We start from the raw sequence: 144179 nt of genomic DNA, 5'->3' as shown, positions 1-144179 counted from the left end.
GTGCAAGCAACTCCAGGAAACACATGCTTTCTCACTTGGACTCTTCAAAGCTTACATATGACTCTGGGATGAACAACTCATCTTGCACAAAGAATATTGTACAATATCTTGAATAACTACTGGGGTAGATAAGGGTACCCCCCACCCCCAGCACAGGAAACATTTGAGGCTCAGTAGTTCACATAACGAGGCAAGGGCCAAGTCAGAACTCAAATCTGCATCTGTTGACTCCAAGGCTATGCACCTGGTAACACTGTGCTCTGCTTCCTTCATCCCGCTGCCCTGCAGGTTCGGGGATGCCCTGCTCTCCCCCCACAATCTCCACCCGAGCAGGGTTTTCTGAGGCCTTGGTGCCCTCTGGTGGCACATGAGGGCTTATTCAAAGCCCTTGGAAGAGTGACCCACAGCCCTGCGAGGACAGCACCAAGATCAGAACTCTGCACTCAGAAGGGTGCTCCACTCCCAGAGCTGTACTAGAGGTACTACTCAGGGTGGTCCTGATCCTAACAGCTAGAGGCAGTGAGAGGTCCTCCTGCCTTGCTTCCCACTCCCCATTCTTGGTGGGATATTCATTTTCCAAGCACACGTTCAAGGGGAGACAAGAGGGAATCAATGTAGCGAGCATGAGCAGCCAGGACCTTTTAAAGATAGATAGATAGATAGATAGATAGATAGATAGATAGATAGATAGATAGATGATAGATAGATGTGGGGAGCCATGCAGTTGGGTCGGATGGCATGGGTGTGTGATGAGCACTGCTCCTTGGTTAGCAAGGCTACAAGGAGTTTCTAGCAGCGAGGCAAGGCCCGGCGGAATGTCTCTGGTCACCTCATTGCTGCCTCAGCCCATTGTATGGACACTCAATCACCTCTCTGATGTTTCATAGAATTCTCCAGGTCTCCCATGTGGGTGCAGGGACCCAAGCCAATAAGCCATCCTTTGCTGCCCTCCCAGGACACAATTGGGGAGCTGGATGGGAAGTGGAGCAGTCGGGACAAGAATCAGTGTCCCTATGCAATGTTAGCACTGCAGGCAGAGGATTAGCCTTTTACGGAGATCTTCCTCTCACTGAAAAGTGAAAAGAAAAAGTCACAGGGACCAGTGTTGTGATGCAGGAAGTAAAGCATCCAATACAGGTGCTGGTTCAAGCCCCAGCTGTTCCACTTCCAAACCATCTCTGTGCTATTGGTTTGGAAACAGCAGCAGAGGATAGCTCAAGTGTTTGGGCCCTTGCCACCCACATAGGAGATCCAGATGAAGCTCCTGGCTCCTGGCTTCAGCCTGGTCCATCCCAACTGTTGGCGCCACTTGGAGAATGAATCAGCAAGGACGCCTGGGCCCACTGCCATGCTTGCCATCCTCTCTCCCTTTCCCTTCAAAGGCATCCCTGGCAGCTTAAACAGTAACCAGCAGCCTCATGGAGCAATTGATAAGCAGAGGTCCCCGGAGGGACACTGGCCTGTGCCACAGCCCTCACCTCACTAGCTACTGGGTACCAGAAATGTAGTTCTTCTGAACAGAAGTGCTGTAAGCATGAAATAACACACTGGATTTGGAAAACTTTGTGTTAGGCAAAGTTTCAATATGCTGCCTGGAGATGTAAGCACTTTGCTACACATTAACTCATTCTTCTACTTTCCTGAGAGGGCTACTAGAAGATTCTATATCACAGTTAACACCAGTTCTGTTTGGAATTTTAAAAAAGAATACCAATCAGAACTGGCAAGACTCACGCCGGCGACGTGTCTCACGCGTGGGGCCAAACGGGGCGGTCGTGCAATGCCATGAGGCTTCCCTCCCTACACATGTGTCACGTGGTGGGACCCTAGGAAATGAAAGGGGACTTGAACTCCTGGTCAGCCAGGGGAGAGCCCTGGAGGAAGTTAATGCAAGGCAGAAGGAGATGCTCACGGATGATGGCACAACCTAGGGGCACACGCCTGTTTTCACCACAGTGCTACAGGGCTGAGTGTGGGTTGGCACCTCCTTTCTGACAAGTTATGCCTAAAAGGTCCTTAAAATAGATCCTTTGGCCCACTCATTCCATTTCTGGGAACTTAAAAAGAAAAATCTGCACAAAGATGTGTCTTAGGGGTAACGCACCCAGCAATGTAATAATATCCATAAGGGGCGGGGATGGGGATGCTGCAATTTAACTGCACCATAACCGTGGGTTGTTCGAGTCAGTTAAAGTGCAGTTGTAATATAGAATCGTTTGCAGCTAACAAAAAATAAGTATTTGTTGAAATAGAAAGGCATTTATGCTAAGTTCTATGAGAAAGTTCTCAGTAGAATTATATGTCCAATATATACTGCCAAGTTCGCTTAGGAAAGAAAGAAGCAAACCATTTAAAGCACATCTTTGGAAACACAACCTTCTGAAAGGATTCGTGGTCATCTGAGGACGCAGGGAGGATGGGTAGTTTCCCTTGTTTTTCATCGTTTTATAATTTCTCAAGCATTTTTAGGGTAGTCTCACACCAGTTCTCCCTAGAAGTTAGGTCCTACACTCTGCTGCTTTCTTTCCCCAAACTTTCCTGAGCCCCAGTCACAGCAAAGAATCGATGTGTGGGTTAAAATTGCCGACACATTTTGCCAGTGCCCCACTTGGGGCCTCCTCGTCCTTGGGAGCGCCCTTCCCCACGGGCCCTGTATCTTCTCCCCACCGTTCCACCGTCCATGTCAAACCTGACCGTCCTGACAGATAAAATGCACCGACACAGTACGAGGTCGGGGGTTTCTGCAGGCCGCCGGCAACTCTGGGAAGAATTCAGACGTGGTGCTGTGGTGAAGTTTGTCCCGTCCGAGGCGCCGTCCGGACTCGCGTCACGTGACCGGGGCGCGCCGCGGTTCGGGGCAGGACGGGTTCCGGGGTTCTGAGCTGGGGAGGGGATGGAGGCGACCTTGGAGCAGCACCTGGAGGACACGTGAGTAGCGCGGGCCTCGCGGCGGGCTGCTGCTGCGGGACAACGGGCGAGAGGCGGGAGAGCCGGCCGCGCCGCTCGGAGACGCCGCGCGACCCCGGGAGTCGAGATGCGGGACGCCCTGCGCTGCGGGGCGGGCGACGGGAAATAGCCCCGCAGCCTCCCTGGCGGAGCGAACCCGGGGCTTGGTCCGTGAGGCGAGAGCGTTCGGAAGCGGTCTACCCCCACACCCCTGAGTGTCCCCTGCCCTTGCTTTATTGAAGCGCTTCTTGACTTCTTCGAGCGCGTTCACGGCTCTGCTAGTTGGAAGTTGCCGGAGCGTCAGGCACACAGGCAGACACCACCCTCCCACCTTCCGGGAGGCGACTCCTACCCGTTTCTCGACTTTTTAAAGCCCCCGAAACCCAACTGTTGCGATGTCTATAGCTTCCAAAGCCTAGCAGATCCTTTCACGGGCAGCTGGCTTAAATCCGAACTCTGATGTTGCCCTGGGGTTGTGGGGGTGATGGGAAGCACCCCCTGGAAAGCCCTTAGTCCGCCTGATGGAACGGCAGGCCCTTGTGTTTCCATCACTTTTTCCTCATGCCATCTGCTTCCCCTCTCCTGTTTCTGGAATTAGAATGAAGAATCCATCCATTGTCGGAGTCCTGTGCACAGACTCACAAGGACTTAATCTGGGCTGTAAGTATCTGTGCCAACTCCTTGGTGGACAGCACAGCATCTGATGCTGCCCTGTGGTGCCAGAGGTGCTGTCATTCTTTAGCTTTTATTTCTGCTAATCTGACCACTTCCTAGGTACTTTTCAAAAGGGTAAGAGATGATCTCCAAATAGTAAAAACAGTGCATTGAAACATGTTTCTTGCAGTTCTAGTATTTAACTCATTTCAAATTGGATCAAGACACAACTGACCATTTGCTGCATGTGTGCCATTCCTGAGCCTTTCCACACATCCCTGCACAGTGGGTGGGCACAGTGTTTTAGTCCAAATACATTAACAGAGTAAACCATGGGAATAAAGTTTCTGAGCTAGACACTGCTGAGTTCAATCTCCTGTTTAATTTGCTAGTTGTTCACACCGAAAGAATCTTTAGAGGATGTTTTTCTTCAGTTTTTTAGAAGATTTATTTTTTGAAAGAATTACAGGGAGAGAGGGAGAGATCTTCCATCCAGATTCACTCACCAGATGGCCAGGCTGAAGCAAGGAGCCAGGAGCTTCTTCCAGATCTTCACGGGATGGCGGGGGCCCAAGCACACTTGGGTCATCTTCCATAGCACTGTCATAAGCAGGGAGCCGAATCGGAAGTGGAGCAGCTGGGATCTGAACTGTGGCACACAGGATGCCAGCACCACAGACACCACACCACAGGGCCAGCCACCAGACTGAACAAACAATTGCAGAATTAAGGTTATTATGCTCTTAACTCTGTCCCAGGCACCACACTAAATGCCTTACATATAATACTTGTAACTCATTCATTCCTCGGACCAACCTTGGAAGGTAGATAGAAGATTTGAGGCTCAGCAGTTAAGTAACTTGCTAAGGTCATAAGGTGGTAGATGAGCTAGAATTTGCATCAGGCGCCAAAGCCTCTTTTTTTTTTTTTTAAGATTTATTTATTTTTATTACAAAGTCAGATGTACAGAGAGGAGAGACAGAAAGGAAGATCTTCCGTCCGATGATTCACTCCCCAAGTGAGCCACAACGGCCAGTGCTGCGCCGATCCGAAGCCGGGAACCAGGAACCTCCTCCAGGTCTCCCACGTGGGTGCAGTGTCCCAATGCATTGGGCCGTCCTCGACTCCTTTCCCAGGCCACAAGCAGGGAGCTGGATGGAAAGTGGAGCTGCCGGGATTAGAACCGGCGCCCATATGGGATCCCGGTGCATTCAAGGCGAGGACCTTAGCCACTAGGCCATGCCGCCTGGCCCCCAAAGCCTCTTAAGACACAATGCCATGAGCTTATATAATACGTATAAAGCACCACGCCCCTGTAAGTCTCAATAAATGATAGCAGTCCCAGATAAGGAAGTCCAGAGCGATAAATTTCAAAAGCAGTCTAATACTTTGTGAGCCCAGCACTTCTTCCTCCCAGTGCAAAAGCTTATAAAAGCTCTGAATGTATTGCTGGAAGGTTAACTGTAAGAGGTATAACACTCAATTATATTTTACACACAAATCAGTCATTTGGAGAAAAAAGGCAGATTTTTTGAAGTGATTGACAGGCTCACTGTCAATCACAAAGACAAATCAAATGTGAAACTCAAAACTAAATGATTTCCTTCAAGAACGCTTCCATGTGCTAGTCAGCTACTCCAAGTCAATAAATGCCCAGACCCTGCAGGACTAGCATGGCAACTCCCTGACCAAGGTTAGGTACAGAAATACATTATACAGTAAATAGCAATTCTTACACTTGGAACACAAGCTTTGTTATATAGACTAAAACAAACAATAAGATAATTATGTTGATATTTATTTTTAAAAATTATGTTGATATTTGAAAACCACCAACTAGCTTATTCTAGCAGAAATAATTGCCCACAGAAATGTCCACACATTTTATCAAGGTGATCTTACAGCACAGCTCCTCAGTAAAGACTTGGTGTCCTTTGAGATTGATCTCAGTAAAATCAGATTTCCCATGAGGAATTAATTAGTTTCAACAAGTCCCTTGCCCTTGTTGGCTGCTTTTTGTCAATCTTACCTCTCAAGTTTTTTGGTTTTGGCAAGGTTTCTGAGTTGAATTGCAGCTTCCTTGTCTGTCTAGAAAGGTGTTTACAGTTGGTGATGGGGATAACTTTGAAAATGGAGCATCAGTTATGGCTTTATTGATTTAAGGACTGTTGCCTGGCTTTCTCACTGATGTAATCAGCTGTGTATGGGGAAAAACCATTTCATGTAAGTACCTAACTTAAGAGACCAAGAACTGAAGCTTTTGTCTGAAAAACTCCGTGAGATACTGTTCCTGTATTTACTTGTGGATGATCGAGTGCCTGGTATCATCTTTTCCAGGCCGTGGGACGCTGTCAGATGAGCATGCTGGAGTGATATCTGTTCTAGCCCAGCAAGCAGCTAAGCTTACCTCTGACCCCACAGACATTCCTGTGGTGTGTCTAGAATCAGATAACGGGTGAGTAGATGTCAGCAGACCCTTTTCCCTGGCACATGTGACTGGGGTCTGCTTGTACACATCAGTGATACCTTACTCCTAGAAACACAAGAATCTCTAAAGCTAATGTCTGTCAGCCTGCCAGGGAGAATAATAAGTGGCATAAAAGACCAATCAAAGTGTGGAAACTACTTCTAAAATAGTACAAATACAAAAGGTATTCCAAGTCAGAGTCTTCATAATAATACGAAATGAGAAAATCAGTAAAAAAAAAAAAAAAAAAGCAAAACTTCAGTGTGATTGGTTTTATACAAAGAAAAAAAATGTATATATGTGCAAATAAAAACCCAGGAAAATTATTAACAGTAGTTGTCTGGGAAAAGAATTAAAGACTCATTTCAGTTCTGTATTTTACATTTGTATTTCCCAGATGTTTTGTGTGTGCTGCAAAATACACTGCTTTTTTAAACTGTACAAACCAGACAACATCTTGTCCTGCTTGTCATGTTTTATGGAATATTCTCTTCGCCCTTCAGGAACATTATGATCCAGAAACATGATGGCATTACAGTGGCAGTGCACAAAATGGCCTCCTGACTCTGCTCGGCTCTCCGCACCTATCACAGGAACTTGGTCCTGGTGTTACAAAAGAGTAAAGTTCCCATAGTTAGACCCTTCATTTGATGTGCACTGCGCACTATCCTATTTATTTCAGTAGTTGATTTTTCACACCGTGTGGACAGATCTATTAAGTTTTATTAAGGATCATGTAGTAAAGCAGATCCGAGTTATTTGTGTTACAATTTTTGTTATGTCGAATAAATCTGTTTGAAGGAAATCTTGATTTTCTTTTCTGGATTATCTACTCTTATTAAATGTTCATTTTAAAATGATCAAATTATAATTTTTTTCAAAAAGGTCTCTAAACTACTTCCACTTTCTGAAGCTTCCCAATCTACATCTGCTTAAGTGTCTGAATATTGAAATCAAGCATATTTTCTTCATAACATAATGGTTCACATCACAAAATGCTGTGTACTAGAAATTCACTTTTCATTATTAATCCCATATATTAGGTGCTCTTATTTGTCCTGTTTTACAGGCATCTAACTAAAGCTAAGGGATTAGCATTCACCAATGGGAGTCAGGACTCCCAACACATAGCCAGCCCTCTTAACCACACAGGCCACCAAATAAGGCATCAACACTGTTGGTTTTTATAGCTCACAAAAGAATTTGCATAGAGAGGCAGAAAAGACCTCCAAGTGTTGTTCTTTAGCATTTTAACATTTATCAACAGAAATATTTTCAAAATATTTATCCGAAACTAGTAGGCATCTACAATGTCTATGGTGCTAGGTGAGGATCATGATTTTGAGTAGGACATGGCTCTAGCCCTTAGTCTTAACTCTGCCAGGAGGTATGTGTGTGTGTGTTTTCAGTGCACTTACCTGACATAGTATATTAAAAAAAGGGGGATAATCCAGAAGGAATATCTACATGGCAGCGAATGTTTTAGTTTGGTTTGTGAAGTAGGTATGGGGAAACTATAAGGGCAGCAAACTTCAGGAACTTGAATAGCACCTTTTAAAGAATTCTGCACCTTATTTACAATGGGTTTTAGACAGGTGATAATAAAAATGGAGTTAAAAGTTAATCTTTAGACCGAGCTCATTTTTTCTTCCAAGGGAAAAAAACTTCCTTTTACTCATCTGTGTATCTCAATTCTTAAACTTCTGAGACCCAATACCGAGCTTTTGCTACATGCTAGACAAATACTAAGCAATTTGTATGCATTTAGTTAATTTAATCTTCAATCTTACAGGGTATTACCAAGCTGAAGAACAATAGTCTCTGCAAGATAATTAGCACAAAGCAGAGATACTTTGCGTTTGACTCTGAGTTTGAAGTTGAGACCTTCTGGTAATGTTTAGTGACTGCCTGAGTGTGTACTATGTGCTAGGCACAGCACTAAGCCTACCTTTGCAGTCGGAACAAAATCCTCCAGTCCCTGCTCATTTCACACCACATCTTATGTTACCTTCCACTCACAACAGAACCCCTCTGTCCTGCACAGTGTTTTGCACACAGAAGGTAATTGCTTATTGAGTGAAATGAACAAATTAACAATCTTTCTCAGTAGTTTCTCACAACCACCCTTTCAGGGGGGATTCAGGACACTCAATGCTGAAGGTGGTCGATATCCGGGCTGTGAAGAGGAAGCTGAAGGGATGATAGGTTTTCCTAGGACCACGTCTAAGAGAGTTACCTTCATGTTTTAACGGAGCCCTAAGGTGCCCAAAGATCTGGCCTGCACTGGAATCAGTAGACTGAGTAAAGACTGCTCTCCCCCAGTAGGCGGGCCTCATGCAATCTACCAAAGGCCAGAACAAAATAAAGGTCTGAGGAAGAATCCTCCTGCCTTTAGACTTTGACTTGGAATGGGAGTTACATCATCAAGTCACCTAGTTTTCAGGCCTGGGGACTCAGACAGGCACAGAATTATGCTATCAGCTCTCCAAGGTCCCTAGCTGATCTTGGACTTCTCAATTTCCATAATCATGTAACACGAATTTCTTGGAATCAACCAATCTCAGTATCATTTTCTCCCTGGAAATTTGGTCCTGCTCTAGAGAACCTCTTTCTCTGGAGAGCCTAGACATCAGGTTTGATTGATTCAATACCAGGGCTCCAAGGACAGAGTGTGCTGTTCATTAAAGCAGGATACGGGCCCAGCGCGGTGGCCGCTAAGTCCTCACTTTGAACACGCAGGGATCCCATAGGGACTCCGGTTCTAATCCCAGCAGTTCCACTTCCCATCCAGTTCCCTGCTTGTGGCCTGGGAAAGCAGTTGAGGACAGCCCAATGCTTGGGACGGGAGACCTGGAAAAAATTCCTGGCTTCTGGTTTCAGATCTGCGCAGCACCGGCCAATGTGATCGCTTGGGGAGTGAATCATCAGACGTAAGATCTTCCTCTCTGTCTCTCTTCCTCTCTGTATATCTGAATTTGCAATAAAATGAAATAAATCTTGAAAAAAAAAAGGGTAAAACAGAATTAGCTGAGGGAAAAGACGGATGGGGCAAAAGACACCAGGTGGTGCAAGCTTCTAAGAATCCTTTTTCTGCAAAGTAACACGAGATGCACTTAATTCTTGAAGCAAATGAGTTGTGACACCTGTGAGGCATTGCCAACTGGGAAACTCATTAGATTCAGTCCATGAGTGGGACTGGTCCCTTAAGCTTCTTCTGCGAGCACATATCAAACATAGTTCAGGGAGACATGTGTTTGTATTCACCACAAACCATAGTGTTTACAGTCTGCACAGTGAGCCACTCTTATCATTTAGGGAATGGCAAGAAGTCTCATGCAATCTAAGAACCTGGATACCAGCCTGTAGCAAACCTTGCAAACAGGCCTGTTAAGGACCAGAGTCTCAGGGCTGCTGTGATTAACTTTCTTGAACAAGAACCGGACGAGTACAGGCAAAGATGTAACTAACAATAAAAATTCTTTCTTTAAAAAAGTTATTACGCCCGACGTGGTAGCCTAACGGCTAAAGTCCTTGCCTTGCACATGCCGGGATCCCATATGGGCACCAGTTCTAATTCAGATGGTCCCCCTTCCCATCCTTGTGGCCTGGGAAAGCAGTCCAGGACAGTCCAAAGCCTAGGGACCCTGCACCTGCATGGGAGACTCAAAAGAAGCTCCTGGTTCCTGGCTTCAGTTTAGCTCAACTCTGGCTGTTGCAGTCACTTGGGAAGTGAATCACTGGATGGAAGATCTTCCTCTGTCTCTCCTCCTCTCTGTGTATCTGTTCCAATTAAGATTTTTTAAAAATCTTTAATCTCCCACATGGATGCAGAGCCCCAAGGACTTGGACAATCTTCTGATCAGAAGTGGAGCAGCCAGGACTTGAACCAGTGTCAATACAGGATGCTGGTGCCACAGGAAGAGGTTTAACCTGTCCACAGCACCAGCCCTATAAACGCTCTTAATTCTAGATAGTAATGCTACATAAATAAAACTTTAAGTCCCTAAATGCTGAGAATCCCCCATTAGCTCTGCTTGCCAGTGGAATGACAGTAATAGTGGTGATTAGGAAACTGTGCTGCATTCTTGAACAGCTTTAGAGCAGTTAGTAGGCCCATGTTGTGGCACAGCATCTTGGGCCATTGCTTGCAATACTGCTTTCCTGTATCAGCACACTGGTTCAAGTCCTGGCTGCCCTACTTCTGATGCAGCTCCCTGCTAATACGCCTGGGAAAGCATCAGAAAATGGTCTGAGTGTTTGGGCACCTGACATCCATGCAGAAGACCCAGATGAGGTCCTAGCTTCATCCTGACCCAGCCCCAGTTGTTGTGGCCATTTGGGGAGTGAACCACAGGTTGGAAGACCTTTCTGTCTCTGTCTTTCCACCTTTCAAATAAATCAATAAATAAAATAACTAATTTTTAAGAAGGCTAGAGCTTGAAGGAACTATTCTTACTTAAAGGTCCTAAAAGCTTTATCAAGTCCATTGGATAAAGATGCCAAAATGTTTAGAATTCTTTGCTGTTGCTATTAGCCCCCATCTGGTTAACCAGAATAGGCCAATCAATAATGTGCAGTCAAAAAAAAAAAAAAGAAAAAAATAATGTGCAGTCACCTTTAGTATCAACTGTTATTCTCACAACAACCTTACAAAAACATTCCATACATTTTAGCTTTGAAAGTATTCAGAGCTACAAAGTCCAGAAGAAACCAGGTGTAAACTTCATTGTGAAGCCACATGGCATGCAGTTAACCCCGCAGCAATGACTTACGACAACATCTGGGAACTACTGGCAAGCAAATACCTTGGACTCACAGTGGCAGGTGAGGGCTGGGGTGAGTGTGCTGGTCACACACGTAAGAAAGCGTCACCTAGCACTTAAAAATGGTAAGGACTCAAAAAATGGCAAAGCTGAATTTCTAATGGAGTCTTCATTTCTCAATAAAACTTAGTTTCCTGCTTACGTGCCCACATTAAAGAAGGAGGTGTGCAGTAGCTCGCCTCTGAAAACCACACAGCCCTGAATGACATTCCCAAACGGAGCCCAACCCTCCATCTCAGAGCTGTCAGTATCAAGCCTAGTTTCATCTCACCCTATGATTAGAATCACAGATGGCCCTGCTTTAAAAGAGTAACTAACATGCCACTGAGCAATCAGTCCTACAGATAGGAACTAAAAATGTTTTCTGGAATGTGCTATCTCTGAAAGGCATGGATTTCGTCAAAGTTTATTTGGTCCTTATCTCCAAGCATCACATAATTGCATACTTTTTCCATGGTCCCACTTAAAGGACACCCTCCCCAAAGACTAGACTGTCCTGAAAGGGCTTTCATCAAAAAAAACATTAGGACAGAGTTTGTTTTTTAAGAGCCTGAGAAGATCCTTGCTTTCAAAAAGGAGCAGGCATACATATGTGAAGATTTTCCAGATAAAACAAGAAAAGCAACTTTGGCCTAAAATAAACTTGCTTAAAATCTGGAATGTTGGTGTGAAGAGGATGAAGGCAATTTCCTGTTGAATTTTCAAGATTTTTTTTTAATTGAGAAGGATGGGGCAGAAAAAGGAAATGTGTGGAGTAGAGTTATAATAGCCCCAAGGAGATGAATGAGACCAAAATGCTTGTAAGAAAAGTTATTATTACAAATAGATATCTTTCCTGGGAGGTCTTGGAAAGTTGAGGTAAGCAAGTGTCAATAAAGCAATTAAAACGGGACATGCAGGCCTGGTGAGGTAGCCTAGCAGCTGGGAACCTTACCTTGCACGCACCAGAATCTCATGTGGGCGCTGGTTCTAATCCCAGCAGCTCCACTTCACATCCAGCTCCCTGCAGGTGGCCTGGGAAAGCAGTCCAGGACAGCCCAAAGCCTTGGAACCCTATACCCACCTGGGAGACCTGGAAGAAGCTCCTGGCTCCTGGCTCTGGATTGGTTCAGCTCTGGCCATTTCAGCTACTTAGTCAATCATTAGACAGAAGATCTTCCTCTCTGTCTCTCCTCCTCTCTGTATATCTGATTTTGTAATAGAAAAAATTAATTTAAATAAAAATAAATTAGAAAAATGAGACATGTAATTCCAAATTAGTAACCTGAAAACTGGTCAGTGCTCAAGACTGCCATGTGGGAAGGGCGGGGACAGAATTTCTGCCTCAGGACAAGCAAACAAGCCCTTACAATCTCCCCCAGGAACTTCTGAGGCATTTCTATGCCTCAATTCTGAGACCCACCTTCTACCCTGGGCAATCATCAAAATAATTTTCCTCTAGGCTTATTCAATAACTGCTTTTTAGCTGTAAGTGGAAAAATTCTAGCTCCCTAAGGGTGCCTGGAGGAAGGGTCTGTGAGGACATCAAATTTTCCTCCTCCCTTCAGAAAATACGGTCCACCTCCACTGGCTCTGCCCCCTGGACTCTTACAATGCTCACTTGTTTTCAGAGCACAGTGAGGTGAAATACTCTAGAAGTATAAAGTTCTAGAAGGAATATAGTTCTTCATTCTGAATTTTCTGGTCTGTGGAGGATTCCCTCGCTGAGCATATCAAGGGTAAAATGGAGATCAGTTGTTGACATTGTGTCAACAGTCTCCCATGACTGGAGCTTCCCTGTCTGCATCTAGCCTGTACACCCCTTCCCTTCAAGGGCTGGCGCAGTAGGTAGCTCCACAGCTAATCTTCCATCCGCCAGTGCTGACATCCCATACGGGCACTGGTTCAAGTCCCAGCTGCTCCACTTCTGATCCAGCTTGCTGCTTAGGGCCTGAGAAAGCAGCAGATGATGGCTCAGGCCCTGGGAACCCTGCAACTATGTAGGAGAACCCAGAGGTTTCTGGCTTCCAGCATCAAATCAGCTCAGCTCCAGCCATAGCCATTTGAAAGTGAACCAGTGGATGCAAGATCTCTGTCTCTCCTTCTCTCCGGGAATCTGTTTTTCTGATAAAAATAAATATTTTTTTAAAAAGATCTATTTTATTTTTATTGGAAAGTCAGTTATACAGAGAGGAGGAGAGACAGAGAGGAAGACCTTCCGTCCAATGATTCACTCCTCAAGTGACCACAACAGCCAGTGCTATGCCAATCCGAAGCCAGGATCCAGGAACTTCTTCCAGGTCTCCCATACAGATGCAGAGTCCCAAGACTTTGGGCTGTCCACGATTACTTTCTCAGGCCACAAGCAGGAAGCTGGATGTGAAGTGGCGCTGCCAGGATTAGAACCAGTGCCCATATGGGATCCTGGCGCATTCAAGGCGAGGACTTCAGCCGCTAGGCCACGCCATATGGGATCCTGGCGCATTCAAGGCGAGGACTTCAGCCGCTAGGCCACGCCACTGGGCCCAAAAAATAAATGTTAAAAAGAAAATGCTTTCAACCTGACGGTAGGAAATAATGAGTGCAGAATTTCTCCTGCACATTTTTTGTTTGCTGCCTTTCTTCGTGTATTTTACTGAACCATTCCTACCACCGTAGCAGTCCTGAATACTGCAGCATGTGTCTCACAACAAGGAACCCTCCTGCACAACCACAAGATCACATCATAACCAACACCGCACCGATACAGTATCCCTTATTAAACAGATCATACGCAAGCTTCCACAGCTGCTTTCACAAACTGTCCTCTACAACATTTGTTTTCCCTAACCTAAGAATCATTGAAGGAACAGGCATTGCATTTTGTTATCATATCTACTTAGTTCCTTAGAATATTTACAATTTTGCAAATGCTTTTTAAAGGGAACACACTAAGCACAGTGTTCTCTAAAGCAGGAGTGGGGAACAGAACATCTAAGTCCACAGAATCATTTGGTCTGGCCCTGCCGGCCAAAGCAAATCCAAGCAGGACTTGAACTTCAGGCTAATTTTAAGTTCACAACTTCGTATCACCCACAATTGAGTCTTGGCAGAATAAAAGCTTCCCACCCTTGCTGAAGTCAAGAGTTCAGAGGACAGGAAGGGTGACGCACTTTGTCCAGAAATGACCTGAAGAACTGGGTAGAGGTTAAGAACCATAGTTCTAGGCCTGGTCACACCACAATCAAAGGGCAGGATTTGCAAACCCTAGGTGAGGTAGACATCACATATAATAAAGTTGAAAAAATTTACAGTGCAAGTGGTTTTATGCCAGAGGTAGTCAGAAGCTTAGATGTCTGGTTAAGGGAACCAACTGTGTTTTGGGCTTGTCACAAGACCTTCTGCACTTCAGAGAAGCATCATGCTGAAAGAAGGGAGGGAAGACCAACCTCACAGTAACGCCCTGGATGCAGGATGGAGGCAGGTTTGTGTTATTTTTCCTGGTATCTATTTTCCCAGGTCCAGTGTGGTAGCATAGCAGCTCAAGTTCTTGCTGGGATCCCATATGGGCACCAGGCCATGTCCTGCTGACCCTACTTCCCATCCAGCTCCCTGACTATGGCTTGGGAAAACAGTAGAGGGTGGCCCAAAGCTTTGGGATCCTGCACTAGAGTGGGAGACCTGGAAGAAGCTCCTGGCTTTGGATTGGCTCAGCTCTATTGTGGCCACTTGGGAAGTGAACCAGCGGATGGAAAAACTTCCTATCTCTCCTCCTGTCTGTATATCTGACTTTCCAATAAAAATAAATACCCCCCCCCTTTTTTTTTTATCTGTTTTCTCCTTTCCAGGAGCCTGGTCTCTCTGGAGAGGGGCTTAGGGGAGTCTAAGAAGATCTCTTAGGAAAATCTTGACCTTTGGGTGAAGAGGGAAGACATGGCTAGCAACTACCAACAACTGCTAAGGTCAAAAGCCCACTCTGAAAGCTGAGAGCATCTCCCTTGAGTGAGAGCAGCAGCATCCAGCCCTCCACTCTCCCTTCCTACCATCCTTTAAGATGGTACCACTCTGTACCTTCCGAAAGTAGTAATTTGGGGCAAGTTCCCCAGCTCAGCCCAGCACATATGAAACCCCGCTGGCAGTGGCTAGGGCATGTCCTCTTCGTCCCACTAGTTGCTCACATCCCACTTCATTCCCTTAGTAACCCTAATGTGTGTTAGACCTAACATATATTTCTGCTTTATCTGGAAAAGAGTAGGATGTGGATTCTGAAGTGGGATTTGTCTCCTTCATACATAAGCAACTGCATTAGGCACTATTTTTTAAATTAACTTCCTTTCTTCATCTTCCCAGAGGCTTTTGGGCTTGCCATGTGAGATTGTGGTGATCCTATCACCAGCCTGTCATTCTCATGTTGGTGAATCACACCTCAGCTCTGTGGAGTGGCTGGCTTCACAGTTCTTATAGGGCTCCCAGATCTACTCTCAACTTTTGAAATGGACCTACAAAAACCACCTTTTCCTCCAGTTGTCCTCTCCTGTTCAACCCTCCAACAAGCAGTCCACAAAGCTACAGGAGTCCTGGTGACCACTGATAATCTTACAGTGCACAATGCGCCTTCTCCCTAGTGATAGAGAAGGGGCAAGCAGGGGCAGAGATGCCCAGTCAGTGTTTATTATCAAATTCCTAACAGAACACTATTTGTTAAACATTAGCGTCACTAACAAAGGTTATCTAACTTTCTTCCCCAGAAATGTTACTAAAGGGCAAGTATGGCTGCCCTAGGTCTCAGAGCCCTGCCTGTGGCTGGGCCACGCCCCAAGTCAAGCTTACAGAACTGGAACTGTGTTGAGGAGCCCTCGTTCATCCTCTCCAGAAACCACCCTTGCTGTTTCTTTTTTTTTTTTTTTAAGACTTATCTATTTTTATTGGAAAGGCAGATATACAGAGAGGAGGAGAGACAGAGAGGAAGATTTTCCATCTGCTGGTTCAGCCCCCAAGCGGCCGCAACAGCCACAGCTGAGCCAATCCAAAGCCAGGAGCCAGGAACTTCTTCCAGGTCTCCCACATAGGTGCAGGGTCCCAAGGCTTTGGGCCATCCTCGATTGCTTTCCCAGGCCACAGGCAGGGAGCTAGATGGGAAGCAGGGCCGCTGGGATTAGAACTGGCACCTATATGGGATCCTAGCGCATTCAAGGTGAGGACTTTAACTGTTATGCCACTGCGCCGGGCTCCACCCTTGCTGTTTCTAAGTTATTCTCTGTGGATAGGAGGTTATTTGACCAATTCAGTTGCTGTTCAGAAACAGATTAATACATCAGTCCATTCTGAAGATACGAAGCTACTTATTGCAGCACCCAGAATTACTGGATCCTCAAAATGTAAATAATGAGTTCACAGGTGCATCACTCACAGTGGTGATACGGATGCTTGAGGTGACTAGGCTTGCATTTCTCTGAGTCACAAATGTGTTTTCCAGGATGAGCTTAGTGCTGCAACAGGTAAAGCCACTGCCTATGACACGGGCTTCCCTTTTGGCTGCTGGTTTATACCCTAGCTGCTCCGCTGATGGTCTGGAAAAGCAGCAGAGATTTTGGGCCCTGCCACCCGTGTAGGAAGTGGACATGAGACTCCTGCTTTGGGCTTGCCCAGCCCTGGCCACTGTGGCCATCTGGGGAATGAACTATTACATGGAAACTCTGTCTCCCTCTCAGCAATTCTTTCAAATAAATTTTTTCTTGAGTTCCCAAAAAGCTGAATGAAAAATAACAAGTTTTCTTTGAGAGTTCCTTACTTTCTACACTTTATATCTTTGTATATTCAATTGATCTCACTAGTGTCTCATGAGGGCAGGGACCATGTCCACATACTCTTACGTGTCCCTCAACTACTATAAACCCAGTCACAACATACAGCCTGGAACAAAGCAGGTACTGGACAGATAGATGGATGAATGAAATGGACAGACACATTTGTGAGTAAGTAAGGGGACAGGTGATGAAATAGGTGATGAGAAAAGGGCAGAAGCACTGAAAGATATCCCAAGGACATTGTTTCTTGAGGCTATAAGGAGCTAATAAGCACAGTGATGGTATCAGATTTGCATTGCAGACTTAGTTCTGCTGTGGGCTCTGGCAGCAGAACAGAAACAGAAACCCAGCAAGCCTGGGACAAAGATAATAGACTTCAGAATTAACCAAGGGAAAACATATACCTCAGGAGATTTTCATGATTGTTATCATCATCAACAACATTAAGTTTCTATTTTGAAATGTGGAACGAAAGGGAAAGAAATCCATCAGTTGGTCCACTCCCCAAATGATCAAAATAGTTGGGCTTGGGCCAGGGTGAATCGAGGGGCCTGGAACCTCACCTGAGTTCCCCATATGTGTGGCAGAGGCCCAGGTAGTTGGGTCATCTTCCGCCTTCCCAGGAAAAATAACAGGGAGCTGAAATGAAAGCGGAGCAGCCAGGACTTGAACAGGATGCCAGAGTTGCAGGCAATGGTTCAATCTGCACTGGATCCATTTTAAGAGATTTCTGTTATCTCTGAGTGAAAACAAAAAAACTGGAATGTTCCAAATTAAGGGATGCAAGCTGAAGTAGATGCAAAGGAATTGCCCTTGGCCTTGATAAACAGTGGAAGACACAGAATCAGTTATCAAAGTGTGTTCAATCTACTCCGGTCTATGACGCACAGGACAAACTGAAGAATGCTTCACTGGCCAAATTCGGGAAGACAGAGTAGCCTGTAGACACCAGAACAGAACCCATGTCCACAGAATAAAGGAAGCCTGTTTCACAGAATGACGCCCCTCATTTTACCTTGCTCATGACAGCAATCAACTAGTGTGCCCTTTATTCCTAAATGAGAAGTCTGGCCATTTGAGATTTGTTGTTTTTCAGCCTCATTTCCTTATTTAAGTACCTGAAGGAAATCTATGGTTGCAAATAACCTGAACTGAGACTGATAAAATGTCTTTTGGGCCCGGTGCTGTAGCCTAGTGGCTGAAGTCCTCGCCTTGCATGTACCAGGATCCCATATGGGTGCCGGTGGCCCCACTTCCCATCCAGCTCCCTGCCTGGGAAAGCAGTCAAGGACAGTTCAAAGCTTTGGGACTCTGCACCCGTGTGGGAGACCCGGAAGAGGCTCTGGGCTCCTGGCTTTGGATTGGCTCATTTGCAGCCACTGCAGCTGCCTGGGGGGTGAATCATCGGGTGAAAGATCTTCCTGTCTGTCTCTCCTCCTCTCTGTAAATCGGAGTTTCCAATTAAAAAAAATTTTTTTAAATGTGTCTTTTTCCCTTCATTGCCCTGGTGCCCACAGAATTGCTCCTTCTAAGTTTTGCACTTTTCATCAAATCAGAATTGGAAATAAATCAAATAGGAGACGTCCTCCTCACCACCCCAACTTCAGCAGTTGAATATCATCACTGTTTCTTAGGCTCCTCACCTCCAGATGATATGAGACTGAAAAGGTGAAAAAGAGGAAGTTCTTGATTACCTAGGAACAAGGGAAAGCTAGGGAAGGTGTAAGAGGAAGCAGGTCTTGACAGGTAAGGGCGTGGGTAGTATCTACCAAAAATCAAGTTTGGACAAGTTGACCAAAGGGGAAGCAGAAAGGTAACAAAAGACACAACAAAACTGTTAGGTGCCAAAAATGAAGTACTCTTCTCCAGGATTTTCTCAATCTTTACAACCTTACAAAGAATAAGTATACTTCCCCAATCTTTCCAGACCTTTGAGTTAATTAAAAATTTTTAAAGAATTTTAAATTTATTTTTATTGGAAAGGCAAATTTGCAGAGAAGGAGAGACAGAAAAATAAAGATCTCCCACCCACTGGTTCACTCCCCAACTGGCTGCAAAGGGCCAGAGCTAAGCTGATCCAAAGTCAGAAGCCAGGAGCTTCTAAAGTGTCTCCCACATGGGTGCAGGAGCCCAAGGCTTTTGGGGCATTCTCCACTGCTTTCTCAGACCACAAGCAGGGAGCTAGGCAGGAATTGGAACAGCTGGGACATGAACTGGTACCCACATGGGATCCCAGCGCTTACAAGAAGATTTAGCCACCGATGCACCAGGCTAGGCTCAGTTAACTAATTTCATCTGCTCACTTTACAAAAGCGGAAGTGTAATCTCCGCAAAAGTTCACTTAAGGTCACACACACCTCTAGTGTGAAGCTGAACAGGATACAAGACATGGATGATTGCAGAGTCATTATGTCATCATTGTACCATGTGTATGTGTCTGGTAATCAAAACCCTGAGAATGACAGACTGTATAGGGAGCAGAATGAGCAAACAGGAATCAGTGAAACAGAACCCCAGGTTCTGTGGTTTTTTAACAGCTTAGACCCAGGTTGAAAGCAAAGATAGCCTTGAAAAGTACCCAGACAGGGACTGGCGAGGTAGCCTAGCGGCTAAAGTCCTTGTCTTGCAAGTGCCAGGATCCCATAAGGGCGCCGGTTCTAATACCTGAGCCTCACTTCCCATCCAGCTCCCTGCTTGTGGCCTGGGAAAGCAGTCAAGGATGGTCCTAAGCCTTGGGACCCTGCACCCATGTGGGAGACCCGGGAAGAGGTTCCAGGCTCCTGGAATTAGATGGCGCAGCTCTGATCACTGCAGCCGCTTGTGATGTAAATCAACAGACGGAAGATCTTCCTGTCTCTCCTCTCTGTATATTTGACTCTGCAATAAAAATAAAAGAAACCTTTAAAAAAAGGAAAAAAGTACCAAGACAAAAACAAAGAAGGGAAGCTATCACAGTGAGCACAGTGGTTGCAGGGTTGGGACAAGGAGTACAAGCTGGGTTAGGGTTAGTTTTCCTGTAAATTCTTCCTCCAGACCCTGCAGGGGATAAACTGATAAGCCAAAGGGAGGAGGAGGAGGAGGAGGAGGAATAGCTCTTCACTGCCTTCTGGCTAAATTCCTACAAACAAGTTAGGACTTCACAGAAAATCTTAACATTTAAAAGAAAAATTCTTCAGAGGGGTGAGGGTTGTGGGGTGTGGATCAGAGAGTGGTACAGGCAAGGATTAGGTGAAATAAAGAAAAGGATGAGGCATAAAACCCACCCATTGGGAAACCATACATTCAGGTTAACCCTTGCTGCCTATACATCTTAGGAAATCCCTTTCATTCAAGAGTTAGACGGCGCCCACAGCCCCAAACCAGCCATACTCTGTGGCATTGTAGCATGCCAATCTCCGCTTGCAGTACCAGCATTCAGTTGGGTGCTGGTTAGAGTTTTGGTTGCTCCACTTCCCAAAGCACCTCCCTGCTTGTGTCCTGGGAAAGCAGCAGAGGACTGTGACTCCAGTTGCCTATACATACACGTAAAGACAAGCTTCTAGCTACACTGCAGACATTTGGGAAGTAAACCAGCAGATGGAAGCTCTGTCCCTCTCTGCAACTCTTTCAAGTTAAATAACTAAAAAATTTTTAAGATTTATCTATTTTCTTTTTGCAAAGTCAGATATACAGAGAGGAGGTGAGACAGGAAGATCCTCCGTCCGATGGTTCACTCCCCAAGTGACTGCAAAGGCCGGTGTTGTGCAAATCTGAAGCCAGGAGCCAGGAGCCAGGAGCTTCCTTCAGGTCTCCCACACCGGTGCAGGGTCCCAAGGGTTTGGGTTGTCCTCAACTGCTTTCCCAGGCCACAGGCAGGGAACTGGATGGTAAGCAGGGATGCTGGGATTAGAACCAATGCCCATATGGATCCTGGCGCGGTAAAGGCAAGGACTTCAGCTGCTATTATAGGCCACCGCGAGTTGAGATGACAAAGAAAAAAAAAGTTAAGATGACAAATTGTATGATCAACCTACTGATTGATGAAGTGAGACAAGCTCAGCTCATGAGCAATTAAAGCTAACCTAAAAAGACAGGAATAATTTTCTTTTTTGGACATTTTGTCCCACAAAGGTAACAGGAGACTGTAACAGTGGTTGGTCCCTTATCCTAAGCAATTTTTTTTTCTTTCTGAACTTCAACATGCCTTATCTCTTTAATACAATATTCATAAACACATTCGGTGGCTAAAATGAGTATTAAATGAGATGCTTTATTGTGAAATGCTTAGCCACTGTAAAGATGCCTCTGTAACAAAGACGCACAGGGCCCAGCACAGTGGCCTAAAGGCTAAAGTCTTTGCCTTGAATGCACCAAGAACCTATCCCGGCAGCTCCACTTCCCATCCAGCTCCCTGCTTGTAGCCTGGGAAAGCAGTCGAGAACAGCGTAATGCCTTGGGATGCTGCACCCACATGGCAGACCTGGAGGAGGTTCCTGGCTCTTGGCATCAGATCGGCGCAGCACGGGCCATTGTGCTTACTTGGGGACTGAATCATCGGATAGATCTTCCTCTCTGTCTCTCCTGTCTGTATATCTGACTTTGTAATAAAAATAAATAAATCTTAAAAAAAAAAAAAAACCAATAGAGCAAGTTGGTGAATACTGTTAAACTGGGGAATCCTAGAATAGCTGCCTTCGCACCCGACTTATATACTTTAGGTAATTCTGTTTGTGATGGCGATGACCAAGTTCTCTGCAATTGTTTGTGGTCTTTGAAGAACAGTTTGAAGGCACATCAGAGCAAACTAGCTAGATTGGATCCATCATGTCATTACTTCATTTTTCTGCAAGTATAAAGCCTGCAATTATGAGCCTGCTATTGCAAGCCAAGGACCATGGGGCAATTCACGATTCTTGCATCAACCAGTTAATATTGAAGCACTGTTAATATCCTCTCCCTGACTTCATAACTAATTTGAGAAAATTAGGGTTCAAAGTTGAAGAATTAAGCTGCTTAATCCTATGAGACATTTCTTATGAATTTTCTTTCCATTGTCCAATAATACTTTAATGTAAGTTCGAAGACTCTCAACTGGGAACAAATTATGAAGCTGCAATCATCAAAGCATGTTGAAAATACAGAACCAGTTGCTCCTCCCCCAACTTTTTAAATTACAATATAGTGTAGTTGATCACATTAATGTAACCTTGTTCTAGTCATAGGCTGCTGTGCGAATTTCATTTTGCACATGTCTTATAATACATCTTCAATAAGCCTTCCTTCCGAATCTGCTTATGATCTTTTTTAATTTTCAAACCGTCTTTCCAAAAAGCAAAAGAATGGCAGTATAAGAAATCCAATACGCACACTCTTTGAATACAGACTCCAAAGTACAGTCCGCCTGCTTTCCTTTCTTCATTTTCCTCACACACCAGAGGGAGAGGAAGAGGTCCAAGCATATTTGTCTAGGATATTACCTTTTATCGTCACAGGGGCTCAGGCAGCCATTATCTGTGACATACTTGGAGAGAAAATCGCCTCCATTGTTGGGATTTTCTTTGTTACTGGTTCATCAGCAGCTGGGCTGCAAGCATTCCCTTTGTGTAACTATGGGCTTTTACCTGGTGAGTGCCCTGTGAACATCAGAGCAAGAAATCATCCCTTCTACTGTCCGTGAATCCAAAAAGCTTGTTTATTTATTTATATTTTCTCAAACCCAGAATGCATCCTCTGGTACCAACCCACTCAAACTGATTCAAAGCAACTATTTTTCTTTCGGGCTTGGTCTACTTTCATGTATCAAGTAGCCACAAAATACTTCAGAAACTGACTGGCTCTTGGTACAGCTGCTGCCTGTTCTGGGATGAGACTGACCTTCCTATTAATGCTCTTTCCAAAACCCCTCACACATCCTGATGACTGGACAAGTGAGTCATTCCAAGATTCTACACTATCAGCTCTGCAAGAGTTATCTCCAACAGTCTGCAGGCTTTGCCAGCTCACGTAGCAACCTAGAATTCACCACAGATTTCCGTGTCGGAGGACACAGAGGGTACTGTGTACAGCTGAAAATACCCCGGAGGTTATGGTGACACCCATGGGGAAATGAGGTGCCCTGATCCCCTCATCATAGTGTTCACTTGGCATTTTCCCTTTAAGAAGAAAAAATTTGCATTAAAAATAGCCTCGTTCATCAAATAATTAACTTGGTAAAGACAGTCATGTTACTTAATAACTAAGCTTTTATATATATTGTTCAAAATAAATTTGCACAGTATCCCTCCCTAATTCCTTTGTCCCCAAGAGTAAACACTGGTACTAAAATTATCTAAAAGGCTCAGTGCTCTGGCTTTATAGGTTAGGCAGTCACTTCCAAAGCCATTCTGCTTTAGGCCAGTTTGAATCTTGGCTATTTTGTATCCAATCTTGCTTCATGCTGATGAGCCTGGGAAGGCAGAATATGGTTCAAGTACATGGGCCCCTGCCGGCCCATGTGGGAGCTGAAATGGAGCTCTTGGTTCCTGGCTTCCTCCAGATCTGACTGTTGTGGCCCCTTGGGGGTATAAACCAGTAGAAGGAAGCTCTCTCCCTTTGTTCTCTTTATGTTGTTCTGCCTTTCAAAGCAATAAGTAGAGGCAAGCATTGCTGAATAGCAAAGCCGCTGTCTGCAAAACTACCAACCAGTGTCCTAAGTAGGCCACTTTCTGTCCAATTCTCCTCGTTGCTGTCTTCTGCTAGGCCTTGTTGCACCTTCAACCACTGCAGGTGAGAGGTGTAAAACCACTGGGGTGTAAATCAGTGGCTAGAAGATCTCTCCTTTTCTCTAACTCTGTTTTTCATATCAGAATAAATCTTCACACATTTTAAAACTTACATTATTGAAAAATATCTACAAATATATATGCAAGTATGAGCATATTCGTATGCCTGTTTCTACCTACATAGCACTTTTGTCGAATCTTTTCTGAAGTTAAAAACCTATTCAGTAGTCTGGGGAGCATGAGTGGCAGAGAAGCCCATAGCAGAGTATACTGTTAGTTCTGACTCTAAAAACATCACACATAAGTCATGCCACTGGACAAAGTATGCTAAAATCAAGCAACCAAGCAGTTCAGCTCCAAATATAGTATCAATCTTCTTTCAAGGAAGTTTTTCAAACATCAAGCGATGAAAGGTCATCCACTCTTTTAACATCGTTTCTAAATATCCTGTAACTATTTCTGATTTTCTGTACCTAAATCTATACTTTGAATTCAGGATGTTTTAAATCTCCACTTAAAACACATTATTTTTTTAAGAGGTTGCTGGCAGAGGTTGTTCAGGTGTTAAGCTCAGATTTTTTATTTTTAAAGATCTATTTTTCTTGAAAGGCAGATTTTTCAGAGAAAAGGAGAAGCAGAGACAGATGTACTCCATCCATTGGTTCACTCCCTACATGGCTGCATGGACCAGAGCTGTGCTGATTTGGAGCAAGCAGACAAGAGCCAGGAGCCTCGTCTGGGTCTCCCACGTGGGTGCAGGGTCCCCAAGGTTTGGGCCATCCTCTACTGCTTTCCCAGGCCATAATCAAAGAACTGGATTGGAATTGGAGCAGCTGGGACAAGAACTGAAACTCATGTGGATGCCAGAGCTGCGGGCTGAGGATCAGCTTGCTACACCCCCACATTGGCCTAAAACACAACACTTCCTAATATTTAAAATACTCTTCCCTCCACCCACAGCTCCCATAGTGCCCCCACCCAGGGGGGAAAAAAAAACAACACTTGTTTAATTCTTGCTCTTCACACAAACATCTCTCTTCCCATCCCAATCACTGATACAGGTTTCTGGCTTTCTGCCCCAAACAGACTCCATTTTCAGAAGATTACAAGGGAAATAAATAACTTTCAGTTAAAATTGGGAAACAAAACAGTGTTTTCAAAACCTGCTAGCAATGAAGTAGGGTCTCTTCCCAGCCTATGAAAATAAAGGGTTGTCAACTGAGAGACTGTTTTTAACTTTTCACTTTTTCTCTCCTATTTAGGGGTCCTGATATTATCTGGAGCTGTTGCATTTAATGTGGTGCCTTCTAGTATGCACTTAAGACCCATACATATCAAAAGTAAAAACAATTCTGATACTGAGGGTAACAGTTTGTCCCAAGTGGCCCAGCAGAACTGTAAGAGAAAAACATACTGTGATAAATGTCATGAATTAACCATCAAGGACAGACCCACACATACTGGACAATCCAGGAAGGTTTAACAGTCTCACCAAATCAAAGCGAAGAGTTCAACAATGAGCTTCAGAGGAATAGACTGCTGCTAGTAAGTAATGAGAAAATCATGAGAAAACGCTATCTCATGCAGGTGCAAACAGACACTCCTTGATGTTGCTCTTTGGGAACCCTTTCTTCTTTATATTGACCTGGTCTTTCTCAGTCAGCCAGCCTATTTCATCCCTACCTTAACCAGGAAGCCAGAGCCAAAACACTGGAGATTGCTATCATGAATGCCTCTGACCACATTGCTGAAGCTGGTATAAATGCCCAATTCAGCTTTCTACTCAAAAAGAACACTGAACTGAGTTTTACAAAGGTCAATTAATATGAACTAAAATAACAACAACAAGAAAAAGGCTGGTTTAAGTTCTAGCTTTGCATTTCATACTGTGTGATCTTGGGCTGGGTTTTGCCTTCCTTGTATAATTTCCTCATCTGCAATATAGGTATAAAATATAGGCATGGTATCTACCTTCTAATGGTTGCCTAAATGAAAAGTAATGCATGTAGAGTTAGTATAATGCTGGACCAATAATAAATACTGAATAATCTTTTTGTTTGTTTTTATTTACAAATAATCTTCTGCTAGTACAGCTAGTACTAGCTAGTCATTAGTACAGCCAGTCATTAGTCAACTGGCTGATACTTAAATTAGAATATGAACTAAAAACTACAAGTTTTTACTTGAATATTATTAAAAATGGAAACAGAACTTTTTTTATCTGACAAATCGGGAAAGGAATAAAATACAACAGTTTTGCTCAAACTATCCAAAAATCCAGTACTATAACATTAACGTTCCTTTTCTTTAATTTCTTAAGGAAAAAGAATGGATTTACCGTGTCTTTATAAAACTGAATGTATGCAGTTTCAAATATTCCAACTGCAAATATCATCTGCTTTAGTCAAATAAAACTTTGACACACTAGCAAGCTAAATGACTAAACAATTTTCCCCACTAAAATGTCTGCTAGTATCTATTCAGACCAAGTCAGAGTTGCACAATGGGACCAAAAAGCATAACAAAAAATATCAGTATGTGTCTTAGGAAACAACTGCCACAATAGATACACAGGGAACTTGAAAAAGTCATTGAAGGTGAAAAGATAAAACTAACTTTGGTGCAAAATAAAATACATGTAGTTTTTTCAGGATGTGCATCTTGATTAATCACAGGAACAACCATGTCCAATTTTAACTCCCTTTTGTAATGGAGGATTTTGATGCATGAAACACAGGAAGAATATAAATGACAACGTAACTGGAGCTCATGCCACTCCTGGTGAGGCTCTCCATTTCAGTATGTAACTGCTACCTCAGCTTGTAATAGGGTTAAGGCTAAGAATACTGTTATCAAGAAATCCAAGTGAGGGAAAACATGATTCTTAAATTTTATTTGAGTTATACCATAGCTCCAATATTCAAAATAGATCACCCATTTCCAAGCTTCTTAAATATTTTCAAATTAAGTGTAATGACCTTTGAATGCTTTAATATCCCAAACTTCATATGCAACTATATACGTGTTTTATACATTACATTATGTATATTTACATACAACTTTTCATTGTATTTAAAAATCACCCACATCTATATTTTTTCTTAAACTAAGACTTTGTTATTGATACCACAATCTTCACCATGATTTCCCCAGGACAATAACCTGAGGGTCTCCCAGCCAGCCATTCAACAATCTCACTTTCTCACCTCCAGGACCAAAGAGTCTAAAACGCCTTCAGAGTGCAGGATCCTCCTAACTAGGAAGTCCCAGAGTTCAGCAATATGAGATTTCTAAACACAATCAGAAAAAAACTCATGATAACATGAAAGTCTTCTACAAAACTCTGGAATGTGTTTAGAAAAGGTAAGTAAATGATAGGTCCTGTCAGCAGATGTGCTTAGAATAGGTAATAAACGATAGACTCTATCAGCAGACAAACATTGCTTCCTCACACATCTTGACCTCAGATTGGGATCATACTGGGAAAAGATGCCTTCTGCATTCACTTTGCAAAGGGGTTAGAAAAATGGAATTTGGGTTTCCTAAGACTTCTATGTTGTTCCAGGTATCCCGTAAATAGATCTGACTTCTGAATGTGTTGCTGATCAAGAAGTACCACCAGCACAAGTCTTACCTTATCATTAGAAGCATCAATAACCTGTTTGCTCCTCTAGCCACATCGCATTTTCACTACTTACAGCCTACATCATCTTCTTTGCCATTTTCACTGTTGGTAACTTGGCAATACTTCATGTACTGGTGAGTGGATACAATGATGTTAACACAGGTAAGTCATTTAGTAAAAGTGTTAGTAACAATCTCTCAAAGAGAATACATATTTTGTATTAACTACATAACTTTGAAAAATTACACCAAAAGTTTCGTAAACCCTGCAGTGCTGCCTCTAGTCCGGTTACTCATTTTCACTTCAAGGGAAGGGAACAGAACTATTTCCATGGGACAGGGAAGAGAGGAAAGCAGAAAAAAAGCTTGGCAGGATTCCATTTTACCATTTTCCCTGGCTAGGTTGGTGTTTGCTTCAGTCCTTCAGCTCCATGAATTCCTCTGGCTCCTCTTCAGACAAAATCTGCAACAGGATTCCCTGACAACACGGCTTCTCTTACTGAGACTGCTGCCTTGATATTGTGTGCTCTAACACGGATATCCTCTCCACTTTTACCCCACACTGAACCCAAACAGAAGTGATCTACTTGGGCCTAGATGATAAATCCTCACCTTGCATGAGCCAGGATCCCAGCTACTTTACTTCCCAGCCAGCTCCGTGCTTGTGGCCTGAGAAAGCAGTCGAGGACGACCCAAACCCTTGGGACCCTGTACCTGTGTAGGAGATCAGGAAGAAATTATTGGCTCCTGGCTTCAGATGGGCTCAGCCCTGGCCATTGCGGCCACTTGCCGAGAGAACCGGCAGATAGATCTTTCTCTCTGTATATCTGACTTTCCAATTAAAATAAGCACATATATTTTTTTAAAGTAGTGATATATTTAAAACACATTTGCAATCTTAGAACACCAAGCATTCTCAGACACAGGTCCTCCACGGTCTGGAGCAGAATCCTAAACATTTCAGCTGTCTAATTAACACTAGCTTAAGGGCTGTGAGACACTGTATGGAGCTTAGGAAAAACCAAGCTTCCTAAAATTGAAATCAATTCCTTGTGGTATCTGATTTTCAAACTATCGGAATGATTAAAAAAAAGTTCCTTTACAAATAAACAGGACATGGGCTCGGAGGCGTGGCCTAGTGGCTAAGGTCCTTGCCTTGATCCCATATGGCCGCTGGTTCTAATCCCGGCAGCTCCACTTCCTCTCTATCTCTCCTCCTCTCAGTATATCTGACTTTGTAATAAAAATAAAATAAATCTTTAAAAAAAAAAAAAAAAAAAAACAAATAAACAGGACACTCTGTCTGCACGGCAGGATTACTGTTCCCTACTCTGCCTTTGCTTTCTTTCGTATTATCAGGGCAGAAGATCACTGAAATCACCCCCAAAGTCAGTGTTCACAGGCTGATATGACATCAACAGAATTTGCTCTTTTGTAGGCAAAGATGTCTAGAGAATTTCATTCTTAACATGATTGATTAACACCGAGTTCTGATCCCTACAGGTTATCTAAGAGTTCTATTGGGCACAGATTTTCAGGCACAGATTTGCCAGCTTCTTTGCTGCAATGGCTATCCTTTCCACACCAACCTATAGCAGGTAACAGATTAGCCACATTCTGAGCAACTTGAAAAAGCAATGAAAACACTGATGTAGGATTCATGTTAATATGTAGTGACCATATCAAGTTAAAACAGATATCCCTGCCCTTCCTGTGCCTACTCTCACTCTAAAACAGGAAAATCTGACGGTTCATTCAATAAATGTGTGCTAAGCAGATATTTATATTCTCTTACAAGCCTTAGCACAGAAACTGGATCTATGTCTACTTGTCTGGGAGAGACAATCCAGAGTTATCTCAAAGACTAGTAATGCTTTTAAAGGAAAAAAAAAAAAAAGTAGCATCTTTACATTTAAACAGGAGTCAGAGTTTGAAGGCTGTGAGCCGGGCAGCTTTGCCCTCTGACATGCCATACTGCTGTCCAGGGCTCCCAGATCTGTTATTTTCAGAGAAAAGGAGGCAGGTCTTTGTATGCTTTCTGAACCAATGGTGGGACGATACTGAAGATCAAAATCTCATTGCACTGGTAAGCATTATAATATACAAGTACTACAGGAGTTCTTATTATTTAAGTTTAAGGCAAAGAATAGTTTTACACTTACATTTTTCCCTAACTGTATATTTTACACTTGGACATTTAACCCAAGACTATTAAACCTTGACTAATCACACAAAATATTTCTAGGGTACAGACATACACTTTAGTTTCTTACATAGCATATGTTCTTAATACATTTGAATGTAGATTATTACTACTACTCATCTACAAAAAGGAACTTGATCTAAGACTAATTTTTTTTAAGCCCTGAAGTGAGACAGAAAAGGGATCTGATCGTGCTCCACTATTCATCTTTTTTGTAGATATTTAGTTTATTTTTATTGGAAAGGCAGATACACAGAGAGGAAAGAGAGGAAAGACAGAGAAGAAGATCTTCTGTCTGCTGATTCACTCTCAAGCGGCGGCAGTGACTGGAGCTGCGCTGATCCAAAGCCAGGAGTCAGGAGCCTCTTCTGGGTCTCCCACAAAGAGTTTGGGTCATCCTCGACTGCTTATCAATGCCTCCTCCCTTATCCTATGTGACCCTCAGTCTATAAAAGCCCAGGGAGGAGGCTTAACGGCTGAATTCCTCACCTCGAACGCACCGGGATCCCATAAGGATGCCGGTTCTAATCCTGGCAGTCCCGCTTCCCATCCAGCTCCCTGCATGTGGTCTGGGAAAGCAGTCAAGGACAGTCCAAAGCCTTGGGACCCTGCACCCATGTGGGAGACCTGGAGAAAGCTCCATATATCTTATTGGCTCCATGCACCAAGTCCTTCGCTGATGGACAGTGAACATTCCCTTAAGAATAATAGAACATCTCTGTCTTCAGACCAGAGAGGGTATACCTAAGAAGCCGTTGAACTTGACTGGACAATAAGATGCTGGACTCTATGTTTGGTATATGCTTGCAATGGGGGAATCTCAACTGAACTTGAGCTGTGGTTATGCAACAAGGTGGAGGAATCCACCATGGTGGGAGGGTTTGAGGAGGGGTGGGAGAACCCAAGTATCTATGTAACTGTGTCACATAATACAATGTAATTAATGAAGTTAAATAATAAATAATTAAAAAAAAAGAATAATAGAACATTATGTAACAACAACAACAAAAAGAAAAGAACATCAACAAATGGGACTACATCAAGTTAAGAAGCCTCTGTACTGCAAGGGAAAGTCAATACAGAAACAATCAACAGAATGGGAGAAAATACTCTCAAATTACACAACAGATGGAAGACTACTAGCCAGGATTGATAAGGAACTGCAGAAACTTAAAAACAGCAAAATAAGCAACCCAGATAAGAAATGGGCAAGAGCATGAACATATATTTTTCAAACAATGAAACTGAAAGGACTAACAGACATATGAAAAACCAGCTCAGGTTCTCTAGCAGTTAGGGAAATGTAAATAAGGACAACAAGGAGTTTCCATCTAACTCCAGTGAGAATGGCCTACATGCAGAAATTAACAGTGATTGTTGCCAAAGATGGGGGTGAGGGAGGGAAGGTGCCCTAAAGCATATTGGTGGGAATGTAAACTATGTAACATAAACCACTATGGAAGTCAGTTTGGAGATTCCTCAGACAGCTGAAGATCTACCATCGGACCCAGCCACCCCATTCCTGGGAATACATCCAAATGAAATGAATTCTGCATACAAAAGAGGTACCTGCAATTCCATGTTTACAAAAGCACAATTTGCAATGGCTAACACATGGAAACAACCCAGATGGCCATTAACAGATGAATGGATAAAGAAAGTGTGGTACATTTACTTCGTGGAATATTACTCAGCCATAAAAAATAAAATCCTACCATTTGTAACAAAATGGACCCAGCTAGAGACCATTATGCTTCAGTTCCAAAAAGACAAATTTATCAATACACACATATACACACAGGAAATTACACATGTATACAGAATGTACCTTTACTCCTGAATAACTGAATTTCCATTACTATATAATTATACTTTTACATTATTTTCTTCCTTTTCCTCCATTTGTAATGTCACACAGTGCCCTAGAGTTTTCCAAAACTATTGTGCCAAAAGTACCAGGCATAGAATCTTATTTAAATGATAAAATAACAAAATCATAGCATGTTTAATGTTCTATACGTTGGTGTGAGCATCTTAAACTGTTTAGAGTGCTTTATATATATATATCTATATATAGATATATATAGATATATATATGACAAAGCTAGCTTGGTGGAAACTATTCCCCTGAAAACTCTAAAGTTCTATGAAGGTTTGAAATCACTTTGTTGGGTAATGACCTTTTTAAACTTAACAAAAACAACAGACTACAGCAGAAACTAGAAAACACAATACATAACTTTACTGTGAATCTTTTACTTTACACATGTGCCTAAATTACGTAAAAATATACAACATATAAAATATGTCTCGTTTCAATTAGCCAATGTCTGGACTACCCTAGCATTATATGTGAGGATGAAGAGAGATCATGACAATATTTTTTTACTCACTAATTAGGAGAACATTATTTCAGCAACCAAAAATTTTTCTAAGGCCCACAGCAAAGTAAAAGAAAGTGATAAGGCTATTGCTGAAATCATACAGAAAGAGATTTAGTCCACCAGTTGCTCACAGTTTCTTAAACAAGATCATGTAAATATCTAAATTGGTTTAATATCTTGAACCACAATGTCATACTGAAGGGAGAGATTTCAGAAAAGGTTTGTTGCTCTAAGTTACCCGCTGTTAAAGACTGGATAAAGGCATCAGCTTTGTCCCTAACTCCAGCAGCTACTACCAAATAAATGACCACGATGTTTACTTACCAGTTAACATCACTCTCAATAAATGAGGACAGTTACGCTGCTGTCCTTAGCATTAACTGAATCAAAAGGTTTACTTGTGGTAAAACATTAAATTCGCAACCAAACTCACATTTTGGCACTGCATGAGAGTCCTTTTTACTTACCTAAATTTGTTATTAACAAACGGTATAAGCTGAAATTCCTATAAAAGATTATAGGCATTTTTAATTAGGAAATCTGGCAAACAGCAACTTTTCACAACAATCCTTAATCAAAATGCTGGCTAAAAATAACACTGATTACATGAACAGTATTTTTCTCCTTCCTGCATGGAATGAAAAAGAAAAACAGTTAGTATTACGTTAACGTTTTTAATAACTCAAGGAAAGAAAAAAAGAATCAGAAATCCACAGGAATCATGTAAACTATATTGCTTTGAAAAATATGCTTCCGCTTTAAAAAAGACATAGAACAGATGGGCAAGAAAATCATCTACATCTTTTTCAACTGTCAATATTTTAAAATTATGGTAGTACCAAAATTGCTTATCAGATCTCTGCTGAAACTGGGGATGAAAGATTTAATTTAAAACTAAACTCTCCAATCTCCTCCTTAGGCACCAACCCTGTCTACTCCACCCACAGCCCATTCCATCCCTTTCTAATACTCGGAGACAAATTTATTTTAATTAACAATATGGCTTACATCAGACCAGGTCAGATTTAGGCTTGCTCTAGGTTCACTGATCCAAGAAGTAAGCAGATAGAAGTCCCAGTCAAATGTCACTGCTCTTCTAAACCCAGCTATTGTTTTCTTTCTTAAAAAAGGAAACACATAGAAAGCACTATAAATACAAACAGTACCTAGAGCAGAAAGGCAAGCATATCATATTTTCCAATATAAAAGAGATAAAACTCCTAGTGTTGTACCAAAGCATTTGACATGCAAGCTCAAAATGCTGGAGACTGAATTTCATCAAAGGTCCATATTAGCTGCTTAAAACATAAAACAATGCAATTCCCTTCTTGTTTTCCCCAGAACAAACTAACAAATGCATGTATCAAGTTAACAATACTCTCACTCACACAATTAAACTTCCAAAAGTAATCATTTATTGTAAACTAAGTATTTATTCAATAATTACCAAGCAACTTCTTACCATAACATTTTCCTGAATGCTAATGGGACAGAGAAGTTACTTTCTCCAAATCTTCCCAAATTTCTATGGGTCCAGGAGGTATTCCCCTTGCCACGAACAATGCTGGGGCTTGAAAACAAGGACACAGCTACAGAACTTCTAACATGGCATAGAAACTGCATGATTCTACTTCATGAATTGAAAACTTGATTAAATTCCTATAAAACATGTATCTCCATTTTCTTACCTTTATTTGAGGCCATTCTGAACTGTACAGTAACAAAAATGATCTTAAAAATATGTTGGTTGATGTTTGAGACAGTCGTTCAGCACAGCAGTTAAGACACCACTTTTTGGAGACACCCCATTTTGGAGCCCCCATGATCAAGTCTTACCCTCCTATTAATTCCAGCCTACTGCTAATGCACATCCTTGAAGAAGAATCTGCCACCCACCCATGTGGGTGATCTATATTGGATTCTGGACTCCTGTCTCTGGTGTCAATCAGTCCTTGCTATTGTCATCACTTGAGGAATTAGTATCTGTGGATGGAAGCTCTCTCTCTTGCTCTCTCTGCCTTTCAAATAAAAAAAAAAAAAAAAAAAAAAAGAGAAATAGGGCCCAGCGGCGTGGCCTAGCGGCTAAAGTCCTTGCCTTGAATGCCCCGGGATCCCATATGGGCGCAGGTTCTAATCCTGGCAGCTCCACTTCCCATCCAGCTCCCTGCTTGTAGCCTGGGAAAGCAGTTGAGGACGGCCCAAAGCTTTGGGACCCTGCACCCGTGTGGGAGACCTGGAAGAGGTTCCTGGTTCCTGGCTTCGGATTGGCGCGCAACCAGCCCGTTGCAGCTCACTTGGGGAGTGAATCATCGGACGGAAGATCTTCCTCTCTGTCTCTCCTCTATGTATATCTGACATTGTAATAAAATAAAGAAATCTTTAAAAAAAAACAAGAGAAATAACAAAAGAATGTGTTTCATTTTTTAAAAAAAGTATTTCTACTTTTATTCAATTAAAGAAGTGATTTTTTAAAAATAATAAATCTTAAAAAAAAAAGAATGCAAATCATTTCTTATCTAGGGATTGTTTTCCCCACAAACAACAAAGTCATACAGAATTTCATTTGGAACAGGATTCCTAAGACTGGTGAATATTTATAAAAACATGAAAAATAAATTTCAAATAGTTCTGTTTTGTGGATGTAAAAGTAGAGTATTTTCTTCCCTGGCATATTAACATTATACTAGGCCAAAAAACTGAGTTTCCAAATCCTAATACAGACCACAAGCCTTGTAATAAAATACGCAGCACAGAGTCAAGACATACTGGGACTTAAAAAATTAAAGTTCCCAGGAAATCTTCAGGGACCTTTAGTAGTAGTTCCTGTCTTAAAAAGAGCCAGAGGCTCAGCTCTGTTAAACCATGTTTCCCAAGGCTGTTCCCACCATGGTACACATAGGAAATTTTTATATGACACAACAAAGTAAAAGGACAAGCCTGCTAATAATCAGCTAGGGGTACCAATGGCTCCACAAATGAGAAGTTCACCACTGTCTCTACAAACGAAAGTCCATCCTTTTGTGCTCAAGTCCAGCAGCGTGTAAGTTCTGATTCATTGCTGGCTAGTCACAGAATCTCAACCACTTATTTGAATTAGCATCAAGGAACTCTATTTTTAATGGCCTTCTGAATATATCTCACATTTAGCTAGATGGTCAATGGTAAACTTTTATTTAACCTAAAAGAAAATGATTTTGACAACTGTAACAAACTGGTTTGCAAAACTGTTTAAAGAAGCTCAACCCAATCTTGAGAGGTTTAAATTATCACAGGAAAAAACAGACATCCCTATTCTAAACAAAGATTTAATCCATACTAATGATTTAAAATTAAAATTAAATAACCATTAAATAAACTCATAATGTGGTCCCGGCACAGTAGCATAGTGGTTAAGGTACTTGCCTTCCATACTCCAGGATCCCATATGGGCGCTGGTTCTGATCCTGGTGGCCCCGCTTCAACTCGAGCTCCCTGCTTGTGGCCAAAGAAAGCAACAGAGGACGGCCCAAAGCCTTGGGACCCTGCATCCACATGGGAGACCTGGAAGAGGCTCCAGGCTCCTGGCTTTGGTCATTGCAGCCACTTAGGGAGTGAATCAACGGACTGAAGAGGTCCCTCTCTGTCTCTCCTCCTCTCTGTATATCTGACTTTCCAATAAAAATAAAATAAATCTTTGATAATAATAGTAATAAATTTACAATGCATAGGAATTAGCTGGGTGCCACTCAGGAAGGAGTAGGCTAAAGATAAGTCAAGGAATGGCTGTGCATACTGGAATCTTAACAATGGAACCAGAATCTAAAATGAAAAATTTACGGTTCATCTGCACCCCATGCTCATATACTAAAGCCAATTTTATAGTTTTTAAAATAATTTTTTAAAATATTTACTTATTTTTATTGGAAAGGCAGATTTACAGAGAAAAGGGGAGACAGAAAGACCTTCCTTCCGGTAGTTCACTCCCTAAATGGTCGCAAGGGCCAAAGCTGAGCCAATCCGAAGCCAGGTGCAAAGAGCCTTCTCCTGTTCTTCCACACAGGTGCAGGGTCCCAAGGGTCTACTTTCCCAGGCCACAACAAGAAGGGAGCTGGATGAGAAATGGCGCTTCTGGGACATGAACTGGCATCCATACAGGGTGCCTCCACTTACAGTAACAGGATTAACCAATTGAGCTAATATAATGCATTGGCCCCAAGATTTTACATATAACACAATTTCATGTGATAAAATTTTCCACTGTCGTGTCATGTCAACAATCAAAATGTCCCCGTATTGGAGTATTTTCATGTTGGCTTTTCAGATTAGAGATGCTCAATTCATACTTTCCTGAGATAATAATATGATACAGGGCAGGTGTTGTGGCACAGTGAGAGTTAAATGTCACTTGGGATGCCTATAACCCATACCGGAAGGACGATTCAAGTCCCAGCTACTCTCCTGCTAATACGCCTGGAAAGGCAGCAAAGGATGGCTCAAGCACTTCAGTCTCTGCCATCAACCTGGGAAACTCAGGCAGAGTTCCAGGCACCTAGCTTCATCCTAGCCCAGACTTCACTGTTGGGGACATTTAGGGAACAAGTTAGCAGATAAAAGACCCTCTTAAGTACTCTTTCTCTCTCTCTCTCTCTCTGTGTCTTTTAAATAAGAGCATAAATCTTTAAAAATCCATGATACAGGTACTTGCTTCAGGAGCATATATACTAAAAAGCCATTACATAATTTGTTATCCTACATTTCATTCATTTGCTCTTAAAAATAGCATCCTAAAACTGCATGCTGTTACCCTACTGAATAGTAACTGGATCTTAATTAGAATTTTAAAAAGCACTAATAACTCAATTATGAAGTATGAATGAGAAATAATTAGAATTTTTAAAAGCACTAATATCTCAATTATGAAGTATGAATGAGAAAAACATTTCAAACAAATGATTCATCTAATTTTACATAAAAATACATGGAAACAGTTCTAAAATAAGCCATATGGGTCCATGCCCTGATTAAACATAAGTATATTTAAATCCTTAGTGTTTCAGAACACATTCTGACATTAAGATTACCTGGATATGAAGTAAATGAAAGGCTCATATACAGTTTTTCCCATCAATCCGTTTTCACTATTTCAGATGCATAATTCTAAAATTTTGATTGCACTTTCAGCTCCTTGACAACAACCTATTCTCATCCTAGAGGGTTATTTCTGTATCCCACCTGATACAGTTTATATGTAGGCACTAGTAAATTTTCTGTACCAATAGAACTAAGACAAGAATAACAAAGATAGCAAGGGATGCTTTTGCCTTCCATGCTTTCTCCTTTCGAGAAATTATTGGAAGAGTTCAAAGACTACTCACCTATTTCCTAGAGATCTAAATTGCAAAATAAATACAAAGACGTGTCCTACTTGATTTCACTCTACTCTCTTGCTAATTTGTAAGAAACATTTAACTGAGGTCACTGGCCAAACAAGGAGTTAATAAGTAAAAAACAAACATCAATGTGGTTAGTTGAATTCCCATTCATTAATTTATTACACTAAAACAGGAAACATGAAACTATCTTTAAAAATAAAAAAATTAGGTGTTCGGGATGGCATAATGTAGTGCATTAAACCACTGCCCACAACCCCATCTTCTTCCTAATGTGCTCGAGAAAGCAGGGGAGGACAATCTGAACACTAGGGCCCCTGCACACCCCTGGTGACCCTGATGTGGCTCCTAGGTCCTGTGTCAGGCCTAGTCCAGGTCCAGCTATAGTGCCCATTTGGGGAGTAAACTAGCAAACAGATCTCATGTTCTGTCTTATCCCTCTTCCCCCATAATAAATCTGCCTTTCAAATAATTTTTTTTCTAAAAATTCTTAGAACCATAAAAGCAAAATAGAGGGGAAAATATTCACAAATACATATAAGTATACTCTACACACCCAATGAAGCAGGTGGAGAATTAGGCTGTTAGACCACGACACCAGCCCCTTCAACCTTTGCTTTTACAAAATGTTGATTTCTAGGCCTGGCGCAGTGGCTTAGTGGTTAAATCCTTTCCTTGCAACTGCCAAGATCCCATATAGGCACCAGTTCGTGTCCTGGCTGCTCCACTTCCCACCCAGCTCCCTGCTTGTGGCCTGAGAAAGCAGTAGAGGATGGTCAAAAGTCTTGGGTCCCTGAACCCACATGGGAGACCTGAAACTCCTGGCTCCTGACTTCAGATCGGTTCAGCTCTGGCCATTGTGGCTATCTGGGGAGTAAACCAGCAGAGGGAAGATCTTCCTCTCTGACTCGTTTTCTCTGTGTAAATCTACCTTTGCAATAAAAATAAGAAAGAAAAAGGAAGGAAGGAAGGAAGGAAGGAAGGAAGGAAGGAAGGAAGGAAGGAAGGAAGGAAGGAAGGAAGGAAGGAAGGAAAAGGAAGGAAGGAAGGGAGAGAGAGAAAGAAAGAAAGAAAATGAACTTAAAAACTATATTGATTTCTGGGTTGCTGTTGTGGTATAATGGGTAAAGCCACTGCCTGCGATGCCTGCATCCCACTCAGTCCAGCTCCCAGCTAATGGTTTGGGAAAAGCATAAGATGGCCCATGTGTTTGGGTACCTGCCTTCCAACTCAAAGAAGCTTCTGGCTCCTGTCTTCTTCCACATGGCCCAGCACTGAGAATTGCAGCCCTCTGATGAGTGAGCTAGCATAGGAAAGAACTCTCCCTCCACAGTAACTCAAATAAATAAATAAAATAAATAAATCTTAAAAAAAAAGTCATAGTCTGATGAATCAACCCCATGCTCTCTCTCAGGCCCTGTGCCTAACACTTATCACATGCGTAGTTCATGAGTTTCTGTGCTAATGTGGTAAATACCCACCTCTCCACTAATCACTAAGCTCATTGAGGGTCAGGCATATATGCCAAGAATAGTCAGTGCTCCAAAGTTTGGCAAAATTGGAAATTATTTTTTCCATGGCTATTTTCTTAAGAACAGTGATCTTCTGATAAGATCCATCATAAAACAAAGTGATGTTGTATTTTCCAACGTTCATTATGAGGTTAAAAAAAAAGAGCTCCAAGTTCAAGGTATCTTTGTCACAGCTTTAAATCCCTAAGTCAGCTGGCATTGATTAAATGTTATCAGTGACAAACAATGCAGGTAAGAAGCCTAACTGATTGTCTAAGGAATCACAACGCAGACTGGTAAGTACAGGTGGCTCCTTCTCTGGGTGTGGATTGGAGGCAGAGAAGTACTGTTGCAAAGATTCGCTTCACCAATAGCAACCCTTTCCTTCGAAGCTGGTTTATGTTCACACTAAATGCACACTGGCTCTTTCTGCTGCTCGGGCACATGCTATCTCCTCTCTTCAAAGTGCCACTTGTGGAGAGATGGTAAAACAGCCTGACCAGAAAGAAAGAGGACTGCAAATAACACACACAAAAAACCAAACTAATAATAAATTATTAATAAATAAGAACCTTGGAAGAAAAGTAGCCTCATCTCTAAAACGAGAAGGTAAATCAGTTTTTAAGGTTTTTCATGCTCTAGAATTCTGAAGAATGTCTAATCGCTAACAATAAAAAAGGAACAACTTAAATTGTTAGTACCTTGATAAAAATAGAATCTCAATCCATTTGAAGCAGCTACCTTTAATTAGAAAATGAAAATCAGTGTATAACAACAAATTAATCCAAGTACTCAATTGTGTCATAATTTGGACACTAAAACATATGAAGATGAAAAAGATATTTCCCATACGATATTAAATACATCCCTTGGTTGATCAGGATTCTAGAATCTCAATGATTCTGACAAGAATGCTATATAATCCCCACCAAAGTTTAGCTTTGTTTACTGACTGGAGGTACTCTTTGTTTTCTTTTCGTCACTTAGGTTTTTGTTTCTTAATTTATTTTATGATATAATTTCACAGGCTCTGGTCTAATTTTCTGCGAAAAATATGTATTAACATGTATTATAAAAAGAAAAATTGCTGAAGAAAATCTTTGTTTCAAAATTGTTCCAATTGGGCCCGGCGGCGTGGCCTAGTGGCTAAAGTCCTCGCCTTGAAAGCCCCAGGATCCCATATGGGCACTGGTTCTAATCCCGGCAGCTCCACTTTCCATCTAGCTCCCTGCTTGTGGCCTGGGAAAGCAGTTGAGGACGACCCAAAGGCATTGGGACCCTGCACCCACGTGGGAGACCCAGAAGAGGTTCCAGGTTCCCGGCATCGGATTGGCGCGTACTGGCCCATTGCGGCTCACTTGGGGAGTGAATCATCGGATGGAAGATCTTCCTCTCTGTCTCTCCTCCTCTGTGTATATCTGGTTGTAATAAAATGAATAAATCTTTAAAAAAAACAACAAACAAAATTGTTCCAATAATCCACTCCTCTGGAAAACCTTCCCCAGTACTGTCATTTTCACACCTGGAACGTGACCTTTTTTTAAGATTTCTGTTGTTGTTAGAAATACAAATTTACAAAGAGTAAAGAGAGACAAAACAGAACAAGAAATCTATCTGTTGAGCCACAATAGCTGGAATTGATTCAGTTTGAAACCAACAGCCAGGAGCTTCTCCCAGGTCTCCTACATGAGTGCAGAGTCCCAACGACTTGGACCATCCTCCACTGCTTTCCCAGGCCATTAGCGGGGAGCTGGATGGGAAGTGCAGCAGCCAGGGCTAGAACTGTAGCCAGTATGGGATGCAGTGCCAAAAGCAGAGGCTTATTCTGCAGTGCCATGGCACTGAACCTGATCTAAGTTCTCATATAGCAGTGTATCTTTACTCATAACAATCTTTTTCCATTGACATGCCAAGATCAACAAATGGATGGTTTCATTCATCCAAGTTAATATTCCTAAAAGCTTAACATGAATTTTGGAATTAAATTACTCTGGATTCAAATGTTATTTTTTTCATTTCTTTTTTATTGGAAAGGCAGATTTACAGAGGAAAGACAGAGAGAAAGATCTTTCACCCATTGATTCACTCCCCAAGTGATCACAACAGCCAGAACTGAGCCGATCTGAAGCCAGGAGCCAGGAGCTTCTTTCAGATTTCCCATGTGGGTGCAGGGTCCCAAAGATTTGGGCTATCCTCTACTGCTATTCCAGACCACAAGAAGGGAGCTGCAAGGGAAGTGGAGCAGCCAGGATATGAACCAGGGCCCAAATGGGATCCTGGTGGTGTGTGCAAGGAGCGTATTTAGCCACGAGGCTACTGTGCCAGAGCCTCTCATTTGTTATCTTAAAGACAACAGTTGAGCTTATTATTATTTTTATTTAGTTATTTAAAAAACACAGAGACAGGGAGCCCGCATCCACTTGTTCACTCCCCAAATGATAACAATGCCACAGACTGGAGGCAGGAATTCAATGCAACTCTACGTGAATGGCAGGGACCCAGATAAGTGATTCATCACCTGCTGTTTCGCAGGGTGAGCATTAGCAGGAAGCTGGAGTCAGAAGCAAGAGCCGGTAATAGAACACAGACCCCGTAGAGGAGAAATAGACGTCTCAACTGGTATCTGAAACAGTAAGCCAAAGGACTGTCCAAGATCCTATTTAAAATGTAGCTTTTGGTCCCAGCATGATAGTGTAGCAGTTGGGGTCCTTGCCTTGGACGGGCCGGGATCCCATATGAGTGCTGGTTCTAATCCCGGCAGCCCCACTTCCCATCCAGCTCCCTGCTTGTGGCCTGGGAAAGCAGTTGAGTTTGGGACCCTGTACCCACATGGGAGACCAAAAGAGGATCCTGGCTTTGAACTGGCTAAGCTCCGGCCATTGCAGCCGCTTGGGGAGTGAACCACTGGACGGAAGATCTTCCTCTCCGTTTCTCCTCCTCTCTGTACATCTGCCTTACCAATAAAAATAAATAAGTCTTTTTTTAAAAAATGTAGTTTTTACATTTAAATGTAACGTCTAATCCTCTTTTTTTAAAGATTTATTTATTTTTATTGGAAAGTCAGATATACAGAGAGGAGGAGAGAAAGAGAGGAAGATCTTCTGTCCGATGGTTCACTACCGAAGTGGGCACAACGGCTGGAGCTGTGCCAGGAGCCAGGAACTTCCTTCCTCTAGGTCTCCCACACGGGTGCAGGGTCCCAAGGCTTTGGGCCCTTCTCAACTGTTTTCCCAGGCCACATGCAGGGAGCTGGATGGTAAGCAGGGCTGCTGGGATTAGAACCGGCACCCATATGGGATCCCGGCACAAGGCGAGGACTTTAACCACTACGCTATCGTGCCGGGCCCGAAGCCTTTTTAAAGTTACATGTAAGACAACATGGAACAGTATTACTCCTTCCCCATTCACAAATAACAAAACTTATTAATAACAAATCCCAGACCTATCAGTTAGTGTCAGTCTCATGAGTTTCTTAACCTCTGGCACCCCAATTTCCAGTTCTGGCAAACGACCGTATCACCAAGCTACCTCATGTGTTAGGATTCAAAGAAAACCTATGTGAATCAAGCAAAATATCCTTCATACACAGTAGCTGTTATTTTCTTATGGTGCTTCTAAGCAAAAGGAGCAAGGGTTGAGACTAGCGTCTGGTTTTAATTCCCAACTACAGCTCCTGATTCGAGCTTACAACTAATGAAGATTCCAGGAGGCAGTCATATGGTTTGGATAAATGAGTTCCTGCACCCACTGATATATCTGGATTAAGTTCCTGACTCCCAGCTTTGGCCCTAGCCCAGCAGTGAGTGCCCTGGCCATTTCAGATGTATGGGGCGTGAAACATGGGGCTTGCTCTCTGTCTCCCCAACAAAGTAGAAACAAAACAAGCAAGCAAGCATACAAAACTAAGGGAAAAGAAATAAATGATTGGGGCCAATATTGGGGCACAGCAAGGTAAGCCATTTTCATTCCAGCTCCCTACTAACATGCCTAGGAAAGCTAGAGGGGATGTCCCAAATACATTCATGTGCTGAGCCTGGAGAAAACTCCTGGTTCTTTTTTTTTTTTTTTTTAAAGATTTATTTTTTATTTTTATTACAAAGTCAGATATACAGAGAGGAGGAGAGACGGAGAGGAAGATCTTCCATCCGATGATTCACTCCCCAAGTAAGCGCAATGGTCAGTGCTGTGCCAATCCGAAGCCAGGAACCAGGAACCTCTTCCAGGTCTCCCACGCGGGTGCAGGGTCCCAAGGCCCCGGGCCATCCTCGACTGCTTTCCCAGGCCACAAGCAGGGAGCTGGATGGGAAGTGGGGTTGCCGGGATTAGAACCGGTGCCCATATGGGATCCCAGGGCTTTCAAGGCGAGGACCTTAGCTGCTAGGCCACGCTGCCAGGCCCCAACTCCTGGTTCTTTATTTGGCCTGGCATATCCCCAGCACTGCAGCTCTTTTATGAATCAATCAGCCAATATATGATCTTTTGCTCTTTCTCCCTGCAACTCAAATAAATACACAAATCTTTTAAAAGAGAGAAAGAAACGAAATCAATGACTTACTAGGATCCAATTTCATTTCCCCTTTGAGCAGCCATTATTCCGAAAAGGGACTTTACCCAGGCAATTAGACTCTTTCCCTCTACCCAAGCAATTGTAACTAAGTAGAATCAATTAAATAACTCCAAATTAAATTGATCTACACAAGCTCCACAAACCTGAAGTAGCAGAGAATTTCTTCATTCTACTTAGTGGTAATAGATTCTTCAAACCTGGGTGGTGTGAATTAAGCAAGCCTGAATCTTACACTTTAAGAAGTTAAACACTGGGCCTGGCAGCATGGCCTAGAGGCTAAAGTCCTCGCCTTGAAAGCCCCGGGATCCCATATGAGCGCCGGTTCTAATCCCGGCAGCTCCACTTCCCATCCAGCTCCCTGCTTGTGGCCTGGGAAAGCAGTGAAGGACAGCCCACTGCTTTGGGACCCTGCACCCGCGTGGGAGACCTAGAGGAATTTCCTGGCTCCTGGCTTCAGATCGGCACAGCAACGGCCGTTGCGGCCACTTGGAGGTGAATCATCGGACGGAGGATCTTTCTCTCTGTCCTCCTCTCTGTATATCTGACTTAGTAATAAAAAAGAGTAAATCTTTAAAAAAAAAAGTTAAACACTTCTATGTGTTCAATGTATTAAAAATAATTTATGGCATCCCCATTCACTTATAATATTGTCATCCTTGTGAACTATATTAAGATGTCGGGCCCGGCGGCGTGGCCTAGCGGCTAAAGTCCTCGCCTTGAAAGCCCCGGGATCCCATATGGGCGCCGGTTCTAATCCCGGAAGCTCCGCTTCCCATCCAGCTCCCTGCTTGTGGCCTGGGAAAGCAGTTGAGGACGGCCCAATGCACTGAGACCCTGCACCCACATGGGAGACCCAGAAGAGGTTCCTGGTCCCAGCATCGGATTGGCGCGTACCAGCCCGTTGCGGCTCACTTGGGGAGTGAAGCATCGGATGGAAGATCTTCCTCTCCGTCTCTCCTCCTCTCTGTATATCCAGCTTTCCAATAATAATAATAAAATCTTAAAAAAAAAAAAAGTCATATACCACATTTCTAAAAATCTGCAATGCTAAATTAGTATCCCAAATATACAAGATCACAAAATAAAGCACAATTGTTACTGATTTTCTAAAATTTCCTTTTCTTTTTTTTCACCCTCAAGAGTTCCTAAGAAACAAAGAGGAAACAAGCATTAGACTTAACTCATATGTATGATTAGGGTACTAAGGTAATGAAAAAATTCATTTCAATTTTAATCATATACCACTAGTTCACTGATACAGGCCCATCTTGTGTATCATTTAATCTTCATGATTATTTTTAGAAATAAATTACGCCCATATACTTATTAGTAACTGAAACCCAAAGAAATTACTAAGTAGTACAATCACCAATATAACAAAAATAATCTGACACAAAATCTTTTACCTGCCCCTCTGATGACCTTGGCTTTTTCATAAATCTTTTCCCATGAACTTTTTGAAGATCATCTGTGTTTAACATAGCTTATACAGCTATAATTTGGACATATAAGTTCTGCATGTTCTCTGTACATCTGCCTTTCCAATAATAAACAAATAAATACATAAATCTTAAAAAAAAATGACAGAGCTGGGCTCAGCACAATACTCTATGGCTAAAATCATGAAAGTGATCAACTCAACTCTGGCTATTGCGTCCAATTGGGGAGCAAGCCAATGGGTGGAAGATTTTTTTCTGTCTCTCCTTTCTATAAGTCTGATCTGACTTTCCAATAAAAAAAATTAATTAATTAATTAAATCTTAAGAAAAAAAAAAAGAGAGAGAGTGCTGAGACCTGAACCTGACAGTTTTAACATCAGGACAAGTTGGCCGCTCTTGTTAATGAGCACAGAACATGTCTGGATACTTGTCGGCATACACACACTGAAGTTTTTTTCTAACTACCTTTCAAAAGGGAAAAGCCCACAAATTCAACTCTATTTTTTAATCACATACAAGTCCTAATGAACAAAACTGAAAGAAACTAACAAGGGAGACATATAAATGTTTTAACATGAGAATCCACTTTACAGCACACAGCAATGAAGGACTTGTGGAGTAAATTTTCTAATATGAGTTTACTTCACACATTGACAAACTTTCAATTGTCATTTCTTGTGCAATTTTTTTTAAAGATTTATTTATTTTTATTACAAAGTCAGATATACAGAGAGGAAGATCTTCCATCCGATGTTTCACTGCCCAAGTGAACGTAACGGCCGGTACTGTGCCGATCCAAAGCCAGGAGCCAGGAGCTCTTTTGGGTTTCCCGTGTGGATGCAGGGTCCCAAGGCTTTGGGCCGTCCTCGACTGCTTTCCCAGGCCACAAGCAAGGAGCTGGATGGGAAGCAGGGCTACTGGGATTAGAACCGATGACCATATGGGATCCTGGCATGTACAAGGAGAGGACTTTAAACACTACACTATTGCGCCAGGCCCTCTTGTGCAATTTTTATGAGATTATTTGAAAGGAAATAAGGCCAGTGTGCCCTGCTTGCTTTGCACCACTTAACTTAATTCATGCTCTTTTAGCTGGAAAAAGAGAAGTCCATCACTTAAAGAATATATGTCAAAGCAGCATTCTGGCTGCTACACTTTCCATCTATCTCCCTGATAATGTACCTGGGAAAGCAGCAAAAAGACAGCCCAAATGCCTGGACCCCTAGACCTACATGGTGATCCAGAAGAGTCCCAGGCTCCTTGCTTTGGCTTGGCCCAGCCCGGCCCATTAAGTCATTTGGTAGTGAATCAGCAGATGAAAGATACCACTCACTCTTTCTCTACCCTACCCGCTAGCATGCGATAACCCTGTCTTTAAATAAATGAAAATGGAAAAAAAAAAGGGGGCGGGGTGCTATGGAAGGACCAAGGAATTAAGACAAGTAACTTAAAAACAAAGAGGTAATAAATGTCTACTCTTTGTCTTGTTTTGGTTTATTTTTTTGTTTTGCTTTATTTTAAGATTTTTTGCTTTATCTGACAGGCAGAGAGAAAGAAATATTCCGTCAATTGGTTCATTCCCCAAATGGCTGCAATGGCCAGGTTTGGGCCAGGTTGAAACTAGGAGCTTCTTCTGGGTCTTCCACACAGGTGCAGGGGCCCAAGTACTTGAGCCACCCTATGTCGCTTCCCAGGTACATTAACAAGAAAGTAGCTCAGAACTAGAGCATCCAGAGCTATAACTGGGACCCAAATGGGATGCTGGCCCTCCAGGCAGAGGTTTAACATACAATACCACAGGGCCAATCCCATAATTATTTTCCTTAAAATATCTGAAAGCGAGTCACAGTTTAATATAAATTATTTACACATATCAATGAATGAATCTAAGGTTTAATGAGACATGTTCAAGACTAAATGTTCTAGCTGTGCAGGCCAGTCCGTTGAAGCCATAGTGGTAAGGTGACTCACCAACTGTAGGCGTCTTAGGAATAATGGGTTTCTGCCTGGATGATAACAAATCTGTGTGTCCCAACACATGTGCTCATCCTGCTTGGCTCAGAGAGGAGAGAGGCTTAAAAAACTGGCAAACAGTACTTGCTTTATAATGGAGGTAAGAAATCCAGCCTCACTACAGACTTAAAATTCATGCAAACTTTTAAAACTGTCCTCAGCATATATTTTATATTCATTTTCACTTACCAGAAAAGTACAATAAAATAAGATCTACAAAGATAAAAATCAGGTTTATGACCCCCAAATTGTAAGTAACTGAGAGTGAGAATTATATTGAGATCATTGCTTCAAGAACTACGAAGTCAGAGTCACAAGAAAAATAAATCCATATTTAAACCCTATTGTGTTTAATGACTTGATGTCAGTTTCCACTCAAGTGAAAATTAGTAGTTCATATTTGAGTTCTAGTTCACTGACGTACATTCTTCTATGAAAACTGACACCAGGCCACAGTTAAGATATGGGTTTATAAATATGGAATTTAAAGAACTTACCCTTTCCCTCTGTGCAGCTCTGACTTCCAGCCCAGTTTCTATAGAAACAGAAGGACAAGTGCCAGTGCCAGAAGTCTGCCAATTAGAACTCATCTTTTAGCTGCTGAATAATAAAGCCAGATCCCAAAGTCGGCTATAAGGTTTGATTGTCAGTAGTTCCTAAAAAGACCAGGAGGAAAAAAATATGTTTAAACAATTATTGTATTTACTTATGTTTTCTTTAATACTGGCTATCAAAAAAAGTAAAGGAGGGAGATTCAATACCATATATGTTAAAAAAAATTATGATGCTTTAGATATCACTAAACTTAGGGAGCAGCAAATAGAAGAGGTATCTTTGAATATTTAAAATACATATAGGATACTATGTTTAAGGGAAAAAACCCTCATGCATCACAGAAATAAAACCATTCCAATCGCCACATCTTCAAGTACAGTGGAATTCATTCACATATTGTGAAATGATCTATTAATAAGATTACAACCCAGCAGAATTATATCACAAATTAAACTTGTCAGGAAAAATAATTGATGATATAGGTTAAGTCTCTACTAAAACAAGCCTCCCTTTCCTCAGGAGATGATTATAAATAATAAATGAACCTTCAAAAGTTTCCCAGATACTGATGACAGGGCCTCTCTTACAAGCCCAATTGTGCTTGATGAAAACTCCCTCCAAATCATACAAAAAAAAAAAAAAATTTAAAAATTTTAAAATATGTGAGATGTGAGAATATTCTAGCCTCAAGTTTTCGCTTGACATCAATATGGTTGCCTGGTGAAAGCATCTTAAAATATTTTAATATCAAAAACAGGCATATTAAGAATATCACTCCTGTATCTAAATTAACATATTCCAATTTAGGAGCATTTTCTGAAAATTCATAATGAACCATTCCCTTTAATCCATATGAATTTAATATATACATTATTTGCTGCTATATGAAGAAAATCAGCTTATTTATGAAGCTAGCACAATTATAAAACAAAATTGGGAACTATTCTTCAATCCTGCCCCTTTCTAGCCTCTCACACTAGTTCTAAAATGACCTCTTTCAAATGCTCTAAATCAGAGTGCCTAGCAGCAAGCATAGTAACTTGAGCAAGTTAACCTGTACCTGCCAAAAAACAAAACAACAAAAAAACTCTTAGAATAAACCAGAACAAAATGAGAAGGTGGGAGAAGTAAACATAACAAAGTAATTAAGAACCAACCATCCATAACAAATATAAAAACTCCTCCCTCTATCTTGGTGACAGAGACCCTCTGGCATTTGTCTTGCTCCTCTTCCACTTTTTCTTGCTGAAACACTTAAAGCTTTAAAGCTAACATCACTGACTAATGTTCAAATCTAAGAATCTTACAAACGGGATGGATTTCTACCACAAAATGTTTGTATATTTCCATCTAAAACAGTACTTCTCAAACTTGAAGCACCTGGGGATCTCATTTCCATTCAATGTGTGCGGGGTGAGGTCCTGCAACTCCATTTCTAATATGTGACTAAGATACACACAGAAATATATATTATTTATTTGTTTGTTTATTCATTCTAAATTTTTGGCTTTCACTTATTAATTCATGTATGTTCCTGAGTATCTATAAGATTTTTCTCTACAGCAATGATTTTCAACCCTGTCTGCACGAGAACCAGTTGAGGACATTCAAAACAAAGCATTTCAGGTTTCCCAGGGCCCTCCTCAACATCAATTTAAATCCATATCTACTTCACCTCTTATTAAAGGACATCAGGTGACTACTGCGTAGTTAGGGTTCAGACACCTTGCACAGAACGCAGAGAAACTCCAATTAAGCAGGCCAGTTTATTTAAGTTACACACACAAAATGTATGGAGTATATAGGATACTTGGGACTAAACTAATAGCCAATTTCTATATACTAACAGACAAATTAATTTCACAGGCCATTAATTTTCCCAGTGTACTTTAAACTGCACAATAAAAATACTTGCATATATATAACCCACTAAAGTGTTAATTTCTGCCTATAGTGATGGTTTCATTGTGAACATAGAGGTAACAATTTTTTATTGTCTTTTTCCCAGCAAAAAAGAAAATCTGTTGATCAACTGAGAAAGATCAAACAAATTTAGCATTCAAAAACTGTGTCCACACACAACTGGTTTGCACAGGATGAACACCTATTTCACAAGATTAATGATCAGCATGGGAATCTGGTTTGATAGCACTAGAAAAATCTAAATTTATTTTAAAAGGTGTTACATCAGAAATTATATGACGGTACTTCAAAGTTTGTGGAAAATGTATATTATAAAAGAGCTTCAAGAGTCTCACACTTTTTTGCAGCAAACTAAACATCCTCTAGTTCCCATGAAATTCTAAGGTGCCCCTGTATATGATGACAGCAGAAAACAGTGCTAGCACTTTTCTGAAAGCAGAATGAATATAAAGTGGCATGATAGGAAAAATGAGGATGAACTATCAGGAAAAATGCTTTGAAAGCTCCAGGTGATCAACAATTGAACTATATTTAAGTAAAAGAACACACTGCTCTTTGAACAAGAACACATTCCAAATCTCAGGGGAAAACATGAGATGCTAATTATTTATTTTCCTTGACACATGAAAGAAATTTATGTTATTTCCCTGAGACAGGTGGTCAAACCTTCAAATTCTGTCACTGTCCCTATTTACCAACTCCAATGGTTTCCACTACATTCAGCATTTGCAATTCAAATCTTTCTGTAGCCACAAGGTACTGATTTACAATTTCCTGACTCCTCTTTCATTAAATAAGCATCAGGAGAAAAGAAGAAAAGCTGTCTGTTTTTTCATCAATATGCTCCCAAGATCTAGAATAATAGCAAGGATAGAATCAGTGTTCAAATATTTGCTACTTAACACAAATACAGTACACAACCCAAAGCAGGAAACTGATCAATCATCTGCAGGGCAAAGATACACTCAAGTTGAGTATCCCTACCTAAAAAGACTGACACCAAAAGTGTTTGAGAGAGCTCAGCTGATCTGATTTTGGAATATTCACTTTACCAGGTGAGTAACTTAAGAAATCTAAAACTGAAGAGTTCCCATCATCAGCACTCAGAAAGTTTTGTATTTCACATTTTCGAATTAGGAATATTCAACCTGTTAACTCCTTTGCATCTTAATCCTGCTAGTAAGCCACTCAGAAGGCAGATTTGATTGTCCATCAATACAAACAATTTTCAAATGCACATATATAATTTAAAAATCATTGTTTTTAAACTCACCACATCATTTTTATAATAACATCCAAAACCTCAGGGTTACCTCAGTTTCTGGCTGTGTATTCCTTAGCCAAATCACAAAAATGTTTCCGGTGTCCTTTCAGCATTTCATAAGACAGTGGCCCTTCTTCAGGTACTCATGAGGTAAAATGGAAGACCAAGCCAAAACTGAGTTCCTTGGAGAAATAATTACTTGACTATAAAACTCTTAAATGGCATTTTAAAGTTTTGTTCTCCTAGTCTCCATGTTCTCCATGGCATCTTCAGTTTTGTTCTCCAAGTCTGCTAGAATAGCTCTGAATGTTATCTTCTACAAGTTCCTCCTTCCAGTTTCTGAGACAACCATTCTTACTCTCCTGCCTCAGCTTTTTTCCTCCAACACCATTTTCTGTTTAGGCCTTAAACATGACATTATCCCAGATTTTCACTACAGCATTCCATGGGCCAGAATTACTCAACATGCGCTCACTGATCACAGAATACATCACAATCACCCATGAGCTTGTAAAGAAACAACTTCTGGACCATGCTGGTCTCCACAAACTCCAAGATTTGTGGGTGGAGCCAATAACCTATTTCCCAAATTCTGCACACATTAAGACATGATAGTTTTAAATCCACTGACCAGACATTTTCTCTCAAGCCCAAAGTTTCAATTCTACCCCTAGTCCCCAGAAAAGCCCTAGTTGGGACAAGAGCCTACCTGATTAGAACCCTGACTCCATCAACTTACTTGACTGGTGCTTAACTTAAATGACACATGTATACCATAATTGGAAGAATGCTTGACCTAAAATGAATAATCAACAAACAATTGCTATCAATATACTCCGACTGACTACCTTCACACTCACCCTCGTCACACCTGCTGCTCGCTCTTCAGTATTCATATTTTTGTTGACCCAACCATCGTTTCCATCAATCAACTGCTATTCTAACCTGTCTGCCAGACATGTCAATCCCAATGCCCCACCACCAAAATGCCACACCTTTCTCCAATCAACAATTTTTCAAAGCCTGTCAACCATTCCAGTTGTACTCATTCATATATCCAGATCACCCGTAAAAATTAATGATCAGTGAACCAAACACTTGCCGGTGACATCTCTCCTACAGCTAGCTGTCTTAAAATTGTTAAAACTTCCCCCAATACTTAACTATTTACTAGTTGTATACCTACTTTCTATAATTAAGAGCCAAAGGAAGTCGAGACTGATTCTTCCCCTCCTATTCTCAGCACCTTAGTTGCTAATATACAGCCAGCGTTCCAGTTAGACTTCAACCTGAAACTGAATGTTACTTGAGTCACGGTTATTTGGTTTGAGCACACTAAGTAATGTTATTTCAAGGTCAAAATATCTTCTTAGTCACCAAGACCAATTCCATCTGAGGTTTGGAGAAATGTTGTCATTCAAGAAACTCCTCTGTTAAGAATTACAAACTTAGTAGTTGTTAAGTGAAAGGCTAAAAGTGGGAAGGCTCAGAGAATCTAGAATAACAGAGACGCTGGTCAAAGAAGCCATGATCAGATGTATCAGGATACTTCAAAGAGTTCACGAAAAACGAAATGAAAACACAGATCAATTTTGGTGCACAAGTTTCTGAAATCACCACTTCTTTCTCATTACTTGCATTTTCTGTGAACTTTATGAAGATTCTTATACAATCACAAAAAGAAAAATAAGTGCTATACAAGCCACAAACACTACATTTACTGCCTCAGATTTAGAACTTATAACAGCTATAAGGAGATTTCTCAAAAATTTACAAGTAGATTTATAAAAAAAAGTAAAAGACTTCCACAAGTGGCAATTTATAGAAATCTGAGTAGTTTTCCTAAGTCAGGGTAATCCTTATTTTCAATTTTAATAACAACCAAGCTTTCAAAATGAACCCAAGTCAATTTAGAGGTACTCCTGCAACGATTTCCCTAACAGAATCCCAGCTCAGATCATGGCAGACATTGAGAAACTACACAAATAATTCAAAAAGATAATTTGTAATCTATAAAACCCAGTACTCTGGACCTAACCACTCAGCTAATTTTTCCTTCACAGTGCAGTTGGGAATAAATTAAATCTCAGAAGCACAAAAGTTAAAAAAAACTATCATACTGTGTACCTTCCCATTTAACAATGACACGGTTTATACATAAATAAACAAACACTATTTGCAATACATTTTCTTATTCTTGAGTGATGAAGTCTGAGATCTTAACTCAGAAAAAGATACCAAACACGTAGAAATATGTAGAAAATATAACACAGCATTCCTAAATCTTCACAGGGATTTAATTTACTACTGGAAAAATCATTTAATGGACTTACAGTGTGAACTAGCAAGAAAAAGAAAACATCAAAAACTGACACTTACCAACAAGCACAAATTGATCAAAAAATACAGAGCCATCATTTTGTAAAGTTTAAGACAATAGCCACCTCATAAATAGATGTTTCAAGAACTCTTACAAATGGCATAGGGGCTCTAAAAAACCCCTTTTTCCTTTTTACCTTCTCAAAGTATAGTTACACAAATCATCCAGCTAAATAACCCAAGATCTCAATCAAATCTGTAGAAAAAGTAGCTACTATAGATGAACTACTGTAGTTACCAGACTAATTGTTCTGACACAGAAGAAAACTTCACTCAGCTTTCTATCTCAATTAAAATAAAGCAAGGAAATCTTAAGTTGTATTATATACTAAAAAAGGTGCGATTGTTGCAAGTTGCCAAAACCTCATGTTCCATGAATGAGGAATAGGAACTGATAGGACAACATGGACAATGGAAATGTAAGAGTAAACAATAGCCAGACATTCCATACTTCTTCTACCTATTTATTTCCCTAAAGTTGCAATTGCCTGATTTTATAATTAATCTCTTTGTAGCACAAGGAAATAAGAAGACTTGGCTAAAATATCATCACCCATCTGTCAGCATTCTTTCATTATCGTTCTATACCGTAAGACTCCAAACCTTAAGTCTACAAATCAGAATTTGTAAAAGAGCATTTTTACAGTACCAAGCCTTTCTGTACAATTCAATCATAACAAAGAGTGAAGGAAGGTCAAGCTTAAAGGAAAAATTTTAAAGTCCTTAAGACCCAAATAACCCATAACCAAGATTCTAAGATCTTTGGTTCCCACATTCAAAGCATCTTTTCAAATGTTAACATAAATTTTAAAAAATACACCAAGTAGAACGAAAGATGTGGCCTGGAATTTCATAAACATTTCAGTGAGGGAAGGAAGACAGTAAATGGCAGCACCCAACCAGAAAGACTTCCCACCAGAAAAACACACCCAAACTACTTAACACCATCACCCTGTTATAATGCATTTTGACTTCTCAAAACCCTCTTACCTGTTACAAGAGTTTATACAGCTGTTTGCCACTGGAACACCACCTTGCAGAGTTACAACCGTGGCATCCTTTGTTGATAATCACCTGTAGCCTAGTAATCATGATCCCGCCTGGAGACAGATAGCACTAGGGCTCTTCCATCCGAGGTTAAAATTCAAAACAAGCCCAACAAGCCTGCATTTCAAGGTGGTCTTCGTATGCAACTAGTTAAGTTTTAGACTGGCAAACAACAACAATGGTGTCTGAAGCCAATGGTGCAGCACTGCTGGCTTCCTCTTGAACTCCAGCGTTGTCACTGTGCACCGAAGTCTCCTGCGGCCGACAGGGGTGTTGTTCTCCTGTACTGGAAACAGGCTTCCAAAGCTCAGGAGCCCCTGTACAGGACAATGCAGGAACTAAAGGCAAACACTTTTTCCTCCTTAAGGATGCCTCCATTTTTTTTCCTCACAATCTGTACTACCAACCGAGGTGACTGGGCCTGAGTGTGCGTTCGTACCTGTGAAACCGTCATGGTGCATGCACATCCAAGGCACGTGGAACCACAGGTCAAATAAGGCACAGATACCAAGTTAATGGTTCTAATTACAAACGCTAGCTCTCAGGAACTCTTCATCCATTCAGAACTAAACCCATCACCGCATAACTCTGAGAAGAAGCCCCTGGAGACGGAGGAGCTCCTCAATTGGGTCAGCAAAGGCTTTATTAACATCATTAACACTTAAAAAGCAAACGGAGTATTTCTCCTTCTTTTGGCAATTTGGTGCAAATGTTAAGCGCAAGATAAAACAATTTCAAACTTCTCTTCAAATTAAAAATGAAACTAAGGTCAAAGGTGATGGGTGAACAAAATAAATCAAAACTTAAATTTCAGCAACTCCGGCTCTTCAAACCAGCAAAGCCCCCGACTCGTGCACTGTGGTGAGGTTTAGGGTGCTTGCCCCGGCTTCTTGCGTGCCAGCAAACAGCACCATTTCCTCATCACGTTGAGGACCGAGAAGCAAAGGATCCCCTTCACTGCACACAAAGGGAATCACAGTAACACTAGTGATCCTTCAGAATCGAGACACCGTGATAGTCAAAATGAAATTGATGATCTCCCTGCTTCTTGCTCAAGACATACAAGCTCTGAGCAGCAACAAGTACGCCCTTGGCTGCAAACAAAGGGGTCAAAGGTTGTTGTCAATTCACTTCCAGGCAGAAAAACATTTTCCTCAAAAGAAACAATTTATTTAGAATAAAACAAAAGTAGCTCAACTGTGAGCGCACGTTTTGAGTGACAGCTACTTTTAAGCTGTGTGAGCCATAAAAAGGGTTTTTCTTTACTTTTCCAGAAATCTTGTGTACACAGCACAAAGCAAAGAGGTCATTTTTTTTTCCACTTAAAACACCGGCATTGGCATCACAATAGCAGATACACAACTTTAAGCTGCCATTTTAGTAAAATGCACAAATACTAAACAGATTAGATTTCTTCCATCAGAAGCCCATGTAAACTCCACATAAGCCACAACTTCTCTTCAAAAAGGTCCATTAGAGCTTTGAATTCCATTTCTTCATCCGCTGTTCACCAGTTTTGCTTGCAGGGGGGAAAAAAAGGTTATTCAGTACAAATGTTTTTACAATATTAAAAATATATATCTTTCCCCTATGCCATTATAGATGAACATTACATTAACAAGACCTTCCTGGATAGTCCCAATTCAACTTCAAAAAGCACCAATAATACCCACTGGCACAACCCTTGAAATGAATTTACTGTATGAATAGACAAATAACAAGTAGAATACAGTGAGTTTTTTTTTTTTAAGATTGCAATTGAGAATTACTCATGTAACTGAGTAAAATATGTCAAAAACTCAGAAAAAAAGTTTACCATCCTTTTATAGTCTATCAATATATTCTAAGTATAATTTTAAAGGAAAGTACAAAGTGGTGGAGTTTCATGAAACTTTCACCCTCTCTATTTTCATTCTGTAAATAATATGGAGCAACGCAGACTACTCCATTATAGAAAGGGGCACAGCCATTTAAGAATCCACCTCCATCCATACTAGCAAAGACAGCAGCTGTTACTTCAAAGAAACATCCAAAACAATTGTGAAACAGTCAAAGAACACTTCAAGACTCTCGCTTTTCAACGGTTTTAAATCATACATATGGAACTCTTCATTAAACATAACATTTCACTGTGGTTACCTGAAATCATTTGCTCTCTTTAGGGGACATCACTGTTAACAGGGTCAGCTCCACTTTGCTTCTCCTCAAACTTAACTCCTATCTTACACTCAAACACTGTAGCAGAGACAGAAAAAAATGTCCAGAAATTGTCACCCCAAATTTTTTTTCACATAAATGATTATTAAGGCCCTCTTCTCCAAAGGAATTTCCTAATTTCTTACTACAGAGTTTTGGTGAATGGTCCCTGTATGGACCCAAAACTGCAGTTCAAGCTATGCCTGCATAATAAGCAAGTTCACTATTTAAACAAAGTGGATTTAAACTCCACCGTGTTTCCTCCCCAAAAACAGCACTGTGGTGAATATCTGCTCATAAAATAAGTTTTAAAATAAGCAGTAATTGACTCAGAAAGCAATAACCAATCACCTTTTACAAGGCTGTATCTCAAAATGATCTAAATGAGTTAAGAAAGACAAGAAGGTATTACCTTTAGGGCAGACATTTTAAGATGTATGCCTTAGGGAAACACTCTTATTTACTCTAAAGTACACATCTTAAGCCAGGAATTTAACTTTTCATAAGAAAAATTTGTTACAAGAATCTCAATAACAATCAATAATCAACAAAGTATCAAAAAACTATGTAAAGGAAATGAATAATTTCATAATTTTCCATAGATTTCAAAGTTGTGATCTAAAACTTAATTACCTTTTTTTTTTGCCAATAACACTAAATTAGTCATCATAAGTTGAAACAGTGAAATTTTCTCCCCATTTCACTTTCTAACAAAAAAAAAATTACCTACACTAATTTTAAAAAAGAAAAAGGAATTGGTTGTTACAAAGAACATCCAATGTTGGTTATTACGAAATTCTGGCTAATGAGGATTAAAATCAGGTTTAGACAATTGCTCTCATTCAAATTCTGAAGTATTTTACAGATATTATAAATCTGCACAACAGAATGGGCAACACAAAACAGATGCATCCAGGTGATGGGACTTTGCAAGTAAGCACCAAACTAACATAATTACTTTTTTATAATACATACATTTAGCAATGGTATCAAGTCATTGTCTCCAAACATTGAAGCACAGATTGCCCAGATCCAACAAAACCAGCAATGTCAGATAAAAATTTAAACCACAGTATGCTTCACTAAGCTGTCACACCAACTTAAGAAAAAAAAAAGGGAAAAACCACACACGTTTTGGAGTATAGTAATATTACATGTCATGGGCTTGGCTCTAAAAAGAGCAAAATCATTGTCTACTACCATATGGGAGGATACCCAAAAGTTAATGATTAGTGAGATATTTAAACTGGAAAAATGTATCTAGCCACAAATTATACTCTGATTGCAGGTATGCACAGACTACTTGCATGAGCTTCTGAACAGGTGTCTATTTCATGCCAAGTACTGTTGTTTGAAAGCAAAAAAAGCACCAAAATCTTACTTGTAGGATATCAGAAACTTTCCCTGAAAGGCACACCAAGGACTTCTGTGCTTACTGCCTACTACTTCCTCCTCTCAAAATGGCCAGTTTTTCCAGTTTAAAAACAAAGAAACCACACACCAAAAAAAAAAAAAAAAAAAAAAAAAAAATTAAAAAAGAAAAATTCAAATCATAAATGCATAAATGCATAGTGAAAACCAAAAAGGATGACACTGTAGTGATGAAGCTTTCATGCTGACATGTGTTAGACACCTGCTATAATGGAAAATAAAAATTATATGACATTTCCCTGGGTTATTATTGGTGCTATTTCAAAACTAACAGCTTTGATAACAGAAAGAATAGTTAGGTTCTGCCAGGCTTTGAATAAGTCACTTATACAGAATAGAAACATGACCATGATCCAGGAGGTCCTACAGTTTCTAATCATAATTAAGTATCAAGGGCCAAGCCAACATTCTCAATATTTACATCAAAGGAGAAAAATATATACTTACTAATAACTTGGGAAACTAGCAATTGCGGTGGAAGGGCAGGTGGTAGGAGCGGGGAGAAATCAATACCATTAAGCAACAAAACCCCTTGTTAAGAACCACAAGTTGATTCCACCATCAGCTTTGAAAAAATTTTCTCAAAAATGGACTATTTTCTAATAAGTCAAGATTTCTGGGAAAATAAAACAATAAAAAAGGGCTTTTCTACATTGACATTTCAAATTTGTAGCCAGATGGCAATGAAAATGTTAAACATGAAATTTTAAAAACTTTCAATAATATAATCACCATGGAATAATATGAAAATAAAAATGCAGGCAAAAAGTTAAAAGAGCTTGACTTAACAAGATTCTGCAATCCAGATATAGCTGATTAATGCCCTCTGAAACAAAAGATGACTTCAGAGCCTGCAGACAACTCTTCTTTCTATTATTGAAACCAGAAATTTGAATAGATACAAAAACACTCATCCTGATAAAGAACACTTAGTTTTGAAATATCCACAATTAGAATTGTACCTGCTACACCTCTCTGAAGTCAGTTAAAAACACCATCACAATCAATAACTGACCAAATAACTCCGATTTTAAAAGCACCTACTCACTTCTTGCATACTATTGTAAGCTTAAGACATTAATGGTTTGTAACATAGTCCTCAATTTTTACTGAACAGTTACAGCTACAAACCAAAAGTGCAAATGGGGGGATACAGAAATCAAGAACTAGTGAGAAAAATGCACGGTAAAGCAAATTCTCTGGAAATAACTTATAAAATAACTTGCAAATCATATACCTGATTTAAATACTTATATTGCTAGAAATTTAATAGTATACATTTTTTGGAATCCCTGATCAACTCTTAGTCACACAAATAATTCTGGTGTAGCAAATTGCTCACTTATACACCAATTGACATTTTTTAGATCTCTATTACCATCTTATTACAGTTAGTGGATTCTTCAAATTGTGACTTTTCAAAATTTTAGTTTTGTAACTTTGAGGACCTTTTTTTAGCTCAAGATTATAAAAGGAAAAAAAAAAACCCTTAAGACAGAGGAAAAAAGTTACTCATAAACTCCTAATTAAAGCAAATCAATCTCCCTGCTACCTTTGTAGTATCCCTTTCACTTAAAACAGCTAAACTGTCCTGACTCCTATTTTAAAGGTTTATTAAAAAAAATTTTAAAAAAAGCTACAACTAAACAGCTAATTTAAAAAAAGTCATCTGATGCTGTATCCCATTACACACACAAAACAAGAACCATGTCAGAGTAGTAAATACAAGATACACATGGACTTTAGGACGCACCACGGACAATGATCATGACCAGGTAATCTTCTTCAGATTTGGCCAGTGCCTTGGCAGGAGAATCCAGGAACTGCTGGGAGAACTCACAAGGTGGGAAGGCATGTAGGACCCCGGTGTTTTCCTTGTCTTTGTTGCCCCCCACAGGGAGGCTGATCACCCCAGCTGCCTGCTTTTGCTTTAAATAGGACACGAGGTTCCTAAGTGGCCTCTGAGTGGAGCTGGCAGTGTCTGTCGTGGCCGAAGAGGAGGAGGACCGGCTCTGGCTCTCAGAACTTCCAGGCACAGCCAGTAGAATGGCATAACCATTAGGCCCTGCCACTTTGATGCGTCGAGTTACTTCATCCAACTTGGGCTGGTCCAAACGGAGACGTTGAGTGATCTTCAGCTGAGCCACTTTGCCTCCAGTGGAGCCCTCCACAAGAAGACTGCTGGCCACTTGGAGGTCGCCCTGCAACAGATGCATATTGGAAGGAAAGTTGCTGTTCTTCAACAGAAGCATTCCTTGCCAGGCCAAGCAGAGTTTTGGAGAAGCTGCTGCTGCTGCTGAAGGGGCTGTGCCCCCATCCTGTTTCTGGGCAGGGGACTTGAGCTTTGATGAAGCAGTGCTGGAGCTGGGCGCACTTCCATCGGACCGGTCTTCCTTTTTCAGAGGGCTCTTCCCCTCAGTGGGAGCAGCTGTCCGGTGCTTCCTATCCCGCTCAGCTGATGCAGAGTTTTTACGGTCCCGCTTGTCACCCTGGCTCTTCTCCAAACTGCCTCGTCTGTCTCTGACTGGAGAAGACCTTTCCAGGAGCAGGAGACGGGAGGATCTATCGTTATCACTGTTGTAACGATCCCGACTGCTGCTCAGCTCTGGACTGCGGTCAGGAGAAGGAGCACAGTGATGTTTCCGTGGCCGCTCGCTCTCAGGCGACCTATCCAGATGGCGTCCTCCGCTGTCATCCGGCAGTCTCCGCTTCCGGGGCTGGTCTCTGCTGCTGGGCAGCTCCCGATCACCTCTGTCCCGGTCCAAGGACCAGCCATCCCGCCTGCGATCCAGGCTATCCAGTGGCTCGTAAGCAGTCCCGGCAGTAGCTGCAGTCCGCGTGCTGCGCTCCCGGACCGGAGGTGGGGGTGGCACCCACTCAGAATCGGAATAAAGGTCCCTATCCCGATCTCTGTACAGTAAGGGTGGTGTCCTATCGCGGGCACCTCGCAAAGGGTCAGGCGCCCGATGTCCAAAAGCATCTGTCACCAGTTCGTAGTGGGTCAAAGGCAGAGGCTGCAGATACTGCTGCTGGTAACGATGTTCTGTGTCTGCAAAGTCTACTCTAAGGCGACGATCTGGGCCACCAAGCGGGAAGCCCCGCATATGGGTCCAGGCAGCATGAGCTGCGTCCAGACTTTCATACTGAATATAAGCCCAACTATCACCTTTTCGGTAGTCTATGGTGCGTATGGTGCCAAACCGATCAAACTCTCGTGCCAGAGCAGCAAGTGGCACCCAAGGTCCCAGGCCACCTACCCAGAGGCGAGTGGTGGGTGTCGCTTTACCGTAACCAATTTTGATAGGATTCCGAATAATAATTTTGCCGGACATTGCTAGTTTGGCCCGGTGGGACATGTCCAGGTTCTCAAATTTGAGAAAACCGTAAGTACTGGTCTGGCCACGAGAAGGCCTCTTGATGTCGACTTCAGTGATAACGCCAAAGCGATCAAAAGCCCTTCTCAAGTCACTCTCTGTCACAGTGATGTCTAGGTTGCCCAAGAAAAGCGTCCGGTTGGCCCGCTGATCATCCTCGGGGGAAATCTCGTCCACATCTCTGAAAGGGGCAGCACCTGCTCCAGCCCCCACCCTTGGCTCAAGACTGTATGCTGGACGCACTCTCTCATAGAACGGGTAGTCTCGTTCTCTCTCCAGCTCTCTGGGCAGCGGTGGCGGAGGCGGAGGGGGCAGGCGGCCCAGCGCCAACTGCTGCAACCGGTAGTCTCTGTATCCCAAGGCGGCGCCACCAGGAGAAAGCGCTCTCTGGCCACCACCTCCCCCGGGAGGGTGCCGGTGACCACCGACCGAGGCCCCAACCACGCTGGCCGACGGAGGGTACGCATCTTTGTCTAAAGGCGAGCGACTGCGACGCCGGCTCACGTACACGGCTTCTATCTTCAGGGGCCGGTCATAGAGTACCAGACGGCCTCTAGCATGCTTGGCCGCCCGCGCGTCCTCTGACCGCCGGAAGTTCACAAAGGCTACCCGCTCATCCCCGCCGCCGGAACCCGAGAGATGGCTGATTTTGACACTTACATCACCGAAGCGTTTGAACTCGTGAAACAGACCGTCCTCCACCGCTTCGTCGCTCAGCTGGGACCCCAATTCGCTGATCTTGAGGGTCTTGTATTCCCCACCGTCAGGAGCCGAAGAGGCGGCCCCTGAGGAACGTGACTCCCCGCCTCCACCCCGGGAGCTGCTGCGCGACTCGCCCCCGCCTGAAGAATTTTTGGTGCTCGGGGAGCTGTAACTATGCATGCGGCTACTGGAGCTGCCCCCACCGGTGTCATACTCGCGGCTACCACCTCGGCTGCTCGACTTGTCCAGGTGAAGGCTCCGCCGCGACCCGCCGCCGCTGTCGGTCTTTCCGCTGCTGCTACCATTGCTGCCACCAGAGCCCCCCAACTTCTTGCTCCGCTCCCCGCCGCGAGAAGTCGAGTCCTCACCACCACGGGAGCGTTTGGCCTTGACTGGAGAGCGTTCTTTTCCCTTCATGGCTGCGGGTCCTCGGAGGTCGTCTCCGCGGAGCAGATTAACCCGCCGCCCCGCGCTCGTTTCACACAGCGGAACCGCACGCCGCCATCTTGGACTCCGCCGCGGCGAAGGATCCCGCCCCGAAATCCTCATTGGTCAATTATCTTTCTCTCCTACAGTCTCATTGGGAAAATAATTTGTCTATCTTTACATCTCCCCGCGCTCCGGGAAGGCGCCCGCCCAACCACTGTTACAGGGCTCCCGACGCATTAGTCCGAGTTCCTCATTGGTTACCTTCGTTGTCTATCTTAACGGTTCCTCGCGCCAGGCCGTAGCTCCGCCCCTCGCACTCAGGTCACTTGACCAAAACTCTGAAGGCTTTGATTGGGCACAGAGTCTGCTCTGTAACGGTACTTCTGCGCAGTGAAAACGGCGGTCCCGCCTCCTCGCGCCTCTCATTGGCTGGTGACCCCGTCCTTTATCCCGTTATTTGGGAAGCCAGACCAGCCGCTGTGGCGTGGTTTTTTTTTTTTCCGAAAGGCCGGCTCTTGGCGATCTCGCGAGAGAGAGCGCTCCTTGTCTCACTTTCTCTTACCTCTCTTCCAACTCCGGTGGCGGCTGAAAGAAGTTTAAATCTGATTGGAAGTTGATGAGAAACTTGATAGGCTGAAGTAACTGTCCATCATTCGCTTAAAGGGGTAGGCCCGCAGGCCGAGAAGGCCGGCTGCGGACGAAAGAGCGACGTCACTTGGCTGTCGCGAGATAGTGACCGTGAGCCAGGCCCGCCTCCTCGCGCGGTCAGCGCTCTCCCCTCGAACGCGTTCGGTCCCCCGGCATATTCGGCTATGCTTCTACAAAGTTTTCAAAACTTCTGGCTTCCCACCGTCCTACCTGTGCCGGACCAGGGGCTGGGCAAGTCCTCCGGCTGCTCAGGACTCTTGCAGTCTCTCAGGAAGTCGTTCCGGGCCGCCCAGCGGGCACCAGCTCCGTCCCTCTGGCCGCTAGGTGAATAGCCTGAAAAAGCCCCACCTCCCGTGCGCGGAGAAGCGCCGCCCGCGGTCGCTGGGGCCCGCGGGGCAGGCCGGGGCCGGGAGTTCAAGGTTCACCGAGCTGTGGGTCACGCGAACGCCCGGGGGCGGTGCTGACTTGGGGAGCCCTGAGGGCCAGGAAGAGGTGCGCGGAGGACGCTGCCCTCAGCTGGTCTCCGCAGGTGCTGGCCGCTCTGGCCTAAGCACTCCGGGTAAAAATCGTCCCTGGCTGTTTGAGTTTGTATTCTACTGTCTCAGTATCATACGCAACACTTGCCTGCTCCAGATGGTCAAGTGAATTATCTATGCTCCGTACAGATACACCACACACAAACGCCGCCTCCCGTAGGGACCAGGGTTATTCGGCATGTAGAACACTGCCATCCATCTTGCTCCCCTCCAAATCTTTTAGGCTCCTTCAATCTTTATCGGTCTCAAAACTCGCTTTTCTGTTTTTCATAAAATTTCGTTGTGCAAAACTAGAGAACACCTGTTCACAAGCACTGGTTGATAGGAGATTATGGCTTGAAGAACTGTTTATCTGATATTCATGTGCTTTTGCAATGCTTGTAGAAATTTCTTTGAAAACTTTATGGGAAATTGTTACTACGTTGGTCCTAAAGAGGAAAACTGAGTCTGCAGTAAAAGACTTGACTTTACTTTGCATGATATATTTTTAATGGTTTATTTATTTTTATTGCAATGTCAGATATACAGAGAGGAGAGGCAGAGAGGAAGATCTTCCATCTGATGATTCACTCCCCAAGTGACCACAATGGCTGGTGCTGCGCCGGTCCAAAGCTAGGAGCCAGGAACTTCCTCCAGGTCTCCCACACGGGTGCAGTGTCCCAAGGTTTCGGGCCGTCTTTGACTGCTTTCCCAGGCCACAAGCGGGGAGCTGGATGGGAAGTGGGGTGGCCGGGATTAGAACCGGCGCCCATATGGGATCCCGGGGCTTTCAAGGCGAGGACTTTAGCCGCTAGGCCACGCCGCCGGGCCTTGAATGATATTTTTTCAAGTTTAGGGGTGGACATCTGTGAGGCAGCAGGTTAAACTGAAGAACCTGGATGTTTTCTGCCTTTTGTGATTCTGCCTTAATGGCTTGGCTGGGGGCTGTGTGAACTCCAGGCCTGTCTAAGTGACACCTGGCAGGTCACATAGGCAGACCACTCCTCAGGAAGGAGGTACCTAGTGTTAGATAAGATTCACCACCCTATAGCTCCTCGATTTCTACTTTTTGAAAGTTGCTTGTTTCAAATCCACCAGTAGAAGCCTGCTAAATCATGACTGTATAATTAATAGCCTAAAATGTATAAAAACTGGGGGGCTTGGGCTCTCTCTCTCTCTCTGTCTCTCTGGCTGGCGTGCTCTCTTTTTGCCTTCCCTGCGGATCCTGCAACGGCTGCCCCTCCCCCAGCTGGGAGACCTAGGTTAGTCTGAATAAACCACCTTTATGCCTTAGCACCGACTTCAGACTTGATGATTATCTGGTGATTTCAAAATCCGGCACAACAAAACTGCCGGTTGCTGGCTTGTATCCTGTGTCAGAGTGCCATCCTTGAGTCCTGGCCACTCTATTTCCCATCTAGCTTCTTAGTACTAATGCACCCAAGTAGTTGAGAACAGCACAAGAACAGCAGTGGAGTTCCAGCCCCCTGGCTTCACTTGGCTAAGCCATGGCTGTTGCGGGCATTTAAGGAGTGAGCTATTGGATGGAAGATCTCTCTTTCAAAGATTTACTTGTTTTTATTAGAACGTCAGATTTACAAAGAGAAGGAAAGGCAGAAAGAAAGATCTTCCATCCGCTGGTTCACTCCCCAAGTGGTCCCTACAGCCTGAGCTGAGCTGATGTGAAGCCAAGAGCTAGGAGTTTCTTCCAGGTCTCCCGTGTGGGTGAAGGGTCCCAAGATTTTGGGGTCCTCCTCGACTGCTTTCCCAAACCAGAAGCAAGGCACTGGAAGGGGTGGAGCAGCCAGGACACCAACCAACACCCATATGGGATCCTGGCACATGCAAGGCAAGGATTTAGCCACTAGGCTATTGCATCAGGTGTGGAAGATCTCACTTTATGTGTCACTCCACCTTTCAAATAAGTAAATATGTATTTTAAAGTATTATATATATATATATATATATATATATAACTACTCTTTGAATTTTTAAAAAAAGAAATTATTCTTAGCTTTCCTGAAACTGTTATATTAAAAAAGTTAAAAATATGCAAGAGAGGGGGCTAGGATTGTGCTCAGAAGGGTAAGTCAACACTTGCTAAGCCAGCATCCCTTTTCTGAGTGCTGGTTGGAGTCCCGAAGTGTTCTGTTTCTGATCTAGCTTCTGCTAATGCAACTGGAAAGGCAGCAAATGATGACCAGAGTGCTTGAGCTCCTTGTCACCCATATGTTTTTGGCTCCTTGCTTTTGATCTGGGCAAACTCGTCATGGTGGCCATTTGCGGGAACCAGCAAGTGGAAGATTGTCTCTCTGTCGTTCCCTGTCATGCTATGTCACTCTACCTTTCAAATAAATGAATTAGAAAATACAAAAGTAGAATGCCATAGAGCTCTCCCACGTACCTAACACCCAAATTCAGTAATTATGAAACAAAGTCAATATAGGTCCCAGTGACTAAAGTCTTCACCTTGCATATGCCGGGATCCCATATGGGTGCCAGTTCATATCCCAGCTGCCCCACTTCCCTTCCACTTCCCAGTTTGTGGCCTGGGAAGGCAGTAGAAGATGGCCCAAAGCCTTGGGACCCTGCACGCTCATGGGAGACCCTGAAGAAGCTCCTGGCTCCTGCCATTGCGGCCGCTTGGGGAATGAACCAGCAGATGGAGGATCTTTCTCTTTGTATCTCCTTCTCTCTGTAAATCTGACTTTCCAATAAGAAAACTAATATCAGGGCCCGGCGGCGTGGCCTAGCAGCTAAAGTCCTTGCCTTGAATGCACCAGGATCCCATATGGGCGCCGGTTCTAATCCCAGCAGCTCCACTTCCCATCCAGCTCCCTGCTTGTGGCCTGGGAAAGCAGGAGAGGACGGCCCAAATGCATTGGGACCCTGCACCCACGTGGGAGACCTGGAAGAGGTTCCAGGTTCCCGGCATCGGATCGGCGCAGCACCAGCCCATTGCGGCTTACTTGGGGAGTGAATCATCGGACAGAAGATCTTCCTCTCTGTCTCTCCTCCTCTCTGTACATCTGACTTTGTAATAAAAATAAATCTTTAAAAAAAAAAGAAAACAAAAGTAATATCAATATATTTTACGTTCCAGACCTGGAACCAGTCATTTCTCCAAGAAGTTCTAGTTCCTTTCAGAGGGAAATGGTTTTTAAAAATAAAAGTCTGGATGCCAGGCAATAAAACACATTTTTTAAAGCAATAAAAAAAAACTTCACATAGGGGATTTTAACATGTTTTAAACTTACATTAATATTGAAATAGAAGGTGAGCCATTAACTTATTATTTAATGTAATATTCAATCCAGATCAATCAGACTGCAGAGTGACTATTTGGGGCCTAAAGTGACATGCTTAGATGACTTACTGATCAGAGTAAATGACTGTCCAAATCATTAGACTTTCCCACACTTTATGATAGTTGAAGATACACAAGAGTTGAGGGAGAGAATTCAGAGAGCTGATCAGGCCCAGTATGAGTATGTGGGGCAGTACTTGAAGCAGGTGGCTTAGGGGCCTGCAGCTTGAAATAGCCAGGAGCTGGATGAAGGTTATTATTGCCCACAGCTGGCTACACAAAGGGATGATAGCCTCCCTGAAGCCAACAGGACTGGAAAGTTTAATATTTAGATGAAAACTGTTAATTAACATAAGTGATTTGTTTTCATGTCCTTTGTGTTCTTTAGAACTTGAAGCTGCATGGTCCGGTTCTGACAACCTGTATTCACAAAGATGCTTTACCGAGGTCTGAGAAAGGTAGGTAAACCTGAGTTTAGAGGGCCAGGACTTTGAATTGTACTTTTGGTGTTGGTGGTGCAGTTAGCGACATGTACTCCAGCTTTTGTCTTGTGATCAGTAACCATGTTTGTGAAAAAAAACCAAGTGATGTGGGAATCTTTCGGTGGTGCTGAAAACAGTTATCAACCAACAGATTCCCTAAACAGCATGGACATATTGAGCCTAATCTCCTTTCAGTGCTCTGCCAAACACCAAGAAATAATGTAGGAAAAAAGCTGCCTTACTCCTATCTTAAAAGCATCATCTTAGACCTTTGCAACTGTATGACTCAAAGCCCTAAAGATACACAGCGCCATGGTCATGAATAGCTCTAGAAATTTCCATCGCCTGTAAAATCAGTTACAGATTTAAAAGGGAAAAGACAAAAACTATGCACATGGAAGGAAACATAACAAATGTATGTTTCAGCCAAATCTCTTCCTTACATTCTCTTCCTTCCTGGTTTTACTGTTTGTACAATCTCAGTACACACAGAGACAATTGTGCTTGCAGTAAGAAATTCATCTTGGGAGCTGAGGGCCATTTGATTTCCTGGCAGATGAAAAAATTTATAAAGCTGGGAGTTGGACAGTTTTTCATACATGTAATACTACATTGGACTTTGCAGTTTCATTTCTATAAAGTGAGTGGCATCTTGGCAGAAAGGTTGATTTTGTTTGCTTGAAGAAAATGTATGCTTTACCCATAGACATATATTTCAATTCTCAAAATAATCATTTAGGACCCAGTTTGCATTTCTTTTTTTTTTTTTTTTTTTTTTAAAGATTTATTTGTTTTATTACAGCCAGATATACACAGAGGATGATGATTCACTCCCCAAGTGAGCCGCAACGGGCCGGTGCGCGCCGATCCAATGCCGGGAACCAGGAACCTCTTCCGGGTCTCCCACGCGGGTGCAGGGTCCCAAGGCTTTGGGCCGTCCTCTCCTGCTTTCCCAGGCCACAAGCAGGGAGCTGGATGGGAAGTGGAGCTGCCGGGATTAGAACCGGCGCCCATATGGGATCCCGGGGCTTTCAAGGCGAAGACTTTAGCCGCTAGGCCACGGCCGCCGGGCCCCCCAGTTTGCATTTCAAGGAGGCTTACTTATTTGTGGATTGTGGCTTTTCTAAAAACAGCTTTATTAATATATAATTTATATACCATAAAGTTCATTCATTTAAAATATACAATTAGGTAGGTTTTTTTCTTAAAGATTTCTTTATTTTATTACAAAGTCAGATATACAGAGAGGAGGAGAGACAGAAAGGAAGATCTTCCGTCCGACGTGAGCCGCAACGACCGGTGCTGCGCCAATCCGATGCCGGGAACCTGGAACCTCTTCCGGGTCTCCCATGTGGGTGCAGGGTCCCAAAGCATTGGGCCGTCCTTGACTGCCTTCCCAGGCCACAAGCAGGGAGCTGGATGGGAAGTGGAGCTGCCGGGATTAGAACCAGCACCCATATGGGATCCCAGGGCGTTCAAGGCAAGGACTTTAGCTGCTAGGCCATGCCGCCGGGCCCAGTTTCTTTTTTAAAATATATTTATTTATATCGTAACGACAGATATAAAGAAAGAGCTTCTGTTTGCTGGTTTACTCCCCAAGTGGCTGCCATGGGCAGAGCTGATCTGAAACCAGGACACAGGAGCTTCTTCCAAGTCTCCCACGCTGGTGCAGGGTCCCAAGGCTTTGGGCCATCTTTGACTGCTTTCCCAGGCTACAAGCAGGGAGCTGGATGGGAAGTGGGGCCACCAGGACACAAACTGGTGCCCATATGGGATCCTGGCAGGAAACTTAGGTCTGGGGCACACCACTCCAGCTCCTAGATTAGGGGGATGAGGGTTGAATAGGGAAGAGGTTCTGGGCACATATTGCAGTGTGGTTGAGGGCATGTTTTACAGGGAAGGAGTGACTTCTGTGGTCTTCCATGGACCAGGCCGCCACACTTGCAGGTAGGCAAGGGAGCTGAGATGGAGTGGTTTAGAGAGGGGAGCCTAACAACATGTCTGGGTCAAGCCAAAGCACCCATTCATGTGAGAGACCTGGGCTGGGCTAAATATCATTGCCCACCACCCGCTGGTGCATGTAAAAGCTGGGATTCAGGGAAATGCCTGACTGGGCTAGATCACAATATCAAACCATGAGTGTTAGAATAGGGTGAGACACATTAGCCTGGGCTGCAGCACCCAGCAGAATGTGAGATAACAGGATCTGGGGGAAAATTCTGTAGAGGGATTGTGCACTTGCCTCTGTGGGACTGTACTGCCCACTGGTTTATGCAGAAAGTTGGAGACAGTGATGGGCCAAGCTAGGCAATCTTTTTTTTCTTTTTTTTTTTTTAAGATTTATTTTTCTTGCAAATTCAGATATGCAGAGAGCAGGAGAGACAGAGAGGAAGATCTTCCATCTTCCATCTTCCATCTTCACTGCCAAGCAGCTGCAATGGCTGAGCTGTACCAATCTGAAGGCAGGAGCCTAGAGTCTCTTTCGGGTCTCCCACGTGGGTGCATGGTTTTAAGGCTTGATGGTCACTAGGCTGCCATGCTGGGCCCAAAGCTAGGCAATCTGAAAGCATTCATACACAGCCTGCCGCGATGGCCTAGTGGTTAAAGTCCTCACCTTGAATGCACCGGGCTCCAATATGGGTGCTCATCCTCTCTGTCTCTCCTCCTTTCTGTATATCTGACTTTCCAATAAAAATAAAACCCTTAAAAAAACGGGTGGGGGGAGCGCTGGATCAAAAGTGGAGCAGTTGAGACTCAAACTGGTGCCTGTATGGGATGCTGGCCCCTCCGGAAGAGGCTTAGCTTGTGTACCGCAACACAGTCTCAAGTATGTACTTTCACACATATGCATACAAGTGTAACTTAAAAGTATTTCCTTTTAGGGTTTTTTTTTCCCTTTACACATTATTTATACTTGAACACACAGAATCTGTGCTTCTGAGGCTTTTCGTTTTTCATGCTTCCATGTTCTCATACAAATTTCAGTTTCTTTACCATATTACAAATATACACTGTATAAAATATATATATAATATATTTTCATTAACTTATTACAAATGCATTATATATGTGTATATATATACACAGAATATATATATGTATATATATACACACACAGAGAGAATGTATATATACAAATGTATATACTGGTTTTGCCTGGCATATAGCTAATTTCCCATTCTTGTGCTGTTATGAATTGTCCTAACATGAACTAGTAAATAAATAAAGGTAGAAGGGACAAATAAGTCTTTTTAAAATTTATTTGTTTTATTGGAAAGGCAGATTTACAGAGAAAAGGAGAGACAGAGAGAAAGATCTTCTATCTGCTGGTTCACTCCCCAAGTGACCACCATGAGCAAAGCTGGGCCAGTCTGAAGCTAGGAGCCAGGAACTTCTACCAGGTCTCTCACATGAGTGCAAGCGTCTCAAGGACTTGGGCCATCCTCCACTGCTTTCCCAGGCCACAAGCGGGGAACTGGAAGGAAGTGGAGAGCCAGGACATGAACTGGCACCCATATGGGATTCTGGCAGATACAAGGTGAGAATTTATCCGCTGAGCCATAGCACCAGGCCCCATGAAGATTCTGATTGATGTGTCCCAAGACACTTAGGTCAGGAATTTCTCTGCAATGGGATGAAGATGTAGAAGGCAAGGGATACCTAGTTGTGTGACTTTACTGGATTAACTTTTAATATATATTGTATATTGAATTTCACAAGACAATGTCGAATTATTTTCTAAAATGGTTTATAACAGTTTAAACTCATCATCAATGTTTAAAGATTTGATTCAAGTCACCTACATTTTATAGTTTTCTAACCAAACCATTTAATCAAGTAAGTGTAAAATACTTCTCACTAATTCGTACATGTTGTTTCCCTGATGACCCATGAGGTTGTATGTCTCTTCATAAATTTAATGGCCAGACAAGTGTAGGGATCTAAACAGGAAAGTGCACAGAGACATGGCCTTCTCCCTGAATCTCTCAGAAGCTGGGGTCTGAGAGAAAGGGCTGGCACTACTGCAGGCTCATGCCTGCCCCAGCACTTTGGGGTCTACCTTGAACCCTAGCGCTTTCAGACCGTTGGGGCACAAAGGGGATAGAGTCTTTGCTCCATTTTTGAACCATTTATCTCTGAGTACCTCAGTAGATTTTGTGGACTTAGCAGGAACTGAAGGTGGTTTTGCGTGAAAGGAACCCGAGGCGTGTTTGCTGGTGTAGTCTAGGTGCCCTCCTCTGTCTCCCGCAAACTCTGATCTGCCCAACATCTGTGACCACACCTGGCCCTGTGGTTCAGGTCACAGGCGTTCCTCTTTGCCCAAAGCTGGGATGGGACGAAGCATCAGTCTAATAAACAAGCACCCCCCTGAAAAAATAAACAAATAAAAAATAAATTTAATGGCCAGATGTATTTCTTCAGCTATGAAACATCTATTCATGCTTTCTGTGCATCGTATATGTGTAGTTTTTCACATATTCTTGATCTAATCCTTGGAAGGTTACATGTGTGATGAATTTTTCTCTAGTTTGTGGCTTACCTTTCTGCTTCACTTAACTAGAGTTTTCATAAACACACGTTCTTAATTTAAATAAGGTTGAATTTACCAAATTCTGTAATTAGCACTTGTTTTGAGAATCCTTGTTATATCCTTCATCCACTCACCAGCATTCCCCTAGATTCAAGTTTTGCTCCTTTTGTATATTCCATAATCAGTTCATCTAGGCCAGTAGAGAATATTGAGTGCCCCGTCAGAAGACAGAAAGTAGAACAAGTTGGACAACCCTCCTGGCCAAGCTTTCCAACAAATGTCTGGGTCTGTGGGTACACTAAACCAATAGACCTCGGAAACATTTTTGCAATTCTGGCTTAATTAAACCGAAGTCAACATCATCTCAAAACTTGGGCCACTCAAGTAACACCCTTGGAACGTTCTGATCATCTCCCTGTCGCTGTCCCGTAGCGATGGACTTGGTGCACGGAGCCGATAATAACACTGACCCTGACTGATGGTCAAAGCCATAGTTTATTAGTAGCATCAGACTTTATATACTGAGGGTCATACAGGATTAGGGTAGAGATAGTTAGTTCATCAACAAAACCATCAACTGTTTCTATGCCTTTGTTTGGAAGTCCTTTTGTCTTGTATATTACTTTCCACTCAACTGTTCTTATACAAATGATATCTCATCAGGTATACAAAAGCTAGTCATTCAGTTGTTCTCATGCAAAGGATATCCAATCAGTCACACCCATTCAGTTGTTTATCATACAAATATTGTCCAATCAACTGTAATCCTGTGCTCACTGACCTTCTAGGGTCACAATATCCTCCTTCACCTCCCTACCCTGCATGCCAATATAGTTTGCCAGCAAGGAGTTCCCCTCTGCTTTCCCCATACAGACGTGGGAGGAAAAAAAAAAAGGAATAAAACTGAAACATTTGTCCCATCCACCTTCTTTCATACCTTTCACACTCCCAATCCAGCCCCATGCTAAAGGGCCTGGGAAGACAGTAGAAAATAATCCAAGTACTAGGGCCCCTGTTACTCATGTGGGAGACCTCGAAGAAGCTCCTGGCTCTTAGATTTGACTTGGCCCAATCCTATTTTGGCTGTCTGGGGAGTAAACCAGTAGATGGAAGATCTCTGTCTCTTCTCCCTCTCTTTAACTGTTTTTTTTTTAGGATTTATTGATTTTCATTGGAAAGGCAGATTTAGAAAGAGATACACAGCCTGGCAGTAGTGGAATGTCAGCAGAGAAGCCAGGGATAGGTGATTGTCCGCAGCTTTGTAAGTGTGCCCAGGTTATTGATTGCATGTCTCTTAGGATAACTTATATTGCTGGGGAAGCTGGGATATAGGTCTTCAGCTTAATGGGTGGGCTTGAGGGAAATGACCGTTTGTTCCTCTTGGGGTTATGATTCATTGAATTATGATTGGTTGGATTGCCATATGGACTTGTGATTTGCTATGTTTAGTGGGCTATGATCACCAAGCTTGGTTAATAAAGACTCCTTACTAAACCTTAAAAAAAAAAAAAGATACACACAAAGGAAGATCTTCCATTCGACAATTCACTCCCCAAGTGAGTGCAACAGTTGAAGGTGAACTGATCCTAAACCAGGAGCCAGGAGCTTCTTCCAGGTCTCCCACCCAGGTGCAAGGACCCAAGGCCTTGGACCATCTTCTACTACTTTGCTAGGTAACAAGCAGGGAGCTTGATGGGAAGTGGAGGAGCCAGGACATGAAGCAGTACCCATATGGGATCCTGGTGGTTGCAAAGTGTGGATTTAACCACTAGGCTACTGCACCAGACCCTGTAACGCTGCCTTTCAGATGAACAAGTGAATTTTTTTTCCTTGATTTACGTGATTTATTACTTGACCAAAAGAACAGATTATTTCTTAGTATTTAGCTCCAAAGAAAGGGTGAAGAAGCACAGAGTAACCAGCTGGCATCTGGAAGGAAGCTGAGAGCTGCTGTCCACCTCCCAGATGTTCATCTCCTCATTGCTGCTGCTGCTTACTCACTCTAGCCATGGAACACCAGCTGGGAAGCAACTGATTCCTCCTCATCTTCCCTGTTCCTGGGCGCCATGACTGCTCTTTCTTTCTGGGGAAGACTTATTGTCATTTGTTTGTTTTGCCTTTTGTCTGAGATTTGGCAATTGGCTCAGTCATGATTTCTGTGGAGTTTGTATGCTGTTGGCATATTAGGCACTTGCTGACTAGAAAAGTTTTATGTAATAAGTTCATGTTACTATGGTGCCAGATACAAGAAGGGCCTCCAAGTTGAGTTCCCACTACTCTACATGCTCAGAACCTCAAAGTCTTCCTCCAGGTCAGACTGCTCCAGTTATTCACTGGAGCCAGTGAATTCTGCCCCAGTTGTTATCACTTCTGGTTTGGCTAGAGGTACAAAGGGATACCAGTGTAATGGATGTTTCTGAACTAATTCAAACATCCTTAAATTCTCCTTTAAGATTTCCTACTGAACAACGCTACACCAGTTATCAAAGTCTTTTTCTTCTTTGCAGAAAAATCCCAATGCCACAAAAGGATCTAGGTTCAAAATATTCCCTGGGGGGACTGCAGGCAGTGGAAAGTCTTGTCATCAACTGTCCATTCTCCTCAGTATCAACAAAGGTCTGGATTGTGTGAGGGTCCAAGAAGATGAGCTCATTACCTAAGAATCCTTTGAAATAATAGGCGTTATTTGGTTTTCCTCCTAATGCCCCTAAAGACTGTGGCATCTTAAAACACTCTTTGAATGCATCAACATAGACAGGATTGATTTGGTTTATGCCCAGCTGGAGGGGCCAATGAGTAGCAGGGGTTTCCAGGCTGGGCGCAGGCAGATGTGCTCTTACTCTGGTTCGAAGCAGCCAGAGACTCAGGGGACCTTTCACCAGGGGTGCTGGCGCTCAAGGGAAGGACACAGCACATTTTTTTGATATCTTCAATGACCACTGTATTATCCATTGAAATATAAACAGCAAGGAATTCCATTCATCAAATAAAGCGAGTTTTTTTTTTTTTAACACCTGTGCAACTGTATTTGGTCCAAACCATTCACACATTGATTTCCCTTCTCCTATATCCATTTGCGCCATTTGATGAATAGAGTAGCAACAGTCTTTTCTGTCTACAAAGCACTGTAGGATTCGTTGATATTCTTCGGGTTGTTCTTTTTGTTTCTCCCAGTTCCAGTCCCTTCTCAGGTGTCTACAGATAAGGGCTTGAGCCAGCATCATCTTTCCACAACGTAGCATACAACCCCAGCCAGCATCTGATGAGGGGCCAGTTCCCCCAATTGGTGAAAAATTTCTTCTGTATGTAAATTATAGACGTGTACTTATATCAGACAACAGCTTAGATTTTTCCATTTTAAGGAGATGCTGCTTGCCCAAGATCCATACCAACTCATCTGTATCTGGAAGTTCTTCTAGGTAGTCAGTGAAAATTGTAATCTGGTTTTCATACTTGGACAAAACTGACTCCATTCTTCAGCTGTCATCCTGGGCCAATTCCACCAGCAACTTGACTACCAAACAAGTGAATCTTAACCAAAATGAACAAACAAAACAAAACAAAGCAAAAAAAAAAAAAAAAAAAACACTGGAAGCATCACATTAATAATACACTAATAGCTCAAACGGGAAAAATATTCTCACCTGGACACAAAGAACTGCAAGCTGAAAGTACATTTATTTTAGTTAGCTGAAAAATCAGAAGGTGAGAAAAACAGGGAGAACAGGTATTAGGTCAACCAACAGTCTTCCTCCTACCAACTGGGTGAATTACATGACAAATGCATGTAGAGATTAAGGTGCGTATAGGAGTTCAATTAAAATATGTCATTACATGATTTCACCTACATTATCTAATTTTATCCTCATGGTAATCATGCAAATCAGGACAAATACATTATCTTAATTGCAGATTAAGAGCCTAAGACTCAGGCATTAATTATAGTAGCTTGTGCGTTTGTTTTGTTTGCTTAAGAGGCAATGGAGTTGGGCTCGGCAGTGTGGCCTAGTGGCTAAGGTCCTTTCCTTGATCCCATATGGCCGCTGGTTCTAATCCCGGCAGCTCCACTTCCTCTCTATCTCTCCTCCTCTCAGTATATCTGACTTTGTAATAAAAATAAAAAAATAAATCTTAAAAAATAAAAAAGAGGCAATGGAGTCAAAGGAAAAACAGCAGTGGTAACATTTGGGAATCTTAGATTTTTTTTTTAAAGATTTGTTTATTTTTTATTACAAAGTCAGATATACAGAGAGGAGGAGAGACAGAGCGGAAGATCTTCCGTCCCATGATTCACTCCCCAAGTGACCGCAACAGCCAGTGCTACGCCAAACCAAAGCCAGGAGCCAGGAACCTCCTCCCGGTCTCCCATGCGGGTGCAGGGTCCCAAAGCCTTGGGCCGTCTTTGACTGCTTTCCCAGGCCCCAAGCAGGGAGCTGGATGGGAAATGGAGCTGCCGGGATTAGAACCAGCAGCCATATGGGATCCCGGTGCGTGCAAGGTGAGGACTTCAGCCACTAGGCCACGCCGCCGGGCCAGGGAGTCCTAGATTCTTCAGACAGAATCTACCTCCATACAGTCCTATAATCCCAAGACTTTCCTAGACTGGCATATAAATCTACAAGGCACGGGGCAGAGTTCAGGACCACTGACTGTCACTGTGGCATATTTGTCACTGTGTCCCTTGTGAACCAGGTCCTGTAAATAATGTAACTCTTGGGCAGTAGCTTCAGCTTCCTTTTAGCAGGAATGTGAGTGAACAAATACATGAGCCACTCACCAACAGATAGTGAAAAATAAAACTGGCCTTCATTCATTCAGCATATACTATATGCCAGGCACGCGACTTAAAACTTTTCTTACATTAACTTACTTCAGCGTCACAACTAGTCCCAGGTAGGCTTCCAAAACCCTTTTTTACAACCAAAGAAACCGGGGCTCACAGATTCAACATATTTTAGAAGTATTTAAGAATAGGTACATCTAGAAGGTTTTTTCCCTACAGTCCTTACAAATTATGGGGGTACTACTTCTTGCCTAACCAATATCTGTTTTTTCTGTGGTGAACCGATACAAATTAGTCAGCTTTTCATTTGTTCACTGATATCTGAGTAGAACTTCTTAGGAAAGATGACTCGTTTGTCACAGGGTGTGAGAAAGATCATGCCAGACAAGTCTAGGATGTATTAACGAATCGTTATTAACCAAGGTAGAAATTAGAAATTGCACTCACTGTGGTAATTCAATCTGAATCAAAACCCCGAGAGGGACGAATGGTCATTACTGTAAAACCGTCTGTTAAACTGAAGACCTATGCCCCAGCTTAACCAGGAATATAAATTATCCTGAGAGACATGCAGCAAACAGCCTGGACACACTTACAAAACTGCAAACATTCACTTTTTCCTAGCTTCTCTGTCCATATTTCATTACTGCTAGGTCTTGCTTCTCCTGGAATCCTTGAAAGTACACAAATTAGAAATACAAAGCATCTTAGCAGTTGCATCCTCACTGACTCGCCCAAGCAGTGCGCAGAGGATGAGGAATACCAACGAACAGGGGCCATGCTCAGGGGCTACCTCTGTCCTCAGAGTCTGTCCATGGGAATCCAGACAGCAAGCAGGTCACAGAGAAGTCAAGAGTCAGAGTGCGGGCCTAACGTGGTAGCCTAGTGGCTAAAGTCCTCATCTTGCACATGCCCCAGGATCCCATATGGGCACCAGTTCTAATCCCAGCAGCCCTGCTTCCCATCCAGCTTCCTGCTTGTGGCCTGGGAAAGCAGTAGAGGACGACCCAATGTCTTGGGACCCTGCAACCACATGGGAGACCCAGAGGAGGCTCCTGGTTCCTGGCTTCGGATCAGCTCAGCTCCTACTGTTGCAGTCACTTGGGGAGTGAATCATCGGAGGGAAGATCTTCCTCTCTGTCTCTCCTCCTCTCTGTATATTTGACTTTCCAATAAAAATAAATAAATCTTAAAAAAAAAAAAAAGAGGAGGAGGAGAGAGAGAAGCTGTGGTGACCTCACACCTGGGGACCCTGAGCCAATTCTAAAAACATTAAAAAAAAAAAAAATGGCCCAGGGCCCAGTGCAATAGCATTGCAGCTAAAGTCCTCACCTTGAACACACCGGGATCCCATATGGGCTCCAGTTCTAATCCCAGCGGCCTCACTTCCCATCTAGCTCCCTGCTTGTGGCTTGAGAAAGCAGTCAAAGATGGCCCAAAGCCTTGAGACCATGCACCAGTGTGGGAGACCTGGAAGAAGCTCCTGGCTCCTGGCTTTGGATTGGCGCAGCTCCAGCCATTACGGTCGCTTGAGGAGTGAACCATCAGACAGAAAATCTTTGTCTCTCCTCTCTGTATATCTGACTTTGTAATAAAAATAAATCTGTTATAAAAAAAAGTGTATCTGTATATGCAGCTGTGTACCTATCAGCTGGGAGCAAGTATTTGAAGAAGAAACCAATATCCACTACTGATTTGAGTTTGGGAAAATGCTCAAGAACTATATATTTGCCTGCTTTAAGAATGGTGTTGTAACCTCAGTAATTTGTGGCAACAAGAGTATTTCATTTGATTGTAGATAGTTTAGAGGTTAAAAATTAGATGTTTTACAAAGGAGATGGGGACTCTGGGACACTCAATGGGCAAATCCTGTAAGGTCAGAGGCAGTAAAAGCTTGATTTGCAATTCCTTGTTGGATATTAGGCAAAATCCTCCATGTCTCCTGGAGATCCCAATTTAAATATATGAAAGAAACTTCACCTTCCTATCTTTCACATCTCAAATTCCACCCACCTATACAAACTGGATTGTTTTTAAATTAGCAGAATAGGAATGTTTCTATCACCAACTGTGTTTCAAATGGCAACAGTGTGGTGGATTCAGATATTTCTAGGAGTGGTTAGCTCCTGAAGTCTGTCACCCAAATGTGATAACAGTTTCTGAGATCCCAACGGCTATTTGTGTGCCCTCTACTCTAGCTAGACAAGACCAGTTATGGGGGAACCCAGCCTCTCATAACACAAGAAACCCTACACGAGGTGTGGACACTAAGAGGGGGAGTAAAATCCTACAAGTGTTTGCTTTTATGGAACATGAACATAAGCAGTACTCCCATGGCATTTAAAAATAGTGGGCTTGGGCCTGGCGCGATAGCATAGCGGTTAAAGTCCTTGCCTTGAATGTGCCAGGATCCCATATAGGCGCTGGTTCTAATCCCAGCAGCCCCGCTTCTCATCCAGCTTCCTGCTTGGGGCCTGGGAAAGCAGTCAAAGACGGCCCAAGACTTTGGGACCCTGCACCTGTATGGGAGACCCGGAAGAAGCTCCTGGCTCCTGGCTTTGGATTGGCTCAGTTCCAGCTGTTGCGGCTGCTTGGGGAATGAACCATTGGACGGAAGAGCTTCCTCTCTGTCTCTCCTCCTCTTTGTATATCTGCCTTTCCAATAAAAATAAATAAATCTTAAAAAAAAAAAACTTAGAACACCACCACCATTGTTTAAACAAGTCAGACTTCACTAAGCATATTCTATGAGCTTTGTATAGTAAAACTACAGTGAGAAAATTGTATGCCATGATCCTTACTCAGAATTTACTTGTGTAAAGATATAAACCATGTACATTTAACATAGAAGGCACCCATATAGAATCCTGATTAAGTTCCCAGCAACATTTACTAAAGGGTGAGCTTAATTTTCTTTTGCTGGGTAACCTTAGGCATGGTACTAAGCATCTCTGTAAATTGAACTTTGGAGAGAAAAAATGTTTTGGGTGGGTTCTGAGATGAGGTTTAATCTCGGAAGATTCCAAAAGCTTGGGAACAGGATGAGAGTAGTCCCTGAGATCTTCATACTTACTATCATTGGAAATAGATTGGATTTCCCCTTGAGAAGTTTTCAGAGGTGTTGAAAGAATTCTTGCACACAGTTGCAGTTGATGATAACTTCTGTGATCCCTCCAGGCTTTGAAATTCCCAGATAAGGGAATGAATTTGTAGACACAGAGGGTAAAGAATGTGGTTACAAGTGGGTGCTAGGCTACAGAGGCCTGCGGGTTTTCTCCAATGTCATGACAGCTGCTTCGGAGCCTCTTTAGCCCTAGGACAAACGCTGCTATACAATGCTTTGCTTGGGTGAATCCAGATGACGCCAGAACCCCACTCCTTCAGGTTCGGAGGGAAATGTAAGGTGAAGTGAATGGGCATCCATGAGTTAGCAGGAAGCCAATGCTGTGTGAGGAAAGATTGGATCTCTAGACATGTGAGAACACGTTCTTTCCTACATCTCCTGCCACCTTCATTGTGGGCCACAGCACTGCCATCTTGAAGCCATTCAATGATTTTCTAATCAACTCTTCTGGGTCTGCTGTGGCCCCCTCTCTAGTCAGTTTTCAACTCAGAAATTTGAATGATCTTTCCAAAATACACATCTGATGGTGTCCATTGCTCCTCAGATAAAGACGAATATTCCCAAGATGGCCAAGATTGTGCCTTTTGCGACCATTCTAGCCTGACCTTGCTCCCCATCCTCCCATTGGCTTTCTCTCTGTCCCACACATTCACTGGACTCCCTTCCCGCTCCAGCGAAGTGTTCTTTTCCTGCACTGTCACAGGAATTCCTATTCATTCTTCAGATATCAGCTCCAGATCACCTCCCCAGGGCATCCCACTGAAACCTCCTATTATAGGTTATCTTTGTGTGCTAATTATATGCCTGGCACTGTACAAAGAACTGAGAAAAAAATGGTGACTAACAAGACATACAATCCTGATCATAAAAACTTAGGAGTAGATATGAATCAAATACATTAAACTCTACATCATCACTGTACACATGTGAAATTCTCATTGTGATATGTGCAACTAACAAGAAATGTGGGGCCCGGCGGCGTCGCCTAGCGGCTAAAGTCCTCGCCTTGAAAGCCCTGGGATCCCATATGGGCGCCGGTTCTAATCCCGGCTGCTCCACTTCCCATCCAGCTCCCTGCTTGTGGCCTGGGAAAGCAGGAGAGGACGGCCCAAAGCTTTGGGACACTGCACCCGTGTGGGAGACCCGGAAGAGGTTCCAGGTTCCTGGCATCGGATTGGCGCGCACCGGCCCGTTGCGGCTCACTTGGGGAGTGAATCATCAGACGGAAGATCTTCCTCTCTGTCTCTCCTCCTCTCTGTATAATCTGACTTTGTAATAAAATAAATAAATCTTTAAAAAAAAAAAATTAGAAAAAAAAAAAAAAAAAGAAATGTGAGTTTTGGTGAGCCAGGATCTGAATGTTATGGCTTTTAACCGGGATTTGATCAACACAAGGCCAAAATCCAGTAAGGCAAACATGAAATCCTAAAGCTCCAAGTCTGGTAGGCTGGGCACTCTGCATTGTGGGCTGGTCTTCCAAGGACATGGGGCAGCACCATCTCTGCCCATACTTCAGTTCTCAAAAGCTGAAATCTCATTTCTAGAACTCTACCAGGCACTGCAGCAACTGTGACCCCACTTTTGGGCTGGGTGTTGCCCTAGTGGAGGCTCTCTGCAGTGACTCTACCCTAACAACCAATCTGTGACTCTATCCTAACAACCAGTCTGTGATACTCGTTTGTCCAAAACATGCTTTAAAGCTACATGGAGGGCCCAGTGCGGTAGCCTAGCGGCTAAAGTCCTCACCTTTAATACGCCAGGATACTATGTGGGCACCAGTTCTAATCCCGGCGGCCCCACTTCCCATCCAGCTCCCTGCCTGTGGTCTGAGAAAGTACTCAAGGATTGCCCAAAGCCTTGAGACCCTGCAACTGCATGAGAGACCAGGAAGAGGCTATGGGATCCTGGCTTCCGATCGGCACAGCTCTGGCCATTGCGGCCACTTGGGGAGTGAATCATCGGACAGATCGTCCTCTCTGTCTCCTCCTCTCTATATATCTGACTTTTCAATAAAAATAAATAAATCTTAAAAAAAAAAAAAAACTTAAGTGGAAAGGGGCCAGCATTGTGGCACAAAGTGTTAAGCTGCTGCCTTCAATGTGAGCATCCCTTATGGGCACCAGTTTGAGTCTTGGCTGCTCCGTTTGTTCCAGCTCCCTGGTAAAGCTCCTGAGGAAACACTGGAAGACAGCTTAAGAGCTTGGAACCTACCACATGGGAGAAGCCCCTGCCTCCGCGCTAAAGCTTGACTCAGCTCTGGCCACTGCAGCCACTTGGGGTGTGAATTAGTGAATGGAAGAGCTGTTTCTCTATCGCTCTGTAACTCTTCCTTTCAAATAAATTAAAACAATAAAATAAACAAATAAATAATAAAAATAAATAAATCTTAAAAAAAATGGAATTGCCCAGAAGTCCTAATAAAAATAGAGAGACCAACGACATGGGACATCCATTGAGGAAAGCCATAAGCAGTACGCCAGGCAAGCCTGGGAATGTGGTAGACATTGGTGTGCAGTCTGGATGCCATGTGGAAAGAGATCATCCAAGGCATGGAGACATGGAGGCTTGAACTTAGACTTCTTTTCTTCTTCTTCTTCTTCTTCTTCTTTTCTGTTTTTTTTTTTTTTTTATTGGAAAGTCAGAAATACAAAGAGGAGGAGAGACAGAGAGAAAGATCTTCCATCCGATGATTCACTCCCCAAGTGAGCTGCAACGGCCGGTGCTGCGCTGATCCGAAGCCAGGATCCACGAACTTCTTCCAGGTCTCCCACAACGGGTGCAGGATCCCAAATCCTTGGGTCGTCCTCGACTGCTTTCCCAGGCCACAAGCAGGGAGCTGGATGGGAAGTGGAGCTACCGTGGTTAGAACCGGCGCCCATATGGGATCCTGGTGCATTCAAGGTGAGGACTTTAGCCGCTAGGCCACGCCGCCGGGCCCAATTCCATTTCTTTTAAGATTTATTTATTTTCATTGGAAAGGCAGAGAGCAGGATCCTCCATCAGATGATTCACTCCCCAAGCGGCCGCAATGGCTGGAGCTGAGCCAATGTGTAGCCAGGATCCCAGAGCCTTTTCTGGGTCTCCCACATGGGTGCAGAGTCCCAGTGCCTTGGGCCATCCTTGACTGCTTTCCCAGGTCACAGGCAGGGAGCTGGATGGGAAGCGAGACCTTCGGGATTAGAACTGGCACCTATATGGGATCCTGGTGTGTTCAAGGTGAGGACTTTAACTGCTAGGCTACCGCACCAGACCCTCTTTTAAAAAAAAGATTTAGTTTTATTGGAAAGTCAGATGTACGGAGAGGAATTCAGAAGCAGAGAGGAATATCTTCCATCTGATGATTCAATTCCCAAATGACCACAATGGCCAGTGCTGCACCAATCCAAAGCCAGGAGCCAGGAGCTTCTTCTGGGTCTCCCACAACGGGTGCAGGGTCCCAAGGCCTTGTGCCGTCCTCGACTGCTTTCTCAGGCTACATGTGGGGAGGTAGATGGGAAGCAGGGCTGCTAGCATTAGAACTGGTGCCCATATGGGATCCTGGCACATTCAAGGCAAGGACTTTAGCTGCTAAGCTACTGTGTTGGGCCCTAATTTATTTAATTATTTGAAAGGAAGAGTTTTAGAGATAGAAGGGGAGAAAGAGATTTTTCACCTGCTGATTCACTCCCCAATAGGCCTCAACAATCAGGTCTTGGCCAGCCTAAAGCCAAGAGCCAGGAGCTTCTGCCAGGTCTCTCACACAGGTGCAGGGACTCAAGCACTTGTGTCACAGTAGCAGGGAGCTATATTAGAAGTGGAGCAGCTAAGACTTCAGTCAATGCCATATGGGATGCCGGCATTGCTGGCGGTGACCTTTACACATTAAGCCACAGGCTGTGAATTTTCCAAATCTTTTTGCTCTAACCCCTTTTACTCCTGGTTCTCACTGTAGAACTTACTAGTAGCACCCAATCACACCCATGCTGCAGTCTGAACTCCACTGCCTGGAATCTCCTCTACTGTTTCAACAAACCAGTCCATTGTCTTTAAATTCAGCCTCTCACAGTCTCTGGAGAGGGACACAATATAGCCACAATGAAGCAAGTGTGGTCTTCAGTTCCCAATTGTACCCTCACTCTCATCTGGAAACTCTTCAGTATGGCCTTTACTGTCAACGTTTCTAGCAGCATTCTGTTCTTCTCAGCTCTCATCAAAATCACCCATCACTCTCCACTTACAGCATTCTAAGCTTTCTCTAGTCCCTTCCTAGAAACACTCTCAACCTTCACCATGAAGCAATTTCAGAAACTCTTCCACATCTTCAGATATAGTTAATAGGAACCACCCCACTTCTCAGGGTCAATTTTCTAGAAATAGTTCATTACTTTAACTAAAACGCCCGGGAGAAGTTACTTAGGAAGAAGGACTATTTTGGCTTACTGTTTTGGAGGTTTACAGCTCAAGATCTAGCGGCCCCACTGGTTCAGGCAATTGGTGAGGCCAGAGGATAATGGGATGATCACTGCATGGCAAGCTGGAAGCAGACACAGGAAGCACACTCTTTGTCTATATCCCTATGTGTCTATTAATAAAGTCCTCAGTATTTCATCACATAGCTCCACCCTGGAAGCCCATCCCATCCAATCACTTCCCAAAAGTCTCACTCTCCAACACTGTAACAGAATCAGACCTCCTCCCCAATCCATCAACCATGAAGGCCAACCCAGCAGAAGACTTTGGGGTCATGCATCTGCATGAATGTGGGAAGCTGAAGCCTGTTCACTACATCAGTGAGTTCATACTGCTCCTCACTTTTGTGGGTTTCATGAAAATCATTTTGTGATTGACTATTCTAAGATTTAGCTTTAACTTCCTATTTGTCAAGTCAAATAGTTTCTTTTTATTTTCTTCCCCCATATTTATTCTCCATGACCTTTTGGTATCTTTTAGACCATGTTCAACAACTCCTCCTTCTTGAAGTCCTCCCTTTGTTTCTGCCACTTGCATTTTCAAATCAGTTTTGCTTCAGACAATCTTTATTGGTCATCTGCAATATGGTAGACAGTGGGCTATCATAGTTCATTTATTAACTCATTCATCAACATTAATTGAGTTCTTATTGGGTATTGGGCGCTATGCCAGTGATGGATTCAAAGATGAACAGGATGGAGTCACTGACCTAAGAAACTGCAGTTCCATGAAACAGACAGCTAACTAAATCATGGAGAGGGGAGAATTTCACAGAACCAAGCACTCGGGGCTGTAAACCCCAGAAAAAAAAAAAGCAAACACTGCCTCTGTAAGGGACAGAGGCATAGTGCAAAAAACTATGCCTCACACATAAAAAAATCTTAAGCAAATGTTTGTCAAAGGAGCAAAACTCCTCCCAGGGACATTGAAGGAGAACTTCCAGGCTAAAGGAGCAATTTGCAATGCCTCTCTGGAGGTGTGGGTAGTGAAGGAATTAATGTTTATCTGAAAACTATTTCTTCCTCCAGCTATTATTTAATTTGTAAATTTTATGTGCATGCATATTTTTTTTGATTTTTTTAAAGAATTATTATTATTATTTTTATTATTATTATTTTTTGTTCATTAATTACATTGTATTACATGACACAATTTCATAGGTGCTGGGATTTTCCCCCCCTTCACCCCAAACCCTTCCCTCATGGTGAATTCCTTCACCATGATGCATACCCACAGCTCAGGTTCCGTTGGGATTCCCTAATTACAGGCTCACACCATACAGAGTCCAGCATCCCACTGTCCAGTCAAGATCAACGGCCTCTTAGGGAGGCCCTCTCAGGTTTGAAGGCAGAGCCAGCAGAGCGTCACCTCGATCAATTAGAAGCTCCAACATATCATCAGCAACAGTCCAAGTATGATGAGGCTGGTGCAGAGTCCACTGATTGACAGTCTATCTTAGAGTTTCCCCTTGTCCAGGTTTTTCGCTGCAAGCATATAGCTGAGGTGGTTGATTGATCTACTCCATCTTCCATCTTTTTTGGTTCACTCCGATCAGCTGGTGGTTGTAACCCCTGGGTTGGATCTATTCTGAGCCCCGACCTCCATTGGAACCAATAAGTATTGCAGCTCTCCCCAGCTCTGCCCATCACACACTCGTCCCTCACCTAAACCAGCGGGAGGAGTGCTGGTCGGGTGCTGCATTCCCTACTGGCACAGGCCATTTCGCCTTGGTGTTTTGTACTTTTTTTTTTTCTTTATCGCAACCAAGCTTGGCCAGGCCCCTACACAGTTCCAGCGCTTGGGCTTGCCAGAGGATGACGTGAACTGACTCAGCCTGGTCTGCCCCAACCCGAGCCAAGTGCATGCCAGTGGGTCACTTTCCAAAGCCTCTTCTGGGTTGTTTACCTCCATGCTTCCTTCGGTTATTTGTAGGGTCAGTGTCCTGTCAGAGGAACTGTTCAGATTCCTCCATCCGACCCCTTCCTGGTGTCAGGCTTCACGTATACTAGCAGGTCCTTCGGCCAGCACTGCTCTTCGCTCCATTCTGGTTCCTGCTGTTGAGAGTTTCAGCCCAGCCACGGCTCGTCCATACCCACGTATATCTCATACATGGCTCAGTTGGGGTTGAAACCTAGCCAAGTCCGTCCAACATCTATCCTGGTCCTCCGGAGCACCAAACTGTGCTGCGGTCTAATCCGGCACGGTGCATCAAGTCCGAATCGATATTTGTGCCAAGGGATTACATGACCCGACCAGAACTCAGCCCCCTTCTAGTTCCTGCGCCCCTTAGTGGTAAGCTCCACCCAGCCAAGGCCTCCCTCAATCTCCCCAACCAGGCCTGTTCCCAGCCAGAGTTAACTATGCCAGAGGTTGCTCTGGGTCAGTCCAAAGCACCCCATAGACTGTCATGCCTCCTGCATAGACTCCACCGGTTCTTCTAAACCATCCAGTGGGGTCAGAGTTGGCACAGGGATTGGTCCACACATACCTGACACATTCTAGCCCCGAGTATGGTTCTCATATACCAGACAATGTCATAGTCTTGCATTCTGTGACCCCTCTGCTGATCCCTCCTCCTATCAGGTAATGGGGTATCCTGCTGGACAAGCCCAGAATTTTGCTTTTGAAAGGACTGGTGTTGGTAATCTGCACTAGAAAGTGACTACAGGTTCTTCAGAGGAAGATTTACTGCCATTGAGAATCTTAAGGACTAATACACATTCTCAGAGAACAGTGGGTTCAGCATGGAGTGACTCCTGTAGCATATCAAAGGAATCCAATCCAAAGTTTCCTGGCCGGACGGCCAGCAGGCGTAGCCTGGCGCCAAATGGCGCCCTGGCCGCCCGCGAGCCGCTCACCCCATGTACCTGCGCAGGTGGTGGTAAGCCTGGCTGTGCTAGGCTGGACTCGTGGTGGAGCACCCGAGCACCCCGGGCAGCATGGCTGCCCGAGGTTTGAGACGCTCAGCTGTGCATGCATATTTAAACCCATATCACATAAACATTAATTTATAGTTTTAATGTTATACATTATGTCTCAGGGAGAAAGTTAAAGTTATTGTTTTCATAATAAAAATCATAGAAATTAAGGCTCAGACTAGGAAGGCTCGAAGATAAATATAGGAGTTACAGAGGTAGATCCTATAGCCAAGCCATTGTTCTCATGAGGGAGATGATGATATATTTTTAAAGATTTATTTATTTATTTGAAAGGTAGAATTACTCTGTGTGTGTGTGTGTGTGTGTGTGTGTGTGTGTGACAGAGAGAGAGAGAAAGAGAGAGAGAAAGATATTTTCCAATTGCTGGTTCACTCCCCAAATTGCCAGTGCATGAGGCTGTGGCATAGTGGATAAAACCACCACCTATAGTGCCAGCATTCCACATAGGCAACTGTTTGAATCCCTGATACTCCAGTTCTGATCCAGCTTCCAGCTAATTGCATGAGAAAGCAGCAGAGGATGGCGCAAGTGCTTGGACTCCGGCACCCATTTGGTGGGAGACCTAGAAGAAGCTCCTGGCTCTTGGCTTTAGACCAGCTCACCTGCAGTCATTATGGCCTCTTGGAGAGTGGATGGAAGATCTCTCTCTGTAACTTTTTCAAATAAATAAACATAAATAAATCTTTTTTAAATATAGAAAAAAGACTTGATATTTAAAAAGAAGCAAGTTTCAGTTCAAGTCTGAAGGCAGAAAAGAGAGAAAAAAATCTGTGTTCTGCTCAAGTAGTTAGGCAGGAGGAATTTCCTCTTACTCAGTCAGGTATTCAACTGATTAGGCAAGGCAGCAATCTACTTTAGTCAGTCTACCAGTTCAACCGTTAGTCTCACCCACACTCTCAGAGATATGGCCTTGTGTCTCTAATGCTTGATGGACTTCTGCATCCCTGTTGAGTTGACACAAAATTAATCATAATGTAGCCCGAGTATAAAACTTACTGAAACTTGAGGACCTTTGCAGGCCATTTGGAGTGGTAGAAAGATTTTCAAAAAGGGAGTAATTTGACCAGACTAGCTAAGAACTGCTTCAAAAGGATCCCTGCGAGCTAAGTGGAAGGTAGATGATGCTGAGGCAGGGTAGGATGGGGTAGAACAGGACTGGAAGGTGGGAATTTATTATTCAGGAACCAATAATGAAATTTTGTTCTCTCTGTTGGTGACTGTCATTTTCAGTATTGCTGTGTAACAAAGCACTCCAGTGCTCAATGATTAAACCAATCATGGATCCTAAGTTTGGGGAGAGTTCTGCTAGTTAGTTTCCATTTGAGGCTCCTGCATTTGGCAGTCAGATGTTGGTTGAGGCTTTAGTCCTCTATAATCTGGGCTGAATATCCAAAACATTTGACCTGTGAGGTTGGCAACTGATGCTGCTGTCATCACTACTCAAAGCCCCTCAGCAGAGTAGTCTTTGGGGGCAGTGAGACTTCTTCCATGGCTTCTGCCTTCAGTCCAAGAGGACCAAGCAGGAGTTGCCTAAGATGTTCTGATCTGGTGTTACACATCACACAACACCCCTTCTCCTTAGTCTCTTAGGTGAGGTGATCACAACCCTGTCCAGATCAAGGGGAAGGGGACTGGAGTCAACTGCTGGATAATAGTGCTGATCAGCCATAGTGTGGAAGAACAAAAGGGCAGGAAACATTGTTTGGCCATCTTTGGAAAACACAGTAAGACACAGCTCCCAAATCACCCTCCTCCAGCCTGACTTCTTATGCTTTTATTTTGCACATACAACTGTTCATAAGATAGCTTCACTTGGACGTTTCGTTGTTAAGCCTAAAATCATAACCCCTCCACTTCAACAATTCTGTTATTGTGGTAATGTGCTAACTTAATTTTTTTTTAAAGATTTATTTATTTTTATTGGAAAGCTGGGTATACAGAGAGGAGGAGAGACAGAGAGGAAGATCTTCCGTCCGATGATTCACTCCCCAAGTGAGCTGCAACGGGCCGGTGTGCGCCAATCCGAAGCCAGGAACCAGGAACCTCCTCCAGGTCTCCCACACGGGTGCAGGGTCCCAATGCATTGGGCCGTCCTCGACTGCTTTCCCAGGCCACAAGCAGGGAGCTGGATGGGAGGTGGAGCTGCCGCGATTAGAACCGGCGCCCATATGGGATCCCGGGGCGTTCAAGGCGAGGACTTTAGCCGCTAGGCCACGCCGCCCGGGCCCGCTAACTTAATTTAATAAGTGTTTTTTTTTTCCTTGACTTTTCTCACTCCAAAATAATTTACCAAGTCCCATCCTTCTTTCTTCCATCAGACTAGCTAGCTGATTCTCTTCTTCCTCTACCATCATCTCAGTCCAGTTTTTTGTCACCTCTCAGCTTCCCTCTGGGCTTATCTCCTGGCTCCACCCTCTCCCTCACTGTCACCCCAACCTGACTAGTCTTTCCCAGATCCCATGTCCTACCTCCCTGCCCCTGGAGGGGGCCTCCAAAGGAGTCTACCTATCTGGCTTTTAAACAATGAGTTCCCTGACAAGTGAACTTGGAATTACCATTTAGTACACAGGGGTGGGGGAGGATTCTTCAGGAGTGACTTTGAGATAGACACCTGGGGAAGAGAAGAAAAAAAAGTAGGATTAGGAAGAAGAAAAAGTGGAACTGCAGTGCAGACCCAGTAAAGTCTCAGCTGACTCCAAGGGGAACACTAGCATGAGAATGCCCCTTTGGAGAGAGCCTAAGATGGCCCAAGATGGCTGCACCATTGTATTCCTTCATTGTTCAGGCATTACATGGACCACCATGGTAAGAAGCATGAATTTGGGCAAGGTAGCACTCTGTAGCTGAGGTAATTGTTGAGCCACTGGCAGCTACGGGTTTTTCACTGCCAGCTCTTCCAGCAGCTGGAGCAACAAGTCCTTCATTCTGTGTCTTCCCTCAGCAGACTCCACTTCTCAGGGTGCTCTCCAGTTTGAATCACCCTCTGATTGTTTCATGTACATTGTTCAGCCTTGTTCCACTCGAGCTCTAGATAATATACTCCTTGAGAGAAAGGATAGAGGGACTTTTTTGCAGAGTGCAGCTCAATACAGGGGTGGGCTGAGGCAGAGGACAGAGATCTTCAATTTTCAAATGGCCCCAGTGACTAGAACTGGGCCAGGCCAAAGCCAGCAACCTAAAGCTGCATCTGGGTCTTCAACATGAGTGGCAAGGAAACAAGCACTTGGGTCATCTGCTGCTTTCCCAGGAGCATTAGAAGAGAGCTACATGAGAAGCAGAGCAGACAGGACTTGAATCCGAGCTCTGTTGTGGGATGGCACTGGGCAAATGGCTTAACCTGCTGCACCATGACAGCAGTGCCAGCCCATGATGTCAAACACAGCGATCGAGAAATACACGTATGGCTATAGTTAGAACTCAAGAGATGCTTGGCAGTTAGTTAATGAGGACCTCTGATTAAAGTAGAGATGATTCCAAGGGAGCTGGACCTCCACCCCACCATCTTTCTGAGGGAGAAGAAAGTCACAGCCTAGCCAGCTGCCCTGAGCTAGCCATGCCAGGTGCCAGTGGGAGCAGGGCTGGAAGCAGTACCTTTTGGCCTCGAGTTGGACCTGAGGTCCTACTCCCACCTCCCCTTTCCCATCACAAAGCAGAGCCAATCCTTCTGGGTCCCACGAGGCACTGAATGCTGAACTACTTAGGAGCTATAAAGGGTTGCTCAAATGGTAAGCCTCATTATAATGAGCAGTTATTTTTGCTTGGAGAGGAAGCACTGTAGCCTTCGTGGAAGGAGGGAGTTAAACACTGGGGGATTCATGAGGAGCCTGGGGAAGCAGGGGTGGTTTTCACGCAGAGGTTGGGGACCCGGGTCACACTGAGGCAGGATACCCTGACCCTGCTCCTCTTCACTACTCTCTCTTTCTCTCTCTTCCCCTCTCTGCAACTTCACTGTGAAGTTTGGCTCTGGAGGCCACTCATGGTTATGTGAAAAGTCACTCAAAAATTGTGCTTCTGTCCTTCAGTGTCTGCCATTTAGCAATAGCCTTGGCAAATAATGCATCAAAAAGAAAGCACTTCGGGGCTCCCTAAATGGAAATTTCTACATGGTTGTATATTTAGAATTGTTTCTCCCTCTGGCTAAGTTTTATAAATAACCATGGGGAATGCCAAGCAGAATTCTATTTCCACATCAGTTCTCTTTCTCTTTTCATGGAAGAAACACCCATCAATTTTATATCATGTGACCTTTCTCCCTGCAAGCTTATGAGACTAGAGAACATGGATAGACAGGTATCTAGGAAAGGACAGGGAGGCAATGAAGGTGTGGGGACAACTACAGCAATGGTTTCTGTGGAAAGAAAAACAGTTCTGTCCTAGCCTGAGATAAATATAGATTCATTTCTGTATCCTAACCTTTTAAGCGCAAGTTGTAGGCTTACACTTGCTAACTTGGAACACCTGCTGCCACATGCCCAGCGTTTTTTTTTTTTTTAAAGAGAGTTTGAAAAAAGTTATTTATATATTTGAAAGAGTTACAGAATGAGAGGAAGAGAGAAAAAAAAGAGAGGGAGGAGAGAGAAAGAGAGAGAGAGAGAGAGAGAAAGAGAAAGAGAGATTCAGGTAAATACACAGAAGCAGCTCTTCACTTTTCTTACTCTGGACTTTTCCTTTGTAGCACTCTTTGTGGCATGGGGCTATATGTTGGAGTGACTGTTCAGTACCCTTCTGTCTTACTGGGTTTTAAAGCTCCACTGGGGAGAGGACTGAGCCTGTGCTACTTGGTGGAGCATGCCAGGGTCCAGGACAATGCCTACTACAGAGCAAGCATCCAAATACCTGCAGGGGGAACAAAGCACACTAATGATGGCACCATTTGTTCTGAGAAAATGCTGCCACCAGGTAGGAGTGAAACCTGTTTTCCTGAAACCTTTGAAGATTTGGTTAGGGACCAGCCTTGTGGTACAGTGGGTTAAGTCACCATCTATGATGCTGGCATCTCATGTAAGTGCCCAATTTAAGGCCCAGCTGCATTCCATTGCAGCTCCCTGCTAATATACCTGAAAAAGCAGCCAAAGATGGCCCAAGTGCTTGAACCCCTGCTACCAACATGAGAGACTAGGATAAAGTTCTGGGGTCCTGGTTTCAGACCACCCTGGCTGTTCTGGCCATTTAGGGATCTCACTCTGTCTCTTTCCCTCTGTAATTCTGATTTTTAAACACATTAATAAGTCTTTTTTAAAAATTTGATTATGGGCTGGTATAGTGGTATAGTGCAGTAAGCTACCACCTGTAATACTGGCATCCAAATAGGCACCAGTTTGAGTCCCAACTACTCCACTTCCTATCCAGCTCTTTCTTGATGAGCTGGGAAAGCAAGAAATGATGGCCCAAGTGCTTGAGATCCTGCACGCATGTGGGAAACCCCAAGGAAGTTTCTGGCTCCTGGCTTTGGCCTGGGTTGGCCCTGACCATTACAGCCAATTGGAGAGTGAGTGGTGAACCAGCTAATTGAAAAATCTTGCTCTCTAACTCTGACATTCAAAAAAATTCACTGTTCCTGGAATAAGAGGGTCAGGTTTCCATCATCTTGTTTTGAATTATGATGACATCTAATTCCATTTCCTCTTGGGTACAGTGCTGCTACTATCCATGTTGAAGCACTGATATAAAACCTGAGTGTGCTACCACAGTGAGTGTTCAGAGTCAGGTGTGGGAGAATGGGAACCCTGCACACATGGCTGCTACTATCAGCATTGCTGCCCGCTTGAAACACATCATCCAGTTGTGCTGTAGATTTAGACAGTTCCTGAGAACAGATACAAAACCCTACTGAAGCCAGGTGTAAAGGCATCTAGACCCTTCTATTCCTCCTGTCAAGTTTCCTCAAGACACCAGAGAGAACCTTCCCCAACTTCATCCCCCAAGGGATGCAATGTCACCGTGGCCTTGGGAAGAACAGGACTTTTTTCCAGGCCTTCTGGTTGAGGCTGCAGACCACTGCCTGGTTGGATTAGAAGTCTTAAAAATATCCTTTTAACCCAGAGAAGCTGTGACTCCACAGGGAGGTTAGGTTCCCAGAAAGTCATCTAGGTCCTCATCAGTTCCCCTCTCCTCCATCACCACCCAAGGCCCTTTTCCATCAGGATGCTTTCCCTGTATGCTCCTGCGGGACAGCCCCTGCTTTAGCACCCTCTAGACTTTGCCAGATTCAGTCTCTGGCATTCACCTCTCAGGTGGGCATTTGGCCAAATGGTTAGGACACCCATGTGCCTAGGTGCGAACCCTGCCTTGGCTCCCTATCCCAACTTTCTGTTAGTGCAAATCCTGGGAGGCAACAGGGACAGTCTAGGCAATAGTGTCCCTATTAGCCACTCCAGAGATGTGGATGGAATTTCTGGCTTCTGACTTCTGTTTGGACCAGGTCTGGCAAGTGCAAGAATCTGATGGAAGCTCTATCCACATCTTAATTTTTAAAAATAATTTCTCTAAGCACTTTATAAACTTAATTCATAACTTACAGAAACCCAATGAGACCAGAGCTAGAGGTATCTCCATTTTATGGATGCTGAAACCAGAGGTAAGAGAGGTTGAATAATTCGATCCAGAGCACTCAAGCCAGAAAGTAGCAGAGTCAGGATTTAAAGCAGCCTCTGGGATTAGGGCCACCAAACCAGGCTGCCCCTAGGGAGCTCTCCCTGACCCTTCCTCACAGAGTCATTATTGGAATAAATGAGAGGCAAGGCGCAAAACAGGGACCCATGTGGGAACCCTTTTGAGTCTGGGGAGCCATGGTGGAGGGCGCATCTGGGATGCAGGGGGTCAATGTGCTGGATGGTTTTTCCTAACGCCAGAACTAAAACAGGAATAAATCCAGCAATTCTCATTTCACATGGTCATATTAAATGTTAAGTGAAAACAGATGAAGCCGCTAGAAAGGTGCTTGATATGCCGTAGGCACATGATACTTTTCCTCTGTCTTTTGAGGTTGTTGTTCTTTTTACATTCTTAAGAGGCAGACAGCGATGCTTTTATAGAAAGAATGGTAGACTTGGAATGAGAAGATCATGTCTGTGTGCCAGCTCGCCCAGCCTTCTGTATGATCACGAATCAGCATTCTTCTCCTCTGAGGCCTCCTTGTTCTCATCCCTAAAATTAGTAGGAAAATACTTGCACTCACTGAGGTAGTGCCTAAGAAAGAGCTTTGTAAATTCTAAATGTAAAACAGTATGCAATGAATGATTAACGAGTCACTCCATGCTGTATTGAGGACTTCTCCTAGGAGTAGGCAGGCAGCTGTCTGGCAGAAGGTCTTCAGACTAAAAATAGTTTCACCTTAAAAAATACATATATTTATTCTGTTTAAAAGACAGACAAATAGGGGTTGGCACAGCGGCATAGCCAGCTAATCCTATACCTGCAGTGCCGGCATCTCTTAAGCATATAAGTTTGATTCGCAGCTGCTCCACTTCTGATCCAGCTCCCTGCTTATGACTTGTGAAGCAGCAGAGGATGGCCTAAGGCTTTGGGCCCCTGCATTCATTCAGGATACTTGGAAGAAGCTCCTGGCTTCAGAGTTCAGTCAGGCCAGCTCTGGCCATTGTGGTAGCCATTTGGGGAGTGAACCAGTGGATAGAAAATCTTTCCTTTTCTCTGCAACTGCTTTTCAAATAAAAATAAAACAAACCCTAAAGAAAAAAAAATAGATCTCCCATACCTGCTGGTTCACTTCAGCAGGCAGCGCTAAAGCCAAGAGCGAGGAACTCAACCTAAGTAGCCAAATGGGTGGCAGGGACCCAAGTACGTGAGCCATCTCTGCTGCTTCTTAGTCTGTAGCAACAAAGCTGGTCTTAAACCCAGGCACTCAGGCACAGGACACATATGTTCCAAGCAGCATCCCGACTTCTGCACCAAAATACTCCCCGTCCGTCCCACTGGGGAGTCTGAGTGTCTCAGGGGGAAGATTCAGTGAAAAGAAGAAAGAGCATTCTTTTGACCGTGGTCTTCAGAATATGGATAACACTACCCTGATAAATTGGTGAGCGCTTCGTCACTGGAGGCATTTAAGCAGAGAATTGAGGCCACTCTGTGGAGCAGGAGGCAGAACCTGGTGATGCAGGGCGCTGTCGTAGCCTGGGACCGCCCAGCTCCTGCTTAGCAGTGCGGCGTGCTGGAGGCAGAGTGTGGTGGGAGGGGCGTTCAGGAAGGCAGGAGGCTGTAAATCCGCCCGTCCTACGGAGTTTTACACAAAACATTTTACACAAGACAGTCTGTGTTTCTTCTCTGCTTCGAGACCCGGAGCTTAGCTCATTCAGTGAATTCGACAAACATTGACAGGGCCGCGAGTCAGGGCCGCAGCGCCCCCTGCCTGCGCTGGCCAGCCTCCCGCGCCGCGACCGGCAGGGGGCAGGAGAGACACGCAGATGCCGAGCGGCACAGCCCGCCGGAGGAGTGTCCCCACTGGGGAACTGGTCATCCGGTCCTGTCAACGACAAACATTCCCAGGGGCTGGGCATTCGGACCTCTCCTACCAGAGTTGTGAGGCCCCAGATGGCACCTAGCACGGCTATCCTAGAGCTCCTGGGGCCTCTGGACTGACAAAAGTCACCCCTACCTGCCAAAGAAGGATGAATGAGGTTGACACATACGAGGATGGCTCCGGGCTGGAGGCACAAAGCTGGAGGGATAGCACTCCAGCACAGCCCGCTGCAGTATCCGAGAAGAGAAGGTGGAAGACCTGGTCTGCCCAGGAAGGGATGTGGGGGGGGGGGGGGAGGAGAGGTTAGTTGGCCTCAGAGACAGCCTGTGACCTTGCTGAGGAGTTGGGATGCTCTTGAGGCTGGGCTGGGCTACAAGGATTGTCTCCCTAGAGACAGGGAGAAGGGCCAACCAGCAGGGCAGGCATGGGATCTCAGCTTGGTGGGCAAGAGGCAGGTTTGAAACCAGGTATCTTGGCTTTGCCATCCTGTGTGGTAGAACCTTGGGCCAGTCGTTTTCAGATCTCACTCTCCTCTTCTGCCACCTGATGGAGCTAGAGGTAGATGCCACTGTGCCTGAGTGGTGTCCTTTCTCCTCCCCAGCAGGGCCAGGCACCAGAAAACGAGGAGGAGCTTCCCGACCCTCTGTGGATCTGTGCGGGCTGACTCAAGGCAGAGGAATGAAGCTCTGCAGAGCCCAGGGGCCACCTGTGGGGGCAGGGGCAGGTCAGCTTCTCTGTACCCCAGGGGACCCTGCTGCAGAGAGAGCTCAGGGAGGGAGGGTGGGGGCAATATTCCTGCCAGCCTCCAACTCCTTGAGGGTGGAGAATGGGAGGAGGGGACTTGCAGCATGGTTACAAGGGCCATTTGACCCTGCGGTCAAGGACAGCTTTATATGCAGAAGCCTGGAGGATATTCCAGTAAGTGAAATAAGCCAGGCTCAGAAACACAAATACATGTGGTATCACTCCTGTGTGGAAGCTTAATAGGTTGATGTCATAGAAATAGAGCGTAAAAGGGGAGGGAGGGGAACTAAGACAGAGACTGGTTACCAGGCACAAAATCACAGTGAGATACAAAAAACAACTGCTACGTTCTGTAGCACACAAGGTGACTGAAGTTCACAATAATTTATTTTCTATTCCCAAACAACTAGAAGAAAAGAAATTTGAATGCTCCTGACACAAAGAAATGACAAATGTTTGAGGTGACAGGTATGCTAAACACTTGGCTTTGATCATTACACGTCGTACACAAGTATCAAAAGTCATACCATGTTCTGTAAGTATGTATAATTCTGACTCAATTAAATTTTTTAGAAGTTTTATTTGTTTACTTCTTTGAAAGGCAGAGTTACACTGAGAGAGGAAGTATCAGAGAGAAAGTAAGATCTTTCATCCATTTATTTTACTTACCAAAGGTCTGCATTGGCCAGGGCAGGACCAGGCTGAATCCAGAAGCCTGGAACTCCATCTGGACCTTACACATGGGTGCAGGGGCTCAAGGACTGGACCACCCTCCACTGCTTTCCCAGGGACGTTAGCAGGGAGCTGGATCAGAAGCAACTGGGACACAAACCAGTGTTCATTGGAGACACCAACATCACAAGCAGTCTTAACCTGCTGTTCCACAATATCATCCACAATTCAACATTTTTTTAAAGATTTATTTATTTTTATTGACAGTCAAATTTACAAGAGAAGGAGAGAAAGAAAGAAAGAAAGATCTTCTTTCTGCTGGTTCTCTTCCCAAGTGGCTGCAGTGGCCAGAACTGAGCTAATCTGAAGCCAGGAATCAGGAGCTTCTTCTGGGTCTCCCATGAGGGTGCAGGGTCTCAAGGTTTGGGGCCATCCTCTACTGCTTTCCCAGGCCACAAGAAGGAAGCTGGATGGGAAGTGGAGCAGCTGGGACACGAATGGCGCTCATATGGGATCCTGATGCATGCAAGGCAAGAACTTTAGCCACTAGGCTGTTGCAGCAGGTCACACAATTCAATATTTTTAAAAAGCATTTTTAAAGGTTCAGTTTATGCTCTTCAAATGATGTGTCTTTTCCACTAACCTAAGACCTTTATGGAAGAACTATGCTGTCTAACAAAGGCATAATGGGCACTAATGCTTTTACCTAAAGGCTTAGCACAATCTGCATTATACACTTGTTGATTGTTTATGAAGAAAGAATCTTGGAGAATTAATTTGACTGCCTAGTTTTACTGACTGAAAAATCAAGATAAAACTGAGGCTTGGAGAATAGTGGGGTCAAGGAAAGTTCCAGTTTTCTTCAATGCTCCTGGAAGCATTTGCAGCCACGTAAAGAATGGCTAGATCCCTACAGTGAGCTGCCAAGACAGTATTCCTTGAGAGTCTCTCTTAGTCTTTATTTTCCCTGTTGAACCCTGGCTACAGCTTCTGTTGCCCAGTCTCAGGTATGTGACAGCTTATGTTCTCCTAGCTCCGGGGAGCAGCAGGGGCATGTGAGGCTGAGGGGTGATTCATGAGGCATGTGGAGCTGGGTAGCATAAAGTAATAAAACCAGTCCCTGGGTAGGAATTCAAGCACTACTGTTGTGAGACCTCAAACAGGAGGCTTGACACCTTCAAGTCCCAGCGCACAGCTCTAAAGCAAACAGTGAGGCTGGTACTATGGCACAGCGGGTAAAGCCACCAAATGCAATGCTGGCATCTCATATGAGCGTTGGTTCCTGTCCTAGTTGCTCTACTTGCAATCCAGCTCTCTTTGCTAATGTACCTGGTAAAGCAGTGAAGGATTGCCTATGTGCTTGGGCCCCTGCCACCCATGTGGGAGACCCGGAAGAAACTCCTAGCTTTGTCTGTCTCATCCCTCATTATTGTGGCCATTTTGGTAGTGAATAAGCAAGTGGAAGATCTCTCTCTCTCTCTCTCTCTCTCTCTCTTTCTCTCTCTCTTTCTTCTGTTTCTCTTTCTCTAGCTCTGAATTTCAAACAAATAGATAATATCTTACAAATAAGTAAGTAAAATGCAAACAGTAACAATATATCTTGTGGTACTATCCTTTTTTGGCCTTTTGAATCTAAAATTGGCAGTAAGAATGAACTGAACAGCCTTCTGTTCCTTTGGAAAAGCTGAATAACAGGACCAGAAAGGAAATGTATGGAAGCTGGCCTTTGGAATCTTCCAGTTTAGCCACTGAGAGCTTTTGAGAGGTAGAAATAGCTCCGGCCTGGGACATAGGGCCATGGCCTCATGTCTATCTGCTCCCACATGGCTGTGTGATCTTCTCCCAATTGGTAAGTCTCTGTAGGCCTTAGGAGCCTCTCCTGGATCACGACAGCCTGGAGCCTGTGAGTGCTAAGCTCCCTGCAGCCCTCCCTGAGATAGCCTCAGCAGCAGAGCGGGGCCCTCATTCTCTGGGACTTGGCCCAGGCCTCACAGCCACAGCAGCTAAAGAGGCAGCTCTTTGATGGGCTCTGGCCCACTTCCCAGAGGAGGCCCGTCTGCCCCAGGGAGCCCCTGGTCTGCTGCTCTGGATGCTGCGAAGGGCTGGGCAGCAGGGACTTCGGCCTGATGGCATCTGGTTCCAGCCAACGCTTTTCAGGGAAGGCTGAGGTTGAGCAGCAGGCCTGGCAAGGTGCAAAAACAACCCAAAGCTCACACAGTGCAGCCAGATTTCAAAATCAGTAACCTTGACCACTTGGGAAACTATGAGACCTAAAAGGGAAGGAGTGGCCGAGGGCATAGGCCTTGGCAGGGCAGAAAGGACTAGTCAGAGGAAACTGAAAAGACAAACAAGCAGGGGCAGGAGGAGATGCCCGTCATGGATTCAGTGGCAGCTGTAGGGGTGTCCTCATAGGAGACCTTGAAAACCCATGAAAATGGATGTGGGGTGCACTGTAGACATGCAGGGGTTGCAACCTGGGAAATTAGGAACTCAACCCTTTCAAGGCTACATGAGTCCCCAGCTCATTTCCTGGAGCTGGCTGCTTTCCACCATCAGACAGGGTACAGGCTGATCTTTCTCCCTTAGACAGGGGATTCTCCTAAATGCCTGATTCATTCACTCAACTATCTCACACCAGACACCAGACAGCTCCGTAAAGTGGACTTCCATATGCGTACTCATCGGGTCTGATGACCTCCTTCTCCTGGAATCAGTGGAGGTGGTGTGATGGTGGTTTTCTTATTTGGTGATGGAAATTCCAGGGCCAGTGAGAAGTGCTTCAGCCAGGGTCCCCTAGGTTCTGAGGCTTGGAGCTATGAATCCATGTCCATCCATCTTTGACTCCAATGTCTACTTCAACAGAATGCCAACTCCTCATGTCTGCCTATCACCTGTTAGCAAAGGTATCCTCACCTGCTTAGGTATCCTCACCCCCACTCTGTACCAATTGGGGAAATTGTGCTAACACACCTACCCAGGGAAAAGCAAGTACTCTGGTTGCCTGTTCATATGATATGCAGGAACTGAGATCCATGTTCACAAGTCACCAGGCAAATGCCCAGGGACCTTTAGTCCATAGAGCCCTCTCCCACAACGCTGCAGCCGGAGCTCTGATGTCCCCAGAGATTTTCCTGAATATCGATGTCTTCGCTTCCACCTGCCAGCTCCATGTTAGGTCTTGTGATTCATAGGAAGGAGAAAACAACAACAGTAGCAACATGGCCTTGCAGAGCCAGACAGAACCCATGGAAGTCCTGGAGAAGGCCTCTCAGTAACCAGATAACCTTGAGCTGATTGCTGAACCTTCAGGGCCTGGACTCCCTCATTTGTTAAAATAATAACTTCCTACTGCAAGCAAAACTTACAGCATTGTTCTGGCTGTTGGAGTCAAGGCATATAAAGCCATTTAGCCCAAGAAGCAATCCGATTGGGGCTGATTTCACAGCCTAGGGGGGAGGGCTTTGTGAAAAGAAGATCTCAGAAATGTTCAACATTGAGCAATGAAAGCATGCCAGTCATTCTCAGTCCTTCTCTTATACTGTACTCACCCAGGTACCCCTCCCAACACTCCTGTGGAGCAAGTGGCACTTAGCCCCACTTTGCAGATCAAGGTGAAGCTCAGAGGGCTTAGCTTAGTTGCACAGACAAGATCAAGGTGATCAGGAACTTGACTCAGAGCCCAGGTGCTGAATCTCTGCTCTGCTACAACTCCTGCTGTCCGGTGATGACTGGAGGGTCCTTTCTCTGATAGGAGCTCTTTCCACACCTGTAGGTTGTTGTTTAGAGCAAGCAGAAGCCTCCTAGAGGGAGTTTCACATCCCATGTGTTCGTTGTATTCCCTCTCCCAAGTGCTTAGAGTATGGTGGCTGTGTTTATGCCTAATGCTTTCTGCATTTAACACACATTGGATTGTCTGTCTCCTGTGTTAGGCAGTCACTCTTTGGAGGACATGGGAAAAATCTTGCTTTACATTTTCTTGTTTCCTCTCCATATAGCTATTACCCGTGATGATATTCTGTTGATCTGAGGTGTGCATCACATGATGTGAGCAGAGAGCACAGGAGACTTGGCTGGAAACTTGGTCTGAGGGGCGCTGAACATGTTACTCAACTTTTCTGGGTCTCTCTCAGCCTCTTTACTCTAAAATGGGCCAACAGCTTATGGAGTTGTTGCAAGGAAATGTAATAAAATGAAAAAAGGCGATGCATTTGCATTGTGCTTGGCACATATTGCACACTCAATCAGTGGTATGTATGTAGCACCCAAGGATGCAGCCTGGACAAGGTGGATGGCTGTGATGAGGAAAAAAAGAGGCAGAGGTAGCTCCAGAAACACAGAGAGACCACACACCATGCTGAATACCAAACTTGCTCACTTCTTAGGGGATGACGGGACAAAGATAGATGAAAAGCAAAGAGATATTTTAAGGAAAGTTCAGTACAATGGAAAGGAGCCAACAAAATGATTGTAAGGCTGCTGGGACAAGAGGGGATAGGAATTGATTTGAAGCAGAAGCTTAAAGCAATGCCTTAGAGACTCTGGCCACAGTGTAAGCAGGAGCCTGGGGAAGAGGGAGACTCCCTGAGTCCCCAGTTGGAGACAGGGCCAGCGTAGGCAGGGGGTGCTGAGAGGGCCACACTGCAAACCAGGGAGGCTGAGGAAGGAGCAGTAGCTGTCTGGATCCAAAAAGAAGATCTGAAAGCCAAAAAGGATGAATAATGCAGGCACTGGGCTCAAGACAGGAGGCAGCTGTTCATTTATGGCTTGATGAACACTTGACAAAGCTCTTGAAAGAAACCATCTCTAACATGGTGTGGATGGAGATGTTCGTGACTAGAACCTGGGCTTCACTGAAGACCCCACCCAGGTGGGATCACAGAGCAGAGGGAGCTGGAGCCCTCCACATCCATGGATGACTCGAGACACTGCCACCCTCTCACCCCCAGAAGTTTTGAGAAACTGAGACATAAAAGCCTTTCATGGGTAGCAGTCTGAGCCTGTCTGGCACATGAAGTAGAGCCTTTGTGTGCCTCAACTCTGACCTCTGCAACTTGGAGCAAAATTTCACTGGATGGAGTCTTTTTACTCTAAGAGGTCACAGTGAGATAGCCGGGCCACAATGCTCAACTTCTGTTGGCAGAACTCACTCCCAGGAACTCAACAACAGAGGACTGGGAAGAAGATGAGATGGACATGGTGGCCAGTCAGCAATCTCTGCTACATGTACAAAGCCCACAGGGTGTTTGGTGATGGAGGACTGAGAAGAGGCAATGGAGGAAGACAGGCTGCAAAGATGTGCTATTTTGGGGACAAAACCCTACCTTGTGGTAGTTTTAATAAGTACCTGTGGGGCTAGCACAGTGGGTCAACAGCTGGTATCCCCTCTTGGTGATGGTTCTAGTCCCAGTAGCTCCACTTTTGTTCTAGCTCCATGCTTATAACTTGGGAGAGCAGTGGAAGATGACTAAAGTTCTTGGGACCCTGTATCCACTTGTGAGACTCAGAAGAAGCTCCTGGATTCTCCCTTCAAATTGGCTCAGCTATGGCCATTGACCATTGCAGCCATTTTGGGGAGTGAACCAGCAGGTGGAAATTCTTCCTATCTCTCTCTTGTAAACCTGATTTTTGAATAAAAATAAATAAATCATGGAATTTGGGTCATCCTCTGCTGCTTTCTTAGGCCATGAACAGAGAGCTAGATCAGAAGTCAAGCAGCTGGGGCATGAACCAGTGTCCATATGCAATGTCAGTGCTAATAGGCAGATGAATAACATGCTACGCCACTGCACTGGCCCCTTGGGGTAGCTTAATTTTAATGTCAATGTTCCTTTGAGATTTGTCACCAACCTATCTAATAGCACTTTCTGTGTTGATGGAAACATTCTCCATCTGCATTGTTCCATATGATAACCACAAATTCATGTGGCTATTGAGCCCATGAATTATGGCCAGTGTGACTTAAAAACCAAACTTCCAATTGCATTCAGTTTTAATGAATTCAAATCTAATTAGTCACAAGTAGTTAGTGGCTATAATTTTGGAGAACACAAACATAGCTTCAAGTCCAATGGCAGTAGAGTGGTGGATCATCACTAATTTTTACTAAACCTCCTCATTCTCTACCTGTTGCTCCCCAGCTCCAACCCAGATTTCCCCTCCAGATGAGCCACAGTGAGTGGCAGTCTATTTTACCCTGGGATTTGGCAGGTTTCATTCTTGGGATTGCCCATGTATCCCTTTGGATCTCTGAGGCTGCCAGCACAGTGTGGGGAACAGAAGTTGATCAGAGGGCTTAGGCAGCTGAGAATCAGTAGGCAGCTACCAAATCTCCGTGGGCCTAGTTCTGGAGCTCCAAAAGGGTTCAGATGGAGCATGCGTGGTCTGCCCTTGGCCTCCAAACACTGGGCTCTGCTCACAACTCCTCTCTCAGCAGGATGAGCCATGGAAGCCTGGCTGATGTGGCAGCATTCTGTAAGATGCTCAGGCAAAGTATCACAGCTCCAGGACGGGGAGCATAATTGCATCTGCTACTCGCCTGCTCCGTGCCCAGACTGTCTAAACAGCACATGCTTTGATGTATGCTATCTTTGTACCTCCCTCCTCTGGCTTCATTTTGAATCTGGCACATCACTCTCCTGCCTCACAGACCAGCTGAACCAGCTCTGCTTCATAGCCCATTGTCCCTGTCTCCCATTCTCTTGGCGCTTCAAATTACTGAAGGAGACAGCCACGGACATCACTGCCCATTTCTGTGTCCCCAAAGGACCCCACTTTGGATCCAACCCGTGCGCCCTGCGGCCCTGGGCTTTGCTCCATGCTCAAAGCTCCTCTCTCTTACCTTTGGGCCTGGAAGAAAGCTGGAAGGAGGGGCAGGACAGCCCCAATTCCTTGGTCTCCTTTCTGTCTTCTACTTTATTACTCTCCCACTGGGGAAAGCTGGTTTCCCTCATCTCCACAGGACACAGGGTTGACCAGTCCCCCAAAAGTATTTGGAGGTAGAGAAAGAAAGGGGTTTATGTAGGTGAGATGGGGTACTGTGTGACTGCAGAGCCCATGGACCAGAATCCACATGGGATCTGGCCTGCTCCCTGCCCCAATACACAAGATCAGCCTTTCCTCCCAGCCCTGCCGACTACCCCACTCTCTCCACAGGCCTGAGATGAAGCCATCCTCAAACCTTACCCATGTCTCTTACCTCTGGTCTCAGCAAGTCTCCCAGACAATAGAAGTGCCAGATAGTTCTTTTTAAAGAGCAAAGCTAGTGGTAACCTGCCTTTTTGGCAGCCTCTGGTGAACTGTCAATGGCTCCCCACCAGAGACTGGACCCTGTGGCAGAATGTAGAAGGCCCAACCCACCTGTTCCCTTCTGCAGCTCACACTGCAACCACACTGAGAGGCTCACCTTTCCTCCTCTGGCTTGCACTAGAAGGTCACGTCCTCTGGGCATGGCAGAGGTTGCTCATAGTTCCCTGGAGCTGGCTCCAGGTCTATGCACCTGCTCTGTAAAATCTCCTCTGTCTCACTGCATGCCAGTCAGAGATGCTTTGGCAGGCCCTTCTGGTTATGCTGAAGCACCTATGTGAGGTTTTTTCCATGTTAATATCCATATCTGTCCCTGCCTCCACAGGTTCCTATCAGAGTGACTCTCTCTCCCCCAGCCACCAGCCCAGGGAAGCTTTTCCTGCCTGAAGCCAGATGAGAGAACACACACAGGACCCACAGATGGTGGAGTTCATCCACCACAAAATGTTTAGTATTGAAAGCCACTGGGTCCCACATGTGACCTTTGCCCAAACCTGGTCTTTGTGGGAGGGTAGAGACCCAAGTAGGCTGGCACAGTCTCTGAGCAGTCTCTGTATGAGTTCCATACATAGTGGCCACACGATTCTCTCCCAGAGCTCAGCTTCCAGCTTGGACTTAAGTTGTGCTGCTGTTTTGTTCTTTGTTCTTTTCTGCACCATAGAACTGCGTGAAGGAGTCTCAGGGGCAACAGGTGTATGCTGCTTTTCTGCCCACTGCACTCTTTCTGAATCTGGAGCCAGAGACTCTGGAGCTGGGGCCAGCATGCTCTCCCCCTATCTCTGGACTGCTCGCTTGGGACCTGCTTCCCACCACCTTCCCCGCCCATTCACAGGAGCAGCAGTGCGGGGCTCTGGCAGCGGCTGCTGTTCTGACACTCTGCGCTCGTTCAGCCAGGGCCCTGCCAAGCCTCCTCCTCCACACCTGATGGTGCACCTGGCTGGGTACTCAGCCTCCTTCAGGATTGCTTTCTTTGATTCCAAGTGGGGCTGTCTTTCCCTTTCTCCTTGTGAGGAACAAGCACAGTGCCCTTGGGAAGTCGCCAATTTCCAACACAACTCCTCCCTCGCCCCTGGCCATCTTTGTCCCTAGGTTGTCTCCTCACACCATCCTTTGCAGCACATCCAGCAGGCCTCCTGGAGCCTCACATGGGTGGGCGTGCTCCCCCAATCATGCCATGGATTCCTTGAGAGCAGGCTCCCAGGCTCAGTATTGCTTTGGAGCCACCCACGCTTTCCGTGTTCTCCCACAATGCCCTGCAAGTTTTCATGCCTCCTTATTGATTACTCATCAGCATCGGCTCGTCAAGGGACTTGTGGAGCTTGGGTTCTCTTCCTCAGGACAGTGTTTCTGCAAGTGTGTTCTACAAATTGCACAATATTAGGGTGAGGGCACTTCAGAAAGTTTTTGGGAGGCAGGCATCTGACACAGCCAATAAGATGCTACTGGGGCTGCGTCATCTTGGTTCTTTGTTTCACTCACAAGCAGCCCGGTGAAACCACAGAAACCATCCTGCTACTGAGCAAGAGTTGCCACAGCCCCAGGTTGAGACAGGGTCTGGAACAGAATCGGACAGCGATAAGAGGGCACCAGAGCTTGAGGAACATGATTCCACACAGGCAAACACAGCAGGCCCCGCTGGCCGCAGCAGCTGAAATCAATGACGAACCGTCAGTAAGGCTAAACAATCGAAGTGAAAAGAAGGCATGGAAGGCTATGTCCAGCCTGGGTCTTCGGCAGGTTACAGAGGTCACCAAGCATCACTCTCTGGAAATCTAAGCATATCCTTTTTGTCATCACAAAACCAGATATCTGCAAGAGCCCAACCTCAGATACTTACATAGTTTGTGGGGAAGCCAAGCTTGAGGACTTATATCAGCAAGCACAGCTAACAACAGCTGAAAAATTCAGAGTTCAGCTGTCTCCAACATTCAGGAAAACACACAGATTCCAACTGTACAGGAGGAGGGTCAAGAGGAAGAGGTTGATGAAACAGGTGTGGGAGTTAAGGATAAAAAGTTGGTCATATCACAAGCAAGTGTGTCCAGAGCAAAGGCAGTCTGAGCCCTGAATAACAACATAATGATATTGTATATGCTATTATGAAATCTACATTGTAGCCATCAGATACTTGGGTTTCTGGGAGACTCACAAATTGAGTTTTTGGTTCTTAATTTCAGCCTGACCCAGCCCTCTCTATTGTGAACATTTGGAGAGAGAGCCAGAGAAGATCTTACATTTACCGAGTCACTCCCAGAAACCCACAGTAGTCAGGGCTAGGCTGGGCCAAAGCCAGGAATCCAGAGTTTCATTTAAGTTTCCCTCATGGGTGCCAGGGACATAGCGTTTAAGTCATCATCTCCTGACTGCCTGGATGCATCAGCAAGAAGCTGGACTGGAGGCAAGGATTCAAGTCAGCACCCCAGTACAGAATGCAGCCGCTGCAAGCTGCAGCTTAACCTGCTGCACCATAGTGCCTGCTCTTCCATGGACTTTTGAAGGCCCATTGTGTATGTTATAGGATAAAGATATCCATGACCAATTAGAGCACATTTCTTAAAGATTTATTTATTTTTACCAAATAGAGTTACAGAGAGAAGAAGATACAGAGAGAAAAATCTACCATCCACTGGTTTACTCCCTAAGTGGTCACAGCAGCTAGAGCGGAGCCGCTCTGAAGCCAGGTGCCAGGACCTTCTTCTGGGTCTCCCACATGGATGCAGGATTCCAAGGCTTTGGGCAATCCTCTACTGTTTCCCAGGTCATAAGCAGGGAGCTGGAAGGGAAGTGGAGCAGCTGGGATATGAACCAGCACCCATATGGGATCCTGGCAGATGCAAGATGAGGACTTTAGCCACTAGGCTATTGTGCTGGGCCTAACTAGAGCATACTTCATAGAGCTCTAGTAAATTAACGTACATTGTGGTTCTTCAAGAAGCTGATTGTGAGACCTGCCTGGGTTAAGGCCATCACATATGGAAGCCCGCAGCCAAGTACTCAGTGTGGTAGAGAATGATAACTTCATTAGGGAAAAAAGACTAGGATAAGATCAGCAAGCAAAATCAACTTCTTAGAGATCCCAGGGCTTACCTAGACAATGCCAAATGGGGACCCCGTAGCATGAGGGAACCCAAATCTCTCTCCTTTTGAAATTTTTCTCCTCACACCAGGAGGAATAGGTGGTCATCAATACTTTAACCAATAAATGTTCACTCAAACATGCCTACTCAGAGACCCAGATGCCAGATTTCTGACAAAATATGCCTAACTAGGGCCCGGTGAGGTGGCCTAGTAGCTAAAGTCCTCACCTTGAGCACACCAGGATCCCATATGGGCGCTGGTTCTAATCCAGGCAGCCCTGCTTTCCATCCAGCTCCCTGCTTGTGGCCTGGAAAAGCAGTCGGGGACAGCCTAATGCCTTGGGACCCTGCACCCACATGGGAGACCTGGAGGAAGTTCCTGGCTCCTGGCTTTGAATTGGCCCAGCACCAGCCATTGCAGTCACATGGGGAGTGAATCATCAGATGGAAGATCTTCCTCTCTGTCTCTCCTCCTCTCTGTATATCTGACTTTGTAATAAAAATAGAATAAATCCTTTTTAAAAAAACATGCCTAACTAAGCTGCAAAACTGGGGGCTTCTTAAGCCAGGACTTACATGCCAACTAAGGAACTTTCTGAGATAGGATTGGCCACAGCCAAACTCATGTGGTCAAGGGATCCTTTTTTTGAACACCTTGTGAGATTGACAGTTCCAGGAACACACCTTGGTAAATGTACCCTAGAGGCACCAGTCCCTCTTTACCATCAGGGAAACACAGTCCAGGTCACTCTAATACTTGGGTATTTTTTGGCTTATAAGAACCCCTGCTAGCCTTGATTCCATCAAGCAGCTTTCCCACCCTGGCCTTGAGCGGTGAAACTGACATGGTCATTGTCACTATGGTCCAGATTCTCCTTAAGATGGAGAACCGGAGACATGCATGTGTCATCTGCTCTGCAATTACTCTGTTTGGAGTATCAGTCTCTGAACTGGGAGTATTTGTCTCACAAGAACCTAGCAGGAAGAAAAGAAAACATGTGTTGGAGTTCTGTGCAACACCCATCACCCTGACACGACTTTATGGAGCTCTTGCTGCATGGCTCTTGACAATAAACAGCTACTGTTCCCTGGGAGCCTGTTGGGTACCATCCATGGCTCTTTCTGTGTGTTACTTCACAGAACCTTCACAATCCCCTAGTAGGGCTAATGGTTGTAACTTGTGTTTGAGAGATGAGGAGACAGGATCAGTTTCAAGCAGGCCCACATTTATACACTTATGGTGACAGTCACAAAGCTTGGCCTCAGAGCAGATCCAAAGCTTTGCACTCCATGATCTTCAACATTAGGACTTGAGATAGTAATTCTAAAAACATAAAATAATAATAGTAATAATGGCCCAGCACAATAGCTCAATTGGCTAATCTTTCACCTCCAAAACACTGGGATCCTATATTGGCACTGGTTCAAGTCCTGGCTGCTCCACTTCCCATCCAGCCTCCCTGCTTGTGGCCTGGGAAAGCAATGGAGGATGGTCCAAGTCCTTGAGACCTGAATCCACATGGAATACCTGGAAGAAGCTCCTGGCTCCTGGCTTCAGATCGGCTCAACTCTGTCTGTGGTGGCCATTTGGGGAGTGAATCAGCAGATGAAGACTTTTCTCTCTGTCTCTCCTTCTCTCTGTAAAATCTGACTTTCCAATTAAAAAAAAAAAACATAAAAATTAAAGCCTATCTCACAAGCAGAAATAAACTCATGACAGAAAAGCCTGCTAGTTTTAGACTATACTGTATAAAAAGGAACTTAAAAGAGTTCATGGAAAATACATATCATTAAAAAAACTTACATGATTGCAATGTGTCTTTTTGCCCAAAATTTATCTTTTAATTCCATTTCCATGGACTTCTTAAAGTACCCTCATATAGGGGGTCTACACAATATAAATGAAAAATATTAATGTTAATCTGTAAAATTTAGAGCAATAACTCAGCAAAATCAAGTATCTTCATGTTCAAAGACCTGTGCCCACAGTTGACTTGTGTATCAACTCTCTGTCCTGTTTGTCTTCCATGTTTCTCTTCTGGAATGCAGGGGAAATTGCCACCTATTTTCCAAGGCTGATGCAAGAAGTAAATTGACCTAGAATATGTGAAAGCAGTTACAACAGTGTCTGGCTCTTGGCAGACGCTCAATAAATGCAGTTGAATGAAATTCTTTGTAGTTCATAATCTGACAACGACACACATGAACATGCTGCAGACACACCGATTTTTATCAAGTGAATGTAATACCAGCATAGACATCAGTGTTCTTGTTCTTATGGGTATATTTTAACAATTAGGTGGTAAGACAGGCGAGAAAGGCAGCTGCAGGCCTGATAACCAAGGGGTTAAGTGCACCAGACTCAGTCACACTGCCTGGATCAAGTCTACTCAGCAGCTATGAGCTCTTGGGAGAGTTACTTAGCCTCCTTATGCCTTTTTCCTGGCCGTTGTTAGAATTTCAAGAGTTAATGTATGCAAAGCTCTGAATGGTGACTGGCACATAGTAAGTGCTACAGAAGAGTCCCTGCCCCCTACCAGCTGTCTCTCCCTCCTCTGAACTCTTGGAGCATTCGTGAATGCCAAAGAGAGGTTTGGATAACTTACCACGCTTTAGTATTGTGTGTGTATATAATTTTATCTCCCCCACTAGATCTAGGCAATTTGAGGGTGCAATGCTGTCTGATTCAGCCCACACAGGATTCATGCTGAAAAGAAAGCTCTGTGAATGTTTGTAAAGTCCATGAAGATGTCAGTAAGCCTGAGCACATTCCTGGGGTCCAGTTCTATGGACCCCTGCACCACCGTCCCCTCTGAGGTAAGCCCGTAGTCGGGCCCCTTCACCACACTGGGGCCCTTGGCTCTCTCTGCTCCTCTCCTCTCATTCTGACTGTGGAAGAAAAACACCTGCACTATGCAGAAGTTGACCAAGATCAAGGGGGCCACCTGCCACTGCTCACATACTTGGGGTCAGTCCTCCTGCCCTGGAGACCTCAAATCTGGCCCTGACAAACCAGCTGATGAAGGGTTCAAAAGCACATGGGTATTGTGATGCAAGGAAAAGGAAAAGGCTGCCTCCTACCTCCTCCCTGACCTTGAAGTTCACAGATGCTGGGCAGATCCTTGAAGTTCACAGATCTTTGGGCAGGGGAAGTACACCTCAGGAGCAGGAGATGCCATGCTCTTATCCGCTCAGACCAGGAAAAGTCATCAGGAAACCCAGATGGGGGAAGGAGGCCACCTGACTTCTGGAGCCTTAGAAGCTGACTTGCTCTCTCCTCTCCAGGTCCCTGGAGTGTCAGAGGAAAAGGAGTACTCGAGATACAGTATCCAATCCCCTTGGGGAGTTAGCCAGCAATGCAGACAGAGCTGTTCCAGCTCATTCCACACCCTTGCCTTCTCAGTCTACCTACAATTCTCCACTGACATTCAGCATGTCATATCCTTCTGGGAGGTCACCTGGCACCACTGCCCAAGCTTGGCCTTTGGGAACAGGCAAACCTACCTGCTTTTAGATGCTGTCTGTGTGATGCTGGCCAAGTTTCTTTGCCTCTCTGGGGTTCAGCTTTTCACATTATTCACGCTGCTGATCCAGCTTGACTGATCTCACCATGTTGTTGGAATTGATGTGAGCTAACCATGTTAAGTTTCAGCAGTGCCTGCCTTGAGCAAGTGTTCAGTAAATAATTGTTAGCAGGATGCAGTGTAAGGTTTGGTCATACTCCTGCATTCTCTCTGTGTCCATCCAGCTGAATGACCTAAGGTAAGGGTGGGAAAGCTGGACACTGCCCTCCCAGTTGTTTGGATGACCTGGGAGAGGACAGCCAATGAGGACTACAGGCTGAGTGTTCAAATGCACAGAATGTCCAGATGTGTGTGCTGAGCTTGGCATTGGCCAAGTAAGCAGAGCCACATACCTGTCCCAAACCCAACCCATCACATCTGCCTTAGTTATCTGTCTCTTTTTCCTTCATTTCCTACTAGCCTTTTTCCAAGAAAGACTTTGGAGTCTGAGGAGAACTGGAGCCTTAGTTGGGGGAAATAAACACAAGGGGCACCACAAGACTGAGCACAGCAACAATCAATACCATTAGCAAACTCCTGAAGACCGAGTCTATGTCTGGTGTTGTACACTTAGGAGAGAGAAGTGCTTTGATAACCTTCATTTTGCACACATGTGTGTATGTGTGTATGCATGTTTTGTTTTGTTTGAAAGTCAAAGCTACTGACAGATAGATAGAGAAATTCCACCCACCTGCTGGTTCACTCTCCAAGTGGCTCCAATGGCCAGGACTGAGCCAATCTGAAGCTGGAAGCCAAGAGATTCTTCCTGGTCTCTCTTGTGAGTACAAAGTCCCAAGTACTTGAACCATCCTTTACTGCTTTCCCAGGCCATAAACAGAGAGCTGAACTAGAAGTAGAACAGCCAGAACATGAGCCTGTGCCCATATGGGATGTTGGCATCATAGGTGGAGGATTAGTGTGCTAAGCAACTGTTATCACCTAATTATCTCCATTAAAATAATTTATTTATTTGAAAGACAGAATTAGAAAATGAGGGAGATTTTTTAATCTATTGGTTCATTCCGCAAATGCCTGCAATGGCTAGAGCTGCACTGGTCTGAAACCAGGATCCAGGAGCTTTTTCAAGTCTCCTATGTAGGTGCAGGAATCCAAAGGCTTGAGCCATCTTCTGCTGCTGTTTTCCCAGGCATATTGGTAAGGATCTGGATTTGAAATGGAACATTTGGGACTCGAACTGGCACCCATATGAGATGCCAGCCTTGCACATGGCAGTTTAATGTGCTAAACCACAATGCAAGTCCCTAATTATCTCCATTTTGTAGATGAAGAAACAGGCTCAGGAAGATCCAAATGTTTGTCCAAAGTCACATGGCTAATATGTTGGGAAGTGGGATTTGGAATTCGTCTGACTCGAGGGCTTACCTACTAAGAGCCCAATGCCTAACTGCTTTAAGTTAAATCATTTCTTTTTTATTTTTAAAGATTTATTTATTTGAAAGTCAGAATTATAGACAGAGTGAGAGACAGAAAAAAGAGATCTTCATTTGTTGGTTCACCCCCCCAGATGACCATAATAGCCAGAGTAGGCCTGACTGAAACGAGGAGCCCAGGAGTTTCATCTGGGTCTCCCACATGGGTAGCAGGGATCCAAGTATTTGAGCCATATTTTGCTGCTTTCCTTAGGTGCATTAGCAGAAAGCTGGGTCAAAAGTAAAGTAGCTGAGGCATAAACTGTCTCACTGTCAGAAGTGTCACTGTCAGAAGCAGCAGCTTTACATACTGCATCATAGTGCCAGCATCAACTTAAGTCATTCCTAATCCATGCATCAACCTTATGAGCTGTAAATTCTCCTTTAACCATTAAGAAGCCAAAGTTAGAGAGGTATGTGACTTGGGATAGTCAAGCATCTAGTAGCTTTGGAGCCAGAGTCTGGGTCCAACACCTGTGTGCATTTTTCCCCTTCCATTTCACATCAGTGCCTCTAATTCAACAGGGTTTGGAAATGGGATTATGAATTGGAAGGGAAATTAACCTTAATAAGCACCCAGGGTATGGTTGACACTTTCTGTGGCAGCCCCTCACTGAATCATTACCAACTCTCCATCAAGAGGCTCTGAGAAGGAAACCCAGCTCAACGAGGCACAAGGAGACTTGGAGACTTGGCAGTAGACTTGGAGTTCACATTGGCTGCCAGCTTCTGAGGACTCATGCCTTTGATTGAGATTCATATCCCATTTGCTAGCTCTGCAGTTTTGCCTTGTTCCAACCTGGGTCCATCTCCCCATCCATTTTCTATCTGCTCTGTGTAACTGGAGACTGATGGCAGTGGGCAGTGCCCAGGGATCTCTTGAATTCTGCTTTACAATTTAGGGTAGATCACCAGGAAGCTTTGGCAGGAGGCTGTAGGCCATGCTAGAAAAATCAGGGCATTTTGTCCACCTCTTCCTTCCCTGCCTTGCTTTTAAAATTCTGTTCATTTATTTGAAAGAGTTACAGAGAAAGAGGTAGGGGATAGAGAATCTTCCATCCACTGGTTCATTCCCCAGATAGTGCCAATGGCTTGGGCAGAGCCAGGCCAGGAGCTAGGAGACAGAAGATTATTCTGGGTCTTCCATGTGGGTACAGGAGCACAAGAGTTTGGGCCTTCTTTGCTGCTTTCCTGGGTACATTAACAGGGAGCTGGATCAGGAGTAGAGCAGCAGGGACTCAAACTGGTGCCCATGTAGATGGTGGTTTCACATGCAGGAGCCTAATCTCATAGACCACAATGCTGACTCAAAGTTTTATTTATTTTAAAGGCAGAGAGATGATAATATGGCAGAATAGGGTAAGAGCACGTTTAAACAGACAGAGAATCATTGGCCAGGGTGAAGCAGAGAGGGCACATTCCAGGAAATAGGAGAGGACTAGCTCAATGGCAGAGGGGCACCTGGAGACTGACAGACACTGAAAAGCAGCAGAGACAATGGTGTGGTGTAGCAGTGACCAGATACTCCAGTGGCAGTCAGCGAACAATGACCTGAGCTCCACCAGTGGCCCAGAACTCCACTGGCAGCCAGGTGGTGAAACTAAACAAAGAATTGCCCATCCTGCTGATTTTGTTTGATTTGTCCAGGAGCAGAGACAGAGCAGCAGAGTCCAAGCAGACAGTGCAGGAACAGGGTGTATTTCACAGCCCAGACCCTCAGTAGAGCTGTATCGGGTGTCATTTTGTACAGGCAAGCAAAGGCTGTGGGACATGACTGCACAGACACTAAGCTGAGAGTGAACTCATTTCTGGTTCAGTGCATTGCATCAATGTGGCATCCTATAGGTTCCACCCAAAATAGATCCAGGTAGCTCCCAGACCTAATGACCAGCAGATCCAGAACTCCAACAGTGCAACATCAAGCATCATTTTGTACAATGTGGCAAAGGCTGTGAGACTGCAGAGACAACAGTAAGCTGCACATGCTCTAAGCTGGGAGAGAACTCATTTCCAGCTCAGTGCATTGCACTGGTCCCACAGGGAAAATAATACTGACTTTGGCATCCTACAGGTCAAAATAGGTCTGGGTGGCTCTCAGACATGATGGCAAGCAGGTTCCAGCAAGATCAGCACCACTAGAAACCTAGCTATTCAGGACACCTGATTTCTCCCTAATCCTGGCAACTGCTTGAACTAGAAGTGGGAGAAAGGTTGTACAGACAATGGTGCAGCCACAGCACAGGCTCACAGGAGGTGGAGAGTGATGAAGCAGGAGCTGGGGCTAGGGAGACCATGGTAGAAGTCTAACACAAGAGCCAAGACCTGAAACTTGCTGGAAAGAAGGGCACAAATGACTACAAACAAAGAGCCAGGCACCAAAAGCAATAAGTACAATTGAACTGTAGACCTGTGGGTGACACAACTTGGAAACCTGCCTGAGGGAGAAGAATCAGCTAAGCAAAAGTACAATGACCAAGAACAAAAGAAGAGACAGAGGCACAATGAATTTTATTGAAGACTCCCCTGCAAAGGAGTAAAAGCCTTTGCCGGGCCCGGCGGCGTGGCCTAGTGGCTAAAGTCCTCGCTTTGAATGCCCCGGGATCCCATATGGGTGCCGGTTCTAATCCCGGCAGCTCCACTTCCCATCCAGCTCCCTGCTTGCGGCCTGGGAAAGCAGTCGAGGACGGCCCAAATGCATTGGGACCCTGCACCCGCGTAGGAGACCCAGAAGAGGTTCCAGGTTCCTGGCTTCGGATCGGCACAGCACCGGCCCGTTGCGGCTCACTTTGGGAAAGAATCAGTGGACGGAAGATCCTCCTTTCTATCTCTCCTCCTCTCTGTATATCTGACTTTCCAATAAAAATAAATAAATCTTTTTTTTTAATTATTATTTTTTATTCATTAATTACAGTGTATTACATGACACAATTTCATAGGTGCTGGGATTTCCCCCCCTTCACCCCAAACCCTTCCCCCAATTCCTTCACCATAATGCATACCCACAGCTCAGGTTCCGTTGGGATTCCCTAATTACAGGCTCACACCATACAGAGTCCAGCATCCCACTGTCCAGTCAAGATCAATGGCCTCTTAGGGAGGCCCTCTCAGGTTTGAAGGCAGAGCCAGCAAAGCGTCACCTCGATCAATTAGAAGCTCCAACATATCATCAGCAACAGTCCAAGTATGATGAGGCTGGTGCAGAGTCCACTGATTGACAGTCTATCTTAGAGTTTCCCCTTGTCCAGGTTTTTCGCTGCAAGCATATAGCTGAGGTGGTTGATTGATCTACTCCATCTTCCATCTTTTTTGGTTCACTCCGATCAGCTGGTGGTTGTAACCCCTGGGTTGGATCTATTCTGAGCCCCGACCTCCATTGGAACCAATAAGTATTGCAGCTCTCCCCAGCTCTGCCCATCACACACTCGTCCCTCACCTAAACCAGCGGGAGGAGTGCTGGTCGGGTGCTGCATTCCCTACTGGCACAGGCCATTTCGCCTTGGTGTTTTGTACTTTTTTTTTTTCTTTATCGCAACCAAGCTTGGCCAGGCCCCTACACAGTTCCAGCGCTCGGGCTTGCCAGTGGATGACGTGAACTGACTCAGCCTGGTCTGCCCCAACCTGAGCCAAGTGCATGCCAGTGGGTCACTTTCCAAAGCCTCTTCTGGGTTGTTTACCTCCATGCTTCCTTCGGTTATTTGTAGGGTCAGTGTCCTGTCAGAGGAGGCTGGGGGAGAAACTAAAGAACTTTAAAAATCTTGTTATAAAGCTTTTTATCAACAATGAGAAGCACATGCACAAGTTTAAGGAATATGTCACACAGGAATTAGTAACACTGAAACAAAATCAAGCAAAATTATTAGAAATGAGAGACCCAATGGAGCAAATTAAAGATCCAGGGGAAAGCCTCAGTAATAGAACGAGTGAGGTAGAAGAAAGAATCTCAGAATTGAAAGACATTTCCTCCTACAATGGGGGAAAAATAAAAAAGCTGGAGGAGGAACTGACTCAAACTAAAACAGGTATTCAGGAATTAAGGGACACTATTATAAGACCAAATACAGGAATTATGGGAGTTCCAGAAGACACAGAAAGAGAAGCTGGGTTTAAAAATGTATTCAATGAAATAATAAAGGAAAACTTCCCTAATCTGGAAAAAGAACTGGGACACAGAATACAGGAGGGACACAAAACTTTCCACAGAGTTGACCAAAAGCAATCTTCACCACAAAACATGATAATCAAGCTCTCTTCAGTCGAACATAAGAAAAAGATACTTATATGGATGTGAAAAAAAAAATCAGTTGACCTTTAGAGGAATGACAATCAGGCTTACAGCTGACCTCTCAGAGGAAATTCTATAGGCCAGAAGAGAATGGAGTGACATTCCAGATTCTAAAAAGAAAAAAAAAGTTGTCAGCCCACAATAATATACCAAGCAAAGCTTTCCTTTGTTTTTGAAAACAAAATAAAATTCTCCCATAGTAAAGAAAAGCTCAAAGAATTCACCTCTTCCAGCGCTGCCCTACTTAAAGATGTTCTCCTAACAGAGAAAATTAGTAGCACCCACCAAAACCAAAGGCAAATGTGAAGAACATCTTAGTAAAAATAACAACAGAAAATGAAATCAAACAATGGAGAATCTATTGCTAAAATGATAGGACCAAATTGCTACCTATTCATATTAACCCTGAATGAAAATGGCTTAAATCAATCAAACATAGATTAGTAAGCTGCATCAAAAAAATAAAAGCCATCTATCTGTTGCCTACCAGAGACACATCTCTCCAACAAAGATCAGTGGAAACTATATCTCAAGGTTTTTGATGTTTTTGTTTTTATTTTCCTTTCTTTAAAACAGTTTTAATCTCAAATTCTTCACTGACTCATAGGTCATACAGTAGTAGCATCATTTTCTTCAAAAAGGTTTTTGATTTTTATTTCTTCTGCAACACATTGGTTATGTAGTAGTATGTTATTTAACTTCATGGTGTTATAAATTTCTATTTTCTTCCTATTGTTGATTTTGTTTTGTGGTTTCTCATTTAAGGGGATGTATAGTAGCGGTGTGATGGAGACTATCATATCCAGAAGGCAGAATGCATCTCTACTTCCAGATCAAAGATGGACTCCCAATGAAACTGTTAACTATATCTTGAGAATAGGATGCTGGACTCTCTGCCATTGTCCAGGCCCAAAATGATGGACTTGCAATTGTTTTTATGAAAAACTATACTACTGTAATAATATAAGGGAAATTGGGGGGTAAAGGAAATCCTAGAGCCTATGGAACTGTATCATAAAATAATAATCTAAAGAGTGGGGAAAAGTAAGGGAAAATAAGACAGAGACACGCACAGAGAAAGGTGATCTTTCATACACTGGTTCATGCCTTGAGTGCCCACAACAGCTGGGGCTGCACCATGCTGAAGTCAGGAGGCTAAATCTTATTCTGGGTCTCCTATGTGTTTGGCAGGTCTTAAACAATCACAGTTTGGGCATTAGTAGGAAACTGGACTGGAAACAGCTAAATTGCAAACCCAGGCACTCCAATATGGAAGAGCAGCATCCCAAGCAGAGCCTTAAGTAGTGTGCCAAACACCTGCTGTCCTTCCCATCACCTGGCTTTGACTATAGCCTCTTGCACAGCTCAACTTTCCCTGGGTCATGAAAATGTCATTTGTTTCATGCACCTCTATAGGCCTAGGGCTGGAAATAGTTTGCTGCAGTTTCTGACCCCTAACCATCTCAACATTCCTTGTTGATTTCTTTAACCTCACCACACCTCTTTAAAGCCCCCTTTATTCAGTTACTTTCACAATTCCAGCCAAGTGTGCCTGTGTTCCTTGTGGGGACTGACCAAGCCTCCTTACATTCATATGAGGTGGATTCTCTTGGGAACACATAGAGGGGAAAACCAATGACATTTTCTGGTCAGTCTCAGGTCTTTCCAAATTGATTAGTGGATGGCAGGATAGCAGTCAAGCACTGGCTCATGGTGTTGTTTCTGCTTCAGTCCTTCTGAAATTGCAGCTCATCATCTCCAGATCCAGGGTTCCATCTTTGAATACATGGGGTTCCAGTAGAAGCTTTCCTGCTTCCTCCCACCTCTGACACTCCAAGCTTATGAGCTGACACCTAGAAATGGTAAGGGACTCTGCTCTAGCTCACCACGGCAATGGTGTCAGGACTTGAGTTCCTGCATCTTTAATCAGCTACTGTTCCTCTGCTTTACTCTGCTGTGTTTTCTTCACAACCTGACCAACATTTTATCTGTGGCAACTCAGTCCAGTGGCATCCTCCCATGCCATCTCAGATGAGATATCTTTGCTTACCCCAAGGACATCAGTGCTATCTGACATATTCTGCTCTTTGCCTAACCCAGGTCCCCATCCTCTTGTCCACCTTTGGTTTTCCTAACAAAGGTTGAAAACTGCCACTCCCACCTGTGAATGGGGAGAAGTTGTGAACAGGAAAGGATGGTCTTTGGGCTTTAGAGCTCACAAGAAATCACCTCTTCCTTGGTGGAAGAAGATGCGAGTGAGGCTCTTGGAGATTAACCACCTTCTTGGAAGAAAACACCATGGTTGAGTCAATTGATCTTCTGCTCTGGATTCCATGGTGTTTAGACGAGCTCTGAGCTGATCCAGGTGCTGGGCTGTGTGAGCTAAGCTGCCTTCTGCTCTCAAGCCCTTCCTCTTACTTGATGGATTGAAAGAACTGGGCAGAAGACAGGACAGGGAGAAGCAGACGGGAGAACCCAGGAGGGTGGACTGGAGGCAGAGTGTATGGGGACCTGCTTGGAGTTCCTGGAGTCTGACACTACCATTGAGTGGGCAAACACAAGGACCAGTGGCGGACTGCAAGGGCTGCTGAAGTGGGCATGAGGACAGTCGGGTCAGAGCTTTCCTGGCCAAGGTACTGTGTGTGGAAGGAAGCACAACTTTCTGTTGCCGGACCACTCCTCCACCAAAGCAAGCTCTCTTTCATTTAGATATTAGGGGGCCATGTCTCGAGAAGAGACCCTCTCTCCCCCACTCATTCTCCTCAAGAAGCTGAGCTGGGAAGGTTGCTGGAGTAAGCAACAGGAAACAGCCTGGCACTCAGCCCAGAAAGAGCAAGAACATAGTCAGCCAGGGTCCCTACCCTACAGAGGGAAAGGGAGAAGTGCTCAGACAGCCAGGAGGTGCAGGATGTGTGGCAGGCAGGCCAGGAAGGGCCCGAGGGAAGATGAGCAGAGGGCAGGCAGGGTGAAGGGACCAGGGCAGCAGAGCTGCAGGTGCAGTAGGAGGAGGCCCTGTTCCTCCAGTTCCCCCTGGGCTTTTGCTGTTTAACTGAGTAATTCCTGGCCCCAGGGCAACTCTGTGACTTTCTCTGGCTTGTGCTAGAGATGTCACTTAATTGCTGAAAGATTCTACTTGAGGTTTTTCCTTCCGAACTGTTTTAAATGGCGCAGCTATACCCTGCCATCTTGGGAGGTTTGGTTTTCTCTGTCATTTCAGGTTCCAGCCACTTCCAGGGCAGCACTGCTCTCTGAAAGCTGCAGAGCAGGCCTCCCCCAAAGACCCAGGCCAGGCATGGGAAGACATCCCCAACTCCACCCCTGGGCTGAGTTGTGAGAATGGTTCCTCAGAAGGGCATCAGCTCCTCTTCAGTCCTTGCATTTAAAAAAAAAATTGTTTTATTTGAAAATCAGAGTTACAGAAAGAGAGGGATAGACATCCACTGTTGCACTCCACAAGTGGTTGTAATGGGTGGAACTGAGCCAAGCCAAATCCAAGAACCAAGAACCTCAGCTAGGTCTCCCATTGTGGGTATCAGAAATCCAAGTACATGAACTATCTTTGGCTGCTTTCCCAGGCACATTAGCAGGGAGTTGGATTGCAAATGGAGCACCTAAGGACTTGATGGGAGCCTATGTGTTATGCTGGTATCACAGGAAATGGCTTAACCTGTTGTTAACACTTCAACTCTTCGTTCTTCCTCAAAACCTTCAGTCCTAGATCCTCTGGATCATTTTGTCCTGATCTCCTGCCATTGCTGCCCCTACCAGCCTCTTCTGTTCTGGCCCTGGACTAGTATTCTAGGACTGCTATGATGCAGTACCACATGCTATGGAGCTTAAAACAGTGGGATATTCACCTGCTCACCATTGTGGAGGCCACAAGTCCAAAATCAAGATGCTGGCAGAGCCCCGCTCCTTCTGATATGGGTGACCAGGATGAACACCCCTTGTGTTTTCTAGCTTCTGGTGGCCCCTGGCCATTCTGGGCTTGTGGCAAGCTCAGGGTTGCTAACCCCAGGCTCTGTGTCCTTCCTTGCATGAACTGTTCCCCTCGGTATCTGTGTGCCCATCTCTGTCTCCTATATTGATATTAATCATGGAATTTAAAGTTCATCCCAACCAGTCTGATTTTAACCTTAATTCTATCTACAAAGATCCTATTTCCAAAACAAAGTCACAGCCCAAGGTTCTGGATAGACATGCATTTGGGAGTGACAATATTCAACCTCCTCTAGACTTCCTTCTATTGCATGGGTCTTCAAATCCCCAGGCCTGGCTCACAGTCACAGCTCAGCATCTGCTTTTGAGGCTAAGCTTAGCTCTTAACCCTTCCTGTTCTTTGCTGCTCTCAATGTTCTGCAGCCAGGAAAATCCCCTGTAGCTTCTTCTCTCCTTGGCCTCAGGAGCCGCATTCCAAACAGATGACCAGGTCAGTGGGCAGGACTGCCCTCAAATTCCAACCCTAAGGACCCAACAAAAGTATCTGGAATATTTTCCCCTTTCTCACCTCCTTCTACCCCATTTGTGTGTCCGTCCTCTTTTGGAGGCTTGTTCAGGTCCTCACAACATCCTCCTGCTGTTATCCTGACTAAATCTTAACTCTAGTACTTTTTCAAAGTATCTTGATTGCATTTCCTGCTCCTGTATTTATCCTATCATCTCTCCTTTCATACCATTTTGAGCCTTAAGAGTAATTCATTGTATGAGGGCAATTCAAAAGTTCATGGAAAATGGTGCAATATATTTTGAAATCCAGGCCTAGTTTTTCAGTAATATACAGATCCTATAAATTTTTTAAGACCTCTGGTATGAATAGATTTCAAATGTTTTTGCACCAAAATTAACTTATTTTAGAATTTCATTTTCCATGAACTTTTTAAGTACTTTCATATTTATGAAAATTTTTAAGATGTATTTGTTTATATGCAAAAAACTTACAGAGAAAGAAGGAAAGACAGGGAAGGAAGGAGGGAGGGAGAGAAAGAGACAGAAAGAATATTCTATTAACTTGTTCAATCTCCAATCTCCAAATGGCTACAATGGCTGGGACTGACCCAAGCCAAAGCCAGGAGCCAAATACTTCATTCAGGTCTCCCACATGGGTGGCAGTGGCCCAAGGTCTTAGGTCATTTTCACTGCTTTCCCAGGCACATTAACAGAGAGATGAATTGAAAAATGGGCAACCTGGATATGAACCAACATTAAAGGGCCTTGTGGATGCTAGCTTAACCTACAGTACCAGCCCCTGAGTATAGAGAGATGTATTGCAGGATTCACATTCTTTATTTTAAAATTTATGTTATATATTTGAAAAGCAGAGTAACATAGAAGGAGAGACAGAGAAAAAAATCTTTCATTTGTTGGTTCACTCTCCAAATTGCAGTGGTGATCAGGCCTTGAATTCCACCTGGGTCTTCCATGTGGGTGGCAGGGTTCAAGAGTTTGGATCATCTCAGGCTGCCTTCCCAAGCACGTTAGTAGGGAGGTGGTTTGGAAGTAGAGCAGCTGGAACTCAAACTAATGCTCGCATGGAATGCTGGTATTGCAGGCAGAGGTCTTTATTTTCTGTGTCCCTTAACAACGCTGGTTTCCAAGGATTCATTCTATCATTATTATTATTATTATTATTATTATTATTATTATTATTAATGTTTATTGTAAAGGCATATTTACAAAGTGAGGGATAGAGAGAAAGAGAGAGATATCTCATCTGTTTACCCCTAAATGGCTGCAACATTCAGAGCTGGGCTGTTCCAAAGCCAGGAGTATAGAGCTTTCTCTGGGTCTCCCATGTGGATTCAGGGACTCAAAGATTTGGAATACCATCCACTGCTTTCCCAAGGCACACTGGCAGGGAATTGAATCAGTGGAGCAGCCAGGACTTGGACCAGTGCCTACATATAAAATGCTGTTGCCACAGGTGGAGGCTCAACCCATTCCAACACAGTGCTGGACCCAGGATTAGATTCTTAACCTGACCCTAACCTACGTGTGGTCTTCACTACAGCTCACACCTCCAATTCAAGCTATCACCCAAGCCAAGCTCTTCCACTGCTGAGCCATAGCGGTTTGCCTCTGAGTGAAATGTCTCTGCCTCCTGTGTGCCTGGAAAACTCTTAGCTGTCCTCATGACTCAGCGTCAACGTTACCACCTCCCAGGAGCCTTCCTTGACAATCCCATCCTGAGCCCCCTTTTCTGCCACATGAATCTCTGAGAATGTGAGTCATGCTGCCTGGCAATGATTTGCTTACGCGTCTGTCTCTCTTTTCCCTTGAAGTCAAGGACAACATTTTATTCATTTTTATATCCTCCATCTGCAGCATCATGGAGATGTTTAATGGAAGTCTGAGTGTTCAATAAAAAAAAAAGTGGTGGAAGACCTCAATTTAACTGAGAGCTGGATCTGCCTGGAAGAGTTAGAACCTCCTCATCTACTCCATCCCCTGCACTTGGCCTAGCTGTGTGTTCTCCTGGGCAATGCAGTCTCAAGGAATAAATGAAGGTATTTGGAGTTAAACTATGTTGTCCTCAGACTCATGTTGGGAATTTCCAACTCTCCAAGTGCCTCAGAATATGACCCTATTTGAAAATAGAAATGTTGTAGTAATCATTAAGTAAGATGATATCTTGTTGTTGGGGAGGGTAAGACACTCTGATATGACTAACATACTTACAGGGGAACTTTGGGGCTGGATGTTTGGTGCAATGAATAAGTCACCACTTAGAATGCCCGCAACTCAGATTCAAGTCCCAGCTGCTCTGCTTCTGATCCAGCTGTCACTGCTGAGGTCAGTGCTGATGGCAGTGACCTCCCCAAACACATAAGTCCCTCTGTTACCCCAACAGGAGATCCAGATTCAGTTCTAGGCTCTTGGCTTAACCCTGGCCCAGTCCTTGTTGTTGTAGGCATTTGGGAAGTAAACCTGCAGATGGAAGATCTCTCTCTTTCAAGGAAAACTTGAAAATAAATAAAAATCCAAAGAAGGAAGGGTGCAATTTGGACTCAGAGGAAGAACATGAGGTGAAGATGAAGGCAGAGATGGCCTTCACCAGCCAAGTAGCATCACTGATGGCCCACAAACCAGTGGAAGCTTGGGAGAGCCAGAGTCCTCTTGGTGGCTTCTCAAGGAAGCGTTGCACATGAATCGTGGCCTTGCAGCTCTTAAGGACAGCAGAGTCTTGGTGATGATGTTGTTTGTCTTCAGGGTATGATTCCTGGGCTTGCCAGACTGAATCACTCCACTAACACTCACTCCACCTTTTTTCTGCAATGTCTCCCAATGTCTGTTAGGCTCTCCTGTGAGGCTTTCTGTTTTTTTTGTTTGTTTATTTGCTTTATTTGTTTGTTTTTAAGATTTATTTGAAAGGCAAAGTTGCAGAGAGAAAGAGAGAGAGAGAGAATCTTCCACCTGTTGATTTACTCACCAGATGACCACAACAGCTGGGGCTGGGCTAGGCAAAAGCCAAGAGCCAGGAGTGTCACAGTAGGGCTACTTTCCACTGCTTTCATGGATACATTAGCAGAGAGTTGGATTGGAAGTAAAGCAGCCAGGACTTGAACCCCTGCTTGTTAAGCCATGACGCAGGCCCTTGTCTGTGCAGCAACTTGGTGAGGGCCAGACGCTCTTCTGAGAACAAAGCTGCTTACACAAAAATAAGATACATGGGCTTATAAAGGGAATTCCTTTGGGATAGTTATCAAAACTATTTTTAAATGTTGTGAGACAATAACATATGCTTTGTGATTTTTATAGTAAGTAGCACACCATAGGTTCAGGTTTAATTTTGTTATTATTGTAATTTTGTGGTGGTGAACACTCATGACATTTCAAAATATCTAAAACAGCTGTAATATGTTAGGAAAATACTTATGATTTCTGTCAGTGACAAAATCACGAATATTGATAGTACTTTATGACTTGACATCTACACCCAAAACTGAAGAAAATGCTAATTTTTGGCTAGTGATTAGTGAAAAAAAAGATGTCATTTATTTTTCCCTACTTAAATTCATAGATACAAGCTGTGCTGGGTCTGTACATCTTAAACCTTCATGTGTATAGGAACAACCCAGAATTTGCTGAAATTCAGATTCTGATTCAGTAGGTGGGCCAGAGGCATCTTTTAAATTAAGATTTATTTATTTATTTATTTATTTATTTATTTATTTATTTATTTATTTATTTTTGTGTAACCAGCATAATAGCCTAGAGGCTAAATCCTTGCCTTGCATGCAGCAGGATCCCATTTGGATGCCAGTTTGTATCCTGGCTGCTCCACTTCCCATCCAGGTCTCTGCTTGCGGTCTGGGAAAGCAGTAGAGGATGGCCCAAAACCTTGGGACCCTACACCATGTGGGAAACCCGGAAAAAGCTCCTGCTTTTGATTAGGCTTAGTTCTGGCTATTTATCTGCCTTTCCAATAGAAAAAAAAAATCTTTTTGCTTGTTTATTTCTTTGTCACTCTACCTTTTTTTTTTTTTTTTTTTTTGAGTTTTATGGTACAATTACATAGGGTCTGGGATTCCCCCTCTCTAATTCCCACCCCCTGACTGATTTTCCCTGTATTATTACAATAGTATAGTCCTTCATAAGGAGTCATGATTCCATCAGTTTGTTAAATAAGTAAATCTTTTTTTTAAAAGAAGGATTTATTTGTTTATTTGAAATATATATAGAGAGATCTACATCTGTTAGTTCACTCTCAAACTGACCACAGCAAAACCCCAGCTAGGTCTTGGCATATCAGCAGGGAGCTATATTATAAGTGGAGCAGCCAGGACTTGAAGGGGCACTCATATGAGACAGTGGTGATGCAGGCAGCAATTTAACCTTCTGTACCTCAATGCCAGCCCCAATGTTCTGGTTTTGTTTACAACTTCCAGTGCTGCCCGGGCTGCTGGTCTCTGGAAAGCAAGGAACTGGACAATCACCACCACAGCCTGAGGGTGGAAGGGAAAGTCAGAGACAGGGTCTGGGAGTCTGCAATGTCAGGGATGTCACTATAGTCTTAAGGTGGCTAGGCCATAGCAGCGTGTCTCCTGGAAAGGATGTGCACCTGGAACGCATTTCCTCAACTCAGCTGCAGGGAACCTGCCCTCTCTTTCATGTGCCAGTTCAGTCCTAAATACATGACTTTGCTCTTTGCCTGGTGGAAACCAGGATGCATCTGTTATATAAGACTTGACAAGAAGTGTAGGGAAAGTGAATGCAGACAGGAAAATATGATCACAGTACATGAATCTAGACACTGTCCACTCGGCAATGGCTTTAAAGACAGGCTCTTTTAACCTGTCTTGGGCTTGGTCTTCAGCAGTGAAGCCCAGGTTTCAGGATAGCTATGATTCTCCCAATCAGAGAGAGGGGGCCCAGGCTGATTTCTGAGCTAGTTTTGGGGGCCTGGAATTTTCTGAATGGAGAGGACAGTTTTCCCTGATTCGCTACCTTTGCCCTCCTTCAAAGTGGTAGATGCTGGCTTTGCATTTGCCTTCCAGGCCAAGGTAACATCCACCTGGAAAATTCCTCTTCCTTTTAAGGTTTAGGCAGAGAATCTCACTGCAAACTCCTTTTTCACAGTCACCACTAAGGGGAGATCCTCCCTTCACCCATCCACCCACTCGAGCATTGCAGTCTTCTTCTGCAAACATGTTTGGATACAACACAGTCACTTTTAATGACCACCCCAAAACAAACACACCCACAGTGCAATGGAGGCCTGATCTCTACCAGTCTTACTTTGTACTGTGATCTGCATCTCTTTGCAGCTTGCTTGACAGAGTGCCCTTTATAGTCTTGCAAATCTGGTTTCTGGTTCCAGCACACACAAGCTGCAGGATCTTAAGTGACATTATTAATGCCTCCAAGTCTCAGGGTGCTGCTCTGCAAGATGGGGGTGATCAACGTATCTGCTTCATTGGACTGTTAAATGGGTTACATAAAATAGTGCTTCCAATTGATACTCCATCTGGCACACAGCTAAGTTCCCAATCTTTGTCATCAGTTCACCAGCCTTGCCTCCCGTCATAAAGCAAGTATTCCAACATTTAGGAAAGTTGGTTCTACAAAGGGCAGTACCATGCTTATTACATGGGATTGCTTGATACATTCTTTCTGGATGAATGAATGAAGCATATTTCCCAAACCATTTCTGTCTGGGAAAGCATCCCTTGGGATTCCCAACTAATAACAATCACCATAAGGACTAATACCTTATAAGGACTAATACCCAATACACAATTAGTCCATCCCAATACACAATTAAGATACAACACTTGGCTGTCTGCTTTGAACCTCATGCTTATATTAGTGAAATAATCACTAATATCCCTATTTCATTCCAAGGAAACCAAGCCTCTTGGAGATTCAATGATTTGCCTAGAGCTTCACAGTTAGCAAGCTGAACCTTCAAGGCTCAAGTACACTCTGAAACAGCATTACAACTCTGCCTGAGATACCATGACCCGACTTAATACTTCATTTAAAGAACTCTAGCTACCCAGGGAGTTATAGACATATTCCAGAACCCAGAGCTTAAGTCATGTTCGGAAAAAGTAAAACAGATATGAATTGATGCATGCTGGCTACAATTTGCCATTTATAGAAGACAGCCACTCTAAACAATGCTTTGTAAATGTGTAATGAAGAGATTGGGAAATACCCAAGTCCAAAATAGGTGACCCAAACTAAATGTGGTAAAAGAGAACTGTGATCCAATCGATAGTTCTTGCTCTGACCGACTAGGGGCTTGGCAGCTGCAGGGTTATGGTCTGCCTGGAGTCCAGCAAATGCCTATTCACAGGCTGCAAGTAGCCAGGATGTCTCCAGCTCCACCCTGGAGAGACACCTGGGCTCTGGAAAGACTGTTGTGGACCAGGCATTGATCTTCCCAGTTTTCTATCCCTTGACACAATGTCTCTTTGTTCCACACCCACTAAGCAGCCTATTGATATTCCAGGTAAGCTTGATGCCAATACTTGATGGCAGGAACTGTCACCTGAGCTACTTTTGCCCTGGGTTCTTCATTCACTAGGAGAGTGGTGACTATGAATCAGTGACTGTTGAACCTTGACTTCTATGAATGTGCTTATAAATCCAGTGTCTGGAATTGCAAAAACATGCCAGGATCAACCCCTTGGTCCACAACAAGCCTGTGAAGGCACTTCTCTCCTGGAAGACAGCTCCACTGCCACCCTTGCAAATGTCTATAATGAGATCTCTCCTGCCTTCAGCTGGCCTACAGAGCAGAGCAAGGGTCACAGGTCACTTCAGGGGACATACAGGGCTTTCTTGGCAGAGCCAACACAAAAGGTTGTTGAAAGAGAGCAATGTCACATGCATTCAGATGTAGAGGACAAATAAAGAAAAGCTCTACTGTTTTTTTTTTCCTACCCTTGGTAAGACATGTATGAATCTTGTGTTTCCCCCTACAAAGAGAAGGAAGCAGGGAGGTGACAGGTGGAGTTGGAGTTTTGGGGACACTAAAGGAGTGGCAGGCCATGGAAGCTGTCTCTCTCTCTCAGTGGAAGTCATCACAAGCAGGACAGAAGCCTTCAGATTCACTCAAGGCACAACAGCTTTCTTTGATCTCTTTCTCCCCCTCTGGGATCTGGGGAGTGATGGAGATAATTTACCATTTAATGTGGGCAGATGGCTTAATTAAGCTAAATCGAAAGGCATTTGCAGTGGCTGCGAATGTGTGAATGGCTAGAGAGTAGGACCCTGGGAGCCACCTGTCAATTGTGTTCTCACCCTCAGTCCGGTATCCTGGACCAGTCCCATGGTGCCAAACTGCAGGAGCACCCCTGGCTAATCTGCCTACTTGAGAATTTAGGGTCCTGGGCAACCCTGGCTCACAAAGTGAGAAATGCCTCGGTTCTGAATTCTCAGGGCTTGAGGACAGCAGCTGAAGCCAGCATTGTTGGGTTGATGAGTCACTCAAGTGGTGTAGGGCCCAGACCCTGCCCTGAGAGAGTTCATGGTTGAGTAGGGAGACCCAGCACCTAGGCCTTTACAGGCAGGGCCTGGGAGAGTTTAGTGCTGCATTTTACAGACAAGCAAACAAGTCTTGACAGGGAAGCCAACTGGCTCCCACAGCAGCAGCATGAGAGTCCAGCTGCCCAGCCCCTATGCAGTGAGCGTGTATATGTGTGTGTGTGCACATGTAGGAAAGGGGGTGGTGCCAGCAGTATAGTTCCTCCAACTCCTCCTCCCTCTGCCTGACTTCCTTCCCTTCTTCCTCAGTTATGGTCACTTACCTGAAGGAAAGTCCTTTCCCATCTCTCCTAAACAGGCAGTAGCTTCCAAGATCCACTCATTCTGAGCCTAAAGCTTCAGAGCCTTCTGGAATAGGTCCCCGGGAGCAGCCTTGCTACATTTCCTGGGTGAATTCAGCTTGCACAGCTCATTAACCTATCCCTGTCTGCAGTTGGAGAGATTGGGTGGGGGTGGGGGTGGCAAGAGGACTAAACAAGCCAGCCTCTTCTCTAGTCACCCCCCAACCCCAAAACACCTTAAAATGATTGCTTTGGCGCAGAGCCAGGGAAGCGATGAAGTTTTCCAAATCCTAAGACCATGTGTTTCTTGGCTCATTAGCTGCATTACTTCACTGCTGCAGAAGCCCCCCCCACCCTGAATCCCACTCCAAGGAGCCCTGCATTTAGCCCCCCCCCCCAGGCTTTGAATGACTGGGGAAGGATGCTAAGGGCCTTCAGCTGTTTGCTCAAGAGGGTTCCAGGAAGCCAAAGGTGGGTAAAATAGCTCAGCAGCACCAGGCAGGGAATATGACACAGCAATTCTGGCTGGATGGGGCCCAGAACTGGAGTAGGGCAATGGATCAAGGGGATGGCGAGGAAGTGGACCAAGGAGGGTGGGGGCTAGGTAGATTTGTCAGGGCTCCCCAGAGTGTGTGTCCACACAAGATGTTTACAAGTGGGGGTTATCAGTGGAATTGGCAATGGGATTCTGAGGATGACAAGTCCCACCACAGGCTGTCTGCAAGTTTGAGAGCCAGGGTTGTCCACAGCAGGACTTTGTGCAAACCCAGAGAAGCTGGGGTGTGATTCTCAGTTCAAGAGCAGTGGGGAGGAGGGGATTGGGTGGGGGGAGGGACAGTGGCGCTGAGCAGAGTCCTGGATTCCAAAGGCCAAAGAGGCTGGAGTTCTGATGTCCCAGCTCCAAGAAGGAGAGAGAAAGAATTCACCTATCCTTTGTTTTTTGGTTCTCAGCATACTAAGGTGGCTCTTTTCCACTCAGTCCCCCACCTCACACACCAGTCTTCTCTGGGAACACCCTCAAGACACACCCAGGGAAAATGCTTTGCCTCTCCCCAGGCATTCCTTCATCCAGGAAAGCAGACACCTACAAGTGGCCCTCACCAGGGGATGGTGAAAAGATTTCCTATAAAAGGGTACAAGACAGTCACTTAAGTATAAACATCCGATAACTAAGGAACAATTTCTTAGAATGTCTCAGGTGCACATGTTGTGGCACAGCATGATAGGCCACTGCCTGCAACAGCAATAGCAATTGGTTAGAGTCCAGACTGCTCCACTTTAGATATAACTCCCTGCTAATGTGCCTGGGAAGGCAGTGTAAATGGTCCAGGTCCTTGGATCCTCGTGAGCCAAATGGGAGAGTAGGATAGACTTTAGAGCTCCTAGCCTCAGTCTGACCCAGCTCTGGCTGTTGCAGCCATTTGGGGAGTGAACCAGTGGATGGAAGTTCTCTCTCTTTCTCTGTTTCTCCTTCTCTCTGTAACTCTACCTTTCAGCTACAAATAAAAGAATCTTTATTTATAAATGTATCTTTATTTATTTTTAAACTTCTTTCTGGTCTCCCACACAGGTACAGGGTCCCAAAGCTTTGGGCTGTCCTCTACTTCTTTTCCAGGCCATAAGCATGGAACTAGATCAAAAGTGGAACAGCTAGGACTAGAACCTGCATTCATATAGTTTACTGGTGCTTACAAGGGGAGGGTTAGCCAGATGAGCCATCAAACCAACCCTTCAATGTGGGCCTTAAGGAGATCACAGCTGAGGGCTTCTTCATTCACTCCACACATTCTTACTGAGGCTCCCCTGGGTATACTTGGGATACATTAGTGAATGAATCAGAACTTATGCTGGCACTCATGGAGCCTATAATCTAGCTGCAGATCTCATCTCCTTATCTCTCCCAACCCCTGCCATCTGCACCAAAAGATTCAGAGACTGGAAAGGAAATCAGTCAAAATTAGAATGGCAATTCTGATCTGCTAGGGGTAACTATGTGGAGTAAGTATGGTGTTTAACTAGGATCTAGCTCAGTGGGGGAAAAGTGCTGTGATAAATTAGTGATGTCTGCCTGAATGTAGGAGAGAGAACTAGTACCACGTGTCTCAAGCCTTTCCTTTTATTTCAGTACATACATTCATATGTACCTCAAGCCTTTCCTTTTATTTCAGTTCCTAGAACAAAGGACTACAGCTTGAATCCTGAACTCCTCTTTAAGACCATGAGTCTAAGCCCACCACAGGTGAGGTGGGTAAAGGGTTTGGGTTCCCAGCTCTGGGGAAGATGAGTCTTTGGAGCTGGCAGACCTAAAACCCAGAGGAGGAAAGAAATGGGCCTAAGACAGTGATATAAGACTGCAGCTGACACACAAGGCACAGAGTGAGAAAAGCTCAGTGGTGATTGATGGTCCAGCAGTCAATGGAGTGACATCATCATAGACTCTGACCCCACTCCAAACAAACTTTTCTGACTGGGAATGACAGGTGTTCTGTTGAGCTTGGAGCAGGGCCTAGGGTGGAGAGACAGAAAATAGAAACTGGCTCTGCATCTGCTTGGCTTGAAAGGTGGGCCCAGAAAGTAGGGACAGAAGTGGCAGCAGGCCTTCCTGTGCCTGGAATAAGTGCCTTGAATTTTGCCATCAGAACTTGGGGGATGAAGTGGGAGTGGGGCACAGTGGTTAAGGCATTACTTGGGACTTTTACATCCCATATCAGAGGGTCTGGGTTTGAGTCCTGGCTCTACTTGCCATTCTAGCTTCCGAATAATGTACAACCTGGGAAATAATAGATGATGAACCATACAGTGTGGGCCTTACCACCCAGACTGAGTTCCTGTCTCCTGGTTTGGGACTGGCTCAGTCCCTGCTATTGCAAGCATTTGTAGAATGAACAGCAGATGGGAAATCTCTCTCTTTCTATTATTATTATTATTATTATTATTATTAATACTATTATTGAGAGAAGTTTATTTGCAAAGGGATCAGGTGAGTGGGGAAAGAAGAGGAAGGGGAAAGCACCTCCCAAGAAAAAGTCAGGAGTGGAATGCTTCTCAAAAGGAGAGAGAGAGATACCATTTTTCTACTTTTTAAATAAATAAATTAAGTCAAATTAAAAAAAATCTTGAGGGATCCTAGTTATACATGTTCATGTGGGGAGTTACTTTATTTGAAAATAAAATTTATTTGAAAGACAGAAAACTAGAGCACTCCTATCCACAGCATCACTCCTTGAATATCTAAAATGATCAAGGCTGAGGCCAGCTGAAAGCTGGGAGCAGGAGACTCGATCCAGGTCTCCCACATGTTCACCAGGTACTTGAGCTATCACTGATGCCTACCAGGGTGTACATTAACAGGAAGCTGGAGCCAGGATCCAGAGCCAGGAATTAGATCTAGACACTGTGATGTGGGACATCAGCATTGCAACCACTGGGCTAAAAGCCCACTCCCCATGTGGGTTTTTAATATTCTTGTGAAAGGGCAGATATTCTACTTTGAAGGGAACGTAGAGCTCATCTACTGCAGGGTTTCTTAGCCTTGGCACACTTGACCTTTCAAACCAAGTATTTGTTGTTGAGGCATGTGATGTCTACGCTGGGTAAGCTGTTGAGCAATGTCCGCAGATGATAATGGCCCACATACTCTCTCACATTGCTGTAATCCAAAATGTCTTCAGACATTGCCAAATGTTCCCTTGGGAGCAAAACTAGGCCTCATTGAAAGCCAATGACTCAAGTAATGAATAAAGAAACTGAGAGCCCAAAAGGTAACCTGCTCAAGGAAAGCCTGGTTTCTTCTTTGGTGACCTTCCCCAGAGAACTCTTCTAGAACTCTCTCCCAAGCAATGACAGGGTCCTATAAATATGCAACTGGGGTGATCATTCACTTACAATAGCGGTGCCTAAACAAGTTCAGAATTAGCCCAAATTTCATTAAAGAGACCTCTACTCCTGTCCCTTCTCCTTTCCTGGGATTATGGGGCCTGGGGCAGAATGTTGATTCCTATTCAGACCTTCCTGGAATCTAGTGGAGAACAAAATGTGCCAGGATCTAGAGATGGAAGCACTGTCACTCTCCGCTCCCTTGGCAGTGCTGCTGACTTGAATGTCAAACTTGACAGATCTTCATGTTGAAGGGGATTGAAGGACCTGAGGAAAAGAACTCAAGATTGGTGACAGATGAGCTATCTTCAGGGCGGAGAAGGTGCCTGAATCTGAAATGTGGTTAGCCGTCCATTGCACCAGTAAACCTTATTTCCTTTTTTCTTAGAGCAAAGAACATTCTACTACTAATTTGTTACAGCCTAGAGTGGCCCACGGCATTAAAATTGGCATTACATTTCTATTATCTTCCTAATGCAGGCATCAAAACCTGCTCCTGATATGCCATTGCATATTCCAAGATAAAAAGCAAGCACTTTCAAAGGCATTTCTGCTGGCCCTGAACATTTTTTCAATGTGTGTTCTTTTTTATTTCACTTACAATAACACCCTTATTAACTGAAGTTAGGTCCCAGTAATGATTGGAATATTGAAAGGAGATGGCTAAGTTTGGGTTTTGGCAGAGTGTAGGGTGAAAGGTAACCCTGAAAGCAGAGGCTTCAGAAGGAAAGGGTGGTGTATTGGTCCTTTGCGTTATGTAAAATTTGGATCTGCAGCTAATTAAGAACTGCATGTCCATGTGGGTAAATGCAACTAAGCTAGGCGACCATCGATCACTTCTGTTGAGAACTTCAAAGAAAGCTGCCTTCTGTCAGTTCTCTTTTTCATATGTATATATTTTTAAGATTTGTTTATTTTTTATTACAAAGTCAGATATACAGAGGAGAGACAGAGAGGAAGATCCTCCATCCGATGATCCACTCCCAAGTGACCGCAACGGCCAGTGCTGCGCCGATCCGAAGCCAGGAACCTGGAACCTCTTCCGGGTCTCCCACGCGGGTGCAGGGTCCTAAGGCTTTGGGCCGTCCTCAACTGCTTTCCCAGGCCACAAGCAGGGAGCTGGATGGGAAGTGGAGCTGCCGGGATTAGAACCGGCGCCCATATGGGATCCCTGTGCGTTCAAGGTGAGGATCCTTGCCGCTAGGCCACCTCGCCGGGCCCAGTTCTCTTTTTCAATCTTCCCTGTGCAGTTTCATATTTGTCACTACTGGATTTGTTTTTGGCATAGTGACATGATACACTGCTCCTGCATGAGACATTATGCTGTTGGGGATCTTAGGACACTTGTTTCCCTAATGTCTTGAATACAGAACATCCTGCTCTCTCTGCCTGAAGATGATGCTTTTGCATTTAGATAATCTATGTTGATCCGACTCCTGGTGGTAAATCGAAGTTATCATGAGAAATTAGGAGAAATACAACTCAAATCACAAACCAAGTCAAGAGTTGGTTGCAGCAGTGGGTGTTGTGGCACAGCAAATTAAACCACTGACTGGGACCTCTGCATCCCATTGGAGCGTAGGTTTGATTCTAACCTACTCTGCACTACCAATCCAGCTTCCTGCCAATGTTCCTGGGAGGTAGTAGGTGATGGCGCAAGTGCTTGGGCCGTGTGGGAAAGCCAGATAGAGTTCTTAGTTTCTGACTTCCATGTGGCCTGACCCCAGCTGTTTTGGTAAGTGTAGTATTTTCTGGGAGTTTTTCCCCCATGTTTGAATGATTGTACCCATGTTCCTTACCCCTCCCCATGACCAAGAAAGAACACAATATTTCCAGAATTTTCTGGTCAGGGCTAGGGTCAGCTTTAGGGTACACATTGGAAGAACAACTGAATTCAAGTTCTGTTGCCAACTGTCCAGTTACTTTCTGAGTGTTGGGCCTGGAACAAGTCTCAGTGGAGGGAGACAGAGATGATAGCTCAGATTGTCTTTTCTTTCTGCACTCTTAAGCCCAAAGAAAGGCAGAGATAAATCATGTTCAGGAAAAGCAGACCATAATTGGTAGTGGCAGTACCAGCAAGGTGCCAAAATGTTTGCCTCCCTCCTTAAACCGTGAGAAGAAACTGTGTCCTATTTATCTGTTTCCTCCATATCAAATCCAGGGTCATCACTATAATTGGCCACTATAAGTGTCTGTGGAATGAGTGAAAGAACTGATTGAGGTAACATTGGACACTTTCTCTCTGGGGACCAAAACAAGTCAAAGGAAGACACTCTCTGGCTCTGGCTAGATGCCCTCTCTCAGCCCCCAGGAAACTTTGTCCACAGTTGCAAAGCTGAGGACTCTTGCCTCCCTCTTCTCACTCAGCATCTTAATGTTGCTTCCTTCCACCTGGACCAATTGTCATGGGAACCAGGGAGCTTTAGATATTATCATGGCCAACTCCAGGGCCTTCCCTTGGCATTTCAACAGTGATCATTTTTATAATACATGAAATCAAATTACATAAAGATTGAAAGGCATTGCAGGATGGATTACTGGATGCCAAAGGCACTCATGTCAGCCAAATTAAAGGAGGTCGCTATTGTTAGGTAATGGGACACCACCTGGAAATAAAGGACAATTCAGACCTAGGAAATCTGAGTCATTGGGACATAGGCCAGACTCCTCTCTTCCCCCTCCTCTCCTTTTTTTTTTTTTTTTTTTTAAATGATGAGACATTCGGCTACATTTATTTCCTTTCCCACTTGGCCAGTAATGGATTATTACAAGTGAACTATCATGAGTGTGAGTGACTGAGTCTGACATTTTCTCAGGAAAACAGACCACCACTGGGTGGCTGAGACACACTACGAAGACTTCCTTTTTGATCATAGCTCTTGCTTTCAGAGCTACGCAAGTCCTGTTTAAAATGATCCAAAGGCCCTCCCTTATTGATCCTCTATCTTTGTCCCCCACCCCTGGGCTGCATCTATTTGCATATGGGAGATGCTTTTCTCCTTGCAACTTCCTCAGAAATGCCTTTCAGCTTGTTTACAGTCTTGGCTAGTGGGCAAAGTTCCCCACTCTCAGTAGCTCTGGAACCCTGAATGAGTTCTGTAGAATATGTTGTACTTGCTTGAAGTCCTTGAGACAATAAATCTGATTGGTTATTGACCTGTCAATAGATTGTTCATGATTAAGATGGGCTCTGATTCTGGACCAATTAACTGTAGCTGGAAGATCACATGGTAGCTGAGCCTGTCTCTTAAGGGGGAGCTTATGAAGAGGAAAAGAGAGGACAAACTACATATCCCCAAATGCAATTAGTATGTTAGATCTTCAAAGGGGCTAAGTTTTCCATAAAATTGTGGCGAGAGGCTCAATCATGTAGTATTAATAATGAAGAGGAGCATAGGGTAATTAAAAGTGGTTGCGCATCTAGGCTTCAGGTCACTGTTAGCCTTTTAAATATGAGCAGAGTCAGCTCCACTTCAACCCACAGCCACCCAGAGTAATCCACCAGTCAGCATGCAGCAAGAGAAGAGAGCCCCAGGGGATGTGGTGGGAGACAGTCTCTTCCTCAATCTCATACCCTTCCCACCATTTGCCATACCTTCCATGAGAAACGACTCTGCAGGAGTGACTGCTTCTTGGCCTAATGTTCCCCAGGAGTAGCTAACCCGTGGTTTGTGAGAGTGGTGTTGTGAAGCAGAGAGCCATCGGCACTGCATTCACAGGCCTAAACCCCGGTGGCTAAGGACCACACAAGTGCAAGCAGTTTGGAGAGGCAGGCACTGGTTAGACCTATCTGGGCTCAGATGAGGGTTCTCACTTTAGCTTTTTGTTGTTGAACTGATCAGACTTTCTTGAGGAGCTTCCAGGAGTCCACATTCAAAATTGTTCTCAAGGGTTCATGGACCTGAATTCAGTTTTATCTCTACTACTAATGAGCCATGTGGTCACCCCTATCACATCTTCCCTCTTAGGTCTCAAGTCTCTCCCCTTTAGAGAGGATTTGGAATATATGGTCTTTACAGTCACTTTGCATTGAGGCCCTTCTGTAGGGGATTGAAGATGCCTTAGAGTGCAGAGGCCAGGCCAGGCATGTTGTGGTCAGGTCCTCAGAGCCCTACCTGACTGCTGATCTTAGATGCCACGTGATTGGGTCAGGAGATCCAAGTCAGCTCCTGCAGGCAATGCCTCTCTTGCTTCCACAGGCCTTCCTCACACAAGCTCGTTCACAGTGTTCTTGCCTGTGATTGGCCTACTGTTCTTGACTGTGCTCACCTTCTCTGCTGAGCAGCTTGTCTCTCTTACTAATCCAGGAGCCACACTCTGGGGACAATTTGCAGGACTCTCTGAGTGGATGAGGGACAGGTTCTAAGGCTGTAGAGCTGCCTCTCTTGCAGTCTACCCTGAGGTTGTCAGTATGTTGTCACCCACTTCCTGAGCTTTTATTTCAATCATCTAGACATAAGCAACTGTTCTTCACTGGAGTTCCCCCTCTTGATCGCACAAGGGGAAGGTCTTCTTTGCACCCAGTTTGTCCCCAAGGGAATGAAACTAATGCAGCAGACCTCACACTACAAGAAAGAACCACAGATAACAGCCTGAAGGTGGTGTGGCTTCAAGAAGGGGGGAGGATGGAGGCAGACCAGGTACTGACCCGTGATTTGAGGAGTCATGCACTGCAATGCTTTTTGGCAGTCGAGAGACTGTCAAGCCCCCTGGAAAGCTGCATTCATTCATCCTCGCTTGTGATAAAGCTTTATGGAGCTCCCACCCTGACGTTGCTGTGTAGGCAATCAAGAAATAAACAAATCCTATTTTCTGCCTTCTAGAACTGCCGTTTGAAGGAAAGAAACACAGAATAGCTTATTAAAATGCCATGGAGCACATCTTTAGAATGGAGGGAGAGTATAGCAGGGACTCTGACAACATCTAACATTAGTAAGGACATGGAGAACTGGATCTATATTATGCTTCCGGTAGAAATGCAAAATACTGTGGCCATTTTTGGCAACAGTTTGGCTGTTTCTTCAGTTATATATATATACTTAGAAGTCCCATTCCCAGATATTTTCCCAGGAGAAAGCACACATCTTTATTAAAACCTCCACATGAATGAATGTGTATATCAGCTTTCTTCATAACTGCCCCAAGCTGGAAGCAGCAGAAATGTCTCTCACCTGGGAAACAGAGAAATACATGTGGTGCAGCCATACTTTGGAATACTACCTAGCATTAAAAGGAGTGGACTATGGATCCTGGCAACAGCTGACACTGACATCGCCAAAGGGCTTCTCCAGTGAAACAAGCTGGGCTCCAGCTGTGACATTCTGGAAAAAGCAAAGCCAGGGGAAGAAAGTAAAACCGACCTGGAGTGGCAGTTGAGAGAAGCAATAGCTGACTACACAGGTGCATGAGAGAACATTTTAGGGTGATGGAGCTGTTCTGTTTGTCATGTGGCACTGATTGCACAGACATGTGTGTTTGTCAAAAATCATAGAATTGTATTCCCAAAAGACTATGTTTTAGCTGTGTGAATTGCACCTCAATATACCTGAGTAACAAAAAATTAAAAATAAAAAACCTCACTTAGTTCAGATGCTATGCTCTAGGAAGGCCTAGGGATAGGAATAGGGGTGGAATTTGCTTCCTCAGAAGATGGGTTTTTCCTGGAGGTGAAAGATATAGAAGGTGGAGCCAAGAGGATTAAAGATGGTAGCCAGGGGCAGGCATGTGGCACAGCTGTTGAGCTGCTGCTTGCCGTATCTGCATTCTATCTAGGGGTGCTTGGTTCAAGTCCTGACTACTCTGTGCTTCCACCTTCCTGACACCTATATGGGAGATCTGGATGGAGTCCCTGGCTCCTGGATGGAGCTTGACTCAATTCAGCCCCAGCTGTTGTAAGCATTTTGGGCAGGGGAGTGAGTTTGGCAGATAGAAGATCTCTGCTCTCTGGTTCTCAAATATAAAAATTTGTCTTTTTTTTTAAAGGTACATTTGTTTAAAAATGTATATGTGCTGGTAAAGAGCAGGGCATAATCTTAAGGAGACTGAAATGAAGCTTCACAGGCCAGAGAAGGAAACAGGAGCCAGATTGCGTTCAGGAGCTGTGTGTGCATACTTGTGCACACATGTGCGGGTCGGGGGTGAGGGTTGACACTGGAATGCGGCTGTATCTGTAATGTACAGATCCAGAAGGAAACGGAGGCATCAGGGGAATAAGTACAAGCTTTGTAGCCACTGAATCTGTGTGTGTGTGCGCGCATGTGCATGCGTACGCTCACGTGTTGGAATGTGATGACGTGCACAGCACTGAGCCAGAAATGTACTTTCATGCCTCACAGCTTACCAGTTTGCTTCAAAGAAAACCCCTAGATAGCAACGATGGTATAAATAGTAAACAAGCAAGTTCCAGCCTCTTCTGCTTCAGAATGGAGTAAGGATGTCAGCCGTGGGCAGCCTGAGGACCTGCTGAGGAGTCCAGCGGCAGCTCCACCCTATCCCAACCACTGCCGATTGCCCCATCACACCCTAGAGAGCTGGGGCCACTCCCCAGCCCTGCTCACCCTTCACAACCAAGCAAGTGATGAACAGCTGCACTTTCCCCAAGGGTTTTGCCCGCAGAGGTTCCTGAGCTGCTTGCTAAATGGAAGCTGTGAGACCTCGGAGGGTTGCCACAGTTTGTTTTGCTGCAAGTCCCTTGGTGCATGCTCTTTGCTTCGCCACAGAGAGAAATTGGGGTGCTCCAAGGAAACCAAGCAGGAGATGGATAGTAAGGGGACATCAGATGAAACAAACATCCTCATAGCAGTGATAAATTAAGGACTGGGGTCCTCAGAGCCCTAGACAGTTCACGGATGGCTTCAGTTATTTCCTGGCATTAAGATCCCTTGGAGTACAGATTCCAACAACTTTAAGGGGAAGAATGGGGGACCCTCACCAACAGTGACATCCACAAAGGGTCCAATCAGGGTTAAGAAGGGCAGTAACAAGGTGGCAATTGTGTCCCTGGGAGCAGGGACTGGAGTTGAATCACTTAGGTTCAAATCCCAGCCCTGCTTTTTATGGTTTCTGTGCGTGTAGGCAAGTTGTTTAACCTTTTCTCCTTTGTAAAATGGAGATAATAATAGTACCTGCTTCCCAGGGTTGCTGAGGAGATTAAATGAGTTATCTGAAGTAAACTACTTAAAGCAAGCTTGGCTGTTGGTGAGGACTCAAAAAGGGTTGCCAATTATAAAGGGCTGTGTTTCCAGAGTTTCCAAAGAGTTCCAAGAACCTTCCAGAAATTTTTGCTGCTCTTTATGAACAAGTGTCGTTCTGGGGCTGGCATTGTTTGCAGGGCCTGGTGTTTCTGCACTCTAGCCCTCCCCCTCCTCATTCAGTCCTCTAAGGTGCAGTGTCAGGCCTGCACCCACAAGGCTTCAAAGTCAGCTCCTGTGTTGGGATCTGATGACAGCTCTTTGCTCTTTATTATTTTCCTCCCTGTTACATACAGCTACTGGGGAGTTTGAGTAAATTGTGCTTGAGAGTGAGAGTAGTTGGGCCCAGCACAATAGCCTAGTGGCTAAATCCTCGCCTTGCATCTGCTAGGATCCCATATGAATGCTGGTTCATGTCCCAGCTACTCCACTTCCCATCCAGCTCCCTGCTTGTGGCCTGGAAAAGCAGTAGAAGATGGCCAAAAGCTTTGGGACCCTGCACCCGTATGGGAGACCTCGAAGAAGTTCCTGGCTCCTGGCTTCAGATCAGCTCAGTTCTGGCCATTACAGCTACTTGGAAAGTGAACCTGCAGACAGAAGATCTTTCTCTCTGTATCTCCTTCTCTCTGTATATATCTGCCTTTCAAATAAAATATAAAATAAAATAAAATCTTTTTTAAAAAAAGAATGAGGGTACTTGCACTTAATAACTGCTCAGCCATGTCTATCCCTAGCTAACATTCTGTGCACCAACCTAGCATTTCCATGCTTTTGGGAATGGTATTGGGCTGCCTTTTAGCAGGTTTCCCCTCATGTCCCACTCTTTTTCTGAAAGTCTCCCCATTTCATGATGCAACAACGAGTCTAATCATATATTTTTTTAAAGATTTATTTATTTTATTACAGCCAGATATACACAGAGGAGGAGAGACAGAGAGGAAGATCTTCTCTCCGATGATTCACTCCCCAAGTCAGCCGCAATGGGCCGGTGCGTGCCGATCCGAAGCCAGGAACCTGGAACCTCTTCCAGGTCTCCCACACGGGTGCAGTGTCCCAATGCATTGGGCCGTCCTCAACTGCTTTCCCAGGCCACAAGCAGGGAACTGGATGGGAAGTGGAGCTGCCGGGATTAGAACCGGCGCCCATATGGGATCCCAGGGCTTTCAAGGCGAGGACTTTAGCCGCTAGGCCACGCCGCCGGGCCCAGTCTAATCATATTTTTAAAGTTTTTGTGTTTTAGGGAATGGTTACTTTCTCATAGGCAGAACCCACCAAGTTAGGGACCTCGGGAGGGGCTTGTCTCAAGGCCTAGACATGCACAAAGGAGGAAGATCTGACTGGCGGAACCAAAAAAGCCAGAGCAATATGGGAAATAGATTACCCATGAGCCCTGTCAGGTGAAGGTCCCTGAAACTCAGATATTCAAACTTTAGAGTTACTGAGACCATTGAGTCTGATCTCCAGGCCCTTCAATTGGCCTTGCCAGTCTTATCCATATTTCAAGCTTTCTCCTACCTCAGTTATAAAGCCTTGCACCATGTACCAATTAAGAAGGCAGGTTTGAGACCTGTTTCTCCTGCTCAACAGAGAGTATAATGGCAAAGCCCTTCTGTCCTCAGAAGCCTAGTGTTCTGGAGTGGGTCTGGAGTGTAGCTGGGAGGTGGACGGGGACCCTATAGCCAGAGTTGTGGGTTTGGTGCTGGCCAGGGCCTGACTTGTCCTACCTATTCCAGAACAATCCCCTGGGGGAATCAAATGGAAGATGATGACTCATTGAATTTGCTCCACACCAGAGAGGGTTAACATTTTTATGTAAGTACTGAAGTAATCCAAGAAGCCCCAGCAGCCCAGAGAAGAAGATGGGCTGCCATCCTCATGTTGCATTGGAAGACAGCTCCTAGGCAAATGGCTGCCAGAAGATAGCCTCTGTGATGGAAATTTTAATTTAATTTTTAAAGATTTATTCTATTTCTTTGAAAGGTAAAGTCATAGAAAGAGAGAGAAAGGTTCCCCATCTACTTTACTTCCCAAATGGCTGCAATGGTAGGGGCTGGGCCAGGTTGAAGTTAGAAACCTAGAGCTTCTTCCAGGTCTCCCAAATGGGTGCAGGGACCCAAACATCTGGGACATCATCTGCTAATTTTCCCAGGCATATTAGCAGGGAGCTGGATGTGAAGTGAAGTAGCTGGGACTTGAACCATTGTCCCTATGGGAAGCTGGCATTTCAGATGGCAGTCTTACCTGCTATCCAATTTAATTTAACTCTGCTGCTGCTGCTGAAGACACATGAAGCCTTAGAATCTCATTCTAAAATGTGCTGATTTGGATGCTGATGATTTCAACCCAAAGACAACAAATGCAGGAGAGTCTTTTCTCTGAACTTCCCTTACAGGCCAAAGACAACCCTCTAAAGGTTTCATAAACCAGGAAAAGTCGATTTACATCATGCCCAGATAATCACAGGTGATTTCCTATCTTCTGAGGATCCATTCACCTTCCCCAAAAGCCTTCACTCTCCCCTAAATTGCCTGCATTCCTTTGCCCTCTCCCCTATAAATACAAATTTCTAGGCCTCAAGGAAGTTTGGGTATAAATTTATTAAAAATTTACTTATTGGGGCCAACTCTGTGGCTCAACAAGCTAATTGCCCACCTTCAAGTGCCAATGTCCTATATGGGTACTAGTTTATGTCTCAGCTGCTCCACTTCCCATCTGGCTCTCTCTGTTTATGGCCTGGGAAAGCAGCAGAAGATGACCAAAGTCCTTGGGACCCTGCACCCACATGGGAGAGCTGGAGGAAGCTCCCGTTCTTGGCTTCAGATGGGCTCAGTTTCAGCCATTGTGACTATTTGGGAAGTGATCCAGCAGATCGAAGATCTTTCTCTTTGTCTCTTCTTCTCTCTATAACCTGCCTATCAAAACAACAAAACTTTCAAAAATTTATTTATTTATGTATGTATGTATGTAAGATACAGAGACAGAAAATGTCTCTGCTGGTTCATACCCTGTATGTCTACAACAGTAGGGGCTGGGAACTCAATCCAGTTCTCTCACATGGGTGGCTGAAACCCAATTACTTAAGACATCACCACTGCCTCCCAGGGTCTGCATTGGTAGGAAGCTGCAATCAGGAGCTGGCTATTGAACTAAGGTATTCTATATTAGATGCAGGTGTCATAATTGTTAGTCTAAATGCTTAGTCTTTTTTCTTCCATGTGATGCTCCCATGCACATAACAAATTCATATACCTTTTCTCCTGTTAGCTGGCCTACTCTCTGTTTCATGGACTTAGTTATGAAACCCTCCAAACATAGAAAGTTTTGCCTACCTTGTATTTGTAAAGTTCCAGTCCATTTCAGTTGAAGGCACCGTGAGAGAGACTTCCACCATCCACTTGACCCAGGGAGAATGGGGAGCTTTGTACCCAAAGAGAGGCAAAGCCCAGAGGTAAAGAGGTGCTTGTGCAGGGCCTTTCTCAAACGAAAACACCACCTCCCTCCCCCTCCCATTCAAGGTTTGCATTACTTCCTCACTTAAAGTTTGAAGAGTTTGTTTTTATTTCAGGAAATGAAGCTATTTCTTTAAATTGTTCCCCCGTCCTCCAAGGTGATTGTTCCTCCCTCCCCTTGAAGGGCTATTTCTTGTTCCATATGCAAAATTAGACACTTGAATCTGTCAATCTCTTTCATGACGAGTTCCCTCTTTGGAACTACCCTTGTGGACAGCAGATTAAGCTGCCACTTGTAATGCTGATATCCTACATAGTCACTGATTCCAGTCCCAGCTGCTCTACTTCCCTATCAGCTCCCTGCTAATGTGCCTGGGAAAGCAGTGGAAGGTGGTTCAAGTCCTTCGGCCCCTGCCATCTACATGGAGACCTAGATGAAGCTCCAGGCTACTGGCTTTGTCTTGACCCAGGCCCAGTCATTGCATTCATTTGGGGAGTAAAACAGTGGATGGAAGATCTCTCTCCCTCCTTCTCTGTCTCGGCCATTCAAATAAACAAAATAAATTTCTTTTCTAAAGAAATGTCTTCCTCTGAACTGGAATCCTTTATTCAGAAGTCACATTGACCCTAGAATCAGCTATGTGTCAGATACTGGCCCCCTGGGGAGTAGTAGCCACAGGTTTCAGGGCGTCTGTCTGTCTGTGCTGCTGTGACTTGCACCTACTTGCCCTTGTGAATCCTTGTTGGATGAAGGATGCCAAAGTCTGTATCAGTCATTCTATCTCTAGCAGCAATCTAAGATGGCCAAGGAAATGTCAGCCTTAGAAAATAAACAGCCCTAATATTAGCCTAGATGAGAGGACATGTTTTCCCAGCAGGTGTGAAAAAAACTTAAATTCTCATGTATTTTTAAAGCATGCCTCATGCACCAAACTCTCCCAGGATGTCACTAAATGTATTTTGGCCTAGAACAGCTGTTATTACCGTAACTCTTACCCAAGGGAGGAGCCGCCTGTGTCTAGCCCTCAGCTCCCCGGGCTCAGGGTAGCTGGCTGTTCCTTTCAGAACAGGTTGAGCTGCCTCACCCCTCTTGACCCCTCATGTCTCCTCTGCCACCAGGCGGGCAGTAATCTAATGATACAGTGTCTGAACACTCCCTCGACCCCCACCACAGACAAATGCACATGTGACAGATGCAAACAAGTCACCATGCAGGTCCCAGATGTCACTCTTGTCAACACACACTTCCCAAGTGTAGCCCAC

General features: G+C 44.3%; 3 protein-coding genes and 2 pseudogenes across 5 annotated transcripts; 3 read left to right on the top strand and 2 right to left on the bottom strand.

Moving 5' to 3' along the window:
• The first annotated feature begins 2776 nt into the window (after nt 1-2776).
• Nucleotides 2777-6692, top strand: LAMTOR5 (late endosomal/lysosomal adaptor, MAPK and MTOR activator 5). The gene is made up of 4 exons (XM_004581943.3): nt 2777-2928; nt 3545-3606; nt 5938-6055; nt 6571-6692. Exons 1-4 carry the CDS (start codon nt 2894-2896, stop codon nt 6629-6631), a joined length of 276 nt encoding a protein of 91 aa, XP_004582000.1. The 5' UTR covers nt 2777-2893; the 3' UTR covers nt 6632-6692.
• Nucleotides 6693-16703: 10011 nt separating this feature from the next.
• SLC16A4 (solute carrier family 16 member 4) lies at nt 16704-28471 on the top strand. Its single transcript, XM_058655192.1, is given in 15 exon segments — nt 16704-16775; nt 21353-21393; nt 21395-21483; nt 22127-22201; nt 22204-22237; nt 22939-22949; nt 24658-24872; nt 24875-24969; nt 24971-25006; nt 25008-25061; nt 25063-25151; nt 26754-26758; nt 27006-27077; nt 27080-27182; nt 28458-28471. Coding segments are annotated over 15 exon segments (1005 nt in total).
• Nucleotides 28472-54302: 25831 nt separating this feature from the next.
• RBM15 (RNA binding motif protein 15) lies at nt 54303-62505 on the bottom strand. Of its 3 annotated transcripts, XM_012926015.2 has the most exons (3): nt 59054-62505; nt 55813-55908; nt 54303-55192 (listed from the first exon to the last, which is right to left on the bottom strand). In XM_012926015.2, the coding sequence occupies exons 1-2, from the start codon at nt 61923-61925 to the stop codon at nt 55832-55834; spliced, it is 2949 nt and encodes a 982-aa protein (XP_012781469.2). In that variant the 5' UTR covers nt 61926-62505; the 3' UTR covers nt 54303-55192; nt 55813-55831. The 3 variants fall into 3 exon arrangements, with proteins under 3 accessions (XP_012781469.2, XP_012781468.2, XP_004582002.2); XM_012926014.2 differs by having other exon boundaries at nt 54303-55908; XM_004581945.4 differs by lacking the exon at nt 55813-55908.
• An 11061-nt stretch (nt 62506-73566) lies between these two features.
• Nucleotides 73567-74809, bottom strand: LOC101530096 (cysteine protease ATG4A-like; annotated as a pseudogene).
• Nucleotides 74810-89930: 15121 nt separating this feature from the next.
• LOC101530354 (nascent polypeptide-associated complex subunit alpha-like) lies at nt 89931-105894 on the top strand (annotated as a pseudogene).
• The last annotated feature ends 38285 nt before the right edge of the window (nt 105895-144179 follow it).

The sequence above is a fragment of the Ochotona princeps genome, chromosome 2 (genome assembly GCF_030435755.1).
Source record: "Ochotona princeps isolate mOchPri1 chromosome 2, mOchPri1.hap1, whole genome shotgun sequence".
NCBI lineage: Eukaryota > Metazoa > Chordata > Mammalia > Lagomorpha > Ochotonidae > Ochotona > Ochotona princeps.
Note: the sequence above shows the minus strand (reverse complement) of the source record. Positions and strands in the feature narration are given on the sequence as shown.

Excerpts from the sequence above, each read along its gene's own strand:
- RBM15 (XM_012926014.2), bottom strand. The coding sequence starts at position 61,925 with ATGAGGATTTCGGGGCGGGATCCTTCGCCGCGGCGGAGTCCAAGATGG. Across the intron at positions 55,909-59,053 it reads GGTCATGATCATTGTCCGTG|TGTTTGAGTGTAAGATAGGA; the intron begins GTGCGTCCTAAA and ends TCTCTGCTACAG.
- LAMTOR5 (XM_004581943.3), top strand. The coding sequence starts at position 2,894 with ATGGAGGCGACCTTGGAGCAGCACCTGGAGGACAC. Across the intron at positions 2,929-3,544 it reads GAGCAGCACCTGGAGGACAC|AATGAAGAATCCATCCATTG; the intron begins GTGAGTAGCGCG and ends TTCTGGAATTAG. Across the intron at positions 3,607-5,937 it reads ACAAGGACTTAATCTGGGCT|GCCGTGGGACGCTGTCAGAT; the intron begins GTAAGTATCTGT and ends CATCTTTTCCAG.